Raw genomic sequence first — 143,292 nt, forward strand, 5'->3', positions numbered from 1 at the left:
TTCTGTTGTAGTTTACAGTGTTTTTATTGAGTCTGGCTGCTGTTAACTTCTGTTTCAGCCGCTTTACTGCAGGAAGAGCTGCTCACGGACTGACGGACTGACGGACTGAGATTCAGAGGACGGGTTTCATCACTTTTCTTAATCACAATAAAAATAAACTGACTCACCGCAGGATTTTTTTTTTTTTTTGTAATTTGAATGTAAATAAAGTGCCTGAGTTCTGGGGCTGCACAATATGCAAAAATAAAAAAAAATAAAAATAAAATAAAACAAAAATAAAAAGAAATAAGTGTATGTATATATTTTAAATCATATGGCAATTACTCTTGACAGATATCGCAATATTAGTACTAATCTTAGAGGGAAAGGTAATTTTTGCGTTTAATTATCAATGAAAAAAATACAGAAATGATGATGATGTGATTTTTGTTGTGGTCTGTTTATAAAAGACAAACATGTTCCCTCACATCTCTTGAGTGAGGAAACATGTGAAATCCTTCTGCACCGCGGGGCTACGCAGGGAACTATGTAAACACGTCGTCGCTGCAGGATATCGACATGAACGCGAGGTTAAAAAGCAAATACGTATCCGCTCTAACAGGCGCAGCCGCCCTCCAACCTTAAATCTGTCAGATTGACGCTCTGTGTTCGTCCGAGGACCAGTCGTTCGTTTACGTGGATTAATGGAAATGCAGCAGGTTTTTAAACTTAAAGGCCGCCTTTAACTTCGGAGTTTAACCCTTTGAAATCTGGAGCGATGTCACGGTTTCTTTATGCCTTTTTAAAAGCTTTTAACTTTTGAAACTTGAGCAAATTGTTTTGTTTTTTTTCTAAACATAGACAAAAAGGGAAATAGGTAACTTAGTAAAAAATGTTCTTCAGAGAAATTACAGAAATTTTAAAAAAAAACTAGTAGATTTTGAAATAATAATAATAATAATAATAATAATAATAATAATAATAGTCTTTATTTAAAGCACTTAAAGTTACAAATTGCTTTTCATGTAATCAGCAAATAAAAACAAGGCAGCAATAAAACAACAATAAAATAAAATGCAGAAAACACAGTGATCATATATTAATGCTGGGGATCTTTTTTTTTTAAAATACAAAAACATGCAGCAGAAGGATGATAAATTAATTTATGCTGAGGGAAAGTGTCTAGAGAAAAAAAACAGGCAAAAAATATCGTACTATATAATATATTTGAAATTATGTTACAGAATAATTATAACTTTGAAGTGCTTGTCCAGGACATTTCTCTTTTTTATTTTTTTCTCCTTTTTTAAAACTAATTTTCAGTTAATTTTTTTTGTAGTTTTCACTCATTTCTTTGCAAATTTTTGGGTCATTTCTTCTTTTGTTGCTCGTTTCCCTTCTCCCATGTTTTTGAATGAAATCATACCAATTAAGTTTTAAGGGTTAACACGTGTTGGAATTAAGGTCGGTCGTTGACTGTAAAATCTTAATCTAAAATATTAAAAATCATCATTTTTGCAGGAAAAGTGATTTTTGCATTTAATTTTCACTTAAAAGTCAATAAAAAATTATGTCAACAAACACTCAGTGATGCTTTGTGTGTTTCTGAAATGTAGCATCATCTCTGACAAACGTGCACACACACACACACACACACACTCTGAGTAAAAGTGATGAGGATGATGTTGGTGGTGATGAAGGCGTGGCTATTGTTTCTGCTGTTTCCACGGCTCTTTATGTGTCCTGCCTGCAGGGGCCCATGCAGGCGGCAGGGCCTCATTATGAAGCGGTTGAAAGCGCTCGGGTCGGGGGGCCCACACCTGCTTCTCATTGGACGCAGCGGCGGCTGCTGCCTTGTTTTCCTGAGAGGGAAGTGCACCGCGCTGCGATAAAGTCGCCTTTGAAGTTTACACAAAAAAAGGATCTGTTGTTCAGCTTGATCACTTTTTCCTTTAACGTGAAGAATTGCGTTAATGGCGCACACGTGTGGCTGCTGCGCGGCTTCCTGCTGCTCTGCTGCGGGAGCGTTAGCTGCTCTGCTGCTGTTACCTGCCGTGATCCTCACAGGAATTCAGCTCAAAGCAGTCAGCACTTTATGTACATTTGTAGTAAATGTAGCTTTATGACACACGGCCCTCTCTGTAAAAACATGGTTAAAACCTTTGAAACCTGAGCCACGTGACCGAGCCTGATTTTAAAAACACGAAGAACGGCGATGACCAGCTTCCCAAGAAATGACCCAAAAATTAGCAAGACATTAATAAAATAGTCCCAAGAAAATAAATGAAAAAAAAATAGAAAGAAAGAAAAAAAGAAAACAAGCAAGAAAATGACCCTGAGGGAAAAGTGCAAAAATAATACTAATAATAATTCATCTTTTTATTTATATGAATAATGAAAAACATGTTTTCTGTTCAGAAAAAGTACAGAGTTAGGGAGGCAACAAAGTACTCAGCCATCTTTAAAGTGTTTAAATGGAAAGTGTTGAAGCTGTGTGTGTGTGTGTGTGTGTGTGTGTGTGTGTGTGTGTGTGTGTGTGTGTGCGTGTGTGGCATGTGGGTGGCAGTGTGTGTGTTTTACAGTGCTCTGAGAGGAGGAAGCTTCTCAGTTGGTAAGTGCTTCAATTTCAGCGTTTTTAAAGCATCCTGAGAGCTCAGCAGGTGTGTGTGTGTGTGTGTGTGTGTGTGTGTGTGTGTGTGTGTGTGTGTGTGTGTGTGTGGAACATCTTGGAAGGATCAGAACGCCTGAACAACATTTTCATACTTTTAATAAACCAAAGATACTAAACCTGCTCTACTTTTTCCAGAATGACAGCAGGCCAGGGGCCACAGGAGCTGCATACATGCTTCTAGGCTTTTAGGACATTTTTAGGATTTTAGGACAATTCTCAGATTTTGGGACATTTCTGGGATTTTAGGACAATTCTCAGATTTTAGGATGTTCCTTGGATTTTAGAACATATTTAGGATTTTAAGACATTTTTAAGATTTCAGTGCTGTTTATGCACTTTGGCACCTCATTTATACTAAAAAAAAGTTCCCACTGTCAATAACTTCATTTTTATTGTGCATCAGAAAATGTCTGAGGGCCACCAGGGGCCAAATTTGGCCTGTGGGCTGTTAATGGAGTATCACTGTCATGAAAACTGAGATGTGTCTCTAGTTTAACACAAAAGTGAAAATAACAGCAGATCTGTAGAAGATCGCGGAGCGGCGACTGAACCCGAGAGACCCGGATCTCACTGAGCTCTGCGGCCCCTCCTGATCCTGGTGTAGTCTCACCGGCTGCTCTGCGCGTGAGATGAGACAGCAGCTGCGACCACAGAGATAATGAGACGGAGCGTCGCTGTAATTACACCTCACTCTGCAGACAGAAAACAAAGACTTTCATTTTATTCTGAAAAACGCTCTTTTAGCTGCAGACTCTTTCAGGTGCAGCCTGACATGATTTTAAGGAACCATTCAGCTGTTTTAGCACATTAAGTCTTTCAAACCTGGATCCGCATTGGTTGTCTTGTACTGCGTACAGACCTCTTTCACAAGCTCTTTAACCCTTTGAAACCTGAGCAAATTGGTTTGATTTCTTTAAAAACAAAAATGGAGAAAAAGGCAATGATTAAAAAAATCATTTAACAAATGACACGATAATTACCTGAAAATAAGCTCGAAAAATGTCCCCCAAACTCTTATGTGTTGAGATAAATAAAATCCAAAAAGGACAAAATGGAAATTTATAACGAGTCAGAGGCCACATCCAAAACCTGAAACCTAAAAAAACTCTCCCTCTCTCCCTCCCCCTCCCTCCCTCCCTCCTCAGTCGGAGCAGCTGATCTCTATCAGTTGGGAGAAACTCTCTGGTCTCGCGGTTGTGCGCGCGTGGAAGAAGAAATCCCTTTCTTCTTTATTAAAAACACTTTATGTTGAATGATGAGGGGACTGTCTCGTGACGCCTTGCTGCTGTCCTTTGCACGTGTCTGTTTCCTCTGCAGTTTTTTGGACGGAGCTCGCGCTCAGGAGGCTGCGGGTGACGGTGCCGCGCTCCGGCGGGGGTTGACATGGCAACATAACGGGCAGGTTTTCAGCATCCTGAGCCGCGGCGCTCAGTACCGGCCGTCCGGCAGGAGGCAGAGCGGCTCGGCCCGCCGCAGTGACCCGGTGCTGGTCCTCAGCAGCGGGAACGACACTGTCCCCGCCGCGTCCCGGGGCGCCCCGCGGCTCCCCGCAGCCAGCAGCGGCGCGCAATTACGCGCGGCGATGCGCCAGCAGCAACCGACGGGCGGCAGCGGCGGGGACTCTGTCCCGGTGAGACGGGAGGACATGATGGTCGGAGACGATCCGTACAACCCGTACAAGCCCTCCAACTACTACCCGTACTACAACTACTACAACTCGTACTACAGACCCAGAACCTGGACGCAGCCGCGGCACGGGTACGGGACCAGCTACCACCAGCACGGTACGCAACGTCTCAGCGTGTGTCCTCTCCTCATGTGTCCTCTAGTCTTCTTCATGTGTCCTCTCCTCATGTGTCCTCTCCTCTTCAGCATGTGTCTCTTCGTTGTCTCCTTGTTTTCTCTCCCTTCTCCTCTCCTCTCCTTGTTTTCTGTCCTTGTTTCCTCTTCTTTCTTTGTCTCCTTTTCTTGTTTCTGTCCTTGTCTCCTTTCCCTCCTCCTCTCTCCTGGTTTTCTCTCCCCATCTACTTTATCTCGCCTTGTTTTCTTTCCTTGCTTCCTTTCCTTTCCTTGTTTTCTACTCTTGTTTCCTCACATCTCTTGGCTTTAGTCCTTCTTTTCTGTCCTTGTTTCCTCTCCTTTCATTGTTTCCTTTCCTTGTCTCCTTCTCATCTCTTCCCACTGCTTACCATCCCTCCTAGGCTTGTCTCCTTGTTTTCTGCCCTTGTTTCCTCTCCTCTCTTTGTCTACTTGTTTTATTTCTTTCCTTGTGTCTTCTCTCCTCCTCATCTCCTTTCATTATTTTCTTCTTCTCCTTGTCTCCTCACCTTGTTAATGTCCTTGTCTCCTCATCACCTCACCTTGTTTTCTCTCCTTTTTTCTACTCTTGTTTCGTCTCTTCTGCTTTTTGCAGTTGTCTCCTCGTTTTCTCTCCTCTCCTCAAACATTACTTTAATTCATTAAAAACTGAATTTATGCCTCATTTTTCCTGAAAACATCCCAAACTGGTGTTTTAATTTTCCTCCCGTGTTAATTACGATGATGAATGATTGCAGGTTTGTTTCTCCTCTGCTCTTCACACAGTTTACGCTCCATCCTCCGTTAAACTGTAAAAGGCCACCAAAGCCTCTAATGCAACTTTTTATTGGCTCATTATTTCTGTGCAGGAGCTCTATCCCATAATAATCTCTTTCATGTGAGACAGCCATGCCAGTTTTCACACGTCTGTCTTTAAAATCAGTTTAAATTCAGTTCAGATGGCCTCAGTTTGAGGCGTTTCTGCAGCTCAGGACTCACTTTCTATTCAGCCAATAAAAAGTACAATATTAAGAGGAAGAATATCATTGAAAAAGGAAAATACTCAATAAAGTACCTCAAATTAGTTTTAAAGTACAGTATTTGAATAAATATACTGGAGATCGAGGTCAACACGGGCGTCAGGAGGCAGATCTCTGTCCGTCCACTGTGAGGCGCTGTGCCGATCAGCTGTGTATGATACGCCAACACAACTCGTCACATGGCGCTGCTCTGTCTGCGCGTCTGCTTATGACGCTTTAGGTCTCCGTCCGCGTCAGCTGTTTTACGCTGCTGCAGTGATGTCATCAGGTGCACGTGGTGGGATGACGCAGCACGTCCTTATGTTTGCAGAACAGCGCGGGCTGTCATGAGGGTCAGGTTTAGGTAAAGGGGACATTTTAAGGTGCGCTCCTGCTCCTTATATCACGTGGTTACCAGCCTTATTACCTGATGCTGTCTTTCAGCGTTTCATGCAAACGTGCTCTGTACGGTTCAGCCGCGTTGGCACATGGTGGCGCTCGTGAGCGTTGCACGTGGACGCGCCTGGTGTGCAGGTTGGATGTGGAAGGTGGTTTTTGGTGCGACGCTCACATGCTGACAGCACTGAGAGGCGTCTTTGACAAGTTTGGAGTGAGAACGGGTTGGTGTCTCCGTCCAAGACAGGAGACGGAGACAGACCGAGGGTCTGTCAGGGAGCCACCTGCCCTGCGGGCCCCTCCGTACCTGCTGTCTGTGAGCACTGTGGTTACGGTGGACTGTTGTGCCCATACATATATATTTATTGTTGTTCGTTGTCCATGGTGATAAATTAGTTTGCCCTTTAGGGGTTAATAAAGTAAATCCTATCTATCAGAGCTTATAGGTTTGAATCAGTGACAGCCAATCAGAGCGCAGCTCTCTCTCTCTGACGGTGCTCCGTTGGCAGGTCTCCCTGATCTGGTTCCTGATCCGTACTACATCCAGATCGCCACCTACGTCCAGAGGATGGCCATGTACAACCTGCGCTGCGCCGCCGAGGAGAACTGCCTCGCCTCGTAAGACAACGCCGGTTTTTACAATAATTGTGCCGAGATTTATTTTAATAGAAAGAATCAAATATGTTGAAATGAAACGTCCCATTTCTCTGCTCTCCCTGTTTTGTGGGTGTTTTTTCTCAATCTTTTCTAATAATTTTGGTAATTTTTCTTCAATTTTAAATAGTAATAATAATATTAATAATAATAATTTTTTTGGTGTGATTTTCTTTTTATAAAAACTTTTAAGGTTTTGGGGTGTTTTTTTAAGTTTAAATAATTTTTAGTTTTGGTGTTTTTTTCTTTTTATAATGAGTTCATGTTTTTTGTGTTTTTTTCTGTTCTTTAAAATCTTTAATAATCTTTAGTTTTTTGGTGCTTTTGTTTCTTTTTATTATATTTTTTTAGTTTTTGAGGTGGTTTTTCATTATTTTTTGAAATACTTCATTTTTGGGGGTGTGTTTTTTACATAAATAACCGTTTTTTCTTTTTTTAATGATGATTTTAGGTTTTTTTTCTCTTGTTTTTTATGATTTTGAATTTTGGGTGGTATAATTTCTTTTTTTTTTCATTTTTAGGGTGTGTTGTTTTCTTACTTTTTTTAATGTTTCTGCATTGGGTGCTTTTACTTTTACTTTACTTTTTTACTTTTACTTTTAATTCTAAAGTACATGTTCTTGATTGACAAGTAGCATTTTTAAATTGATTGGTTGAATTGAAGTCTCATTCCTCTCCTCAGCTCGTCTCGGTACTCTCAGGATTATGACACCAGGGTTTTGTTGCGGTTCCCTCAGCGGGTGAAGAATCAGGGAACGGCCGACTTCCTGCCCAGTAAACCCCGATACGCCTGGGAGTGGCACAGCTGCCACCAGTAGGTGTTTCGCACAGCCAGAGTCTCTGTCGTTATCGTCATTATTCCGTATTTATTTCGTCTTTTGTTCAGTCACTTCCACAGCATGGACGAGTTCAGCCTGTACGAGCTGCTGGACATCCAGACGCAGGCGCAGGTGGCTGAGGGACACAAGGCCAGCTTCTGTCTGGAGGACACGTCCTGTGACCCGGGATACTACCGCCGCTTCGCCTGCACCTCACACACTCAGGTACCGATGCGCCTCACAGACCAGACGAGTCCAGTTTTTGTGTCTGCATCAAATTAATTGAACGCAAAAATCTCGATACACACAAAGAAACGTTTTCACTTAAGTGAGTCTGCATAATCAATCATAATCAATCAGAAATGACACAGAACTCAGGAGACATGAGGGTAAAGACTTTGTGATTAACGAAAGCAATAAAATGGCATTAAAACAAGAACTGATGAAACGCCGTAAGTGCAGAAACAACGGAGGAAGGATAAAACCGATAAAAAGACAAAAAACAAATACATTTAATATGAATAATAAGTCAATAAATACATAAATAAAATAAATCTAAAAGGTAGAATTCTGACTGACAACCGAAAAAACTAAAAAACGAGTGAGAATTTAGTTTTTTGTTGTTTTTCTGTAGAAACCAAATTTTGAAGGCAAATTTATTTCTAAATAACTTTGAGGTGTGTGTGTGTGTGTGTGTGTGCACAGGGTTTGAGTCCAGGTTGTTACGACACGTACAACGCTGACATTGACTGTCAGTGGATCGACATCACCGACGTCTCTCCTGGAAAATACATCCTCAAGGTTTGTTCATCCACTCAGAAACTAAACGGGATTTGTGTTCCAGCTTTTGGGAAATTACTGAGCCTCTTTTTTTTAGTTTATTAAATTACGTATTTGTGAAATTTAAAGATTTACGCCTCCATTTGGAGCGATTGGGATTGAAGCAAAGCACCACAGACGAGAGCTCAGACAGCTCTGAGAGACGGACGAACCGTCTGTTGGTTTTCGTCTTTTAATGTGAAGTGTTGAAATTTGAAACCTGAGCAAACCGGCTTGATTTCTTTCAAAAACATGGAAATAATGCAACAAGCAGCGTGTCAAGACATGGCCCCAAAATTGTCAAGAAATTAGAAAACATTTACAAGAAAATTACTTGAAAATAAGTTTAAAAAAAAAGTTATAAAGAAACAAACAAGAAAATGACATTACGAAAGTGCTAAAAAAAAAAAAAATTCTAATAGGCTATCTAATTATATGAATTATAAGTTTTCTGGACATTTTTCCTATTTAAAAAATAAATATAATATTTTAAGATATTTTCTTTTCACATTTTACTCATTTTTAAATTTTTTGCAGGACATTACTTGTCAAGTTGCTCTTTAATTTTCCCCCATGTTTTCGAATGAATACGAACCAATTTTCTCAGAAGGCATCTGAAGGAAAGCTGATGCCGTTCCAGGTTTTAAAGGGTTAAACCTGAGGCCGTCGTGTCGTCCTGACAGGTGACAGTTAACCCTCGGCAGCAGGTTCCAGAGTCCAACTTCAACAACAACGTGGTTCGTTGTGACGTCCAGTACACCGGCACCGCCGCGCACGTGTCCGGATGCACCACCACATCGTACGAAAGCTTTTATTCTCCTCACTTTTTTCTGCATCCATCATTTTTACTGCAGTGTATTTGTAATGACAAAAGGAGAGTCTAATAATTCAGCTTTACCTCAGAAATTTGAGTTTTTAATTGTTTTTTATAATTTATATATTTTTTAATTACCCATTTAGGTTATTTTACAAAATAAGTATAATTTCTAAATACATTTCAGTGTCATATCTGTTTTTTTAAAATTATTTTTTAATGCAAATTTTCCGTGTATTTTTTTAACAAGATTGTTTTATTTGTTTTTTTAGGTTTTTTTAAAGCTCCATCATTGTTCAAAATCTAAAAAAAAAAAAAAAAAAGTATTTGAAAACATACCAAACACCACTGAATCATACTGAACTGGATGATTATACTGACAGCAGAAAATCTGCGACTTCTAAAACCTTGTGGTTCCTTTTAATTTGACAGAAAAAGAAAGAAGAGAGATGTAACTTTATCTGCCAGTTTTTCATGATCAATACTTTCTGTTAAAAAGTTGATTGTGTTTCTTTTGTTTATTTGTTTTTGCAGCTACTGAGATGATTTCTGCGATATGAAAACGAACACAAGCGGAGGAAACGGCCACAGAAGGACGAAGCTTGATTTTTATAATTCAATCAGATTAAAAAGTAATAATTTAAGTGGCATAAAACACTTGAAGTAGATAATTTTAGTCAGCAGGCAGCGTTTACTGTTCGACAGAACTTTATTACTCACTGATAGGTTTTTCAAATTACTGAGGAAGGTGTTTGTGTCTGTGAAAATGGATGAAAAGTACATTAATCTACTTCATGCACCTGTATTCATGTACTTTGGTAAATTAGGAGGACTGCGTTGCAACAATTAATTGTGAATTTATCACCAAGTTTGTTATTTTCTTCCTAAAATCTTAAAAATAATTTCAAATTAGTGTTTTGCTACATCACTTAAAGCATTAACTTAAGTTTTATCAAAAGTAATCTATGCAAACTACAGTATGTAACTGTAACATCAGCAGCTGTAACTAAACTGTTTTCAGGGGCAAAAGTTATTAAACGTGCCTGTTAATCTTTTTCTTAACGTAGTGATGTCTTTGCTTTAAGTCTGTTTACAGTGTGTGTGTTTCACGTAGTGGCCTTTATCAGTTTTTGACAGATTGTGAAATATCGGGATGCACAACATTACAAACAAAGATGGCCACATCGTCGGCGTAACACTGAATAATTTTGGGGGACTGTATTGTTTTGTAGCAGTTAAAATCTCACCAGTTTATATAATAAAAGACCAGATTATTCTCTGACAGCAGAGATACACGACATCCATCATCATCATCCAGAGCTGCTCAGCGCCATGCTTACAAATAAACAAAACGTTTGTGAGGTACAAAACCTGATTTTAATCAATGATGCAGAAATCGCCACTAACGCCAGGTTCAGGTTTAACGATATCAGCCCGATTATGGTCTGACACGGTATTTCACGATGGTGGCTTGTGTTGTGAACAACAATAGGTTTCTAATAACCCTCAAACTGCGCAAATCAAAAAAATGGTGAATGTAAAAAAGCCTAATGTAAACACATCAATTTTTCCCATTTATCACAAAAAACCTTTTATGCTCCCATGAAGTGGCATTTCAGACGATTTGAGAAAGCTTATTTCACTAAACTGCAATGGAAACACTTTTTTTGGCTTTTATACATCACATGATGTTATGGATATGAGCTTTTCTTTACAGATTTGAACAAAACTTTTATGAAATCTTGATGTTCTGCAACTATAACTTCCCAGTAACCATGGCGATGGATGTTCGAAACATCAGCAGCTTTATTTCTATTGCAGCCACCGCACTAGCCGTCATTATTTCCAATCCAAGGCCACATAGGCGTGTTATGGAGCCGGGATGGAAAGAAGAGCTCCTTATACGTGGGAGCGGCCACGTATGAGGGATTTCTGGGAGATGTAGTAACCTCACAACATCATGTGACCTCACAGCATCATGTGACCTCACAGCGTCATGTGACCTCACAGTGTCATGTGACCTAGAAAAGCCAAAAAATGTTTCCATTGCAGTTTTAGGAAATATGGCTTTTTCAAATCACTTAAATTATCACCTCATGCAAGCGTAATTACTTTTTTGTCATCAACAGGAGTTTTTGTTTTTGATTGACGCGTTTCCATTAGACATATTTTATATTTACATGTTAGATTTGAGGGTTAATAGAAACCCACCTTGTGTCAGGGTTAACAGTTGGCATCACATGACCAAAGTTACCTACCAGTTATTAACGGGTTTAACAGCAGAGCTGAGCTAGCCCAAATAGATTTTTTATTGTAGGTTTCTACTTTTTTTCATTATTTTTTTCATTTAGGGGAAAGTTTATTTGTAATGCTCGAGTAACAAGTTTATTTAGATCACAAAATAAGTATTTTAATGCCAAAGACAGTTTTATTTTGTCACTATATAGAGAAAGCACGTTGAGACAGCAGCTGTCTTTATTCGACTCTAATTTTAATCTCCACTAAAACCACTTTCTCATGATCACAGAATAATAATTTTGTTATCACACTTAGGAATATTTCCTTAGATGCATTTGCTATCTGAGCTTCTGGAGACTCTTTTTTTATAATATGTAATACAGCTTAAGCTTTAATAACATTTAATGTTAATTTAATGTTTTAAATTTGAAAAAAATATAGGATTATATTAATATATTATTAATATATTAATTATTAATCTTAATTAATATTAATATATTAATCACTTTTCTTGTGCTGCCTTCAGATGCGTTTCACAAGTATTCGAAATGTAGAAACATGGGGGAAGGCAATGAGCAGCTTGGCAAAAATGTCTTGCAAATTCCCAAAAAATAGTAGATTTAGAATTTCTTTTATTTTTAAAGTTATGGGGAAAAAAAATCCAAACAGATGTACTTAAAATTATAATCATTATTACATTTTTAAAATGAGATATAATATTTTTTAGAAGTATCATAATTTTTAAGAATTTCTTTTTTTTAATAGTAGGTTGTTTGCTTGGTTTGGGGGTCTTTTTGTTAGTTTATGGGTCATTTTCTTGTACTTTTACCAAAATCGTGCTAATTTCTGGTTCATTTTTTCTGAAGTTTGTCATTGCCTTTTGACCCTTTTTTTTTTTAAGAAGTCAAAGCCATTTTTTCTCATGTTTCATGGTTGACCCAAAATACTCACCAGAGGGAGACAAAATGAGCTGCAGGTGGAGGTCAGACTGACAAACCAGTGTGTGCCCCTCTGCTGGTGGACGCTGTATCGAGCGTGTATGCAGAGTACACAGTGTGTGTACTTGTACTGGAAACCTTGAAGGACACGCAGCTGCAGAGCTGTCTATAGGCCAGCTCAGGACTCCTGCTATCGACCGGCATTATCTTGCGTAATAAAGCTTGCTTCACCGTGAACAGTGTGGACTCTGAATGTGTTGACAGTTTATTTCCATACAGCTGACTTTATGTACATTTTCAGTGTGTGCACAAACACCTGAGAAGAAACTAAATATTTGAAACAACAACTAAATAAACCTGATATTTACACACACACACAAAAGGCTTTTACAGATGAAGGCAAACAGAAAAAAAATGCTGATGGATGTGTGAACGAAAAAAACAACAAGTCTCCTGTAAATTCATCATCGTTTTCTCGCTCATTGAGTTCATTTCATTAACCAACATCAGTCCTGATCATAAATCAAGTATTCATTCATTTTCAGAATTTTAAACCTTTAAATGCTAAATTGTTTAGCTGCTGACAGTCTGGGATATGTCAGTGTGTGAGTGTAGCTGCTGACAGTCTGGGATATGTCAGTGTGTGAGTGTAGCTGCTGACAGTCTGGGATATGTCAGTGTGTGAGTGTAGCTGCTGACAGTCTGGGATATGTCAGTGTGTGAGTGTAGCTGCTGACAGTCTGGGATATGTCAGCGTGTGAGTGTAGCTGCTGACAGTCTGGGATATGTCAGCGTGTGAGTGTAGCTGCTGACAGTCTGGGATATGTCAGTGATCAGCAGCTACATTGACTGTGACAGGTCACCTAGTGGAAATAGCATGTATTTCCTCCATATGCCAAATATGGTCAAAATGACCTCATCAGGTGGAAAATAGTCAAAATGACAAATTCAGAGTCAAAAGCCCAGAATGACACCCAGAAATAATACAAGTCCTGTTTTTCTGCTCTGATGGCTGTGGGATCAAAAATGTCAGTTTGAATGGGTTTCAATGGAGCATTTTTGGACCTGAACAGTCTGAATGTAACTATTTAGTTTCCACAGTGTATTTTAGACTTATTGTAGGAGCTGAGCTGCAAATTCACTGATTACACTCAAACACACAATCTGGACTACATTTAGGACACATGCATCAACACACACACACAATTATCAAAAAAAAAGAAAGAAATAAAAAAGAATGAAAATGTAAAATGTGTCCATAAGGGTTTTACGTACACGTTTTGTGTTTTTTCACACTTGTTTTGCCAGTGCAGATGTAAGTTCAGTTCACATATAAAGCTCCTTTATATGTGAACTGAAACACAGCTCTGTCTCTGTATGAACACTTTGAAACGTTTCGTCGCGGCTGAACGCAGCCCTGATGTTCATCCACACAGCTGCAGGTATTCCTGATAACCTCTCTGACCCCGCCCACCGGCTGGAGGACCAGGAAGTCACCAGCACAAGACAGAGAGGAAAATCCCCAAACTTTTGAACAATCACCAATTTTAAGTGTTGGGGACAAATCCTGAGCGGAAATGAAGCATCCACCTGCTTGAATCAGGTGTGTTGTCGAGGATTTTGGTGAAGTTTGTGAAAAAATGTTTGGATTGAAACCTTGGACCCATGTGTGATTTACTCACTGCACCACCGGTAAGACCTGGACCTTCACTCGTCTTCGAACATCTTGATGAAATAACATCACGTGCAAATAGTTTTTGTCTTTTTAAATTTATTTTTGACTTATAACACTTCACTCAGAGCACACAGCAGCGGCAGTGTTGGTTAAAAACATCCCACATCAGTCTCCTGGTTACCTTGGTGACATTTCTCTAAATTACAGATGGACTGCAGCTCTCTGTCAGATCACATGATGAAGATGCTGCAGACAGACGGGAGTTTGGCCTCACACATCACAGCCTCCAAGCATCCCTGACCGTCCTCTGTGAGTGCAAACACACACGAGTCACAACCAATGAAGCGCCACTGTGTAAATACTCAAAAAAATGAAACCACTCATACATTACGCTCAGGTCGATTGATTTTACCTTTAAAGGACGCTTGCAGACAGTTTGTCATAGAGTTCCCTTCAGAGCAGAAGTTAGGAAAAGAGCTGGGAGACATATAATCGCTCCAGGACCAACTGGAACCCTGTGAGGCAAAAATTTGTTTGAATGAACCCTCAGAGACTGTTCGACTCATTTTACTTTACATTCTTCATTTTTTTTTGTATCATTTTGTCTGTTATCATGCAAATAAAAAAAAAAGGCAAGCTCAGCTCCTGCAATAAGTCTAAAAAAACACTGTGGAAACTACATAGTTACATTCAGACTGTAAAGTGCCAAAAATGCGCCATTGAAACCCATTCAAACCGACATTTTTGATCCCACTGTTACAATCAGTGTTGCTGCTGATCATTCATATCTCCGGCTGTGATTTAAAAAAAAGCTCCTTAGTACTTTAATAATAATAATAATAAAACTTCATTTGTATAGCACCTTTCATACAAGAAATGCAGCCAAATGTACTTTACAAGGGGAAAATAATTCTGATGAATGAATGAATATTTGATAGTTATGATGAGGACTGATGTTGGTTAAAAAAACAATTTCAAAAAAGTGCATTTTGTGCCACAAGGGTCAATATTGTAATAAGAACAGTAAAAATACTGTGAAACGATGTGTTATGATAAATAATGTACCTCTGGTGCTTTCGAGCCTCCGACCCACACTGGTCCAGCTGTCCAGATCAGTTCCTTAATATCACTGAAGTGTTCTGTTTCAAATACAGATATGAGGCTTCCTCCCAGACTCCCGCAGTTCTCCTACAGCGGAGGACACAACTTTAGTCAGAGGACACTGAAAGAAGGGGACAATAAAGCAAATACGCAGGAAAAACAGGTTTGACTCAGTGCAGAAATACTCTGAAATACAGCGGTGAGACAGAACTAAATGCATTTACTGTCCTTAAAGACGTATTTCACCCATTTAAAGACAGTCCACACATTACACCAGTCTGTCCCTGCAGCAGAAATACTGCAGGATTATGGGATGTATTTCAAATTTCAGGATGTTTTAGGATCTTAGGATATTTCTTGTATTTTAGGACATTTAGGGGCATCTCTCAGATTTTGGGACATTCCTAGGAAAGTCCTAAAGTCTGAGAGATGCCCCAAAAATGTCCTAAATGTCCTAAGATGGTATATTTCTCATATTGTAGGATGTTTCTACGATTATGGGACATGTCTTGTATTGAGGACATTTCTAGGATTTTAAGACAGTTTTCAGATGTCAGGACGTTTGTAGGATTTTGGAATATTTTAAGGATGGTTCATGGGTCTTAGGACGTTTTTAGGGTTTTAGCATGTTTGTAAAATTTTAGCATGTTTCTAGGATTGCGGGTCGTTTCCAGGATTTTCGGACATTAGGGTTTTGATTGTCATTATGACATTATTTGGATTGTCTATTAAAAATAGTGTTGGGTATCAGTGCAAAGGGCCAAAACATGTAACTGAAAACGTTTGAGGGGAGAAATATGCACCTCAGAGTCTTCCATCATATTTGATCAGTTTGATCTCAGTTTTTTCGGCGTTTGTTTTCATTGTGCAGGATGCAGCGTGGCACCCACTTCCTGTTTACAATTACAGCCAAACTTTGTACTATAATACATTTTTGTAAAGATTTGAGGACAGAAACGGGAAGTGCAGTCACAGAATCTTTGTGTATTTCGCCTTTTGTACCGTTTTGTGGGATTTGTGCGAGTTTGCGAGACAGAGCTCGAGAGAGGGGCGGGTCGTCTCAGGATCTTGATGTTGGTTAAAAAATAAACTCAGTGAAAGTAGAAAATGATATTCATTCATCGTTTTTAAAGCTTGAAAAGTGCATTTTGTGCGCAGAGCGACACGAGTGTGTGTAATATTAAAGTGGGCCACATTTAGCTGAGGAGTATTTTTACAGTCTGGTGTTAGCACTTTTACTTTAGTAAAGGATCTAAATACTTCTTTCTCCGCTGAATATGAAATTATCGTGATTACCTCAGCCTCAGCCCAAGTCATCTTGTCTGGAACAAAGCGGACACAACGAAAACCTTGCTCAGTCCAGTCAGGAGGACAAGACGGTCTCCAGCCGTTTGGGCCGAACTCGTCTAAACACAAACACACGAGAGAGCTGCAGGAACGTGTGCGAGCAGTTTCCTGTGTTTACAGGAGGGTATTATTTGCATATGTATGTGTGTATGTGTATGTATACACACAGACAAGTGTGTGTGTGTGTGTGTGTGCATCCTACCAACCAGTTGGTACTGGAGATGACATCTCTGGAAAGGTTGGAGGTAGAGTTACCGCCCAAGGGTCTATGTCTGTAAAAGCTGGACAAATTAACACGGCAGTCAGTGACTTAGGACATCTGCTGTTTGGCTTATTTAATTGTTAATTAATTATAAATAGTCATGTCTCAAACATGCATCATTACACACGTAAGAAATACTCACTCACTTATATAAAGCTCTGTTGTAGGTAGGATCTCCTCTGGTGGAAAAATGGATAAAAACATTTATGTTTTCATGTTTCTCTCAGCAAGGAAGCAAAGCCTCAATTTTGTGATTGTCAATGAAAAAATAAAAAAAATCTATAAATGCTCTGTTACTAATTAATCATTTGAAATCTGAGCAAATTGGCTTAATTTCTTTCAAAAACGTGGGAAGAAGGCAATGAGAAACACAAGAAAAACAGTGACAAAAAAATACAAATTCAAAAAAAAGTGAAGAAAGCAATTAGCAACATAAGAAAAAAATGTCTACAATGCAAAACCTATAAAAACTTCAAGAAAATTACCCAAAAATTAAAAAAAGGGAAAAAGAAACGAACAAGGGCGATAGCATACTACATAGAAACAAACATTAGTCTATATACAAAAATACAATAGACACTGTAAATTGTTTTATATATTTGTAATTTCTAAACAATCGTCTAAGACATGAGCAAATTAGCCTGATTTCTTTCCAAAAAAAGTGTGAGGAAAGCAATAAGAAACATAAGAAAAAAAAAGACAAAAAAGAGCAAAAAATGCAAATACTAAATTGGGAATAGGCAATTAGCAAGAAAAAATGGCTAAAAAATACAAATAAAATTGTAAAATGTTCAGGAAAATTTAATATAAAATCTGAAAAAGTGCTTACAAATAATTATTATTCTGAAAAATAATTTTATATACATAATTATAATTATATATTTTAAACATTCCCCCCCTTTATTTCAATAGTTTTCTTTTTGTTCTTTCTCATTGTCCCCATGTTTTTAAAAGAAAGCAAATCCTATTTGTCCACAGACCTGTTGTTGGAGGTGTAGATGTTGGAGGCGGAGTCACTGGAGGTGTAGATGTTGGAGGCGGAGTCACTGGAGGTGTAGATGTTGGAGGCGGAGTCACTGGAGGTGTAGTTGATGAAGGTGTACATAAAGGGGTCAATGGAGGTGTAGTTGTTGGAGGCGGAGTCACTGGAGGTGTAGTTGTTGGAGGTGATGTCATTGGAGGTGTAGTTGATGGAGGTGATGTCATTGGAGGTGTAGTTGTTGGAGGTGATGTCATTGGAGGTGTAGTTGATGGAGGTGATGTCATTGGAGGTGTAGTTGATGGAGGTGATGTCATTGGAGGTGTAGTTGATGGAGGTGATGTCATTGGAGGTGTAGTTGATGGAGGTGATGTCATTGGAGGTGATGTCATTGGAGGTGTAGTTGATGGAGGCGGAGTCATTGGAGGTGTAGCTGATGGTTTGTCTGGATGTGGAAGAGCTGTGTGGACAGGTTCACACACCAGTGAGTTGAAATATTTCGCAGAATTCATAAGGACTGGTTGAAATTACTGAATTTTTTTTTGCGATTGCAAAATCAGTCAATGAGCAACTTCACAAGACATGCCTGAAAGAATAGCTGGAAATTGGTTAAAAGTTACAGTGAACTGGTGAAAATTAGCACAAAAAGGACCAAAATGATGAAAACTGGATATATCTGTATACGTTTGTACTGTAACATAATTTGAAATATATTTTCAGAATAATTAGAATTATAATTTTCTGGACATAATAATAATACTAACAACAGTAGTAATAATAATAATAACAATTTCATTAAGGACACAGACAAAGGTCCATAGCCAGCTACATAAAATAGCGTATACACAAAAAAACAATAGACACAGCAAATTATTTTATATATGTGTCTGTGTAAAAACAAATTTCAGGTCATGCTCTTGCAAACTTTTACTACTTTCTTACGGTTCATGGTACATTTCTTGTCTGGTTGGTCATTGCCTTTTTTCGTCAATGTTGGGGTGTTTTGGTTTTTTTTAAATCACACCAAATTTCAAAGGGTTAAATAGCTTATGAAAGGCATCTGGAGGCAAATAAAGTGATGATGGTCCCAGTTTCAAAGGGTAACGCAACATTTAAATCCTGTAGCTTGATCTCAGTCAAAAGGGCAAAGTTTACTCCGATATGTAGAAAAAAACAGAAAAAGAAAATGCTTCAGTAAAATATATATTTTTCAATAAGAAATTCCCAGAGACAATACTTTAAATCACCCTCCAACACTGCAGGAAACACTCACGGCTGGCTCTGGTCAGAAACACCGTTGCACAAAGAAGTGCAGACACAGTCAGCATCTTCATGGTGGTGATGACGCAGCTGTTAAAGATGATGATAACCTCTGAGACAGAGAGACAGACGTTAGACTGGTGCTTTAAAGGAAATATAAAATATGACTATAATCATGTTTGTCGCAAACCTGTTGTAAAATTAATTTCTCTGCAGCCTCAGTCTTCTTGTGTGCCGAACAAAAGAAAAACCAGCTGTTATATACACATGCACTTACAAAACCAGAACCTGAGGCTACACTGACAGAAAGACAAATAAAAAGTGCATCTGCTGTCTAACTGTGAAAACAGCAGTTCCAAGGACACCTTTCATATGTTTACACTACAGTTGTTTTTTTGCCCGCAGCTCCTCTGTTGCAGATGACCAGTATTTCCTTTAGGATCTGTTTGAAAGTTGTCAGTCATAGAGACATTGACAATATTTAATTTAACGCATGTTTAGCCACAAGCACCATTAGTTCTTTGTCGCTTGTAGTTAATGTCTATGATAAAAATCCAGTTTTGGTTGTTTCGGGCTTCACATTGTTGAGCTGTCGGTCTAAGGGCTGAACAATATGGCTTTAAAGTAATATCATTATATTTTTAGGCTACATCAGGATACACAATCTCAATATTTCTTTCAAAAAACTTCTCTTAACTACTGTACATCACTAAAATACAAAATTATTAAATGAACTACAGTTACAAATAAAGTTACATAAAGTACTGTTCCAGTAAAGTTTAATACAAGGCTGTCACAATGTTAAAGTACGCCGTAAGATAAAGTTCTGTTATAGTTAAGTTAAAGTCTTGCTTTCACTTTGAATGACCCGGCTTGTTTTAGGTGAAGTGTAGATGTTTTTGCTGTGGACTTGAAGCTTGGATGTTAACAGAAAGTTAAACTGTAGGATTCATCTACTCTTTTTTTACAGGAATGCATATCGTGCGTGATTAAGCAATATTACCTTAGAGGCTGTACTTAACGTCATTCGAGCCCGACAGTGATGCGGTCAGGACCGAGGTGCTTTTATTGCTTTTTTCCCCATGTTCTTCATGTGTTTCATGCTTGCAAAGTTGCTTTGTCTACATCAGCACATGTAGATGCAACAGCCGGTAGCTCCTCAAATACTTGCTACTTTTTTGATATATTTTTCTATTTTTTAAAACACCATGGCCTCTTCTGCTGAAGCGCGACTTTTTCGATAGAGAGGCATTAATCAACACAGGGAAAAGTTGAATGGAGTTTGGACCGAATGCAGCAGACCAGGAGAGGATCTCCACCAACGGCAAACGCTGAGCGGCCAGTCAGACCAGAGGGGAGAAATGAAACGAAAGCGGAGGATGAAGAGAGGGAGGAGAGCCGGCATCAAGGCGAGGCTGACTCGATTTGGATTGAGAGCTGTTCCTCTAACAAGCCTTCTTTCGGCTAATGTCCGCTTGCAGGAGAATAAAGTGGATGAGATGTGACTGCTCTGTGCACATCTTCACAGAGATGTGGTTAACCCCTAACTTCCTGGATCAAGTTGTTGCACTGGATGGACGGTCCTTGTTGGGAACCATAAGGACACAAAACTTTGATGCAAATTCAAAAATTGCACAGGATCAAGGACAAATGTAATTGAAACAAATAATTAAATTTATAAATTAACCTTCTACTATCTAATAGAAAACCATTATTCACGTCAGTAGAATCCTATATGAAATGAAACGTGGTTTACTACTTCAGCAAGTTGCTCGGACGTCAGCGACGATCTGCAGCGGACACATTGTCTAGTCCCCCTCAGTCCACTAGCCAACTTGTGCTGATACTTTCAGGAGATCGTGGGCTTTCCCAAACTAAATAAATACACCAGATATAAACACAGAAATGCTCAGCTTGCTCAGTTTTATCGGCGGACAAAAAGTAATTTTCCATGTACAGTTTTACTGATTACACCCACAAACTTTACCTGTATTTTTAAGCTAGTAGCTCCGTCTCACGGCACAGCTGATGGAGGATGGCAAACATTTCCAAACACTCAAGGGCATGGTACAGTGCAAAATTTATGAAAAAGACAGAGGTCATCATCATCATTTCCCAAAATGTTGTTCATTCTGCTTCTTGATGAATGATGCCATCAGCAGCTTCTTGATGTCGTTTAGTCTTTCATGTTTCACTGTGGTCCCAATCAGTTTGCCGTTTTCTGCTCTTCTTGTCAGTGTTTTTAACTTCTCTGTGCCACACTTGCTGATCAATATAGCAGACACCATGAGTGAGCTGTTCATTTGGTCAGACGTATGTACAGACGTATGTACAGAGTTATGTACAGCGATATTAACATATACTGCTGTCCCTTCTTGCACCACTGTGGTGATAATATCATGTTTCCTGAATATGACTCAGGAATGGCGGAGTGATCTTCTTGGTGCTGAGGCAGGTGCGCTGTTGGGCAGATCTGAGCTATACTGTATCATTTTAACTATCACTGCATCTTAAATCAGTGCACCCAAACAATGGTAAACCACAGACAGAGATTTTCAATGCTTCCCCTTTTTAATTTGAGATAAGAAAGATAAGAACAGCTTTCATTCTGCTCTTATATAAGACCAGCGAGTTAACAAGTTTACGTCACTTTGTTCCTGAAGCAGCGTTACAGCGATAGAGAGGAAATGAAGATGTAACATGAGATTCTTCAGGTTTTCTCAGACATGTTTGTGTTTTTTACAGATGGACTGCAGCTCTCTGTCAGATCACATGATGAGGATGCTGCAGACAGACGGGAGTTTGGCCTCACACATCACAGCCTCCAAGCATCCCTGACCGTCCTCTGTGAGTGCAAACACACACGAGTCACAACCAATGAAGCGCCACTGTGTAAATACTCAAAAAAATGAAACCACTCATACATTACACTCAGGTCGATTGATTTTACCTTTAAAGGACACTTGCAGACAGTTTGTCATAGAGTTCCCTTCAGAGCAGAAGTTAGGAAAAGAGCTGGGAGACATATAATCGCTCCAGGACCAACTGGAACCCTGTGAGGCAAAACAGCATTTGTTAGGGACTGTTTGGTACATTTTACACACTTTTCTTTCTTCATTTTTTTTTGATAATTTTGGCTATGTTCATGCATGTGTCCTAAATATAGTCCAGATTGTGTGTTTGAGTGTAATCAGTGAATTTGCAGCTCAGCTCCTACAATAAGTCTAAAATACACTGTGGAAACTAAATAGTTACATTCAGACTGTTCAGGTCCAAAAATGCTCCATTGAAACCCATTCAAACTGACATTTTTGATCCCACAGCCATCAGAGCAGAAAAACAGGACTTGTATTATTTCTGGGTGTCATTCTGGGCTTTTGACTCTGAATTTGTCATTTTGACTATTTTCCACCTGATGAGGTCATTTTGACCATATTTGGCATATGGAGGAAATACATGCTATTTCCACATATCCCAGACTGTCAGCAGCTACACTCACACACTGACATATCCCAGACTGTCAGCAGCTACACTCACACACTGACGTATCCCAGACTGTCAGCATCAATAACAAATCTACTTAGCATGTAGTATGCTGAAAATAATTCTTTTTCTTAATCTAAAAACATGTTGGTATCATGAGAAAAACCTGGCATTTAAAGGGTTAAAATTCTGAATATTGATTATTATATGATATTTATGATTAGGACTGATGTTAGTTTAAAAAACAAACAAACTCAATGAAAGTAGAAAATAATAAATAATGTATCATATTTTTTTTGTAGCCTGATTTTAAAAAGTGCATTTCGTATTTGATGCTGCACGAAAAAATAGAAATGGATAAAAGTCAATGTTGCTGCTAATCACTGACATATTCCAGGCAGTGATAATAAAAAAACTAATCTACTTAGGATGTAGTATAGCGAAAATATTGTGGCATCGTGAACAAAACCTGGCAATGAAAGGGTTAAAATTCGGAATAATTATGAGTATTTGATATGTATGGTTAGGACTGATGTTAGTAAATAAAAACAATTTAAAAAACCCAATAAAAGTATAAAATAATAATACCTTATCTTTTTTAAAGCTTGATTTTGAAAAGCACATTTTGTGCGCAGTGTATGTAAATTTGAAGTTGACTCTGAAGGTTTATACTCTAATAAAGAACAGTAAAAATACTGTGAAACGATGTGTTATGATAAATAATGTACCTCTGGTGCTTTCGAGCCTCCGACCCACACTGGTCCAGCTGTCCGGATCAGTTCCTTAATATCACTGAAGTGTTCTGTTTCAAATACAGATATGAGGCTTCCTCCCAGACTCCCGCAGTTCTCCTACAGCGGAGGACACAACTTTAGTCAGAGGACACTGAAAGAAGGGGACAATAAAGCAAATACGCAGGAAAAACAGGTTTGACTCAGTGCAGAAATACTCTGAAATACAGCGGTGAGACAGAACTAAATACATTTACTGTCCTTAAAGACGTATTTCACCCATTTAAAGACAGTCCACACATTACACCGGTCTGTCCCTGCAGCAGAAATACTGCAGGATTTTAGGACGTTCTAGGAATTAAGGACATTCCTGGGAATGTAGGGGTTTTTTTACGTTTCTCAGATGGTACAATGTTTCTAAGATGTTTCTCGGATTTAAGGATGTTTCTAAGATTTCAGGACGATTTTCTGAGATGAATTTTAGGACATATCTAAGACTTTAAGATGTTCCTAGGATTTAGGCGTTATTAGGACTTTAGGATGTTCCTAGGATTTTAAGATGTTGATTTTAGGTTATGATGATGTAGGATTTTAGGACATTTCTCAGATTTTCTGAGATTTCTGGGATTTCTGGGATTTTTATTTTTGTTTAATTCTGATGTTTAATAAATTTTCTCATGTTTAAGAACAATTTTATGATTTTAGGACATTTCTAGCATTTTAAGACATTATTAGGACTTTAGGGTGTTCCTAGTATTTTAGGATGTTGATTTTAGGTTATGATGATGTAGAACAGGCATGTCAAACCGGTCCACAGGGGGGCCGGTGTGGCTGCAGGTTTTTGTGCCAACCAACCAAGAGCACACAGTTTGACCAATCAACTGTCTGAAGACGGAGATCAGTTGATTAAATGAGTCAAGTCTGGTGTGCTGCTACTTGGTTGGAAACAAAACCTGCAGCCACACCGGCCCCCCTGTGGACCAGTTTGACATGCCTGATGTAGAATTTTAGAATGTTCCACAGTATTTTAGGACGTCTCCGGGATTTTAGGATGTTTTTAGGATTTTAGGACATTCCTGCACTTTCAGCTACACTTTGACACAAAGTACCTTAAGCTGCACCGTCGTGGCTTTTGGAAAAGTGAGCCCACACACTCGACCGCTCGTTTTTTTCTGCTGTTCACCTTAATACTTCTACTACGAGCAGAGCAGCGTCATCACGAGGGGCAGTTTGCCGGAAATGTCCAAATCAGGTTAGAATGAATTAACGTTACGTAACTTATGAATATTGATAGCAGCACCGTTAGCCGCACTTAAGTACCGACCAATCACATACTGGTACCAGTTAATACCGGCTCTCGGTACCCGTCCAGTATCTCTAGATCTTGATGTTGATTAAAAAATTAAACGCATATGCTTGATTTGAAAAAGTGCATTTTATGCATGGAGCGATATGAGTGTGTGTAATATAAAATAAAATATAATAAAGCTGGCCCTAAGGGTTAAATGTTTAGCTGATAATACTTAAGTAAGGTTTTGAGCGCAGGACTTTTACTCGTGAGGAGTATTTTTACAGTCTGGTATTCGCACTTTCATTCAATTAAAGGATCTGAATACTTCTTTCTCCGCTGAATATGAAATTATCCTGATTACCTCGGCCTCAGCCCAAGTCATCTGCTCTGCGACGTAGCGGACACAGCGAATGTCTAGTTCAGTCCAGTCAGGGGGACAAAACGGTCTCCAGCCGTCTGGGCCGAACTCACCTAAACACAAACACACAAGAGAGCTGCAGGAACATGTAGGAGCAGATTTCTGTGTTTACAGGAGATTATTATTTGCATATGCGCGCGCACGTGTGTGTGTGTATGTGTGTGTGTGTGTGTGTGTGTGTGTGTGTGTGTGTGTGTGCATCCTTCCTAGCCATTGGCATTGTATTTACAGAGTTGGACATTTTAACACAGGATTTACTGACATAGGACATCTGCTTTTTGGTTTATTTTGCTGTTAATTAATTCTAAATACTCGTGTTCAAAATACACACTTACACGTACACGGCTCTGTCTAAGGTCTCCTCAAGTAAAACAACGAATAAACACAATCTTTTCACATTTCTCTCAGCAAGGGCGCAAAGCTGATGTGTGAAATGTTGAACTCTCCTTTTGTGTAAAAGTACTAAAATCTATATATGTTCTAGTACAAATTAATCCTTTGAAACCTGAGCAAAGTGGCTTAATTTCTCTCAACAATGTGGGAAGAAGTCAATGAGCAAAAAATGGCTAAAATAAATGCAAATAAATCTGTAAAAAGTTCAACAAAATTACCTAAAAATTTGAAAGAAGAAACAAACAAACAAGGAATTAACCTGGAAAAAAGTGAAAAATATTAATAATTATGAAAAATAACTTTAAATAAATAATATGGTAATTTTAGAAAGCACACCATATATGTTCACCAACCTATTAATGGAGCTGTCGATGGAGGAGGAGCTGATGGTTCGTCTGAATGTAGACGAGCTGGTTCGACAGCTTGACAACCCAGTGAGGTGGAAAAAAAGCATAATTCACAGGGACTGGTTGAATTTGATGGAATACTAAAAACATTTTTGTTCTGTAACATAATTGAAAAAAAATATGTTATAATAACTATAACATATTCACAGGGGAAAGGCAATGACAAGACATGGCAAACAAAGTAGCTAGAAATGGGTAAAAAGTTACAACTAAATTGGCTGAAAATGAGCACAAAAAAAAAAGAAATGTCAAAACCAAATAAAATCACCAAAAATTGATGAATTATCTAAATATATGCTGTAGTTCCTTAACATAATTGTAGATATAGTATAGCAATGATTTTAGATATCATTTTATGGAAAAAAAAATCCTATTATTATTATTATTATTATTATTATTATTATTATTATTATTATTATTATTATTATTATAAATAATTAATTTCTCTTAACAACGTGGGAAGAGGGCAATGAGCAACATTAAAAAATGGCAAATAAATATGTAAAAAGTTCAACAAAATTACCTAAAAATTTGAAAGAAGATAAAACAACCACAAACAAACAAGGAATTAACCTGGAAAAAAGTAAAAAATATTAATAATTATGAAAAATAACTTTAAATAAATAATATGGTAATTTTAGAAAGCACACCATATATGTTCACCAACCTTTTGATGGAGCTGTCGATGGAGGAGGAGCTGATGGTTCGTCTGAATGTTTAAGAGCTGGCTGGACAGCTTGACAACCCAACCCCCCAAAAAAAGAAAATAACAAAACCAAATAAAATCACCAAAAATTGATGAATGATGATGATTTTAGATACCATTTATGGGGAAAAAAAATCCTATTATTATTATTAAAATAATAATAATTATAATTAATAATTAATTTCTCTCAACAACGTGGGAAGAGGGCAATGAGCAACATTAGAAAATGGCAAATAAATCTGTAAAAAGTTCAACAAAATTACCTTTAAATTTGAAATTTTAATTATTATTATTATTATTATTATTATTATTAAAATAATAATAATAATAATAGCAATAATGACTTTATTAAGGACATAGAAAAAGGTGTATATACATATATAACTATATATATATATATATATATATATATATATATATTTGTGTATGTGTAATATCCTGGGAGTCTTTTCACCTTTTACTACTTTCTTACAACTTGTGGTACATTTACTACCTTTTTTCTCCATGTTTTTCAAAGAAATCAAACCAGGTTTCAAAGGGTAAGCAATATTTTTAATCCTGTATCTGCGTCTCTGTCAGATCTATGTCAAAAGTGCAAAAGTGCAATATTTTATTCTGAAATGTTGTAAAGTAGAGAGAAGCAGAAAATGGAAATGCTCCAGTAAAACACAAATACTTCAAAAATTGTTCCCATAGACTTTAAATCACCCTCCAACAGTGCAGGAAATACTCACGGCTGGCTCTGGTCAGAAACATCGTTGCACAAAGAAGTGCAGAAACAGTCAGCATCTTCATGGTGGTGATGACGCTGCTGTTAAAGATGATGATAACCTCTGAGACAGAGAGACAGACGTGTTACAAGGACTTCTGCAGAGAGCATACGACTTAGACTGGTGCTATAAAAGAAATATAAAATATGATTATAATCAATACGTATCAAACCTGTCATAAAATTAATTTCTCTGCAGCCTCAGTCTTCTCGTGTCCTGAACAAGAGAAAAACCAGCTGTTATATACACATGCACTTACAAAACCAGAACCTGAGGCCATGCACATTGATCAAAGGGCAAATAAAAATTATCTGCTTAATAACTGTGAAAACGGCTGTTCCAAGGAAACCTTTCATACGGTATGTTTACACTTAAATCTTTTTCTAATTAAAATAAAAAAATAATTCATAATTCATGTTTTGGTTGTTTAGGGCTGCAGCTACCATTGATTATTAAAATCTCCTCTAAACTACTGTTAACTTCTAAAATATAAAATTACTAAATGAACTTCAGTTACAAATGAAGTAGCTACTGCCATAAAATAAAGTTACACAAATTACTGTTATAATAAAGTTTAATACAAGACTGTTATAATGTCAAGTAATGTATACAATCAGTAAACAGTAAAGTACTGTTATAGTAAAGTTAAATAAAATATTATTATTGTCAAATAAATCAAAGAGGAAACCACGGTGCTTTTATTTTTAAGGTTTTTGCTGTGGAACTGAAGCTTCCGGTCAACAGTTGGATGTTATCGTTAACGAAAGTTAAACCGTAACCACGCATGCACTGCGAGCTGGAAACAAGCAGCTTTACAGTTAAGATATTGCAAAGATTTCCAAACGGCACTGCTGCTCCGTAATCACAAAATGAGACAAGATAGTTGCGATTGGAGCTCTGCAGACAGAAAAACACGAACCTGCTCACACTACCGCCACTACGAAAGCTTCAGGACAGAGAGGGAAAAACAGAACCTTTTAATTTAAACGCAAGCCACCACAAAGTGCGCTATGCGTTGATGCAAAATTGACATAGTGGCTGAAAGTGGAATTACAGCATTTGAGTTGGTCACGTGATAACACTGGCTCAGAAAGAGTTTTTTCCCATTGACAAACATGCAGAAAGAGATGCCTATAAACCAGTAAATATTTTTGTTGTGAGTGTCGAAACCCTCACGAAACGGCCTCTGTAAACCATCTGGCTCGATAACATTTAGAAAGTCTAAAAGATCCGTAAGATAAAATCTTACTAATCTTAAAATCTCGCTCTCGACCGCGTTCAGTCGCGTTTGGCTGCTGTTAATATCTACTACAAATGCTCTACGGGCCAGTAGATCCAGGCATTTTAAACATTTCTAAACCTAAAGCTTTTTCTGCTTCATGCACCACTGAGCAGCTCTCATAGGCCCCGCCCCCATGGCTGTATCCAGACTTCCCTTTAATACATCCATGTTCAAACGTTGTCTCCATCATGAAAGACTGACGAGACTCAACTGTCTCGTTAACAGAAAGCACTTCTCTCAACCTCAACTGAAACAAAATAAAACTCAGAGCCTTGGTTACTCTTGTTAGTAATTTAGTAAGTCCATTATTCCAATAATCACCTGCTCTGGTTTGGTCGAAATAAATCTTTAATTCACAGCGTTAGATGTAAAAAAATTGTTATTCCACATAACCTGTCTCTGCCTGCTGGCCGCCGGCTGTTAACCGTCTTGTCACCTCTCCCTCCACATGTCACTGTGTCTTTTAGCTCAGCTACCTGTTCCACCAGCGATTACTGGAGAGTGAACTCGGGTGGTGCATGCTGTGCACCACATAAAATGAGTTCAGTAGAAAGAGGGACACCTGTATTTAAGACAGTAATAAAAAGTATACCTTCAGGATTTCTAAATAGAGTGTGACACTGTGATATTGCCCAGGTTTACTTGGTATGATATACCTTTATTTTTTATTAAAGTCAGGAAATATGACTTACTGCATATTAATTTCCCTGATATGTATCTCGAGACGGTGCTGGGTCAACAACATTCAAAGTCAGTTTCTCATATTGCTCAAAGGCACTCCTGACAGTTGCTCTATACAAACATAGTCAAATTCAGCTTAAATGTCTCTTTAAACAGAAAATCACTCAGTGCTGTACAAATAAACATAATTTATTGTTTCTGCAGCAGCGTGAGATAAACCACAACACCAGCCATGACATCCACGACGGCTGCTGGCACTTTCCTGATTGCCATGGTGTTTGCAGAGTATAATGTAGCAAACATATAGCAATCTGTGTTGTTCTACAAAAACCTCTAGTGTATGATTGTTAAAAAATCGTATGGTATATTGCAATAGCTGCCCCCTGAATCAATCCTACTGCAAATCCTCATTCAGAACTTCAAAATGCAATACTCAAGCAGCTAATCGATAGATAAGCGTTGGTCATGTAATATCTTGTTCTGTTCTCCTGGTGATGGCCCTCTTAAAGCTCATTCATAGACTAATATTGAGACCAATTCATTTACGACAATAGAATACATCAGAATCAGTGCTTAAGAGATTTAGGACCCTAGAAAGACTAGGTGGTGCCACTGGCATCAGCTAATGAAAAAATAAAACTAAATAAAGGACAGAAAATGATAATAATAGCAAACCTGCTGCAAGATGATCTTATCTCCGTCCGTCTATGAGTTTGCATGTGCCTTCAGCCTTCCTCTGTGGAGGTGCCGAACAAAACAAAGTCCAACTCTTGAATACTCACTTACAAAAGCAAGAACCGAGGCTACACACACTGACAAGTTGTTTTAGCTCAGGAAAAATGACTCACTGTAGTTTATCTACTGATGGTGTTGGGCCAAGAACGCCCTGGATTACCTGGAGGTACACCTCAATTCCAAGTAAGAGGAAGTATTTGTTCAGTGCTACAAAAACAGAGCATGATCCACACAGAATACAAAAATCCACCATGACATCTATGAAGGCTTAAGTAGTAATTAAACCTCCCACTTTTGGCTCGAATGCCTCCTTCCTGGTATGTGAAAAAAGCTTAAAAATGGGCAGGGTTCACCGGTAAACTAATCATGTGGTAAAGCCTGAAGGAGCAGAGTCAGAAAAAGCTTGTGTATGTTTTATATATCATGTTTTCAGCTGTGTTTCTGAACACCTCTGAGAATGGTTGACCCAAAGGTGGAAAACAGTAGCTAAAATTATCCGGATAGCACATAGCCTGAAGCTAGTGCTGCATCCGTCCATGTGAAGTTACTTGAGAGTTGAAATAGCAATATAAAAAGACAGTGATGCTCAAGCAAACGCACTCACGCAGGCAAAAACAGGACGGCAGTCATTCATCGCTGCTTTTGATCTATTACTGCTCTCTGGCTTTCATATTTAAGTCGTGATTGCTGATCAGTGACTCCAGGATCCTCATTAAGTGCTTATCCTTGTTACCGTTCGCCACCTCGGGTCTGTTGAACTGCACTACGTTAATCCCGTTGCCTCTCCGGAGCGTTCCTGCTCCCGTGTTTCATAGCTTTCCCAGATCCTGACCGCAACCCTGGCTGTGCCTGATCGTGGTGATAGCTGTGCTGATGCTGTGATCCTGCCTTTGGTTGTGCTCGTGCTGTGGCTGTACTGATACTGTGCCCCTAGCTCGCCCTGATTGTGGTCTGGTCCTGGTTGCGCCGATGCTGTGATCTTTCCTTTGGACACCTCCTAATCAACACATGCATGAGACTGTTATCATCACCCTCATCATCACCACCCCACCCAACATCATCATAGAGAGCAATTACTAATTTCACACCTGCCGTTATTGTAATATGACATGCATCTGTTTCTATTATTGCTGTGCCTCTCTCCCCGTCTCTCTTTCTCTTTCTTTTTTTGCCATGATTGTATTTCATTTGTTATTTACGACATCTATCGCTCATTTGTCCGTCCTGGAAGAGGGATCCCTCATCCTCTGCCGCTCTTCCTGAGGTTTCTTCCTTTTTTTTTTCCCCGTTACAGGGTTTCTTTTTCGGGAGTTTTTCCTCGGGTGATGTGAGGGTCTAAGGGCAGAGGGATGTCGTACACTGTAAAGCCCTCTGAGGCAAACCATATTTTGTGATAATGGGCTCTATAAATAAAATTGACTTGACTTGACATCGTTGACCCAGCCAGCGTTTAAGGAGCCGAAATATGGATTCCTCTGGAATCACAGGAGGTTGTCTGTCCGTATACATGTCCTTTGTAGACTAGGAGAAGTCTTATGGCCACGTCTTTCAGTTTTTCTTGTACAAATGAGGCAATAGGTGCATCTTTATTAAGGGCAGGAAGTAAAGCACACTCTTCCAGAGTTGTTTGTACTGACTGATTCTGCTATTTAAGGACTTGAAACAGTCCTGAAGACCAGAGCTGGCTTTACGCTGCAGCTGTGGGGACAGAAAATACTCACAGGTTGAGTTGAGACTCAACTAAAAGCTCACAAGCCCAATTAACAATCTGGACCAAAGAGTTTTTGCTCCTCGGAGAACATGACACAAGTGAAAAAGACAAAACAGATTCAATAAGAGACAGAAAAAAGAGGGTCAATGAGGTTTCATGAACATGAAAATTTGTTTTCTGAGACAAACAAACGCTGATGGGCTTTTTTTACACTGCCAAACCATTTTTCCCAAAGCTCAGCTTGGAGTCTATTACTATCCCGAGATACCTTCAAGTTTCACCTCAGTAAATAGTAAGTCAGTAGTTGATTTATGTTCCAACTCCTGAACTTCAGACAGTGACCAAATGATTGTGAATACAAGTAAGTGAAATGGGTTTCCTTCACAGCTGGCTTGGGTTCACCTTAAGAGACTGGCTGTAGACCTAAGTGGCATTTAAGGTGCCAGATGAGAAAGTGTTTGATGGTATACCCAAACCTGCTGATCACCTTCCCTTTGAAGACACAGCCAAATGTAAGATTATCCTGGAGCTGAGCCAGAACACCCTGGGTGATGATACTGTACATCCCGTTTGGCTGCCTCGCGAGAATATCACTAGTTGGCTTTGCATACCATCCAGACCTGGATAAACTGCGGGAAATGGAATAATGGATGCATCCATGGCATGTATTCTCTGTTTAATTTTGTCAGTGCTTACTTAGCATGGTGTTTGCTTGGCAGTTTATCAAACTGCAAAATCCACTGCTGTTCAAACAATGTGTCAACGATACGCCTATGTGTGCTCTGCACTGCTGAGCATCAGGCTTACTGGGAAGCTGTATTCAGTTCACTTGTTCAAAAAAATACTGTTCACTTTTCTAACTTAGATTAGGTAGAGTGGTGAAGGGATGACATATTTTTGTCAATCCAGAAGAAATCCACTGGAATTTTGATGAGGGAACCAGTGCAATGCTAACTTTCGGGGGAACCGGAGTTGCAAAAATGCTAAAAAATACTTCCGTCTTTTAGGACTCATTACTTCACCACTCTGCTGAGCAGCTCAAATGCCATGTAATATAAATGCAAGGAAACCTAAAAAATCCTTAAGCAAGCATCTTGGAAAAGATTTCGACTGTTGACAGCCAACAATAATTCTACTTTATGTTGTACTGATAGCATAAAGACTAATAACAGCTTTGTTATTTGCCACAAAGAAAAACAGACAAAACATCACTGAAATGCAAAATGTGCATTAAGTTGAATAGCTAACTTAATCAATATCTGAAGAGGAGTTGTTTTTGGTGGCTCTGATCTGACACCAAAAGCACTGCAAAATTGATGGTATTTCATGACTTTGCAATGAGATCTGGCTGACTTCAAGGCCAACCCAGGTTTGATCTACCAGGTCTATGGCTGCACCCAAAAAGCACCACCAAGATTTGCAAAATAGACATAATAGCCTGAATTTAGAACAAATTTAGGGGAGTTGATAAAGAGGCAGCTGATGTTGGATCCATCCACCAAGTTGGTTAGTAAGCAGTCCAGGCTTTCTTTACTGCTGCATTGTAGATATAATGGAGATTTCTGAGATGTGGGTGATGCACTTCAAGCCAAGTAACTTTCCATAGCTGTTCAGACCTGCGACACTTCTGTCCTAGGCAGCAGACGGCGTCCGTCATCCATGGAGAAGTCTCGTAGATAACCCCAGTCCTATTCTTTAACGGGGCCACTTTGTCCAGCGATGTGGAGCCATGCCCATTAAAGACTGTGCATGATCAAAATTTGTATCAATATCAGCAAAAAAAGTATTGAGACCACAATCGTTTTATCGCATACAATGTTCTTAACGATAATATGGTTAATCACAATCATCTCTGGGACAATATATTGTCCAAAAACATAGCTATTGTGACAAACCTAGAGTCACCTCTGCTACTGATCTCTTAGTCACACAGTGACATGCTGCTGAGTATGCAAGGTGTGCACCCACGGCCCTGGACGCAGAGAGAGATGTTAAATTTGACCTCGGGCTCAATCTCACAGTGTTTTTGTTCTGAACATGACAAATATATATTTTTTGAAGCACAAAGAGGGAACTTAATAATAGGAAGACCACAGGCTGTTGAATGGTGTGATGATAATTATCTTGACCTCAATGTTTCAAGGAAATGATTATTGATTTCAGACACAACACTGAACATAAAGCTGGTGTCATACACAGCAAAGAAGTCCACACTGTGGAGTCTTAAAAATATCTTTGAACAGTATTTGACCACCAACTTCAGTTTGATATTTGCACTGAGTCAATGTGAAGCGTGGACAACAGAGAATCCACTTGATGAGGAAGCTGAACTCTTTCAGTGTCAGTGAGAGTGTTTTAAATAACTTTTATTGTTCATTTATCGAAAGTCTTTTAACATTCTCTTTTATCTGTTGGTTTAACAGACTATCCATCAAGGACATAAAAACTCACAGCGTTGTGCAAAACCACACTGTCTTATTCATTTGATTATCGATTGCCATATATTCAAAATCAATGCCATATTCATGCAACTACTGCAGAAACAGAGTGACAGAACTTCACCTGCGGCGCCCAGAGAAGGGAATTAAATTAAAAGGCATCGATGCAACAAGCCTGTACTGATTGTGTTGTTGACTATAAACTGTGTCATCTGTTTCATCCTCTGTTGTAAAGACGATGTTGCAAAAGTTAATTAATGGATCGACATCAGTTTTTCCCGTGCTGCATTCAGGCGGTGTTCACAAACATTTTAACCTTTGAAAGTTGAGGATTGCATAGCCTGCATAGCATTGCCAAGGTCTGCTCCAAGATCCCTGGAGTCAGGCAAAGAGACTTGTGTTACCTCTGGGAAAATCAGGTGGAAAAGAAGGCTGAAAATATTATCAGCCAATTTGGTCATGTTTTGTCTTGTGAGTTCCCGGTGGTGCCTTCTGGCCGCCGCTATCATGTATCTTCGAGGAGAACTAATAAATACTCCAATTCTTTCATTCCTTCTGCCTTCATGTTACTAAATTCTGACAGTAGTCATTTTAAATGACATCTTTAATGCTATTTATTTTAGTTATTTTTATCTTGTTGTCCTTCACCGACCTCTGCTTGTCTGTTGTGTGTTGATCTAAGTTTTTGACATGTAACATATTGTGTTTTGTGGACCGCCACTGAGATTCCTCATGAACCTGCAGTTCCTAACGGTGCAGCCCCTCTTTGTGTCCCAGGTTAGCAATTGTTCAAAGTTACCTGTTTCAAGTTCATCCAGATGGACATGACCTGGGCTGATGACTTGTAAAGTTTACTAATCAGTATTTTCCTCTGACTTGGTGCATATGGTGAATATTCTGAGAAATGTGCAACTTTACATTTGCTTGCAATTGCATGGTGCATTTAGAAGATTGTTCATGACACATTCATTGATATTATTTAGAATATTAGGGATAGTGCAAATAAGATTTAGACCAAATATGGTAAAAATTTAAAGATGTGAGAAAAACTTGAACAAAACAAACAAAGTTAATGACAAAATGTTGACCTAAGAATGGCGCTAAATGAAAAGTCAAAGGTTATTCAGGTTCATCCTGAGGGGTACATCGCAGTCCATCCAACAGTTGTTGAAAGATTTTTGTTAAAGCCACAAACTTGAACCTCATAGTGCCTCTAATGAAAAGTCAGAGGATTCATCAGCCGCATTCCACATGAAAATGTGCGCTTATCGCAGGTCGGGTAGGACTCAGGCTGTGGAAATAAAATTTAAAAAATAAAAAATAAATAAAGATTATAAAAAAGTAAGCACTCTCCCCTTAATTTAAGTTTATTTCAAGAGGATTGTTGACCTGCTTGTGGTGCTATAGGCATACGAAGCTAGCATTTCTGAGAATCAAGTAGATTTGACCAAAAACAGAAAATCCTTATTAAAGCTGCCAACGTAGCAGAGACAACAGGACACCAGTTAAGTTAAGCGCTGAGAAACTTCAGTGTTTAACAATATAGTAATCTTCTATTAACTAAGAAACATTTTCTAATATTAACTTGAGTCAGTTCAATGTCGAAGCCGAACCTTCATCCCTCTATTGGTGGACGATTCAAGCAAATGTACAGCATTAAAGTGTAGCTTCACATCTGTGTGTGTGTGTGTGAGAGATAGAGAGAGAGAAGGTGAAAAGCCTTCAGTCTGTCTGTTTAATGCATGCTACACATGACAAGCTTAAAGAGCTTGATAATGCTTCTTTGTAAAAATTGCTTGTTGAACAATGTTGCTGTGGCAAATTGGCCATTTTGGGTGTTTCAGCCTATTACATGAAGGTATTGTAATTTTAACATATATTGTGCAGTCTGACTGAGATTTGTCGTGGTTAAAAAGGCTCCCGGCCTCATGACATGTAGGTGCTGAAATGGAATAACAGTCACAGCACCCACCTACTGGCAGCAGGAAATGTTTTATACCTTGATTCAGGCTACAGCTTTGACCAGATCCACCTCAAATGCAGTATGACAAGCTGGAAAACCTTGATGATGCTTTCTAGTGAAGCTTTTGAAATTGCATTGAATGGCATTGCCATGGTAATGCGTTAACCATGATACAGAAAGTCATAACTGTTGTGTGCACCATCCAGTCTAATTCAAATTTCACATTTCACCAGTCAAGGCCTAAAGACATCAACATACCTATCAGGTGTCATCGTCATTATGCTACCCACTGGTAACAGGGAGTAAACCTTGTCAGACAGTTGTCATCTGATTTAGACAAAAATGATGTGGTATGGCCTTCAACTGATATACAGCAATGCAATGTACAAAGAAGTGGTACAACATATTAAATAATGTTAATTATTAATGTTAATGTTAAATAGGTCATTCCAGTTTTTTCACTCATTGCTAAAAACACCATCTCATCCCTGTATAGATTTTCATACTTTCACAGAAATGAACAACCGCACCAGCCAGTTCTCTATGCTGAGCAAGGAAACACAATTTGTTAAAGCACAAAGTGGGAACTTTTTATTAGAACCACTAAAAGACTCTAAATTTATCTGAATAAAGTCATTTTGGTTTAAGATTTCAATGCCATCTTAATGGGTTCATCAGGGATATTAGATGTATAAGCTTAAGGTAAAGTTCAACACACTGTTTGGGCCATTTAAAAACACGTAGATTGTTGCTGATGTATCATTTATTTGTGACAGTATATATTATTCAGACCTGATTATTGTGGAACACCGAACTCTAACTATGAGATCAGCTGTTTGAGCTAAGAGTTGAAAAAATTAGATTTAACAAAAGAATCTGAGACCAGCTTGTTTAAATGCTCCAGCTTTTTTTTTTTTTTTATTGTGCTTCAAAGATTGTTTTGTGCTAAAAGCATTCGTTACTCAACACGTACAGTCTCCTCTGAACAAAGAGGAAGTCCAGCTCCTGTTCACGTCACTTGTCGCTTCGTCCCTTTAGCAGCGTTACGGTCAAATAGAGAATTAAAGATGTGATTACACATGAGGCTGATGACACAGAGACACACACGCTGTCACACACAGATGATGTTTGTGTGTTTGGTTGATAGGACATGTCTCTGCGTGTGTCGGCTCAGGAGCTGCTACAGGTCGTAAGCACAGACAGATGGACGCCCAACAGCACAAGCTTGGCTAGCCCAGCAGTTATTATCTGTGAGGACACGAAACACAGGAGTTAGTCAGAGCTTCAGTTACTCTACAAAAGGAATATCAGACACTAAATACCGATATTTTCACAATACAGAAGCGACTCCACTGAACTGCAAATAGTTATGAAAATAATGTAAAATTCAGAGAAATATTAATTGATTTGTTATTTAACAAAGTAATGTGTGAATATGTTGTTTTTTCACACTTTTAATCATTCATCAGATTTCAACAGCCAACACTGTTATTTATGACTTTTATATTTGTTTTTCTTTTTTAACCTTAAATCAGTTCAGACATCCTGTCAAATACTGTGTTATTATTTACCTCCAGAATTCATCTGTAGACAACTCTGACCCACAGAGCTGCCTGTAGGCTGTCCTGGACACCAGTTCAGAGGGGTAAAGCTGGAGCCATCACTCCAGAACCAAACATTGTTCTAAAGCAACAGAACAGAAATGTTGTGGTTAAAAAAAAAGTGTCATCCTGTCAGTAAGCACACCTGCTGTAGACAATTTACCTCTTGGCAGTCAGTGCCTCCAAGCCAGGATTGACGATTACTCATGCTGACTGAATGTATAAGTTCCTGAATGAACGTGTACTCCTCCATCGTGTGCACCGCTGCAAGGTTTCCATTCATGCTCTGGCAGTTTCTCTACAGGGGAGATGGACAGACAACCAGACAAACAGATAGATGTGAAACTGCACTTTAATGCTGCACATGTGCTCAAGACACAGCCAAGAAGTTAATATTTGTGGAAAAGGTAATGGAAGACTAATAAACTTTACAATTGTTCTATTGTCTCTGCTACATTGGCAGCTCTAATTAGGGAGGCTCTGTCTGTGGTTGCATGTACTCAGTTTTTTGAAATGGTAGCTGTGTATTCCTGTGGTGCTACTAGCAGGTCAAAAAAAATCATGAATTACAAAATATCTCAACATCTAGTACACTGATTGGCAGAAAAATTTGGTTCAGGCAGTCATGGTTCCCGGATGATGAATTCTCTGACTTTTTCTTAGAAGCATTCTGAGGTTCATGTTTGGGCTTTAACTAAAATCTCTTAATAACTATTGGATGGATTGTGGCATTCCCCGAAGGATAAATTGTAATAACTTTGGTTATCCTCTGCCTTCTCATCTAGCGCCATCATCAGGTCAGTGTTTCATTATTTTAATCTATGTTGCAAAAGTAATGACTTCTTGTTCTTACTGTGTGGACTCATAACTCCGTAACTGCAAAGCACAAGAAGTGAAAGTTTTGTTTTCACAAATAACTAGTCAAATCCATTTTTTTTCACAATTTCTTAAAATTGTCACCATATTTGGTCCTAATCTTAGTGCCACAATCCCTGATACTCTATACAATATCCATGAATTTGACATGAGCAATCTTCTAAATGCACCATGCAAATGCAAGCAAATGGAAATAAAAGTTTCACATATTTCAGAATGTTATAAATAGTAAGAGAAATCTGGAGACACCAAATCAGAGGTAAATGCTGGTTAGTAAACTTTGCAATTTAACAGCATCAGAATAAAATTACTGCAAGTATTTCAATGAATCCAAATCAGCCTGATTACCTCAGCGTCAGCCCACGTCAGGTCTCTTGGAATGAACTGGAAACAGCGACTTTGGTGCTGATGCCAACGATTGCCACAAGAAGGAGCGCGGACAGTGGCAGTGTCACGGGCAGCTGCGTCACGGTCAGCAGCTGCGTCACGGTCAGCAGCTGCACTACTGCCTGTAGCCGCGTCACGGGCAGCAGCTGCGTCGCGGGCAGCAGCAGCAGCAGCAGCGTCACGGGCAGCAGCAGCAGCAGCAGCAGCCTCACGGGCAGCAGCCGCGTCACGGGCACAAGCAGCCTCACGGGCAGTAGCTGCATCACGTTCAGCAGCTGCGTCTCGGGCACAAGTGGTTTCACGGGCAGCAGCCGCATCACGGGCAGCAGCATCATCACGGGAAGCAGCATCATCGCGGGCAGCCGCTGCCTCACGGGCACAAGCAGCTTCACGGGCACTAGCAGCGCTACGGGCAGCAGCTGCATTGCGAGCACAAGCAGCATCACGGGCAGCAGCTGCTTGACGGGCAGCAGCCGCGTCACGTGCAGAAGCTGCATTGCGGGAAGCAGCTGCATCACGGGCACAAGCAGCGTCACGGGCAGCAGCTGCATGACGGTCAGCAGCTGCGTCACGGGCACAAGCAGCTTCACGGGCAGCAGCCGCGTCACGAGCAGCAGCATCATCACGGGCAGCAGCTTCATCACGGGCAGCAGCTGCATCACGGGCACAAGCACCTTCACGGGCAGCAGCATTGTCACGGGCAGCAGCTGCTTCACGAGCACAAGCAGCCTCACGGGCAGCAGCTGCGGCATGTGCAGCAGCTGCTTCACGGGCAGCAGAGGCTGCATGGGCAGCAGCAGCATCACGGGCACAAGCAGCTTCACGGGCAGCAGCGGCGTCACGGGCAGCAGTTGCATCGCGAGCACAGGCAGCGTCACGGGCAGCAGCAGCATCACGGGCAGCAGCATCGTGACGGGCAACAGCATCTTCATGGGCAGCAGCCGCATCACGGGCACAAGCAGCTTCACGGGCAGCAGCAGCGTCACGGGCGGAAGATGCATCACGAGCACAAACAGCTTCACGTGCAGCAGCTGCATTACGGGCAGCAGCTTCATCACGGGAAGCAGCTGCATCACGGGCACAGGCAGCCTCACGGGCGGCAGCATCGGCATGAGCAGCAGCTGCGCGAAGGCCACAATCGGCTTCACGGGCAACAGCTGCGTCACGTGCAGCAGCATCGTCACTCGCAGCAGCCGCCTCACGGGCAGCAGCTGCCTCACGGGCACAAGCCGCTTCACGGGCAGTAGCTGCTTCACGGGCAGCAGCTGCATTAAGGGCACAAGAAGCTTCACGGGCAGCAGCTGCATCACGGGCACAATTGGCTTCACGTGCAGCAGCCGCATGTCGGGCAGAGGCTGAGCGTTGGGCATGGTGGGCAGCAGCTGAGTCACGGGCAGCAGCTGAGCCATGGGCAGCAGCTGAGCCATGGGCAGCAGCTGCATCACGGGCAGCAGCTGAGCCATGGGCAGCAGCTGCATCACGGGCACAGGCAGCTTCACGAGCAGTAGCCAAATCACGGGCAGCATCCGCTTGACGGGCAAGAGCCAAGTGACGGGCAGCAGCAGCGTCACGGGTAGCAACAACAACAATAGAACCTGAGTTGACAAAAAGAGAAAAACGTAATTTAGTAATATTGTGTCATCAGCAAATAGAAGGTAGCTGTGAAGTCTGAGGACTGGAGGTCATTTTGATAAACCTCCTCCTCTTTGATCTACACGAGTCTGTGACTGTGGCTCTGCTCACATCAGCCGGTTTTTAAAATGTTTACTCTTGGCTTCATTGAGGGAGGTGAGAACAGCCTATTTCGGTTATTCTTTCACAGTTATCAATCATGTTTGGTAGCTTGTTCTCAGATACATATATAGATTTCTATATATATAGTTTCTATGCCTGTACTGTCCTCAGAACTACACACAGGAAGTTGCACCCTGATACTCACCGTTAGCTGTGGCCAAAGCCACCGTGACAAAAACAAGTACAGGCACAGTCAGCATCTTGGTGGTGGAGACGATTTAACCCTGAAAGGAAAGAGAAGGTTACTAATAATCCTGCAGGGAGCTGAAGTGATCAGAGCGGTCGTAGTGACTCCACGTGAGGAGGGAGAGCAGATTCAGAGAGAGCAGAGAGAGGAGAGTCGCAGCAAACCTGCTGAAGAATGATCTTGTTTTCTTCCTCAGTGTCAGCTTGTGGTCTTCCTGCGTGGAGGTGCCGAACAAGAGGAAACATCAGCTTTTAAATACGCTCACTTATCTTGATGAATGTCATCACATCTGTTTATGCCTCTTTTTTTTTCAAAGCTTATCAGTTTGGATGTTGGTCAACAAATCAAAGTGCACCACATCCCACACTGTTATCTTAGTTTCAGCCCACAGACTGTTTGACGTGTCTGCTGCCTCTACTCTGCTGTTTTAATGCTTAGAAATAACATACAGCAGATCAGATATGTTATTTATGCCATGTTGCCATTGTATGTACACTTATTTAGGGCCTGTGTCCACCTAGATTTATTCTTTATTATGTGGTTGCAGTGCACTGAGGAGAGCTTCCTCCCAGCGATTCATAAAAGAGCAATCTCAGTGAATTTCCTAAATGATGCACTGCACACCAGTTTTGTTTGTATGACGCCAATATCTAGACAACATGATTCTGCAATAACAGAGGGCCGACTACACAAGTAACGGCAGGCTTTCAATAACACGGGGACAAAAACACAACACACCAGCAACATCAGGTGTCTGCAGGTCATTCTGCTCCCTTAGATGGGCTTGTCTGTTGTTTTGTTTTGTTTTTTTGTGACAGTGGCCTCGCTAAAAATCACTGACGTGATTTTCAACTTAAAGCGCTTGAAGCAGGCGCACAAAAAAACGCTGGGCGCAGCACTTTTTCGTGAGGCAGCTGCATGCAGCTGCAGATGCCCACTTCTCATAGGGAACATTTGAAAAAAGATGCCTGAGCTGAGAACAAAAGTTGGACACAAGTCTTCGTCTTGGATCCCCCTCGACCACCATTTTGGTTGCACCAACTATTTCTGAACCTCATTCCACATGTGGACATTCAGTCATCGTACGGTTTTCTCTCCTCCTGTCTTGTCCTGCATTATACTCTGCTATAATGCTGCTGCATTGTGTCTTTTTGCAGTGTGTTGCTTTTAAAGCTGGAGATCTTAGAAATGCACATGTGCATTACAGCGGCCTCACTGTTCAGTTCATCCAGCTGAATCTTAATTAACTGTTCGTGCAGTCAGTCGATGATCGCGTTGACTGACAGAAACCACTTCAAATCTGTGATGTGGGAAATTAGCAGAGCTAATCTTTTAGCTCTTTTACCTCTGCCGTAGGGCTGTTAAGGTCAGACGCATATTGTAGCTGCTAAATGCCTTAAATTTGATAATATCAGTTTTTGTAGAAGATTTTTTTTTATTTGAAATGAGAAATTACGTGTATTTTAATTTCTTGCGCCACTGTTTTGTAATTTTATTTTAATATGCTTGATAAGCAATTGTTGGGACGTACAATCTCAGTTAAACAAGACTCTGCAAGCGTCTACAGTCATGCTAACAGCTCTGTTCGGCGTCCAAGTTGATAAAGGGAAATGAAACAACATTGAATAATAAGACTAAGAATATAATAGTAAGACTGTGAATTAATGGAAATTACAGTCCATGTGCCAGGCCACGTGAAGTTTTGTCTTAACTTGCTGAAATTATTTGATATGATTGATATGATCCCATCAAAAACTGGAAAGAAATCTGGTTCAGGGTCACAGATGTACACCCACTCTCACTTGGCATACAGACAAACCCAAAGATGCTCAAACAGCACAGAAAGTGTCCTTGTGGTTTTGTAACATCCACCCACACCATGATCAAACAGGTGGGCAGAGAACTAATATTTGATCCGAGTTTGGCTCCAAATCACACAGGGCAGTCTCTGGCACTTCTCTGTGGACTAAAGTCATACAAGGTCAATGGTTGGACAGGTCCAGTGGAGAAACATCTTTTTCATGAACAAAATTCAAATTATAGCATTCATTCAATGATTAAAACATACAAAGGTGACAAACAGAAACATGCAACACAGAAGAATCATTAAATAATGCAACGTGGGGTATTTATTTTCTGTGCCCAAACTGACAACGCTTCTCGACATTCTCAGATAGATTATTCTGGATACTTTATGGACAAAAGTATTGTCTTAATCACCGAATTCAGGTGTTTCATTCAGTCCCATTGCCACAGGTGTATACAGTTAAGCACCTAGCCATGCAGTCTGCCTTTACAAACATTTGTGAAAGAATGGGTCGTTCTGAAGAGCTCACTGAATTTATGCGTGGTACTGTAACAGGATACCACCATTGCAACAAGTTAGTTTGTGAAATCACTTTACTTCCAGATATTCCACAATTGACTATAAGTTGTGTTATTGCAAAGTGGAGGCGTTTGGGAATCACAGCAATTCAGCCACAGAGTGGTGCACCACGTAAAGTTACAGAGCAAGGTCGCAGAGTGCTGAGGCGCATTGTGTGTAAAAGTCGCCAACTGCAGAGTTCCAAACCACCTGTGGCATCAGCACCAAAACTGTGCGCCGGGAGCTTCATGGTTTCGGTTTTTCGTGGCCGAAGAGCTGCACGGAAGCCTTACATCACCAAGCATGCCACCACTGGACTCTGGAGCAGTGGGAACGTTTTCAGTGGAGTGACAAATAACGCTTCTCTATGTGGCAGCCTGATGGACGACTCTGGGTTTGGCGAAAGCCGGGAGAACGTTACCGATCCGGCTGCACTGTGCCTACCATAAAGTTTGGTGGAGGATGGATGATGCTATGGGATTGTTTTTCTGGAGCTGGCCTCGGTACCTTTCTTCCACTGAAGGAAAAAAACGCTTCAGCTTACCAAGATATTTTGGACAATGCTGTGCTCCCATCTTTGCGGGAACAGTTTGGGGAAGGCCCTTTTCTGCTCCAGCATGACTGCGCCTCAGTGCACAAAGCAAGGTCCATAAAGGCGTGGTTGGATGAGTTTGGTGTGGAAGAACTTGACTGGTCCACGCAGAGCCCTGACCTCAACCCTATCCAACACCTTTGGGGGTTTGCGCGCCAGGCCCTGTGGTCCATTATCAGTGTCTGACCTCACAAAAGCTCTTCTGGATGAATGGGCAAAAATTCCCACAGACGCACTCCGAAGTCTTGAAGAAAGCCTTCCCAGCAGAGTAGAAGCTGTTAAAGGGGGGCGTGGGGGGGCAACTCCACCTTAATGCCTATGGGACGTCATTAAAGCTCCTGTAGGTGGCCCGGTACTTTTGTCCATAAAGTAGTACACAGAGAGGACTTGAAGTCGTGTATAACTCAGCGACAAATATCCGTGGAGGACTTAAAAATGGATAATCAGGTAGGCAAGGAGCAAAGGTGGCTCAGTGGTTTGCTCTGTTGCCAGCAAGAAAGTTCTGGGTTTGAGTATTGCAATCCCAGGTCCCCTCTGTGTGGAGTTTGCATGTTTTCCTCGTGTCTGCATGGGTGTCCTTCGGGTGCTCCGGTTTCCTCCACCATCCAAAACATGTATGCTACCCTAATGCTTCTGTTGGTGCTCCTGACTAAGGTACCGGCAGAAGATCTGGAGTTGGTGCTCCCTGCTCCGTAGAGGATAGGTTAAATACAGAGAGAGATTTTATCATGTGACAGTTCAAAAAATCCTCTTCTACTGGTAATCTTTGTACCTGTGCAGTGCAAGTTATAAATAATATAAACAGGTGTTTTTTGAGCATTTCACTACTTCTCCAGTCTTTTCTTGCCACTGTCCCAATGTTTTTGGAGCAAGCTGCACACCTCACAGTCAGAATGAGTGAAAATTTACAAAAAATAACTTCATTAGTGTGAACATTAAATATCTTGTCTCTGTACTGTATTCAGTTGATTATAGCTCAAAAAAAGATTTGCAAATCATGTGTTTTAATCACATTTTACACAACATCCCAACTTTTTAGGAATAGGGGTTGAAATTTTGACCCTTTGGTTAGAATGAACTTCATCATGAATGATTGATAGGAGGCCTGAGTAAACGGAAGGAAACGATTAATGAAATTTATAAAATAGAGAAAATAAATCATAAGATTAAGAATTGAACCAAGATTTTTGATGTGAGATGGAAGGGGTTACAGAAAATAAATACTGTATTTGAATATTAAGGCACTCCTTAAACCAAACCCATTCTTCTTCTTTTTTTTGTCCTTTCCATTACTTCGATTTTATAACCAAATATATTATTATTACTGTTAATGTCGTTTTTTTTTCTTCTTCTATTGTGATTATTATTTGTTGGGGTGTTGGGATTATGGGGTGGAGGGATATACAGTAGCTAAAAAGATGTTTGATACCTCTGTTTCTGTACTTTTGTGAAGTAACTACTGTAAGGGATTACAAACTGGTAAATAAAGAGTATATATTAAAAAAAAAAAAAAGATTGGAGACCTGACTGCAAGTCAGACATATTTGGCAACTTGCTCTGAAATATAACCTGTGTGATTTATTTATGCATTTCATATGGGAATGAATTAAAATGCATTGACCTGAGGAGCCCACACCTTACTGGCAGGACAGCCTCACATTGGCTCTTAGCCCAGGCGTTTTGCCCACGGCGTGGGCAGATATCAGGACACTGCAAGGACGCAGGACATCATCCCATGTTTGTTTTACATCATCGTTGAATGCTAGGGCTTAAGTTCACACAGGTGTTTAAACTTTACCTCAGTGGCAGTCAGATTTTCTTATTACTCAAAATAACATTCTGAACTTTTGTAAATTGAAAAGGAACTTATGAGGTCTTTTTAATTTGCAGTTTTCTGAGCAGTCAAATAACCTCTGTTTTGAGCTTTTTTTGATCGTATCGTTGTCCTGTCTGCATACATCAGAATGCATTTACAAAATAATAATGACATTGGAAATGGACAAATTGTACATACTCAGATACTATCTACTACTAATAACCTCCCTAAACCCGCAATTACTGGTTTTTGGTCACTTGAGGCAGCGGCACCAATATTTAAAAGCAATTATTTGTCACTTTGAGCCTTAATAAAATGTAAAAGGGTGACTTAGATAAAAATGTACGTTCAGTTTTCATGAAGGGAGAAACTGGCCACAGAGACAAATATATATATATATATATATATATATATATTTGTCTCTATATATATATATAATCTGAAAACATGTTTATCTGTGCAGTAAAGTGGGGCCTTTAACATGGGGACTGACTGGCCTCGAGCCTCCAGCCTCAAGATTCGCAGCTTTTGGCAACGATTTTTTTCTTACAATCAAAGTAGTCCCTCCAAATTAAGTTAGTACTACCTTTAACCCTTTGAAACCTGGAGCGACATCACTTTCCTTGTGTTGCTTTCAGATGCAAATTAAACAAATTGGTGCGGTATCTATCAAAAACTTGGGAAAAAGGCAACGAGAAACTTGGTAATAAATGTTTCACAAATTGCAATAAAGTAGTAGACTTAGAAAAGTATTTTTGTTTGTTTTTTTTATTTTATTTTAACATTTTTCTTTCTTTTTAAAACTAATTTTCAGGTAATTTTTTCAACCTTTTGAAATTTCATTTTTTATACCAATTTCTTGCTGGGTTTTTTTGGGATCATTTCTTCTTTTGTTGCTCATTGTCTGCTTTCTGAAAGAAATCAAGCCAATTTACTAAAAGGGTTGAAACAAGAAACCCAAGTATGTCAGTATGTGATTCCTTAACTCTCATATTTGTATAGTTTTTCGACTATCGAATCCCTAAAATTAAGTTATGTTAAGTTAGATTTTCAGTGGCTCAATCAGGCCAGCCCGGTGACAAATTTCATTACCTTTTGTTTTGCACGGTATTTGTGTCCACTTTAAAAAATACACAAGTGTGCTATTCACTTTCTTCAAGCTCTGTTTTTGGTCTCTACCAACTCCCAAAGAAAATATCGAGCTTTTTAGCTGTTGTTCCAAGATGTTCACCAGCTAGCCTCTGACTGTGTGCTGATGGCGTTTTTAGGGTTTTTTTCTCTGAAAGCAGCTGCTGCAGCAGAAGTTGTTGCAATGAGCAACTTGGCAATGTTCCACAAAAGGCACAAATATATTTATTTAGATTTTAAAAAGTTAGGGGGGAAGAATATTTATGATTATTATAATGACATATTTAGACATATGTTACAGAATTATCATAATTTAAAAAAAAATTTCCAGGTCATGTACTTGTTTTTTTTTTGTTGTTGCTTTTTTAGATGTAAGTTAACTTCTTGTACTTTATACTAAATTCTTAATTATGGGGTAATTTCTTCTTTCATTACTCATTGCCTTTGTCCCATGTTTTTGACAAAAAATAATTTGTCTTTCAATCCTCCATAGGTATTATTTGTCACAGGGCTATAAATGACTTCCATTCCTCTCTGTATACTATATGTTTTTTTTGAGAATGTCTAGAAGTGATGTCAGTTTGGACACAGATTATGCAAAATTTATCAGATATAGTATGGTGGTTGGTCAAGCTCAGTGGAGACACTATTTGACCTTGCATAACTTTAACCTGCAGAGAACTGCCAGAGACTGCCCTGTGTGATTTGGAGTCAAACTCTGATCAAATATTAGTTCTCAGCCCACATGTTTAATTATGGCGTGGGTGGACATTACAAAATCACAAGGACACCTGGTTTGTGCCTCTGCTTTAGTCCTTAAGCCAAGTGTGTGACCCTAAATATCCTGTTGTTGGGAGCAAATCAGTCATTTCTGATCATTTCAGCAGGTTAAGATAAAATTACATACACCTTGAAATGTCATTTTTATCCATTCACCATTTAAAAGAATTCAACAAATTTTTGCTTTTTATTTTCAGTGAACACAGGCTCAATATTCAATTTCAGTTATTTTCCCTTTAACATCTGCTGCTGTCAGCATGGCTGTAGACTCTTATCTTGTTTCACCGAGTACATTCCTGTTCACAGAGATGGGTGCAAATACTCCTGAGAGTACCTTTTACATATTCAAACACTGATTTTTAAAATGTATCAAATTAAAATACAACCTCAATTCCAAAAAAATTGGGATCGTGTCAGAGCAAGTAGCCAAATAGAAGAATGTTTTATATTACTGACCTGCACTTAGGCCAAGTGTGGCCAAAGTGTCCAATGAGTTCAAATTGTTTAGAAATCTTTGACAATTTGTCCTCTGGGCTGAGGAAAAGTTCCAAACAGGTTTTGGAGCATCATATGCTGCCATCAAGACAGCGTTTCAGGGATGTCCCTACTTATTTTATCAAAAACCACAGCAAGCCAAACTCTGTAAAGTTTCAACAGCAAATCATGTAATTTTCTCATTTGGAAAAAAATACAAAACACATTCCATACTAAATAATATCATCACATTTAAGGCATAAAGTAGCCTTTGTATTGGTCCGACCTGAACACCCCCTTCATTTATATGATGAGCTCTGCTAATTCTCCAAATCACTGATTTGAAGTGTTCAATTAATATATTTTGGAAGTGGAAGGCTGCTGATTCAGGGGTGCATACTGGGTGGTTTCTGTCAGTCGTGATACAACTGTGGAAACAGTGAGGCCACAGTGATGCACGAGGTTTTTCAGATGACAGTAATTATTTAGCAGATGCCTGTTTCATGAGCAATGACATAAGTGCAGTGGAGTGAGTACATTTCTGAGATCTAAATTTTAAAAGCAACCAACTGAACAAGAGCAAAAGACACAAAACAGTAGCATTACAGCAAAGTAACAGTCCGAAGGAACAAAAATAGAATAAAAGAGTGACAATGAGAGCGCTGATGGATTTAACGGGACATTTCACTTGGATTTAGGCACAGACTGTGGTATGGCTGATTGTGGTAAAGATTTTTTTCACTTAAACCTGGTCATAAAAATGTCTTATTTGAGAATAAAATGACAAAAATACAAACACATGTAGTAATTTGTAACAAATTACATCTTAGTGTTTTTTCTTTCCAGCAAAATATTAATTACAAAATACTCTAAATTAAGACATTGTATTGAAATACTGCCCATCTCTGCCCAGTGATCCTTGAAATAATCTAATCTCTTCAATGTCACATTATTAATTTTGTGCATTAAAACTCAGAACTCATTTTTATTTGTCTATAATAATTGCATTTCAAAAATGTATTTAGAGCCCGAGGACTGACCGAAGGCAGGCAAAGGCCCTATTGACATTGAAGATATTATTATTATTGCAAATGAATTGCATTTTTTAGGGGCTTGAGATGCTCAAAAACTCTTGAAACTTTGCACACTTATGAGAACTGGTTAAAATTTTGATATTTTAGGGGCCTCTAATCTTGAAATAACACAATGGCTCAGTAGCGCCCCCACAAAAAATTGGGACGCATATGTAACATGCTAAGACGTGCAAAAAAGTCTCCTGAACCCTAACCCTAAAACCAACAGCCCCAGTCTTTACATATTTGATGACAGTCCAGCCTAAACACATCTACATGCCAATAATAACTTATAATTTTAGCAAGCAGTCTGTGCTCTGGACCAAATTTATTAGGAATGACAAAAGAAAAATCATGACAGGTTTAATTTTCAAACAGCGGCATGGCATAAATAACATATCTGATCTGCTGTATGTTATTTCTAAGCATTAAAACAGCAGAGTAGAGGCAGCAGACACGTCAAACAGTCTGTGGGCTGAAACTAAGACAACAGTGTGGGATGTGGTGCACTTTGATTTGTTGACCAAGATCCAAACTGATAAGCTTTGAAAAAAAAAGAGGCATAAACAGATGTGATGACATTCATCAAGATAAGTGAGCGTATTTAAAAGCTGATGTTTCCTCTTGTTCGGCACCTCCACGCAGGAAGACCACAAGCTGACACTGAGGAAGAAAACAAGATCATTCTTCAGCAGGTTTGCTGCGACTCTCCTCTCTCTGCTCTCTCTGAATCTGCTCTCCCTCCTCACGTGGAGTCACTACGACCGCTCTGATCACTTCAGCTCCCTGCAGGATTATTAGTAACCTTCTCTTTCCTTTCAGGGTTAAATCGTCTCCACCACCAAGATGCTGACTGTGCCTGTACTTGTTTTTGTCACGGTGGCTTTGGCCACAGCTAACGGTGAGTATCAGGGTGCAACTTCCTGTGTGTAGTTCTGAGGACAGTACAGGCATAGAAACTATATATATAGAAATCTATATATGTATCTGAGAACAAGCTACCAAACATGATTGATAACTGTGAAAGAATAACCGAAATAGGCTTTTCTCACCTCCCTCAATGAAGCCAAGAGTAAACATTTTAAAAACCGGCTGATGTGAGCAGAGCCACAGTCACAGACTCGTGTAGCTCAAAGAGGAGGAGGTTTATCAAAATGACCTCCAGTCCTCAGACTTCACAGCTACCTTCTATTTGCTGATGACACAATATTACTAAATTACGTTTTTCTCTTTTTGTCAACTCAGGTTCTATTGTTGTTGTTGTTAACCGTGACGCTGCTGCTGAACATGACGCTGCTGCTCGTGAGGTAGCTTGTGCTCGTCATGCGGCTGCTGCCCGGGAAGCAGCAGCTGCCCGCGACACTTCATGTGCTGCTGCTCGCGATGCTGCTGCCCGTGATACTGCTGCCGCTGCTGCCGCTGCTGCTGCCCGTGATGCTCCTGCTGGCGATGCTGCTGCCGCTGCTGCTGCCCGCGATGCTCCTGCTGGCGATGCTGCTGCCCGTGCTGCTCGTGACACTGCTGCCGCTGCTGGCGATGCTGCTGCCCGTGATGCTGCTGCTAATGGTGATGCTGCTGCCCGTGAAGCGGCTGCTGCCCGTGACGCTGCCTGTGCCCGTGATGCAGCTGCTGCCCGTGATGCAGCTGCTACCCGTGACGCTGCTTGTGCTCGTGACGATGCTGCTGCCCGTGACGATGCTGCCGCTGCCCGTGACGATGCTGCCGCTGCCCGTGATGATGCTGCCGCTTCCCGTGACGATGCTGCCGCTGCCCGTGACGATGCTGCCGCTTCCCGTGACGATGCTGCCGCTGCCCGTGATGAGGCTGCTGCTGCCCGTGAATGGGCGGCTGCCCGTGACGACGCTTGTGCCCGTGACGCGGCTTCTGCTCGTGATGCAGGTGCTGCTCGCGATGCTGCTTGTGCCCGTGACGCAGCAGCTGATGCCGATGCTGCTGCACGTGAGGCTGCTTGTGCCCGTGCAGCTGCTTCTGCCCGTGACTGGGCTGCTGCCCGTGATGTTGCTTGTGCTCGTGCTGCGGCCGCTGCTGCCCGGGACGCGGCTGCTGCTGCCCGAGAGGAGGCTGCTGCTGCCCGTGAAGCTACCGCTATCCTTGATGCTGCCGCTGCTGCCCGTGATACCGCTGCTGGCGATGCCGCTGCCCGTGATACCGCTGCTGGCGATGCCGCTGCCCGTGATGCCGCTGCTGGCAATGCTGCTGCCCGTGATGCTGCTGCCCGTAACGCAGCTGCTGCCCGTGATGCGGATGCTGCCTTTGAAGAGGCTGCTGCCCGTGACGCAGCTACTTGTCGCCCCGGTTGGGAAGAGTTTGACGGTCACTGTTACAAATATGTCCCAAGAAAACTGAGTTGGAGTCGAGCTGAGGTAATCAGGATGTTAGTGAAACAGTTCTGCACTAATTTTATTCTGTTGCCATTGGCTTGCAAAATTTACTAATCAGTATTTTCCTCTGACTTGGTGTCTCCAGGTTACTTGTTATTTCTTGTTATTTATAACATTCTGAAATATGTGCACCTGTCATTTCCATTTGCTTGTAATTACATCAGGGGTCATGCAAGGAAGCTTTGGACCAAATGATGAAAATTTGAGAAGCTGTCAAAAAATATTTAAACTGTAGAAAATCTGTTCAAGTGGAGATGGGCAGGGCCTAAACGATGGATTTGAGGAGAACATTATTCATGACCTCAAAACTTTTGCTTCTGTGCTTTGCATTTAAGGAGTCCAAACAATGTGAACATGATGTCATTACTTTTGCATAATATATTAAAGCAATAATCATTGACCTGATGATGGCGCTAGATGAATAGTCAGAGGATGACTTATTAACTTATTACAGTTCACCAAAGCCATGTTAGTACATTCAGTCAAAGCCATAAATATGGACGTCGTTGTGTCTCAGAAAAAGTCATAGGATTCACCATCTGGGGAACATGACAATTTGAACCAAATTTTATGCCAGTAAGTGTACTAGATGTTGAGATATTTAGCAGTTCAGGTGAAAGGAATCCACTGATAGCATTGCTGCATTGCTGCAATTTGACCATAGATGTAACCACCATATCAAAGCTGCCAACGTAGCAGAGACAGCAGAACAATAACGTCAATGGTCTATAACCTTTTCTATTAATATTAATTTCAATCAGAAATGTTACCATAGACAGAACCTCCAAATTAAAGCTACCAACGTAGCAGAGACAACAGAAGAGTAAAGTTAGTCAATGGTCCATTACCTTTTCTATAAATATTAACTTGAATCAGCTCAGTGTCAGGGCAGAACCTCTATCTTTCTGTTGGTGAAAGAGATGAACATGAACAGCATCAGAGTGCAGGTTCTCATGCGTCTGTCTGTGTTTCTTTGTCCATCTCCCCGGCAGCAAAACTGCTTGAACCTCAATGCACACCTTGCAGCGGTGCACACTTTTGATGAGTATTCGTACATTCAGAAGATTATACGATTACACACTCAGACTAGTGCCGAAACCTGGATCGGAGCCTCCAACTGCCAGCAGGTAATTTATCACTGCAGCAGGTCTGATTACTGAAAGGATGACACTTTTTATTTACATCTTTTCTATTCTGTTCTTCTAGTCTAACGCTTGGCTCTGGAGTGATGGCTCTATCTTCTTCTGGACATTCTGGTGTCAAGTGCATCCTAATCCATACCCACAGGGATGTCTCCAGATGAATACTGGAGGTATACCACAACACTTTCTTTTTTTCTAAGTATTTATTAAGCAAGGGCCATGCATAAAAACATTAATCTCAAAATGAGAAGATATGATTCATGCCAGATTTCTCTGGGCAGGTACAAATAGAACAAATACCCAAATCTAAAAACAATCACACACATAAAAACATTTCATTACAACAGAAAATACAAACAGATACTTTTCTAAAGGTCATGTATAAATACCTTAAATGTTGTTCTAAATATTCACATCCACTACGGGCATCCAGTCTAGGACGAAGGAGAAATCTGTGATTCGTTGGATTCTTCTAAGGTTATAAAAAGAATAAAGTTATAAAAGAATAACAACATTGAAAATTGGCATAACATTGCAATTCAGTGTGCCATTAAGCCCAGTAGAGGGCACTCTAGGACCCCACGTGGCAGCTTTTACGAACTATTAATTACAGATAAAATGCAAAGCTAGACCAGCAAATAAGTACAACAGATCACGAAGATTGTGTTAAAATGGAAAAACAGAGAGGAATATTTACCTATTTATTATTTATTTATTATACATATTATATAATATTTACACATGGATAAATGTAAAGTGCTTTATACAAATCTAAAGTAATATATGCACAATACATACATAAATCGAAGGAAACTTACTTTTGTTGAATTACGTACACTATGGATAAAAAACACTAGTTTGAAAACTGCCCAAAAGCACCAAAAAAAAAAACACCCAAAATATTTGACCAGTATGTAGTTGAGCAACCTCATCCTACCTGCCCCAGTAATCTCTGCACTGAACTCAGCGCCCGCAGCTAAAGCACAGATAATCCAAAAAACAGTCCTCCAAACATTTGTTCAAAAAGCTGCTGAAGTCTTTTTGCAGCTCATTAACATTTCAGCAAATAACATGAGAAACGTTAACCTTATTTTGGGTAACTTTTTTTTATAAATTTAAACCTATGCTCCTTTTTGTATAAGCATCAACATACCAACACACCCAACAAGTTGGCTACAACTAAAACATGATCCTTCATAAAATCACTCTTTTTTTTGTTAACCTTAATGTTTGAGTTAAATTTAACAAAATAAAAAACTGAAATGTCAGAGCTGGCTGTTAAAATCTGTAGTGACGAATAATGAAAGGGTATTTGAAAAATTAAGCTTTTTAGCAATATGTGGAATTTTTTTTGACATTCAGTGAAACTTTTTAGGCATAATGTGTTGTTTTCATAACCGTTGACGTTACTCAGCATTTTTTTATCATTAGCCTTGATGTCTGAATTAAAAATAATAAAAGGGTGAAATGACAAAACGTAGATATCAGAATTGGCTGTTAAAATCTGAAGTGATGAATGATGAAAAAGGGTGATAAACAAAACAAACTTTTAAACAACGTGGATTTTTTTTTCTGTGAATTTATCAAATCACTTGACATTCGGTGAAACTGTTCGTGTATAATGAAATGTTTTCGCGAGCCTCCTCCTCTGTGCTCTGAAAATATCGACCCTTATCGTCACTGACGACCTTTTCGAAGGATTCTGAAGCTCTCGCTGACTTTTGTTTCCTGTTTTCTCAGGTGAAAAATGCTGGGGTGTCCAACAGTGTGCCACGAAACTGCCATCTGTCTGTTTCTACAACCTGTAGCAGCTCCTGAGCTGACACACACAGAGACATACGGCCCCGAAGCAAACACACAAACATCATCTGTGTGTGACAGCGTGTGTGTCTCTGTGTCATCAGCCTCATGTGTAATCACATCTTTGATTCTCTATTTGACCGTAACGCTGCTAAAGAGACGAAGCGACAAGTGACGCGAACAGGAGCTGGACTTCCTCTTTGTTCTTCAGTGAGAGGAGATTGAACGTGTTGAGCAACGAACGCTTTTAGCACAAACCAATCTGTGAAACACAATAAAAAAAGCCGGAGCATTTGAACACGCTGGTCTCAGTTTTTTTTTCTTTAATATTAAACAGGACTTTTGCCTCAAACAGCAGAGGTTGATACATCTTGAGCCAGAGGTCGGCAAATAAGTTCAGAAGTAAGAACGTTTTTCTTAACAATTAGATGGCAGGCCAGAAGATAATCAAAAAAAAAAATAGCTGAAATTTGCGCCAGACCGCCTCATCGGCCATGCATGTGTGGGATATGCAGAGAACAGATAAAAATCACTCGAAATAACAGAGGACATGGTTATGAAATTTAAGCTGCGGAGGCCGGCTGCAGGACCTACGAGGTCAGAAGGTCAGAAGCCTGTGTGCTAAGATCAAGTTAAAGCCGCGTGTTTGTTATTAGATCTATGAAAAATAACCTTGCAAAAATATCTTTTTTTCAGTCCGTAGACATATGAAGCGTATATATGCTGTATATGCAGGGTTTGTACAGTCATGAAAAACCTGGAAAAGTCATGGGATTTGTAAATAGCACTATCCAGGCCTGGAAAAGTTTTGGAAAACTTAATATACCCCAAAAGTTTTGGAAAAGTTGTGGAATTTAGTTTCACAAAACTGTATATAATATACCTATAATTATACACGATGTGTTGAAGGACTGTTGGAAATTTGAAAACCAAAATATAATTTCTGTTTTTACAGTTTCTGGCTGTGATCAATGGTGTAATTTTTGGTGATATTTAAAAGAAAATCAACCCATGTCTTCCAAACCAGCGAGCCCGTTAGTTTGGAGGGCATAAAAATCACAAAAACAACAACAACAATAACAAACAAAAAAAATCGCCAAAATGTTTTAAGGACACAAAATCTGCATTTGTTACCTTCCAAACCAGCAGGCCTGTTTTCTTTAAAGGCAGCACGGAGGCCTGCACGCAGCTTTTTAACATCTGCCTTTAACAGTCTTCCTAATTTTCTTTTTACTTTTTTTAACTATTTTTTGCAAATTTTTGGACCATGTCTTGTTAGCTTGCTCATTGACTTCTCTGTATTTTGTTATTTTTTATTTTCTTTTATTAAATCAAAGCAAAGACCAGATTTCAACGAGCTGAATAAATTTTGAGATAATACTTAACTATTATTACTTAGTTAGGTCTTGAATGCAGGACTTTTACTTGTAGTGGAGTATTTCACTTTGGAGTACTTTTACTGAGGGAAAGAGTCTGAGTACTTCGGTCTCCCTTCACACTGTGTGAAGCCATGAGAGATGTAACTCTGCCCTCTGCTGTAAAGAAAGCGTCAAATCTAAACGGTTTAATAAGTCTTTAACACCTGGATCAACATTAGTTTTCTGGTGCTGCAATCAGACGCCTTTCATGAGCATCTAAACCTGCACGACATTTGAGTTCATTTTTGGTTTTTTGTTTTATTTTGTTTTGAATTTGAAATTGCGTTTTATTTTTCTTTTGTTTTGTTTTTTTCCAGGTCATTTTCTCGTAATTTTTGTCTAATTTCTTACCAGATTTTCGGCCATTTGTTGTTAAATTGCTCATCAAACCTCTGAAACCTGAGAAAACTGGTATGTTTGTTTAAAGAAAACATGGATACAAAACATGATGAACTTTTTTTATAATCTTAATTAATTATTTAAAAGTTGAGGTCACAACTGTGTGTTTTTTTTCTGTTTTTATTTTATATATATATATTTTTAAACTTTTCCTCTTAGCTTTTTTCTCGTAATTTTGTCAGAATTTTTTTTCATTATTATTATTTTTTCTTCTAATTTCTTGCTTTTTTGGCCATTGTTAAATTGCTCGTCACCCTCTTTGAATGTTTCTTTTGAAAGAAATCATGCCAATTTGCTCAGGTATTTAAGGGCTAAAAGAAGAGACAATAAAAAGAAGCTAATAGATGCAAAGTAAAATCAACCATTAGAAAAAATAATAAATTCATTAAACATGCTGAAACTAGATTTTTTTTAAATTTCCCTATCACAATATGGTCCCATGTTTTTTATTGTGTTTTCTTTTTTATTATCTATCAATATTTCTTATATTAAAGGCACGTACATGCGTGATAACGTCACGCACAGACGCGGAGACTCTGACAGGTGAACCTCCAGGTGACCGGAAGACCCACCCCTTTTTTTTTTTTTTTTTTTGGACTTTGGCAGTGTTTGTGTGTGGTGTCGCGCCTGCGGGAGACTCCCAGAAACACACGAGAGGTAGGCGCACTTTTCACGCTTTTTTTTACCTTTAAATGTTGTGTAATCACGTGTTCTTGTGTTTGGTGTTTTGGACTTTATGTCACATATGAATGATTTCATGATCTTTTTGATAAGACGTCCACCGCTGTGCGGTTCTTTTGTTGCAAATGAAAGTGAAACTCAGTCACCGTGTTTAACTGCAGGAAACAAAGTGCGACCTTTAATATGAGTTTAAAGTGTAGGCTATTTTAAATAAGGTCGCTCAGCTTCACGCTCTGCTGGGATCACAGTTTAACCCAGTTTAGAGCCCGCTTTAACCCTTTAAAGCCTGAGAAAATTTGAAGATTTGAAGATAAGAAGATATGACCCAAAAATGGCTAGAGATTACAAAAGGGCAAGAATGTTACCTGAAAATTTGTTTACAAAAACAACCATAAAACTGCTGAAAAATTATAATAATTTTGTGTCATAATGTTAAATATATAATTATGATTCCCTAACCCTTTCCCCCTTTTCACCAGCTTTTTTGTACATCTGTGTATTTCTTGCAATTTGTGGAACATTTCTTAAAAAGTTTTTTATTTTTTTAAGATATCAAACCATTTTGCTCAGAGTTCAAAGGTTTAAATACTTGTGAAATGCATCTGAGAGTAGCACGAGAAAAGTGATGTCACTCCAGGTTTCAAAGGAAAAAATAATTTCACTTTAATATTATTTTCTGTTTTCGTTGAGTTCATTATTTTAACCAACATCAGTCCTTATCCGCCGGTCTGGCTGGATGAATTAGAGAGATGAAATATGGGATTCTTTTGTTTTGTTTTTGCTTATTTAGCTGCTTCCAGGTCAGTTTTCACTTCAGCTGTTTGTCGACACTTTGCAAAATTTTAACAAGTCACAGGTCACATGACATCATTCACAAAAACGAAAAACAAATTATAAAAAGTGCAAAATCATTTTTTTTTTTGGACCAACATCAGTTCTAATCTCAAATATCAAATATTCATTAATTTCAACCCTTTAAATGCCAGTTTTTTGTCATGATGCCACTATGTTTTGTTTTTTTTATGTTTTTTTTTTTAAAAAACACAAAAAATGAATTATTTCCAATATACTGCATGTTAAGTAGATTTTTATTTTATTTTTATTATAAGCCTTGGATATGTCAGTGACTAACAGCAGCATTGACTTTCATACATTATTATTTTTGTGCAGTGTCAAATACTCACGTTCATAACACTCTGCACCGAAATGTGCTTTTCAAAATCAGGCCATAAATAATATAATAAATGTATATGATTTTCTACTGTTGAGTTTTTATTTAAACTGCAGCATCCTTAAATGTCAAAGACTGTCATGTGATTCAAATATTCATTAATTTCTATTATGACCCTTTAAATGCCAAGTTTGTTTTTTTTTTCTTTCTGTCCTCATTTTTATAATCATTTTCTGATGGATAGCTTAATTTAATGCAGAATTTTATGTAGGACAGGCGTATATAATCATTGTGCTGCGGCCTATACCTTTTCAGTCATTGTCACCATACGTTATTTACTTTACACTGTTATCTAAAATATATATACTTATTGTACATTAGTGAATATTGTGAGTACTTTTTGTCCTCCTTCGTCCTTTTTTGTTATGTAGGATGACTGAATAAAAATACTACTACAAAAATTACTACTACTAAGACTACTAAGCTTTTGTCACAATGCCACTATCTCTGGATGAAAAAAACACAAACATTTATTATTTTTATTTATTCAGTTATTTTTTTGTAGCTGCTGACAGTCTGGGATATGTCAGTGTGTGAGTGTAGCTGCTGACAGTCTGGGATATGTCAGTGTGTGAGTGTAGCTGCTGACAGTCTGGGATCTGTCAGTGTGTGAGTGTAGCTGCTGACAGTCTGGGATATGTCAGTGTGTGAGTGTAGCTGCTGACAGTCTGGGATATGTCAGTGTGTGAGTGTAGCTGCTGACAGTCTGGGATATGTCAGTGTGTGAGTGTAGCTGCTGACAGTCTGGGATATGTCAGTGTGTGAGTGTAGCTGCTGACAGTCTGGGATATGTCAGTGATCAGCAGCTACATTGACTGTGACAGGTCACCTAGTGGAAATAGCATGTATTTCCTCCATATGCCAAATATGGTCAAAATGACCTCATCAGGTGGAAAATAGTCAAAATGACAAATTCAGAGTCAAAAGCCCAGAATGACACCCAGAAATAATACAAGTCCTGTTTTTCTGCTCTGATGGCTGTGGGATCAAAAATGTCAGTTTGAATGGGTTTCAATGGAGCATTTTTGGACCTGAACAGTCTGAATGTAACTGTTTAGTTTCCACAGTGTATTTTAGACTTATTGTAGGAGCTGAGCTGCAAATTCACTGATTACACTCAAATACACAATCTGGACTACATTTAGGACACATGCATCAACACACACGACTATCTGCACGCATGAACATGTAATGTATCTTACTGACCGGCAGAGAGCGCCACTGAGCCGCTGTGCTTTCAGTGTAACATTAGTTTTATGAATCTTAAGTTTGCAGCTGCAGTTTATGTTTGTGCTGCAGAGGCTTCATTGACATAAAAGATGAATATAAAGAGTATAACTGAAGCCTTTATTTAGGGAATTTGCTTTGCACAAATCAGAAAAGAGTAACTGTGACAATTTAGAACATGAAAAACATGCCACAAAACATCATAAAACGTCTGAAAATAATTTTTTAAAAAGCTCTGTCACATAAAAATTGAGAGGGAAATTAAATTGAATCAAGTCAAGTTTGTTTTGGTTTTTTAAAGTGATTAAAGCTTGTATTTTAACTTGATATTTTAACTCTTGGTAGCATGTGTCTAAAAAACAGGATTTCCTCATTTGATGAGATATTGAATTGGTGACACTAATCTTGGATGAAATTTAAATAAAACTGAAATGGAGATTTTCATAGTTTTGTAACATTTTAAGACTGAACAATTAACCGATTAATCAAAACAATAATTGGCACTTTCATAGAAAAGGAAAATAATCCTAAATTGCAGCCCTACTTATTTGTAGTAAATTAGACCCCAGAGAAGTGAAGACTTCATAGGAACAAACTATTTTACAAGTGAACAAGTTAACTCAGTCACGATTTGGGAGTGTGGGAAGTGCTGTGAAAGCCTAATGAAATAATAATATTTAAGTATATTGGACATATTAAGTCTCTGAGACCTCAAACAGAAGTTATTTGTTATTTTCTGAAACATATCAGATCAAAATCATGTTTACAGGCAATTCTTGTGAAACTGTGAAAAGTATTGAGCTGTAAAAACAACGTGATCTGAGCTGTTAAAGAAGCTGGTTTTCAGAACATGAGAGTGACGTGCATGAAGTATTTTTCTGTATTATTACTTTTCACACTGTTTAATTTCGGTTTTCAGAGCTCCAGGATGCTTCACGTGACGGACAGACGGTCTCTTAACTTCCAGTTTGGTGCCTTCACTGTCCTGGTTTTACACGTCCTGACGCGCTCATGTAGAGGTGAATCTCACGTCGATAACAGTCCGGTCCTTAACATAAATTTCGTGTATAATTGTTGTGGAAATGCAGGATGTCCTTTAAAGCGTAGCTCGTATTCTGCTGCAGAAATCATAATCAAAAACCTGTTTGCTTTGCAGGTCAGTCTCAGGTGATTGTTCCAGCTCAACCAGTCGTGGCGTTACTCGGCGGTGACGTCATTTTGCCGTGTCGCCTGGACCCTGCCATGAATGCCTTTGGCATGACGGTGGAGTGGTCGAGACCCGATCTGGACCCCAGGTTTGTCCTCGTGTGGCGTGACGGTGTGGAACTGAAGAGTAAAAAACACACGTCCTACAGAGGGAGAGCATCGGTGTTCACTGATGAACTGAAGCACGGAAACGTTTCCCTGAAACTCTCCAACGTGAAGAGATCTGATGAGGGAACGTACAGATGCTTCATTCCAGGATTAGGCAGAGCCGCGACCGTTCAGCTCGTTGTAGGTGAGTCGGCACGTTTCCTGTTTTTAAGCCTCCACGCTGGCGATAAACGTGGTGAGGGGCATTATGTTTTCAGGTTGTCCATCTCTCTATGTGTCCACCTGTCTCATTCTCTTTAACGTGATATCTCAGAGCATCTTGAGGAGATTTCTTCAAATTTGGCACAAACGTCCTCTTGGACTCAACGATGAACAGATCGAATTTGGGTAGTAAAAGTCAAAGTCACCAGGCGGGTTTCCATTACAGATTTGCACAAAACTTTAGCAATATTTTGGAAATGTCGATTAAGGACAATTGTGAGTTGACTGAGTTTCCATTCAGTGATGTTCTGCGACTTTTCCTCTGGCACTAACGTTCCAAGAAACACGCCAATGGGCGTTAAAAACGTCACGTCCTGATAGGAACGCCCACAAAATAATGTCTTCTGCTGCTGCCCGCCAGGACGTCTTTGCCAGGTTTATGGTTAGTTTTGTTAAAATGTCAGTTGCTGTTAAATCGGATGCACAAACTGATGAAGAGATAAGCCAGGGCTGTGCTTTAAGAGAATCCCGTCCGATACAGAAAACCCAAAGAGCAGGAGATCGTGATATTACGTTCCTCCGTCCCTGGGGACGGCGAAGAATGGCGACCATCAGAGTAAACATGTCTTTGCGGGGAAAATTTTGTCAAATGTAAAGTTGAAGAGTATTTTAGTTGGTGAAGTTTTAATATTTATATCTTTTCGTGGTCCGTCTGATAAAGTTCGTTTTCGTGGACAGACAACAACTCCTGTGGTCTTGGAGAGCTGATGTTACGCTGGCTAATCTTACCTAATTCGCTGGTCTTTTTCCTCCCAAAATGCAGCATTATTGAGCCATCCAAGTTAAAAATAAATATAACAGTCAGTACTTCTGTACGAGAGCGATTCTCCGCCACGTGCATGTAAACATCGCTGAAGTGGAGCTCTGGCAGGAATATAATGTTTTTTAGTGTTTGTTCATCTCTGTTTTTCGGTGAAACCACACGTAAAAACGTTTAAATCCTCTGATCTTTAGGTGCCGTCTCCTCACTTCATGTCAAGATGACGTCTATAAACAGCAGCAGAGTGGTTCTGCAGTGTGAGTCTGCAGGATGGTACCCAGAGCCTGAGGTGCTGTGGCTGGACGGTGAGGGAAACGTCCTCTCTGCTGGACCTGCAGAGACAGTCAGAGGTCCCGATGACCTCTACACTGTCAGCAGCAGAATATCTGTGGACAAGAGACACGGCAACAACTTCACCTGCAGAGTCCAACACAACGTCAGCCAGACCAGACAAGCATTCGTCCGTGTCCAAGGTTAATATGGTTTATATGCTGATGATGTGATCATGTGATTCAAACTTTACATGGACATCATGATCTGTGTTTTATCATTCCAGATCATTACTTTGTGGTCCCCACTACTCCCAGTGCTCCCAGTACTCCTGGAAGTCCACATGTTGTTATTGGCTCAGTTATCGGCTGTGCTGCTCTCATGTTAATTCTCGCTGTCGTCTTTGTTGTTTGGAAAAGGAGACAAAATAAGTTCAGTAAGTCACAGAAGTATTTCACATATAAATAAATGTGCAGTGTACTGATGCAGCCTTTTAAAGATAAGATAAGATGATAAAAACTAATGTTTTCACGGAAATTTATCTTGTCTCAAGCTCTCAACAATCGACAGAATAGCATAACAACAATAAAAACCACATAAAAAACATCCATAAGGTCAATACGCCCCCCCGACAAACACTGATATTCGCTGATGTTTGATTGTTTTTATGCTTCTGAGCAAGCAACATGTTTTTGGGTTGACCGTTTGTATCCCATTTCAGTAAACATAAAATCTCATGAAAATCTCATGAAAAGGAATTTCTTCAAATTTGGCCCAAATGTGCACTTGGACTCAGTGATGAACTGATTAGTTTTGGGTGGTCCAAGGTAAAGGTAGATGTGACGTTGAGTCCAAAAAGATGCAAAAGGGATCTAAAAAAAACATCGTAGGGAATCTCTTTAAATTCCAAACGTCCACTTGGATTTAATGAACTGATTAGAAATCGGTTGTCAAAGGTCATTTTGACCTTGTGTCCTTCTCATTTTTGTGGATTCAATATCTCAAGAAGGCTTCGCAGGAGTTTCCACAAATTTGGCACAAACGTCTACTTGACTGGTTCACAGAGGCGACTGCAATTGGGAACTTAATTTTGAAGTACATTGTTTGTGGCCATCAACAAATTGATTTTTTGGTCTCATTTTGGAAGAAGTCTGTATCTTTTGATAACGAGCTAATGTTTTAGTCGTGTCATTTTTAATTTCGTGTCAAACTTCACAAGTTTCTCCTGCTTCTCTTTTCACAAAGAAAACAAGAGGACGAGCCCCGAGGATGGACCTGAGCCGAACGAGGAAGAAAAGACAGATGCATCCAAAAATGATAACACAGGATTTCAGGTCGTGACGGAGGGAGGAGGAGAAAGAACACCGCTCATCGCAGCAAGAGAAGAGGAGGTCGAATCTCACCGAGAACGTGACGACTCGCAGCGCGTGGCTGAAATAAAAACACACCAACCAGACGGGGACGGGACAGAAGGAGAGAGGGAACTTAAATCAGTGAAGAATCATAAAGCAACTCCAAATCCATCGGAGGGAGAAACACACCGAGAGCGGGACATGACGGGGAGACGAGCTGAAAGTTATCGGGATGAGGATGAAAGAGAGAACGTGGTGAAACCAGTTCAAGAAGATCCAGAACTTTTACCAGGACTCGTTACAAAAGCATCAGAACGGCAGTCAGAAAGTCTCCGCAGTAATCAGAGAATCCACCAAGAAGACGAACGCCAAGAGACGATGACTGATGAGCACAAGAGACGGGGTCGAAGGACTCAGGAGCAAGAAAGTCCTAAATCAGACAGACCAAAACAACAACAGGATAACCTGAAAGGACACAGGGAAATGATGTTCGACAAACGGAGGCAGCTTCAACCAGAGACGCCAAACAGCAAAGAGACAAGACAAGAAGAAGACGGACGCCAACAAGACAGAAAACAGCACGGGACTGAAGCAGAAGATGAAGATAAAACGGTAAAAGGTCCAGAGGGAAACCAGAGTGACGTTACAACAACAGAAAGGAAAAACCGAAAGGAAAACCTGAAGGAGAGAGAGGAAGAGACGGTGGAGACGAAGCTTCAGTCAGAGAGGCGACAAGATACAGAAACAGGTAAAACTCATGTAGGAGACGTCCAGCAGCATGTTTTAGAAGCAGGCGAAGAAGAGCCGAAACATGAGGATGAGAAAGGAAAAGATCGGGAGACAAACCTGACTGACAGGACTGCGACAGTCGTTAGGGAAGTTACAGCGAGACCAAAGCCTCAAACACATCAAGAACCAGTGGAGACAAAAAAACAAGAGGCAGAGAAACATCAGGAGGACAAATCTGAGAGAAATCAGGAGGAAACCAAAGAGCAGCCTGAGAAATCCACCGAGGAGGGAGGGACAGAGCGTCCAGAAACACAGGAAGAGTAGACGGAGACAGACGAGGGGGGTTACACCGACCAAACTCAAAAACTGACCCACGAAATCCAACAAGGAGGACAGCAGTCAGCAGCTCAACAAGAGGAGAATCAAACAGTAAAAGGTCCAGAGGGAAACCAGAGTGACGTTACAACAACAGAAAGGAAAAACCTGAAGGAGAGAGAAGAAGAGACGGTGGAGACGCAGCTTCAGTCAGAGAGGCGAGAAGATACAGAAACAGGTAAAACTCATGTAGGAGACGTCCAGCAGCATGTTTTAGAAGCAGGCGAAGAAGAGCCGAAACATGAGGATGAGAAAGGAAAAGATCGGGAGACAAACCTGACTGACAGTACTGCGACAGAAAGTAAAACAGAAAACCAGGAGGAGCAGATCAACGAGAAATCGAAGAAGATACCGAAGGGTGAGAATGAGAACAAGCTTCTGTCAGTCATTAGGGAAGTTACAGCGAGACCAAAGCATCAAGAAACAGTGGAGACAAAAAAACAAGAGGCAGCGAAACATCAGGAGGACAAATCTGAGAGAAATCAGGAGGAAACCAAAGAGCAGCCTGAGAAATCCACTGAGGAGGGAGGGACAGAGCGTCCAGAAACACAGGAAGAGGAGATGGAGACAGACGAGGGGGGTTACACCGACCAAACTCAAAAACTGACCCACGAAATCCAACAAGGAGGACAGCAGTCAGCAGCTCAACAAGAGGAGAACGAGATGACTTTCAGGGGGCTAAAAAGGTTTTCAGAAAAAAAAGAGCGAAAAGATATTCAGAGAAAACAAAAGCTAGAAGAAAATCTGAGACACCAAAAACTCAAAAATAAGAGAAAAGAAAACCGAGTTTTGAAAAATCAAAAGCCAAAAGAGTCTCCAGAAAATAAAAATGACGCTCAGATGGAGTCTGAAGAGGACGATAACATGGAGCAAGACGACCAACAGCAGGAGCTGATGGACACTCAGGACACAGAGGACATTAGTCAACTCAGATATGAGACATAGAGCCGCATGGAGGACGGACAGTTTTTGTGTGGAAAAAGTGAAGCTGGTGCTGAAATCATTGTAAAAAAATGTGTTAGGCTGATTTTTTTTTTTTGGTGTGTGTGTGTGTGTGTGTGTGTGTGTGTGTGTGTGTGTGTGTGTTTTATTTTGATAACTGATGTTTGTTTGTTTTTATTTTTTTTATTTTTTAAAATCATTTTGATGGATTTTTTTTTACTATTTATCTGTAGTGGGTACTTTCAATACTTTATTTTCTTGATTATACTTTCTTTTATTAAATTATTGTAACAGAGTATTTTCACAGGGTGGAGCACTGTCGTTTATTGTGACGGATCATTTAGATTCAAAATGTAACTTGATTGATTTCTCTGTAAACCTCCCTGCATTAAAGTCAGTCTGCAGAAGTCAGAGATGCAAAAGAAAAACATATGCAGGGCAATCTTAGAGAATAAAAAAAACAACTTTTTGGTTACTGTGAAACCACAGCGGAGCTCCACAAGCTATTTTTTATTTATTTTTTAAAATCTTTTTTTTTTTACTTTTCCTCTTAGCTTTTTTCTGGTAATGTTGTTACAATTTTCTTTTAATTATTATTATTATTTTTTCCTTCTAATTTCTTGCTTTTTTGGCCATTGTTAAATTGCTCGTCACCCTCTTTGAATGTTGTTTTGAAAGAAATCACGCCAATTTGCTCAGGTATGCAAGGGCTAAAAGAAGAGACAATAAAAAGAAGCTAATAGATGCAAAGTAAATTTAACCATTAAAAATTTCATCATTAACATCATTTCATTAAACATGCTGAAATTATTATTTTTTAAATTTCCCTATCACAATATGGTCCCATGTTTTTTATTGTGTTTTCTTTTTTATTATCTATCAATATTTCTTATATTAAAGGCACGTACATGCGTGATAACGTCATGCACAGACGCGGAGACTCTGACAGGTGAACCTCCAGGTGACCGGAAGAACCACCTCTTTTTTTTTTTTTTTTGGACTTTGGCAGTGTTTGTGTGTGGTGTCGCGCCTGCGGGAGACTCCCAGAAACACACGAGAGGTACGCGCACTTTTCACGCTTTTTTACCTTTAAATGTTGTGTAATCACGTGTTCTTGTGTTTGGTGTTTTGGACTTTATGTCACATATGAATGATTTCATGATCTTTATGATAAGACGTCCACCGCTGTGCGGTTCTTTTGTTACAAATGAAAGTGAAACTCAGTCACCGTGTTTAACTGCAGGAAACAAAGTGCGACCTTTCTTTTAATTTTTTTTTATTATTTATTAGGATGCCTGCACTGCCTAGCAGTGGCCCTGTGTGTAAGTGTGCCCACCCCCCTCCTCCTCCTCAAATACATCAGTGGCCCCTCAGCGGCAGGCAGCCTTCAAAATTTCTATGGAAATTTTCAAGCTTTAATTATTGATTTGCACAGTGAACAGCGGCTGCAGTGGTGAGTGTCACTCTCTGTGGTGTCACTCTAATATCTGACACTTTTGCAGGTCCGTGACTGCAGAGTTCATTTTATTTCCTTCACCTGAGGTGATATATGATCTGATACGTTCACAGCTGATCAGATCGATAGATGAGAGGAGGTATTTGCAGCAGAATGAACGGTTCAGTGTCACTTTTAATGTGCCTGACTTTCTGCTGCAGGTCTATGGCATTACTGCGCTATAAATAACTCAACAGTGTTTTAATACCGCTCTTAATAAACAGTCCAGCTCCACTGAGACTATGGCGGGCCAAATTATGGCGGGCCACCGTGGTCTTTGTTATTAATGGAAACACTGGTGGGGCTGGAGGGCGGATGGGGGATGTAAGTGTAAAGTTACATTGTAGATTGGAAAAAACAGTGGAATTGGGATTTTATCCTCCTGGGTGGGTCCCAATTTTACCTGGGCAGGCCTTTCGTGAAGAGTTTACACTATGTATGACAAACACTGTCATATATACATACATACATACACATAGGCAATGCATATACAGCATACACACGTGCAACACACAAAATTACACAAATGTTTGATTTATTAAGTCTCTGAGACCTCAAACAGAAGTTATTTGTTATTTTCTGAAACATATCAGATCAAAATCATGTTTACAGGCAATTCTTGTGAAACTGTGAAAAGTATTGAGCTGTAAAAACAACGTGATCTGAGCTGTTAAAGAAGCTGGTTTTCAGAACATGAGAGTGACGTGCATGAAGTATTTTTCTGTATTATTACTTTTCACACTGTTTAATTTCAGTTTTCAGAGCTCCAGGATGCTTCACGTGACGGACAGACGGTCTCTTAACTTCCAGTTTGGTGCCTTCACTGTCCTGGTTTTACACGTCCTGACGCGCTCATGTAGAGGTGAATCTCACGTCGATAACAGTCCGGTCCTTCACATAAATTTCGTGTATAATTGTTGTGGAAATGCAGGATGTCCTTTAAAGCGTAGCTCGTATTCTGCTGCAGAAATCATAATCAAAAACCTGTTTGCTTTGCAGGTCAGTCTCAGGTGATTGTTCCAGCTCAGCCAGTCGTGGCCTTACTCGGCGTTGACGTCATCTTGCCGTGTCGCCTGGACCCTGCCATGAATGCCTTTGTCATGACGGTGGAGTGGTCGAGACCCGATCTGGACCCCAGGTTTGTCCTCGTGTGGCGTGACGGCGTGGAACTGAAGAGTAAAAAACACACGTCCTACAGAGGGAGAGCATCGGTGTTCACTGATGAACTGAAGCACGGAAACGTTTCCCTGAAACTCTCCAACGTGAAGAGATCTGATGAGGGAACGTACAGATGCTTCATTCCAGGATTAGGCAGAGCCGCGACCGTTCAGCTCGTTGTAGGTGAGTCGGCACGTTTCCTGTTTTTAAGCCTCCACGCTGGCGATAAACGTGGTGAGGGGCATTATGTTTTCAGGTTGTCCATCTCTCTATGTGTCCACCTGTCTCATTCTCTTTAACGTGATATCTCAGAGCATCTTGAGGAGATTTCTTCAAATTTGGCACAAACGTCCTCTTGGACTCAACGATGAACAGATCGAATTTGGGTAGTAAAAGTCAAAGTCACCAGGCGGGTTTCCATTACAGATTTGCACAAAACTTTAGCAATATTTTGGAAATGTCGATTAAGGACAATTGTGAGTTGACTGAGTTTCCATTCAGTGATGTTCTGCGACTTTTCCTCTGGCACTAACGTTCCAAGAAACACGCCAATGGGCGTTAAAAACGTCACGTCCTGATAGGAACGCCCACAAAATAATGTCTTCTGCTGCTGCCCGCCAGGACGTCTTTGCCAGGTTTATGGTTAGTTTTGTTAAAATGTCAGTTGCTGTTAAATCGGATGCACAAACTGATGAAGAGATAAGCCAGGGTTGTGCTTTAAGAGAATCCCGTCCGATACAGAAAACCCAAAGAGCAGGAGATCGTGATATTACGTTCCTCCGTCCCTGGGGACGGCGAAGAATGGCGACCATCAGAGTAAACATGTCTTTGCGGGGAAAATTTTGTCAAATGTAAAGTTGAAGAGTATTTTAGTTGGTGAAGTTTTAATAATTATATCTTCTCGTGGTCCGTCTGATAAAGTTCGTTTTCGTGGACAGACAACAACTCCTGTGGCCTTGGAGAGCTGATGTTACGCTGGCTAATCTTACCTAATTCGCTGGTCTTTTTCCTCCCAAAATGCAGCATTATTGAGCCATCCAAGTTAAAAATAAATATAACAGTCAGTACTTCTGTACGAGAGCGATTCTCCGCCACGTGCATGTAAACATCGCTGAAGTGGAGCTCTGGCAGGAATATAATGTTTTTTAGTGTTTGTTCATCTCTGTTTTTCGGTGAAACCACACGTAAAACGTTTAAATCCTCTGATCTTTAGGTGCCGTCTCCTCACTTCATGTCAAGATGACGTCTATAAACAGCAGCAGAGTGGTTCTGCAGTGTGAGTCTGCAGGATGGTACCCAGAGCCTGAGGTGCTGTGGCTGGACGGTGAGGGAAACGTCCTCTCTGCTGGACCTGCAGAGACAGTCAGAGGTCCCGATGACCTCTACACTGTCAGCAGCAGAATATCTGTGGACAAGAGACACGGCAACAACTTCACCTGCAGAGTCCAACACAACGTCAGCCAGACCAGACAAGCATTCGTCCGTGTCCAAGGTTAATATGGTTTATATGCTGATGATGTGATCATGTGATTCAAACTTTACATGGACATCATGATCTGTGTTTTATCATTCCAGATCATTACTTTGTGGTCCCCACTACTCCCAGTGCTCCCAGTACTCCTGGAAGTCCACATGTTGTTATTGGCTCAGTTATCGGCTGTGCTGCTCTCATGTTAATTCTCGCTGTCGTCTTTGTTGTTTGGAAAAGGAGACAAAATAAGTTCAGTAAGTCACAGAAGTATTTCACATATAAATAAATGTGCAGTGTACTGATGCAGCCTTTTAAAGATAAGATAAGATGATAAAAACTAATGTTTTCACGGAAATTTATCTTGTCTCAAGCTCTCAACAATCGACAGAATAGCATAACAACAATAAAAACCACATAAAAACATCCATAAGGTCAATACGCCCCCCCGACAAACACTGATATTCGCTGATGTTTGATTGTTTTTATGCTTCTGAGCAAGCAACATGTTTTTGGGTTGACCGTTTGTATCCCATTTCAGTAAACATAAAATCTCATGAAAATCTCCTGAAAAAGAATTTCGTCAAATTTGGCCCAAACGTGCACTTGGACTCAGTGATGAACTGATTAGTTTTGGGTGGTCAAAGGTAAAGGTAGATGTGACGTTGAGTCCAAAAAGATGCAAAAGGGATCTAAAAAAACATCGTAGGGAATCTCTTTAAATTCCAAACGTCCACTTGGATTTAATGAACTGATTAGAAATCGGTTGTCAAAGGTCATTTTGACCTTGTGTCCTTCTCATTTTGTGGATTCAGTATCTCAAGAAGGCTTCGCAGGAGTTTCCACAAATTTGGCACAAACGTCTACTTGACTGGTTCACAGAGGCGACTGCAATTGGGAACTTAATTTTGAAGTACATTGTTTGTGGCCATCAACAAATTGATTTTTTGGTCTCATTTTGGAAGAAGTCTGTATCTTTTGATAACGAGCTAATGTTTTAGTCGTGTCATTTTTAATTTCGTGTCAAACTTCACAAGTTTCTCCTGCTTCTCTTTTCACAAAGAAAACAAGAGGACGAGCCCCGAGGATGGACCTGAGCCGAACGAGGAAGAAAAGACAGATGCATCCAAAAATGATAACACAGGATTTCAGGTCGTGACGGAGGGAGGAGGAGAAAGAACACCGCTCATCGCAGCAAGAGAAGAGGAGGTCGAATCTCACCGAGAACGTGACGACTCGCAGCGTGTGGCTGAAATAAAAACACCCCAACCAGACGGGGACGGGACAGAAGGAGAGAGGGAACTTAAATCAGTGAAGAATCAAAAAGCAACTCCAAATCCATCGGAGGGAGAAACACACCGAGAGCGGGACATGACGGGGAGACGAGCTGAAAGTTATCGGGATGAGGATGAAAGAGAGAACGTGGTGAAACCAGTTCAAGAAGATCCAGAACTTTTACCAGGACTCGTTACAAAAGCATCAGAACGGCAGTCAGAAAGTCTCCGCAGTAATCAGAGAATCCACCAAGAAGACGAACGCCAAGAGACGATGACTGATGAGCACAAGAGACGGGGTCGAAGGACTCAGGAGCAAGAAAGTCCTAAATCAGACAGACCAAAACAGCAACAGGATAACCTGAAAGGACACAGGCAGATGATGTTCGACAAACGGAGGCAGCTTCAACCAGAGACGCCAAACAGCAAAGAGACAAGACAAGAAGAAGACGGCAGCCAACAAGACAGAAAACAGCACGGGACTGAAGCAGAAGATGAAGATAAAACGGTAAAAGGTCCAGAGGGAAACCAGAGTGACGTTACAACAACAGAAAGGAAAAACCGAAAGGAAAACCTGAAGGAGAGAGAGGAAGAGACGGTGGAGACGAAGCTTCAGTCAGAGAGGCGAGAAGATACAGAAACAGGTAAAACTCATGTAGGAGACGTCCAGCAGCATGTTTTAGAAGCAGGCGAAGAAGAGCCGAAACATGAGGATGAGAAAGGAAAAGATCGGGAGACAAATCTGACTGACAGGACTGCGACAGTCGTTAGGGAAGTTACAGCGAGACCAAAGCCTCAAACACATCAAGAAACAGTGGAGACAAAAAAACAAGAGGCAGAGAAACATCAGGAGGACAAATCTGAGAGAAATCAGGAGGAAACCAAAGAGCGGCCTGAGAAATCCACCGAGGAGGGAGGGACAGAGCGTCCAGAAACTCAGGAAGAAGAGACGGAGACAGACGAGGGGGGTTACACCGACCAAACTCAAAAACTGACCGACGAAATCCAACAAGGAGGACAGCAGTCAGCAGCTCAACAAGAGGAGAATCAAACAGTAAAAGGTCCAGAGGGAAACCAGAGTGACGTTACAACAACAGAAAGGAAAAACCTGAAGGAGAGAGAAGAAGAGACGGTGGAGACGAAGCTTCAGTCAGAGAGGCGAGAAGATACAGAAACAGGTAAAACTCATGTAGGAGACGTCCAGCAGCATGTTTTAGAAGCAGGCAAAGAAGAGCCGAAACATGAGGATGAGAAAGGAAAAGATCGGGAGACAAACCTGACTGACAGGACTGCGACAGAAAGTAAAACAGAAAACCACGAGGAGCAGATCAACGAGAAATCGAAGGAGATAACGAAGGGTGAGAATGAGAACAAGCTTCTGTCAGTCATTAGGGAAGTTACAGCGAGACCAAAGCATCAAGAAACAGTGGAGACAAAAAAACAAGAGGCAGAGAAACATCAGGAGGACAAATCTGAGAGAAATCAGGAGGAAACCAAAGAGCAGCCTGAGAAATCCACCGAGGAGGGAGGGACAGAGCGTCCAGAAACACAGGAAGAGGAGACGGAGACAGACGAGGGGGGTTACACCGACCAAACTCAAAAGCTGACCCACGAAATCCAACAAGGAGGACAGCAGTCAGCAGCTCAACAAGAGGAGAACGAGATGACTTTCAGGGGGCGAAAAAGGTTTTCAGAAAAAAAAGAGTGAAAAGATAATCCGAGAAAACAAAAGCTAGAAGAAAATCTGAGACACCAAAAACTCAAAAATAAGAGAAAAGAAAACCGAGTTTTGAAAAATCAAAAGCCAAAAGAGTCTCCAGAAAATAAAAATGACGCTCAGATAGAGTCTGAAGAGGACGATAACATGGAGCAAGACGACCAACAGCAGGAGCTGATGGACACTCAGGACACAGAGGACATTAGTCAACTCAGATATGAGACATAGAGCCGCATGGAGGACGGACAGTTTTTGTGTGGAAAAAGTGAAGCTGGTGCTGAAATCATTGTAAAAAAATGTGTTAGGCTGATTTTTTTTTTTTGGTGTGTGTGTGTGTGTGTGTGTGTGTGTGTGTGTGTGTGTGTTTTATTTTGATAACTGATGTTTGTTTGTTTTTATTTTTTTTATTTTTTAAAATCATTTTGATGGATTTTTTTTTTTACTATTTATCTGTATTGGGTACTTTCAATACTTTATTTTCTTGATTATACTTTCTTTTATTAAATTATTGTAACAGAGTATTTTCACAGGGTGGAGCACTGTCGTTTATTGTGACGGATCATTTAGATTCAAAATGTAACTTGATTGATTTCTCTGTAAACCTCCCTGCATTAAAGTCAGTCTGCAGAAGTCAGAGATGCAAAAGAAAAACATATGCAGGGCAATCTTAGAGAATAAAAAAAACAACTTTTTGGTTACTGTGAAACCACAGCGGAGCTCCACAAGCTATTTTTATTTATTTTTTAAAATCTTTTTTTTTTTTTCTTTTCCTTTTAGCTTTTTTTTTGTAATTTTTTTACAATTTTTTTTTAATAATTTTTATTATTTTTCCTTCTAATTTCTTGCTTTTTTGGCCATTGTTAAATTGCTCGTCACCCTCTTTGAATGTTGTTTTGAAAGAAATCACGCCAATTTGCTCAGGTATGCAAGGGCTAAAAGAAGAGACAATAAAAAGAAGCTAATAGATGCAAAGTAAATTTAACCATTAAAAATTTCATCATTAACATCATTTCATTAAACATGCTGAAATTATTATTTTTTAAATTTCCCTATCACAATATGGTCCCATGTTTTTTATTGTGTTTTCTTTTTTATTATCTATCAATATTTCTTATATTAAAGGCACGTACATGCGTGATAACGTCACGCACAGACGCGGAGACTCTGACAGGTGAACCTCCAGGTGACCGGAAGAACCACCTCTTTTTTTTTTTGGACTTTGGCAGTGTTTGTGTGTGGTGTCGCGCCTATGGAGACTCCCAGAAACACACGAGAGGTACGCCGCACTTTTCACGCTTTTTACCTTTAAATGTTGTGTAATCACGTGTTCTTGTGTTTGGTGTTTTGGACTTTATGTCACATATGAATGATTTCATGATCTTTATGATAAGACGTCCACCGCTGTGCGGTTCTTTTGTTACAAATGAAAGTGAAACTCAGTCACCGTGTTTAACTGCAGGAAACAAAGTGCGACCTTTCTTTTAATTTTTTTTTATTATTTATTAGGATGCCTGCACTGCCTAGCAGTGGCCCTGTGTGTAAGTGTGCCCACCCCCCTCCTCCTCCTCAAATACATCAGTGGCCCCTCAGCGGCAGGCAGCCTTCAAAATTTCTGCGGAAATTTTCAAGCTTTAATTATTGATTTGCACAGTGAACAGCGGCTGCAGTGGTGAGTGTCACTCTCTGTGGTGTCACTCTAATATCTGACACTTTTGCAGGTCCGTGACTGCAGAGTTCATTTTATTTCCTTCACCTGAGGTGATATATGATCTGATACGTTCACAGCTGATCAGATCGATAGATGAGAGGAGGTATTTGCAGCAGAATGAACGGTTCAGTGTCACTTTTAATGCGCCTGACTTTCTGCTGCAGGTCTATGGCATTACTGCGCTATAAATAACTCAACAGTGTTTTAATACCGCTCTTAATAAACAGTCCAGCTCCACTGAGACTATGGCGGGCCAAATTATGGCGGGCCACCATGGTCTTTGTTATTAATGGAAACACTGGTGGGGCTGGAGGGCGGATGGGGGATGTAAGTGTAAAGTTACATTGTAGATTGGAAAAAACAGTGGAATTGGGATTTTATCCTCCTGGGTGGGTCCCAATTTTGCCTGGGCAGGCCTTTCGTGAAGAGTTTACACTATGTATGACAAACACTGTCATATATACATACATACATACACATAGGCAATGCATATACAGCATACACACGTGCAACACACACAATTACACAAATGTTTGATTTATTAAGTCTCTGAGACCTCAAACAGAAGTTATTTGTTATTTTCTGAAACATATCAGATCAAAATCATGTTTACAGGCAATTCTTGTGAAACTGTGAAAAGTATTGAGCTGTAAAAACAACGTGATCTGAGCTGTTAAAGAAGCTGGTTTTCAGAACATGAGAGTGACGTGCATGAAGTATCTTTCCGTATTATTACTTTTCACACTGTTTAATTTCGGTTTTCAGAGCTCCAGGATGCTTCACGTGACGGACAGACGGTCTCTTAACTTCCAGTTTGGTGCCTTCACTGTCCTGGTTTTACACGTCCTGACGCGCTCATGTAGAGGTGAATCTCACGTCGATAACAGTCCGGTCGTTAACATAAATTTCGTGTATAATTGTTGTGGAAATGCAGGATGTCCTTTAAAGCGTAGCTCGTATTCTGCTGCAGAAATCATAATCAAAAACCTGTTTGCTTTGCAGGTCAGTCTCAGGTGATTGTTCCAGCTCAACCAGTCGTGGCGTTACTCGGCGGTGACGTCATCTTGCCGTGTCGCCTGGACCCTGCCATGAATGCCTTTGTCATGACGGTGGAGTGGTTGAGACCCGATCTGGACCCCAGGTTTGTCCTCGTGTGGCGTGACGGTGTGGAACTGGAGCGTAAAAAACACACGTCCTACAGAGGGAGAGCATCGGTGTTCACTGATGAACTGAAGCACGGAAACGTTTCCCTGAAACTCTCCAACGTGAAGAGATCTGATGAGGGAATGTACAGATGCTTCATTCCAGGATTAGGCAGAGCCGCGACCGTTCAGCTCGTTGTAGGTGAGTCGGCACGTTTCCTGTTTTTAAGCCTCCACGCTGGCGATAAACGTGGTGAGGGGCATTATGTTTTCAGGTTGTCCATCTCTCTATGTGTCCACCTGTCTCATTCTCTTTAACGTGATATCTCAGAGCATCTTGAGGAGATTTCTTCAAATTTGGCACAAACGTCCTCTTGGACTTTGCAACCAACTGATAAGATTTTGGTTGTCAAAGGTGAAAGGTCACTTTGACCTTGTTTGTCTTGTGAACATGGTGTCTCAAAGGGACAGTGATGGTACTTCTCAAATTTGGACTCAACGATGAACAGATCGAATTTGGGTAGTAAAAGTCAAAGTCACCAGGCGGGTTTCCATTACAGATTTGCACAAAACTTTAGCAATATTTTGGAAATGTCGATTAAGGACAATTGTGAGTTGACTGAGTTTCCATTCAGTGATATTCTGCGACTTTTCCTCTGGCAATAACGTTCCAAGAAACACGCCAATGGGCGTTAAAAACGTCACGTCCTGATAGGAACGCCCACAAAATAATGTCTTCTGCTGCTGCCCGCCAGGACGTCTTTGCCAGGTTTATGGTTAGTTTTGTTAAAATGTCAGTTGCTGTTAAATCGGATGCACAAACTGATGAAGAGATAAGCCAGGGTTGTGCTTTAAGAGAATCCCGTCCGATACAGAAAACCCAAAGAGCAGGAGATCGTGATATTACGTTCCTCCGTCCCTGGGGACGGCGAAGAATGGCGACCATCAGAGTAAACATGTCTTTGCGGGGAAAATTTTGTCAAATGTAAAGTTGAAGAGTATTTTAGTTGGTGAAGTTTTAATAATTATATCTTCTCGTGGTCCGTCTGATAAAGTTCGTTTTCGTGGACAGACAACAACTCCTGTGGCCTTGGAGAGCTGATGTTACGCTGGCTAATCTTACCTAATTCGCTGGTCTTTTTCCTCCCAAAATGCAGCATTATTGAGCCATCCAAGTTAAAAATAAATATAACAGTCAGTACTTCTGTACGAGAGCGATTCTCCGCCATGTGCATGTAAACATCGCTGAAGTGGAGCTCTGGCAGGAATATAATGTTTTTTAGTGTTTGTTCATCTCTGTTTTTCGGTGAAACCACACGTAAAAACGTTTAAATCCTCTGATCTTTAGGTGCCGTCTCCTCACTTCATGTCAAGATGACGTCTATAAACAGCAGCAGAGTGGTTCTGCAGTGTGAGTCTGCAGGATGGTACCCAGAGCCTGAGGTGCTGTGGCTGGACGGTGAGGGAAACGTCCTCTCTGCTGGACCTGCAGAGACAGTCAGAGGTCCCGATGACCTCTACACTGTCAGCAGCAGAATATCTGTGGACAAGAGACACGGCAACAACTTCACCTGCAGAGTCCAACACAACGTCAGCCAGACCAGACCAGCATTCGTCCGTGTCCAAGGTTAATATGGTTTATATGCTGATGATGTGATCATGTGATTCAAACTTTACATGGACATCACGATCTGTGTTTTATCATTCCAGATAATTACTTTGTGGTCCCCACTACTCCCAGTGCTCCCAGTACTCCTGGAAGTCCACATGTTGTTATTGGCTCAGTTATCGGCTGTGCTGCTCTCCTGTCAATTCTTGCTGTCGTCTTTGTTGTTTGGAAAAGGAGACAAAATAAGTTCAGTAAGTCACAGAAGTATTTCACATATAAATAAATGTGCAGTGTACTGATGCAGCCTTTTAAAGATAAGGTAAGATAAGATGATAAAAACTAATGTTTTCACGGAAATTTATCTTGTCTCAAGCTCTCAACAATCGACAGAATAGCATAAAAACAATAAAAACCACATAGAAAACATCCATAAGGTCAATACGCCCCCCCGACAAACACTGATATTCTCTGATGTTTGATTGTTTTTATGCTTCTGAGGAAGCAACAAGTTTTCGGATTGACCGTTTATGTCCCATTTCAGTAAATGGAAAATCTCATGAAAATCTCATGAAAAGGAATTTCTTCAAATTTGGCCCAAACGTGCACTTGGACTCAGTAATGAACTGATTAGTTTTGGGTGGTCAAAGGTAAAGGTAGATGTGACGTTGAGTCCAAAAAGATGCAAAAGGGATCTAAAAAAAACATCGTAGGGAATCTCTTTAAATTCCAAACGTCCACTTGGATTTAATGAACTGATTAGAAATCGGTTGTCAAAGGTCATTTTGACCTTGTGTCCTTCTCATTTTTGTGGATTCAGTATCTCAAGAAGGCTTTGCAGGAGTTTCCACAAATTTGGCACAAACGTCTACTTGACTGGTTCACGGAGGCGACTGCAATTGGAAACTTAAATTTGAAGTAGATTGTTTGTGGCCATCAACAAATTGATTTTTTGGTCTCATTTTGGAAGAAGTCTGTATCTTTTGATAACGAGCTAATGTTTTAGTCGTGTCATTTTTAATTTCATGTCAAACTTCACAAGTTTCTCCTGCTTCTCTTTTCACAAAGAAAACAAGAGGACGAGCCCCGAGGATGGACCTGAGCCGAACGAGGAAGAAAAGACAGATGCATCCAAAAATGATAACACAGGATTTCAGGTCGTGACGGAGGGAGGAGGAGAAAGAACACCGCTCATCGCAGCAAGAGAAGAGGAGGTCGAATCTCACCGAGAACGTGACGACTCGCAGCGCGTGGCTGAAATAAAAACACACCAACCAGACGGGGACGGGACAGAAGGAGAGAGGGAACTTAAATCAGTGAAGAATCAAAAAGCAACTCCAAATCCATCGGAGGGAGAAGATACAGAAACAGGTAAAACTCATGTAGGAGACGTCCAGCAGCATGTTTTAGAAGCAGGCGAAGAAGAGCCGAAACATGAGGATGAGAAAGGAAAAGATCGGGAGACAAACCTGACTGACAGGACTGCGACAGTCGTTAGGGAAGTTACAGCGAGACCAAAGCCTCAAACACATCAAGAAACAGTGGAGACAAAAAAACAAGAGGCAGGGAAACATCAGGAGGACAAATCTGAGAGAAATCAGGAGGAAACCAAAGAGCAGCCTGAGAAATCCACCGAGGAGGGAGGGACAGAGCGTCCAGAAACACAGGAAGAGGAGACGGAGACAGACGAGGGGGGTTACACCGACCAAACTCAAAAACTGACCGACGAAATCCAACAAGGAGGACAGCAGTCAGCAGCTCAACAAGAGGAGAACGAGATGACTTTCAGGGGGCGAAAAAGGTTTTCAGAAAAAAAACAGCGAAAAGATAATCCGAGAAAACAAAAGCTAGAAGAAAATCTGAGACACCAAAAACTCAAAAATCAGAGAAAAGAAAACCGAGTTTTGAAAAATCAAAAGCCAAAAGAGTCTCCAGAAAATAAAAATGACGCTCAGATAGAGTCTGAAGAGGACGATAACATGGAGCAAGACGACCAACAGCAGGAGCTGATGGACACTCAGGACACAGAGGACATTAGTCAACTCAGATATGAGACATAGAGCCGCATGGAGGACGGACAGTTTTTGTGTGGAAAAAGTGAAGCCGGTGCTGAAATCATTGTAAAAAATGTGTTAGGCTGATTTTTTTTTTTTTTTTTTGGTGTGTGTGTGTGTGTGTGTGTGTGTGTGTGTGTGTGTGTGTTTTATTTTGCTAACCATGAGATTTGTTTTTATTCATTTTATTTTTTTTAAATAATTCTGATGAAATTTTTTTTTTTCACTATTTATCTGTAGTGGGTACTTTCAATACTTTATTTTCTTGATTATACTTTCTTTTATTAAATTATTGTAACAGAGTATTTTCACAGGGTGGAGCACTGTCGTTTATTGTGACGGATCATTTAGATTCAAAATGTAACTTGATTGATTTCTCTGTAAACCTCCCTGCATTAAAGTCAGTCTGCAGAAGTCTGTGTGTCGCTTAATTTTTTTTTGCAGATTTTTTAACTAACTTGTTTGATTGGAAGTTTTTTTCTTCTGTTTTACAGCATGCAAGAACATAAAAATAAACTGTATGTAATTCATTATAGATAATTTGCAGTTTTTCAGTCCTTTTCTTGCCCACAATAACATTTAAACGCCATATTAGTTACGGCCCCAAATTAGATGCAAATGAAAAAATTATTCAGGGCAATCTTCGAGAATAAAAAAGATAAGTTTTTGGGAAAACTAGCTCCTTCTTTTGATTGAGCCTGTTCAAACATTTTCGGAGCGTGCCACTGGATGTCAGTGCTGAGGTTACAGTGAAACCACAGCGGAGCTGCACAGGCTGTTATTATGGAAACATTTATAGAGCAGTCTGCAGAGCTGCTGCTCTGTTTTCTGCCTCACACACTCACCGTTATGCAACTGCATGCATGACGTCAAATATCTCATTTTGGAGGATGAACGGAGCCCCCGGATACCAAATCTAATCTTTTTTTTACATTGATAAAGTCAAATTATTAAAATATAACACACATAAAAGCTATAATTAGTATTTAAATATCGTTTTTCTGCAATAAAATAAAACTATAGTTCATTAGAGTGCTCTACACAGTGTTAAAAAAGCAAATAAGCTTAATTTTAATATATTAAAACTTTTTAAGAGTGCACATTATAATTAATTGGTGTTTTTTTTCATTTATATTGCCCTGGTCGGATGTAAACAGCCTAAAACATGATAATAGTGGCTCAAAATAAAGGAATAAATAAGAACTGGGAGTAAAATAAAACATTATAGTTATATTTCCTTTAATTTCTGAATGCATGCATGTTACAATGAGGAGTGATTCCCGCCATGAGCAGAAGTTGAGTTGTAGTTTTTATTCTGAGGATAACGGAGCGGAATAACGGCTCCACTTCCTGCGTCTGAGCGGCTGCCCTCCGCACAGATCGTCTATTTACACGATGAACCACCGGAAACTTCAAAAATCAAAAAATGAGGAAATCTTTCAGTCTGAGACCATCAAAGAGGCTACTGCAGCTTCACCTTCCACAGAGCTGAAATAAAAAAGCATCAGATAATAAACGGATATAATTGTATAATATCATTAAGATAACTACTGTAAGTAAGATAAAAAATACATTTAATGAAGTTTAAAAAGTGAAAATGCTTCTTTTTTGCGAATTGTCATTGCCAACAAATGAAAATTGTGTGTTTGAACATTGTATTCTTATGCATTTTTAGTTATTGCCAAATAAAATGTATCAGATTTTTGTAACTGACTCCCACTGAAAACAGCCTATAAGGTAATGTGATGCTAAAAAACTGTAATAGATAGACGTTGATATTTATGATTAGGACTGATGTTGGTTAAAAAATAAACTCATTGAAAGTACAAACTCATATTAATGTATGAATTTTTTTTTGATTTTGGAAAGCGCATTGTGTGTGCAAAACAATACAAGTGGGAGTATTTGGCACTGCACAAAAAAGAGATAATTTATAAGGATAAATGTTGCTGCTAATTACTGATATATCCTTGGATGTGATTTTTTTTTAAACAATCTAATTTGCATGTAGTATTTTGAAATTTTCCATCTAAAAAGTGACTAAGGGGTTAATTTCCAGAATTTTAAAATTCTGACAATTATTGAATATTTGATTTTTATGATTAGGACTGATGTTGGTGAACAAAAAAAAAACATTTTATCTGAATAATAATTTAATAGGTTAATTTCAAAAAAGGCCATTTTGAACACAGATCGATATGAGTGTGTGTGATATTAAACAGTTAAATAATCCACCACAACCACAACATAAAACAGAAACTTTAATGCACATAAAGCTCATTTGCACGTGTCAAAGTAAAAATTGTAGTTCTTCCTGCTCTGGCTGCTCCGGCTCTCGGAAACGTGCTCAGAGTGATCCCTCCTGTCGGCGGCTCCCCTCTGTGCGGCCCATATGTGTCCGTCTTTGTGAGAGAAAAACAGCTGGATCCAGGAGGCTGCTGCTAGCGGCTCCGCGACCCACAACACCCGCCTGCTCCTCGGCTGCCTGACCTCCATAAGGTACCGTACCACCTCGCTGCCCGTTAACCGGGAGAAAACGTGTCTTTGCGCCGGTACTGGGGGTGTTTTTTCACCGCTCTGACCCCGTTTTCCAGCCCGCTGCCCGGCTAGCCGCGCTAGCTGCAGCGTTAGCTTCTCTGGATGCTGATTAGCTGAGTTAGCTTAAGCTAATTAGCCTCCTGCTGCTGCAAGAGCAGATTTCAGAGGATTAAACGAGCTAAACACACGACAAACCTCCCAAACTCAGCACACTTTCACTGTTTCCATTCTGAAAAACTCACATTTTATCTGTTTAATCAGCCACTGCAAGTCTGTCTGCGACTGCTGATAGATGATCATTTAATGTCAGATTTAATGTTATTTACAGGAACATAAAACTCACGGTGTCTTATCCAGTCTGCGGGTTTCCTGTAGTATTTAGAAAAATGTCAGCTTGAAATAATATTTTTAAAGTGCTGATATCAGTTTTTAAATGAAAAAAATGCAAAATGAAATTAGTGTGAAGAACAAGAACATTACTTGAAAATTAGTAAGAAAATAAAATAATATAAAAAAAGCATTGAGCAATAAAAAAATACAAGAAAATTACCTGCGCATTGATAATACAATAAAATAAAAACAAGAAGTGATCAAGGAATTTAATAACCACACCAACAACAAGGAAATGACCTGGAAAAGTGCTTGAAACACAATTTTAGATATTTATATCTCATAATTATTTTTTTTCCACAGTCCTCTTCCCATTTTATGTATTTCTTTAATTTAGTATCCAGAATCTATGTTTATTCATCACCCTTTGAAATCTGAGAAAATTTGTTTGATTTTCCTAAAAAAGAAGAATGCAATAAGCAACAAGAAAAATAAAAAGAAATAAATGACCCTAAAAAATAAAAAAAAGAACATTACTCTCAACATTCGTATTAAAAAAAACCTAAGAAACAAAGAAATCAGTAAATTACCTGAAAATTAATAAAGAAACGCACAAAAAGAAAGGAAAAAACCCACCAACAGCAAGAAAAAAGACCTAAAAACCACTTTTGTTTATGCTTGTAAGATACAAACAGTGACTCTTTGACATTTCTCCGTAAAGACGACCCGATCAGACCAGAGTTTCACCTGACTGTCAGAGAAATGTGCTGAAACACAGATCTGATTTCACCGAGCAGAGAGAGAGAAACCCAATCGCCTCCAAATTCCTAAAAACTCCGTCTCTGTCTCCTCTTGACTTTGCTCCAAAACAAAAACACTTGGTCTGTCTGATTGTTTTCGTGTCTCTCTGCCTGGAAGGATTCAGACTCGTCAGCTGTTCACATAAACACAGAGAGCCGACCTCCTCCTTCTTTTTCTCCCTCTTTTTTTGATCCAGTCTTATTTTTGAGGCCTAAACTGTTGTTATCAAGGATGTTAGGCTGAACTGTTTCGCAAAGCTGCAATCAGGAGGTTTTTATTTTGGCCGGTTTCGTCGTGCGGTCGCTCCCACACGGTCTGAAAACGGCTCCGCTCTTACATGAAAGCCCTGTGAACATCCTGTGAGCGAGAGTGGAAGTTTGTTTATTTCGGGTCCTCTGTAGAAAAGCACAGCAGGGCGTGAAGAAGAGACCAGAAACACTCAAGAACTCGGACTAAAAAAATAACCCCAAACGCCTCGAACCAGAACCAAACCGCTGCAGCAGAGTGGACGTTTAAACGCCGTGATCCGTCATCGATGGCTGCCGGGAAACATCTCAGGTCAGCACGAAATTCCCTCCAGAGAGCAGCGCCGCGGTAACTTAAAGCGCCCTCAGCACATCTGGATCTTATTGTAGGTGCACCACCTGATGACGTGACCGGGCCGGCTCCTTTCAGAGCTGCCGTGGATTTTTTTTCCAGAAAATAGTGCAAACAAAACCAGCACAATGTCCCAGGACGTCCTCTTCAGCGTCTAAAATTAACTTTTTGACTCACAGGCCAAAGTGCTACATTAAAAAACAAAAAAACACACAGGCAGTGCCGATTTCTACCGGCCAAAAAAACAGCAGTGAGCAGCAGACTGACTTTTTTTGCAAACATGCTTAAAACATATGTTTTTAAGGGATGACTTTAGTGTTTAATGATTTTAAAATGCTGCAGTAAAAAAACTCAGAATAGTCATGTAATTTGCAAATATTCATTTCCAGGCCTGGAAAAGTTTTCAAAAATCGGACATACCCTGAAACTTTTGGAAAAAGGCATCAGATTTGTTTGACAGACCTGTATAAGAAAACATGATGTGTTCGAGGACCGTCAGAATCAGAAAATCCAAGAATAATTTCTGTTTTTACAGTTTCTGACTGTGATGAATGGTGTCATTTTTGGTGATTTTTAATGAAAACATGCTGCAGGTTTTGGAGGGCATGCTTTCTTTAAAAATTGGTGAAAAAAAATATAAATAAATAAAAAATGCCAACAATTTTTAAAGAAAAAACAAAATCACAAAAGAGTTTCAATGGATAAAAAAAAAAAAAACACCATTTTTTTAAAGGAGCTAAAAAAAACACTCAAACATTTTTAAAGACATTAAAAAATCACGAGACATTTTTAAAGAACCATAAAAATGTTTTTTAAAAAAAGAGAAGAAATTAAAGATTTTTTTTTAAACAAAAAAATCATCACCAATTTTTTTTTAAAGGAACAAAAATTACCCAAACTTTCTGAGGTAAAAAAAAATTCCCTAAAACTTTTAAAGAAACAGGAAAATCACAGTTTTAAAGAAACAATAAAATTACAAAAAAAAAAAAAAAAAAAAAACAAACAAAAAAAATCACCAAATTTTTTATTTTAAGGGGAAAAAAAATCATCCTTTAAAGGCGATAATTAGCATCAATGGTCATTTAAGAGAATGTATGGTCATGAAAAATGGACTAAAAGTCATGAAAATTCATGGAAATTTTTTGGTCAAAATGTGTGTGAACCTTTGATTTACTCGCCAAACAGCAAAAAAGCCAAAGACGGATCTATGTGGGTCTCAGAGGGTTAAAAGTCCAAAAAAAAAAAAACCCAAAACAATTTCTAACTCTATCAAGCCAAGAAGCAGCAAAGACGTTTGGATTGTTTTGCTTGTGATTATCATAAATTACCGAATAGCTTTGTGATGATTTGCAGTTTAATTAGAAACAGAAGCCGCGTGTTCTCCGTCCTCTCCGTCGTGTGCAGCGCGCTCTGCTCTCGCGGCGGTCCGGGTTGCGTGCTGCGTCTGTGAGCCTCTCTGCGGGCGCCGCGAGTCACGCTGCTCTCCGGTCAGTCCGGATTATCCTGCTGTTTGTTGCCTTTGATCACAGCAGCTCGGCCACTTTGTGCCGCCGACAGTTTTGGGGCTTTAAACCGTTTTAAAGCTGCAGCGTTACTGAGCAGGAAAGGATTAGTGTTTCCAATCAAACGGCTCCTTTCACGTTCAGCCCGCCATCAGCTGCCGAGAGTCAAAATCCTGCTTCAGAGCACAAGTCTGATTTGTTGTTTCCACAGTTTCCTCTTTATTCAGCGAGCAGCAGTTCGTCATCGCAGTCAGAAAAATAACGTTTTCAGCACGACTGCTCTCAGTTTCCTGCAGCTACTTCCTGTGTTTTATTCCTGCTGATCATATCACCTCAACAAAAGTGGTTTTCTTTATCATATTTATTTACCCATTTATTTGGTGCATTTTGTGCTTTTTTAGTCAGTGAATTTGCAGCTCAGCTCCTACAATAAGTCTAAAATACACTGTGGTAACTAAATAGTTACATTCAGACTGTTCAGGTCCAAAAATGCTCCATTGAAACCCATTCAAACTGACATTTTTGATCCCACAGCCATCAGAGCAGAAAAACAGGACTTGTATTATTTCTGGGTGTCATTCTGGGCTTTTGACTCTGAATTTGTCATTTTGACTATTTTACACCTGATGACATTTAAAAAAAAAACTAAAAAAATAACCACATTTGCCATATGGATAAAATATGTGATCATCAACAAAATCTGCTTAGTGTGTAATATACTAAAATATATATATATTTTTTAAAAACGTAGTGGCATCATGACAAAAAAGGCATTTAACACGTTAAAAATTTTTTAAAGAAAATTAAAGAATATTTGATATTTATGATTAGGCCTGATGTTGGTTAAAAAATAGCTCAATTAAAGTAGAAAATAATATTATATAAAGAATATTTTTTACAGCCTGATTTTGAAAAGTGTGTGTGTTTGTGTGCAGACGCTGAAAAAAATAATTTATAAAAATCAAGAAAGTAGAAAATCAAATTAATGTTTAATATAAAGCTTGATTTTGTCATATTAAAGGGAACATTGAAAGTTATGGAGAAGATGCTACAAACGAAGGCGGTCATGGCTTTAAGGACACAAACGTTAAAAGAAACAGCAGGAAATAGCTGACTAACAGGAGTTACGTTTCCAGCACTGTGACTCTATGAAGTGTGTGTGTGTGTGTGTGTGTGTGTGTGTGTGTGCAGCTGGCTGTGAGGCTGATGATGCGGTGTGAAGATGGAGGCTCCTGAATACCTGGACCTGGATGAGATCGACTTCTCCGATGATTCGGTGGTCAGTATGACGTCAGCGATGAACGGCCTCACGGCTGCGCTTAACGAATGTCCAAATATAACGTCTCTGCACAGCTGCCCGACTGCTGCGTGACGTTTTGTCCGTGTCCTCCTGCAGTACTCTGTGACGTCGCTGAAGAGCATCCCCGAGTTGTCCAGGAGGAGCGATGGCCAGGCCGAGGAGAGAGCGGGTAACTGTTTCGCTTTTTAACGACGACGACGGAGCAGAAAAACATCGACTGAGTGCACCTTTCATAAAGTATTTTCAAATATTAAAACTCGAAAATACAGAGTTCACAGCCCAACGTCAGCAAGATCTATTTAAACCCGAAACTACAGTATTTAAACTGACAGGAGGACAGGGGACAGTCTCAGCATGTCTCTAGGATTTTAGGACATTTCTTGGATTCCTGAAAGTTTCCAGGACTTTTGGGTGTTTGAGGGGTTTTAAGATATTTCCAGGGTTTTAAGACGTTTTTAAGGGCTTTAGAACATTTCTAAGGCTTTTGGACATTACTAGGATTTCAGGACATTTCTACAAATTTGGGACACTTGAAGGGTTATGAGACATTTCTAGGATTTTCAGACATGTCTGGTGTTTTTAGGAAGTTTCTTGGGTTTAAGACTTTTTGAGGATATTTCTGGGAGTTCAGGACATTTCTAGGACTTTTTGACATTTCAATGATTTCAGGACATTTCTAGACTTTTAGGACATTTACAAGATTTTGGAACATTTCTGGGATTGTTTAACATTTTTAGGATTTTAGGATGTTTGTAGGACATTTCCAGGACTTTAGGAAGTTTCAAAGATTTTGGAACATTTCTAGGATTGTATGACATTTGTAGGATTTTAGGATGTTTTTAGGATTTTAGGACATTTTTAGGACGTGGAGGTTTTGAGTATTCAAGACATTTCTAGGGCTTCAGGATGTTTCTAAGATTTTAAGAGGTTTTTAGGATATTAGGACATTTTTAGGGTTTTAGGATGTTTCTCGGATTGTGGGACATTAGGGTCTTAGCTGGGACCTCTGTGGGGGGTGAGGGGGATCCTCCACTGGCTCTTTCTTGATAAACCAGCTCTATTTTGGAGCTGTTTTATGCTCTCTGACACCTTATGGAGACTAAAAGTCCAAAAACAAATCTCTCCGTGTCAATCACGAGAAATGATTACTGGGCCAGTCAGCACTCTGTCAGGGGCCAGATTTGGCTCGCGGGCCGTAGGTTGAGTATCACTGATTTTAAACTCCCCTCTCTTCCTCCTGCAGCTCCAGCCATCAACTGGAGTCGGAGCGTTTCCTCGCACAGCGGCGGGGGGATCAAACCCACGGGGCTGGCTGAGGTCCACAGTAAGTTCAGGCCGGTGAAGAGAGTCTCTCCTCTCAAACACCAACCAGAGACCACCGACTCGGACTCTGACGGTAAAGTCCAGGGGCCGGGGGAGGCGGGGGAGGCCGGTAAGGATGACCCGGGCTCTGACAAACAGACTCACGCCTCCTCGTCCTCCTCCGAGGGCCCGGGGGGGAAGGCCAAGGGTCTGGGCGGCGGCGTTGGAGGGAACAACCCGCAGGCTCTGTTCGGGGAGCTGGAGCACTACGACCTGGACATGGACGAGATCCTGGACGTGCCTTACATCAAGTCCAGCCAGCAGATGTCCACGCTGCCTCGAGTCCCCCACGACAAGCGCTCGGTGACGGGGAGCAACCTGGGAGGAGGCACCCTGGAGAGGACGCGGGGAGGAGGGCTGAAGAGCTCCGCTTTACCCCACAACGAGCCTCTGAGCCTGGGCAGCAGCAGCTCGCAGACCCCGGTACACATCCATCCACTGATAAACTGATTTCATATTTTTTAATGTGAAAGCATCCACAGAGCCTTCATGTACGAGAAAACGGTGTGAAAATTAACGTGCGGGCCTCCAAACTAAACACACAATTAATTATAGACAGTAAAGGTAATTTTTTTAGGAAGGCTTGGAGGACGAGTTTATACATCCGAGACAGAGCAAAAAAAATGAGGTGAAAATCTGTGTATTTACAATATTTAATTTGATTAGAAAACTAAATATACTCTGAAAGTTTCTGGAAAAGTCAGAATTTTGTCTGACAAACCTGTATAAATGAACACACAGTGTGTTTAAGGACCATATGAAATTTGAAAATCCAGAGATAATTTATGTTTATACAGTTCATTAGAGTAATTTTTGTTGATTTTTTTTTAAAGATTTTTTTTTCTGTAAATTCACCAGAAAATTTTAAGAAAACAATAAGCCTAAATGTTCTCTTAAAGAATCGCCTTTTTTTTTGCTTTAAAATCACCTTTTTAAAAACAAAAAAATGCTTGTTTTTGTTTATGTTTAAAAATTGCCAAAAATTTTAAAGGAAAAAAATGCATTTTTGTTTTTTTATGAAGAGCTGTGTTGCTCCAAACATCACGACGAAGTGAAAATTTCTCCTTTAAAAATGGCCAAAAATTAAAAAAAAAAATAAAAAATTCACCCTTAAAAAAAAAAAAAATGTAAGAAAAAAAGGCTCATTTTTTTTAGTCACAACAAGACAGTAAACAATGCTAAATTTAAAATACTTTATACATGTACAAATACTTTGTTGGAGTGTTTTGTGTTTTGGTGAGTTTTACTGAATGTAAAGATTTTCTCAGTTTTCTTTTCAGGTTTCTAATGTGTTAAACGACAATAATTAACTGTAATGTTGATATTCACGTCTTTGCTGCAGTACTGCGTTCTGTCTCCAGTGAAGTGGTCGGACCTGAGGAAGTCCAAGTCCATGGATCCAGACCTCCACCACCTCCACCGCTCCCCGGCTGGAGGAGGCTACCAGTCGGAGCTGCTCTCGTCTGGACTCCTCAGCTGCTCCTCCTCCCTCTCCTCTTTCTCTGACGCAGGTACCACCCGAAAATACTGTCGGCTTTTCTTCTTCTCTCTGTGTCTTGTTGGACAGAAATGTGAAATAATTCGTTTGAATGACGACTTCCAGACAAGCTGCTGTCTGCGCGGGTCTACCCAGACTCCCAGAGCCAGCGGCCGGGCGTGGAGCCTCCAGGGGCCCGGGATGATGTTCCCCCTGCCAGGGTGCAGCGTGGGCAGGCAGGACTCCAAGACCTGGACTCCTGGACCAGGAGGAGGAGGAGGAGGAGGAGGAGGAGGCAGCGGCAGCGGAGGGACGAGGGGGTTTGGAGGAGGTGGAGGAGCAGGAGGGGAGGTGGACGAGGAGACCAAGAAGAACCAGAACATCATCAACATCGTCAGAGAGGGGCAGATCTCTCTGCTGGTGAGTGGGAGGAGAAATTTAACCCTTTAGGGACTGTTTGACACATTTTAGGCGCTTTTCATTCTTTTTTTATATAATGCCATGCATATTCATGCATGTGTCCTAAATGTAGTCCAGATTGTGTATTTGAGTGTAATCAGTGAGTTTGCAGCTCAGCTCCTACAATAAGTCTAAAATACACTGTGGAAACTAAATAGTTACATTCAGACTGTTCAGGTCCAAAAATGCTCCATTGAAACCCATTCAAAGTGACATTTTTGATCCCACAGCCATCAGAGCAGAAAAACAGGACTTGTATTATTTCTGGGTGTTATTCTGGGCTTTTGACTCTGAATTTGTCATTTTGACTATTTTCCACCTGATGAGGTCATTTTGACCATATTTGGCATATGGAGGAAATACATGCTATTTCCACTAGGTGACCTGTCACAGTCAATGTAGCTGCTGATCACTGACATATCCCAGACTGTCAGCAGCTACACTCACACACTGACATATCCCAGACTGTCAGCAGCTACACTCACACACTGACATATCCCAGACTGTCAGCATCAATAACAAATCCACTTAGCATGAAGTATATTGAAAATATTTATATTTTTTTAATCTAAAAACATAGGCGTTTTAGATGACAAATACCTGCCATTTAAAGGGTAAAAATTCTGAAAAACTAATAAATATTGATGTGTATGATGGGGACTGATGTTGGCTAAAAAAAATCCAATGAAAGTAGAAAATCATATTATATTATTAAATCAAATCATAATATTTTTTTATTCTCTGATATTGAAAAGAAGTGCAGAGCAGAATGAGTGTGAGTATTTGACACAGGACAAAAAATAATAATATAAAATATAAACATCAGCTCCTTTTCATTAAAATATCCCAGGCTGTGATATATATATATATATATATATATATATATATATATATATATATATATATATATTTATATATTTGAAAACTACTTTGCATGTATTATATTGACAATAATTAATGTTTGTATTTTTTCTTGCATTTTTCTTTGCATTTGAAAATATCTTTATTTTTCATTCTAAAAACATAGTGGCATCATGACAAAAACCTGGCATTTAAAGGGTTAAAATTCTGAAAATTAATGAACATTTGATATTCATAATGAAGACTGATGAAAATTAACTCGGTGACATTAGAAAATAATATTAATGTATAATTTTTTCAAAGCTTTCAGAGTTTTGCACAGAGCAATATGTGTGTGTGTAACGTGAAAGCGGGCCCTAAGGGTTAAACGAGTGGGAGATGGGGGACTTAACAAACTGCATCAGGTGTTTCATCATCCTCTTCGTCCTCGTCCTGCAGCCTCACCTGGCGGCAGACAACCTGGAGCTGATCAGAGACGAGGACGGGAACAACCTGCTGCACATCTCGGCCTGTCAGGGTCACGCTGACTGTCTGCAGCATCTCACCTCCCTGATGGGCGAGGACGGCCTCAACGAGCGCAACAACCAGCAGCTCACCCCCGCCGGGCTGGGAGTCAAGGTCAGAGAGAGAGAGAGAGAGAGTGTGTGTGTGTGTGTGTGTGTGTGTGTGTGAGACTCAATATTAGCCATTAATTGTTTTTCCTTCAGTGTTGTTCCTGCAGTCAGTGATGCAAAACACAACAGCAAAACACTGACAAAATAAAAGGATAATAATAGTAATTACATAACAATACTTGGTATTTATTTTAAAACATTAATAGTAAACAAGCTTTAAAATGAACAAAAACAGGATTCTTGGGTTTTTTTAAAAAAAAAAAAAACAAACTATGGATGTACTAATCAAGTTTTTTGTGTCCGTGATCAGATACTTTTGTATTTATCGAGATAATCCAGCACCTCAAGCATGTTAAGTTATTAAAATCTACCCAGTGTAAATGCAGTTTAATAGCTCTGCAATACAAGAAAAATGTAAGAAATGTGAAAAAAGGATGAAAAATGTCTGCATCCAAATTGCTCACAATTTCACTTTTTTTGAACAAAATAAAGTAAACAAACTAATATGTCTTTGGCGATTGCTCTCACCTTCACCCTTTTCAACAAAATAAACGAGAATGTTTAAAAAAATGACCTCAAAATAAAAAATGTCTTCAAAAATTGATCTTAATTACATTTTTTTAAACATAAACAAAAATAAAGTAGACAAACTAAAATGTGTCGTAAAATCGTACCAAAAGTACAGAACACTATAAATATTACAGTATGATTATCACTTATTTTTAAGTGTTATAGCTGCACCTAAACATTCAGCATTAAAGATGTTTCTAACATTCTGTCAGTGGAGGTAAAAAATAACAAATACCTTTAAATATAATGCAGCCGAGCCTCCCAAAGACTCCAAAGATCATTTTAATTTAACATCTTTAATAAAATCTGTGATTGAATGTGCATTTTAGCTGCATGTTCTCCATAATGCTATTTTTTTCTTAAATGGCAATAAAAATCTGCTTAATTTCCTTCGTTTTGCACCTGCAGGAGGAATTTTAGTTAAAAACAAACATCTGTAAGCTGACGGGGAAATGACGACATCTGATTGGCTGTTGGCAGCCGGTCAGTGAGGTCATAACGATGGTTAACATAACGAGGTTTTTGATTAAAACACTTGAACATCAGCTCTGTTGGCAGCAGCGGGACTTTCCAAAATGAGTCTCTGAAATGAACACGGTGACCACGGAGGAGGCTTTGTTTTGTTGGCCCCGATGTGGAAACCTGGCTCTTGATTGGCTGCCAGACAGGAAGTGTGTTATCTGGAGACAAGCCGGGCACCTGAGTCCTGATTGGCTCTTATCAACATGCGTGTTTATTCACTCACATTATTAACGGGATGACGGATTTAAGACCACCTGGTCCTGACTGTTACTGTTTCCTGTGTGTGTGTGTGTGTGTGTGTGTGTGTGTGTGTGTGTGTGTGTGTGTGTGTGTGTGTGTGTGTGTGTGTGTTGCAGAACGGTCATCTGGAGTGTGTGAGGTGGATGGTGAGTGAGACGGAGGCCATCGCAGAGCTGAGCTGCACCAGAGAATATCCCAGTCTGATCCACTACGCTGCTCGCTATGGACAGGTAACACACACACACACACACACGCAAACACACACACACACACACACACACACACACACACAGAGCTAGAATACCCAGCATTCCTAGAAAAGTCTGTTTGGCATGATGTTTGACCAAAAAAAAAAAAAATACTGAAAATTAAAAAAAAAAATATATATATATATATATATATATATCCTTTTTTAGTAACATATTTTTAAACTACATATTATTATTAATAATATTTTTAGATATATTTATATTTTTATTAATTTGAATTATAGATAGATGGATCTTTATTTGAACATGGCAAATACAATCAGACAACACATCAAAATAAAACAAAAATATAGGCCAAAAAAAAATGTCATCACATGCCCACTGTACATATTCAGTAAATAAACATAAGTATTTCATGTCCGAAAAGGACTAGGAGAAAGTAAATACTTGTAAAATTCTACCCCCTTTTTTAATATATATTTTTATTGTTTTATTATTATTATTATTATTATTATTATTCTTAATCTAGTTTTCATTCATTTTCTTGTACCCCTTTAGTGGTTTCTTGCAATCAGTGGGATTTTTTATATTTATTTTTTCTTCAAAATTTTTCATTGTTCTTCCGCCATGAAGGAAAGAAATTAAACCAATTTTTGCTCAGATTTCAAACAGCTTGTGAAAGGTGCACAAGAAGAAAACTGATGTCACTCCAGGTTTTAAAGGGTTAAATGAAAAAGTCTGTATTTAAAAAGTTTTAAATAAATGTAATAAATCAAAATAACTGAAATGATTAAAAGGAAAAGCAGCGAGTCCTCGGACATAATTAATTTTCTGATTAATGGACTAATTCTTTCAGCTTGTGTACTTTCATGTAGTTTGTTTGTATAATAGCCATCTAATAATAGTAGTGCAGTAAAAGTAAAAGTGTGTGTGTGTGTGTGTGTGTGTGTGTGTTGATAAAGCTTTGAAGAGTTGTTGTTTGAGTTTTAAAGTCTCTCTCTGTCCGTCTGTCTCTGCAGGAGAAGGTGCTGCTGTGGCTGCTTCAGTTCATGCAGGAACAGGCGATCTCTCTGGACGAAGTCGACCAGAACGGAAACACGGCGGTCCACGTGGCAGCTCAGTACGGACACCTCACCTGCATACAGGTGTGTGTGCTGCCGGACACAAACATGAAGTGCGTTTCTGTTACAGATTTCTGCAGAACTTTATTTTGTGAATATCGGTAAAACACAGTCGTGAGATGACTGTGTTTCCACTTCGACTTCTCCTCTGGCGATAACATCCCGGTAACCATGGCGACGGATGTTCAAAACATCAGCAGCTTTATTTCTATTGCAGCTGCCGCACTAGCCGTCATTATTTCCAATCCAAGGCCACGTAGGCGTGTTATGGAGCCGTGATGGAAAGGCGAGCTCCTTATACGAGGGAGCGGCCACGTATGAGGGATTTTTGGGAGATGTAGTCCACGATTTCACAGAGGAATTGTGGGTTAAAAACTCTCAGAGTTATGTGATGCAATAACAGCTCTTGTAGCTCCTGCTGCATCATGAGGGAGCCAGTTCATGCTGACGAGCACATCGCCGTAGCATCATGTGACCTAGAAAAGACTAAAACGTGTTTCTGTTGCAGTTTTGCAAAATATCGCCTGAAATACATACAAGTGTAAAAACTTTGTTGCAATGATTGGGAGGTGTTTCTATCAGCCGTATTTTATATTTGCAATTTCAATTTGCGCAAATTGAAAATTAATAGAAACTCAGCTTAGTACAACCAGCCAAACTACCACTGTTTCCTCTGGTTTGTCTCATCCCTAATTTTCACGAAATCCGTGTGCATGTGATTACACTCTAGTCTCAGTCTCCGCTCCGGCAGTCCGGACTCTTGTGGATCAGATTCGCAGTGCTCTTATTTCTGCCGGAGCACTTCGAATCAATTCAGCCGAAGTTAACGTAGAGCAGACAGGAAATCAGACTGCGACACAATATTTAAACATCCGGTTCATTTTCAGAATAAAACACTCCGTGTTTACGTCTGATCATATTTCACTTAACCACATCGATAAAACGTCACGATGGGCGAATCCGGGCCTGAGGTCAACAGGTCAGAGGTTTTCAGAGGTCACCACAGACATCACGGGCGAGGAGAAGCTGGTTATGGAAAACCACGAAATGATCCGTTTTATAACGGCAACCATAGACAGGAAACGGCGTGGAGCACGATATCGGCAGTTATGGGAGGAGTTATGAGGACGCAAACCGCAGCTGAGCCGTACCGCAACGCACGTGCAAGCGGTGGAAATCCTTCCTTAACCTGCAGCTCAGCAATACTGACCATGATTTAACTCTTCGTGTTACGGCCGTGTTTCAACAATGTAAGTGTCAACATTTTAGGGCTCTAAGTCGTTATTTTTCCACGCTCTGCTCCTTCTTATCATGACAGTCGTTCATTTATTATTCATTTATTTGTTTTACGAGCTCCTGTTCCCGCAGTGGAGTGTTTTTTTCTTCCCGCTGAAGGAGAGGCGGATGTTATCGGTCCTGTCTGCTTCCTGTCGGCTCGCCGGGCCGACAGTCAAAATACTGATAATTAACGATGTGTTTGTGATGACTCAGCAGAGCCGAGAGGATCTGAGCACGAGACAGAAATACAGAGAAAACATCTGAAACCGGAATAAAACGTGTTTTTTTGTTTTAAATCCGAGCATCAACACGTGTGAGATGTGTCTCCGTGTCTGTGTCCAGACTCTGGTGGAGTACGGCTCCAACGTGACGGTCCAGAACCAGCAGGGGGAGCGGCCCTCCCAGAGTGCCGAGCGGCAGGGACACACCACCTGCGCTCGGTACCTGGTCGTCGTGGAGACCTGCATGTCGTTGGCCTCGCAGGTCGTTAAACTCACCAAACAGCTCAATGAGTAAGTGATGGCGTTTTCACGTCACCGTTACAGTGTCTGTGTTGGGTTGTGTTTTTAGAGTTTTTAGTTTTTTAAAGGGATTTTGAAGAACTTAGATGTTAATTTTTGTCTTTGAATGGTTTAAATTATTGAAGTGAAGGAGATGTTTTCATAATAGCAGCTGTGTGTAATCCTGTATGAACATTTACAGATTAATGGAGACTTTTTATTTAAATTTTTATTTATTTTTTTTAATTTCATAAAACTGTTCTTATTTTATTCAGGTTTATTCTGGGAAGTTTTAAAAAAACATTTTCTTTGCATTTTTCAGAAAAACTACGTAACAGTTATTCAAAAATCACAGAGAAACCGTTTTTCAAAATCTGAAGGAAGCAATGAGCAACGAAAGCAGAAATGACCCAAAAATGTGCAAAAAAATGAGTTAAACGTACAAGAAAATGACTTGAAAAGTAGTTAAAATAATAAAAAGAAAAAAGTTTAAAGAATGCAAAAAATGACCAAGAAAGGGTGTTTTAAAATTACAATGATTTAGCAACATAATTTATGTGTAATTATGATAATTAGAAATTTTGTTTTTCTTTATTTTTTCCCCGAGACATACTTCCTTAGTTCTTTAAAAAAAAATAATTTTCTAAATTTATTAAATCCTTTCAGTTTATTTCTTACTAAGTTGCTCACTGCCTTTTTCCCATTTTTTTCAAATTATTATTATTAACAACAACAAAAATAAAACATTTTGAAAGGGTCCTTTTAGTATAATGAGTAGATCAAGTACATTTTTCTGATGACAGGCTTCTATACTTTATTCAAGTAACAATTTTGAGGACTTTTACTATTAATGGAGTATTTTTTACTGTAGTATCCTAATACTTCTCTTACTTAGCTTAAGTAAAAGATCTGAATACTTCTTTCACTGTATTTTTCACATAATAATCTATCAAAGTGTACATGCACGTAAATCAGAAACCTTGATGCACATGAAGTTAGTAAAAGTTTCTGCCTTTGATAAATGTTGTGATTTTGGAGATTTTAAAGAAAAAATGCCTTAAAACCCATATTAATCATATTTAAATGAATGCCTACAGTTATTTATTAAACTACTTTATTACTTAAATCTTCTATTCTGTTAGATTTTCTCAATCTCTTCAACTTTTCTTTTTTTTTCTCTTTTTTTATTTTTGTTCCCATTTACCAGATATATTGGTTATTTATGTTTTTTAATATATATTTGGACTTTGATTAAAAACTGAAAAACAGATAAGCTGTATGAAAATGGTATGGACAAAATAAAGTATGATAAATATATATATATATATATATATATATATATATATATATCTCTCACTGAAATGTTCTCTGTCAGTGAACCGGTTTCATGTCTTTTCACCTGCAGACAAGCAGCAGAGAGGATGAATCTCCAGAAACAACTGCAGAGACTGACGGACCCCAACAAGGCGGAGGGGACACCGTCCAGATCACCCAGGTACACACACACACACACATACAAAGATATATATATATATATATATACACACAGAGCACATACAGAAACGTATTCTCTGTCGTGGTATTTTGCAAAACTACACTTTGGCTCACATGAGTCTGCAGTCGTATTAATTTATAATGTTGGAACTTTAGATATTTTTATACCACCGTCGGTGAGTTTTAGTACTTTGTGACGGCTGCAAAACTACAGAGAAAAAATACATGCTTTTCTGACAAAGAGCAGTCAAAACATGAGCCTAAAAAAACTGCATTTCTGGAGTGTCAGTGTTGAAAACGGCGCACTCCCAACGTGGATATTTATCAGGAAAACGCCGAGAAGAGCTGAGAAGACGTTTTACTCAGAGCCTCAGACAGGAGCGGCGGCAGCGGCAGTAATGAAAGCAAGAGATGGCAGCATTTACAGGAGTTTTTCAGGTGAGACGGTTTAAATCCACCACCTGAACCGGCTCTGAGGGTTTAGGCAGGTGGAAAAGGAGCAGGCCAACACGTCTACTCTGTACTTTTATTACAATTACTGCAGTTTTCAAATGTTTACACTCTTAAACAATGCCAATAGCTGTAAATGTAACAATTTTCCAGAGCTGAAATGAGTTTAAGTTACTTACACAGACTCCATGTGTTGTTATTGTGTTGGTAATACTAGCAGGTATTGTAATACAGTACTAGCATTAGTAGTAGTTGTATAAGTAGTAGTACTAGAAGGCAAAGTTGTAGTAGTTTCATAAAAAGCAGTAGTGGTAAATGTAGTTATATAAGAAGAGCCAGTGCAGTACTACTATAAGTAATAGTAGTATAAGTGTAGCAATGGTAGTAGAAGTAGTCAGGGTCTTTGTATTTGTAGTAATGATTAGTACTTTGTACCCTGGAGCGGCATCACATTACTTGTGCTGCCTTCAGACGTTTAATACAAGTATTTAAAACTTTGAACCTCGAGCACATTCGTGACATTTTCTTCAAAAACATGAGAGAAAAAAGGCAACGAAAGAAATGTTCCACGAATACGAGAAATCAGTAGATTTAGAGAAAATATATATTTTTTTTTATTAAGCTATGGAAAAATGTCTGAGGGGAAAAAAAATCAGGGAAAAATGTCTAGCAAAGAAAGAAAAGTAGTTAGGGAATAAACTGTAAGAGAAAAAGTAAAAAATCTGGGGAAGACAACTATTTCTAATTCTCAGAATTACATGTTGAAATTATTATAATTTTAAGCACTTTTTTGTAGTTTAAATTTTAAACTCTCTTTTTACTTCTTTTTTAGTCAGTGACTTTTGTTTGTTTTTTTAAAACAAATTTTCAGGTATTTTTTGGTACTTTTTACTCATTTCTTGCTCTTTTTTTTTACTAATTTTTCTCCCCGTGTTTTTGAAAGAAATGAAGCCGGTTCGCTCAGGTTTCAGAGGGTTAAAAGCATTTACAAAATTTAAACAGTTAAAACGTGTACGAGTAAAGGATGATTTCTGTTTCCCTCTCTGGACTCCAGCTCCCATCAGCCCTCAGTGGAGGCGTGGCCCGAGATGATGCTGACAGCGGAGGTGACTCCGGGTGACGGCTGGTTGGTCCGTCAGGGAGGGGTGGGTCCGGACTCGGTGCTGCGGCAGCTGCTGGGGAAGGACGTGTCGGACACGCTGTGTCCCCGGGACAGGCTGCCCCCGGCGGGCGGCCCCGGGGCCCCTGGGCCCCGCAGGACGGGGCTGGTGGAGAGGAGAGAGCTCAAACTAGCGAGACTCAGACAGATCATGCAGCGCTCTCTGAGTGAATCCGATTCGGACGGTTATCCACCGGAGGAAGGTAAAAATCAAGGAGCGGCGGCCGTGAGCGCGCCGCGACCTGATAGGCCGTCACACCTGCCAATCGCAGAGGAGGAGCCGGCGTCTAACCACCTCAACCTGATGATGAGGAAGCACCTCCCCTCCTCCGCCCCCTCCTCCTCGGCTGAGAGGAAGCTGGCGTTTTCTCTCAGCGGGTCAAAGTCGGTGGACAGCGTCGGATACAACCCCTCGCCCACCTCCAGCGACCCCGAGGCGGCGGACGGCAAAACGCCAGACGCTTCCGGCGACCTTCACGACGGCCAGAAAGCCGCCACCAGCCCCAAGAGCGCCCTGAAGTCTCCGTCATCTCGCAGGAAGACGTCTCAGAACCTCAAACTGAGGGTCACCTTCGACGAGCAGGTGCACAAGAGCTCCACTCAGGAGGCGGAGCAGACCAAAGGGCATCATGGGAAGGAGAGGACTCCGACAGGAAGCTCTGAAAGCAAGCGTCCGTTTGGGGCGTTCCGCTCCATCATGGAGACGCTGAGCGGAAACACAAACCACAACAACAACAACAGCAGCAGCAGCAGCAGCAGCCAGGCGGGCTCCACCTGTCAGAACTCACCTGGCAGGAAGTCAGAGAGTAAAGGCGGCGCGGGCGGCGGCGGCGCCAGAGGAAAGAGCAAAACCAGTAACGTTTAACCGAGTGCCTACAGAGGAGCACAAAGCGAGCAGAGCGCCGGAGTCATCAACACGAGGCAGACAACATCAGAAACGTATCATCACAACGTCCAAAAAACCACAAAGAAATCATCTTAAAATTACCCAAAACGTAAACAAACAGTCAGAAACTGAGATCAGGTGCATCCCACAGCCGAGTCACTGACTCATCACTTCCTGTTTACATCACCCAAAGCCACATGGGAACTGTAGTGCCAAAACTGCACACATATTAACCCCAAAACAATCAAACATCCTTCATAAACTTTATTTATATATCACTTTTCTTAACAAGGTTACAAAGTGCTTTTAATAAAAACAGCAGATTAAAACAAAACTGCAGTTAAATAACAATTATTAGAATAAAATGCAAACAAACACGGTGATCTTTAGATATATAAACACATGAGGATAACGTTTAAATAAGTATAATAAAATAGCGACAACATTAAACGTCCATGATGCAAATGTTTTTTGTTTGGTACACTTAAAAATCTGAAGTTAATCTTTCGTCAAATAATCACAGAAACTGAAAATTAAACTGAAAAATGATTAAACTGAGAGTAAATAAAACTATAAATATTAATGTATGTTATTAAGTGTTGAGTTTATTTTAATTTGTCTGTATTTACTTAATTATGTGAAGTTGTTGCAACTTAAATATGACAATTTAAATGACTTTGTTCTTTCTAAATGTTACAAACTTCAGTAAACCAAATGATTCTGATTTAACTTGATCATCACAAAGAGGATTTTTCCAGTGATGAAGTTAGTTAGTATACTGCAATATATATACTGCAGCAAGTAAAACTTAGTAAGATTGATTTAATTAAACTTGTTATTTTAAGTTGCAACAACTTCACAAAATTAAGTAAATAGAAGTAAATATTAAGTAAATGTTACAATTAGATAAAAAGTAAATGCATATTAAGCATAATAATTATATTTACTTACATTTTTCAAGGATATTCGTTTTCCTTGATTTAAATCAACTTGAATATTAAGTTGAATATTGATGTTGATATTGTTGAATATTATATTTATAACATTTTTACATCTTTGGAACAACGACACTGTCCTTTGTCATCCATTAACAGATATTTAGTATTAAAACCTTAGTTTTTAAAATTTAACCAAACAAAAAAACCTTTGAGAATTACGGAAATTATGTTAAATTATGTCAAAATTCTTTTATAAAAACTGCCAAAAACATTCAGTATGAAAAAAACATGTTCTGTGAAAAAACACATAATGGCATTTTAAGGGGGTAAATTTATCCTGAAAATGATCATTTTTGCTGACAGTCTGGGATATGTCAGTGTGTGAGTGTAGCTGCTGACAGTCTGGGATATGTCAGTGTGTGAGTGTAGCTGCTGACAGTCTGGGATATGTCAGTGTGTGAGTGTAGCTGCTGACAGTCTGGGATATGTCAGTGTGTGAGTGTAGCTGCTGACAGTCTGGGATATGTCAGTGTGTGAGTGTAGCTGCTGACAGTCTGGGATACATCAGTGTGTGAGTGTAGCTGCTGACAGTCTGGGATATGTCAGTGTGTGAGTGTAGCTGCTGACAGTCTGGGATATGTCAGTGATCAGCAGCTACATTGACTGTGACAGGTCACCTAGTGGAAATAGCATGTATTTCCTCCATATGCCAAATATGGTCAAAATGACCTCATCAGGTGGAAAATAGTCAAAATGAAGAATGAAAAGTGCAAGAAAAGCACCAAACAGTTTATTTTAACTATTTCTACACACTTCAGGTTTCAAAGTTTCTCGTGTTTTCTGCCTCTGATGTTTGACTTTTGCTGTTTTTTCTACAGTTTAATGACTGAAAGACAAAAAAAACCTCTTGTTCACGTGTGTCTGATGGTGATAATCAGACAGAAATCACTACGAAGTGAACGAGAAGAACCTGTGTGTGTTTCAGAGATACTGAAGCATTTTGTTTTTTGACTGAAGGAAGTGTGTTTGTGTATTAATCAGCGTCCTGCAGAAACCTCACATCTCCATAAAGCAACTTTTCCTACGTTTTTTAAAGTGTTTTTCACGTTTAGTTTAGGTTGTATCAGATGACGGAGCTGTTAAAACAAATCAAAGTGTCAAATCTTTCATGGAGGTGTGACGGGTTTCTGGTTTTCTGCCACTCTTGTTACTGAACTCCACTAAAAACGAAGTATTTATGTTTATGCACACATTTATATGATTTGAAATTTTAAAAAACGTGGTTATAATCACGCACGTGGTGAACGTGCACCGGCACAACAAATAGTTTTTAAAAACCACTGTATATAAAGTAATATTTAATTTCTTTTTTAAAATTATGTTTTACATCATATTCCACACTTTTCTTTTGTAATTTTATGTCCGTGGTTATTATCTATGCAGTGTTTCTGGCATGATTAGACTTTAGTTGTGTGATGTGTTTGAGACGGGGAGGTTTCAGGATGCACCTTCTACAGCGGCCGAAATAACGGCCGAGCGTATGAACTTTTCAGAGAAAGAAGTTGAAACTCCAGAGATTTTTTTTACAGCGTTCACAAAGTGAAAAAGCAGAAGGCCGAGGCTGTTATCCGACGCTCTTATCCACGTTTCAGTCTCATCCTCGTTTTCTGTCCCTCGTCACGTGTTTACAGATGAACGCTCTTTAGTTTGAGGCGAAGTTTGTGAATTTATATCAAGTTCAGTGTTTCAGAGCCACTGATGGTTTCACTCGGCTGTCTCCAGATCTTATTATGAGCAAATATTAACAAAAGAAGGAAATAAAACTACAAAACGCAGTGAGATGTTTGATTTGATTTGATGAGACGTTCAGGGCTGCAGCAGGTAAAGGACGCCTGTTATACTTTCTCTTATTCTCTGTAATATTTACTGTTTTAATTTTGGATGTTCACATTACAAGTGAAAAAATAAGAGTTGTTTTGACACCGATACCAATATTGGAATAAACTTTAACCCTTTAAGGCCCAATCTTTAAAAAAATAATAATACATTATTATTTTTCACTTTCGTTGCGTTTATATTTTAACTAACATCAGTTCTAATGAAATATAATATAAATAATAATAGAATATAAATATCAAATATTCATATTCATGGCCCAAAAATTAGCATAAATTGGTGGAAAATAATACAAGAAAAATGTCTTAAAAATAAACATACAAAGAAGTGGAAAAACAAACAAGAAAATGAGCTTTAAAAACCACCCCCAAAAATAATGTTTTCTTTTAATAATGAACATTTTTCCACTTTTTTTATGCATTAACTGACAATCCCCCCAGCTAATTTTCAGGATGTCTTTGTGTCACTTTTTTTTTTAAATTCTTTTGCATCACCAGCCTTAAAAGAAAACTTTTTGGGAATTTTTTCGTCTTACGGAGTTCGAGTTAAAGAATCAAAAGTTCTTCCAGCGTCTAATGGAGCCAAAAATGGTTTTGTTTTTATTCTGCGTGTGGAACTGACAGATTTCAGCCTCGGCTCTCTACTTCGTAGCTTTGGTAGAAACTGGATCACATGTTTTGTGTTTTTGCTGCACATTTACGTCGATACAAATACCGTCCGCGGTTCTGATGCTGCAGAATATTTCTAATCCAAACTGAACATCAGTCTGAAGAGTTTCTGTCACATCCCCGTATCTGCAGTTTGGATCGGACAGATTCTGCTGCGCCGTTTACTCACCTGGTTTACAAAAAAAACACTTGTTATTTTTGCAGTTTTCCATGTTGGGGTTTACACGCTCTTTGGCTGTCAGGGTTTTTGATGCTGGATATATTCGAGGCGTTGGAGTCTGGGAGGATTTACCTGCATCCATTGTGCTCGTTCTGATGTGTTCAGGCTCATTTATGCTCGTTTTAAACGTTTGAAACGTTTTAAACGTCATTTCCCTCAAACTTCATTATGACCTTCATGCTGTCATAGATACTGGGGGCGGGAATCACCAGTGGCCCCACAATACGATATTATCACGATACGATATTATCACGATGCTTATGATACGATATTATTGCGATTCTTAATATTTTGCAATATGCTGAGCATTGCGACATTTTGCAATATATTGTGATTTATAACCTTTTTTCTAACTGCATATTACGTCCACAAAGCATCAAAATCTGTTAATCTGATCAGAAAAGCATCTCAGTATGTTCACGTTGTCAGTGGTTTTTATCTGCAAAGCCCTCGTTTTCCCCGACGTCGTACTGCTGCCAGTCTTTACACATAAAGTGTGTGAAAGACTGAGTTATGTTATGCGTGTCGAGTGTCGGCTGGTTTTTCATTAGCTTTGCTTTCGTCTGGATGGCGCCGAGCGAGCTGAGCCCTGAGGTTCGTCGTATTTTCCACAGTATTTTACTTTTATTCGGCGCTCCTTGCAAACCCCACGAGTCATGTCCATCTCTCTCGTCACCTCTGCACCGTCGCTAGACCTAAAAAACAATTGATATTATGTTTCCAGCACTAAAGGCTTTATTTCATGTTTGCAATTAATTCTATAAAAAATCGATACTTGTCGCCCGTGAATTGATAAAATATCTCCATGCAAAATATCGTGATTTTTTTTTTCCCCACCTGTAAGGTTACGTGGCACTATGAGGCGGAGTCAAAGGCCACGTTTAGACGAGAGCGGCTGCACTAAAAACGGAAAAGCCTTTCCTTTGCATTAAAAAAAAAGAGATAGATGTCATAACATTATGATAATGATCCATGATACACAAAAACACTGCAGTGTGTGTGCCAGGCCGGCAGTTAGCGGTGTTATATTGTTATGAATAAATAACAAAACAAGAAAGAAATTAACAAATTGAAAAAATAAAGCAACAGTAAAAAACAGTAAAAATGAACACCAGTTCATTGTAATCTGACTTTTACTCATCTGAACGTGCAAACTTTTTAATTTGTTTTGGTGCAAGTAAATCATAACCTGTTACATATATACATATATAAAAAATAAATATGAATAAATAGTTATTGTTTTAAATGAAGTAATTCTCATCCCAACATTACAAAGTGTGATGAAAATACAGTGCGTATTTTCCTTGATGGTTTATTAGATCTTTCTACAGACTCGTTGTTTTGAGGTTTGCAGGAAAATCTCCGGACTCCGTCGCCTCAAAATGTGACTCGCTGCCGAAACAAGCAGCGCTCAGTGTCCACGAGACCGTTTTTACACGTGCAGTTTACTTTATTCAAGTGTCTTCATCGTTTCAAGCGCTCCTTCAGGACGAAGCAAAGGAACTCAAACTGAACTCTTCCTGTTTGTTGTCTTTTTTAACGAACTCTTTGGACGGACGCTGTCGGATGTTTACTCTCAATGCAAATAAAAAATAAAAAATAAATGAAACGCAACATCAGTGAATGTCGGAGGACTTTGATCTTTTTACTAACCGGTGTGTACAGAGACAGACGGCTGCTCTTCTGTTACTGAAGACAAACTCAAATAAACGGTGTTAACCCTTTGAAACCTGGACAGACATCACTTTTTTTGCGCTGCGTTCAGACGCCTTTCACAGACTTTGAGCTCAAAGTTTGATTTCTTTTGAAAACTGTAAAAAGGTGATTAGTAACTCACCAAAAAATGCTTTGCCAAGTGCCAAATTAGTTCATTAAATATATATATATATATTAAAGCTTGGACAAAATGTCCAGAAATCTGTATTTAGAATTGTTACAATTAAATATTTAAAGTTATTTTACCAAATTATTATTTAAAAGCATATTTTAATAAGTACTTTCCATGTTTGTGTTTGTTTTTAGTTTTTTAGTTTTTAGAGTTAATTTAACATTTTATTTATTTATTTTTTACTAATTTCTTGCTAATTTTTCATAGCCCGAATGACACAAAATGTGTCTGGCTGTGATTATAAATAAATAAATCCACTTTGCATGTAATATATTGAAAATATTTCTTACTATTATTCTTGTTTTTTTCATCTAAAAACATTGTGACATCATTTTAAAAATTCTGAAAATTAACAAATATTTGATATTTACGATTAGGACTGACATTGATTCAAAAATAAACTCAATGAAAGTAGATAAAAATATTCTAATATTCTTTACTGCTTGATTTTGGAAAGCATTTTGTGCACAGAGCAATACGTGTGTGTGATATTAAAGCGGACTCTAAGGGGTTAAAGTCTTTTGTAGCCAGTTTATCAGCAGACAAACAGAACTGAACGACCGCAAACTTCAGAAATGAAATATCTGAAAGTTTTGCAGCTTTCTCAGTAACGACTGAAGTCGTCTGTACTTTCAGACCTCCTGCGACGCTGTCAGGGGCCCTCTGCGGGTCCCTGGACCCCGCTTTTGACCACCGCTGATCGAGATGGATGCCGCGTGCGAATTGTTCTCTCTGGTATTGTTATGACAAAACATAACGGAGCGTGTATTTATTCCCGCGCGCTTCGGCGGCATCAAAAACAGTCACTTAACGGGGCAGGATTTATGGTGTTTGGGTAGCAAATTGGCCTTTGATGGTTCCCACGAAGGGTCGGCGGCGTCCCCACGGAGGCTAATGGGGCCCGCTGTAATGGCGTCCCTCAATCATCGTCGCGAATATGAAACATGAGCTCGCCGGCTCACAATTAGCAAAACAACGCGGGGAGAAATGCAGAGACGGCGGGATTTATCAGCTGCTCGCCGTCGGTTCATGTAGCAAAAAACAGCAGCTATTTGTTTTTTTTTCTGTTTCCTCGCTTTCTTCCGGCGAGGGGGGGCGGCGGTGAGGTGGGGGGTGAAGTTAAACTGATAAATTAGACCTCATTTATTGGACAACAGTTTGAGTCGATACCCAGGGGCCTCTGCTCCGCGGCGTGGACGAGGCTCCACAGACGCTAATTGGTTTGTTGTGTGTGTTTGGGGGGGGGGGGGTTCGGGGCGGGCGGACGAGCAGTGTGTTTGCCCGGCCCTGACACACACACACACACACACACACACTCAGAGGTGGTTGCCTGGCGGTGGACGTCTGCGGCACACGCCACGAAAACGGACGAGACAAGCGCTTGATTTGACAGCTGGGGGGGCGGAGGAGGAGGAGGAGGAGGAGGAGGAGGAGGTGTTGGAGGAGTCATGTATAGATTTTTGTGTCTGTTGTTTTGGCTTATTTGTGTGCTTCTTTTACTCAGTCAATCAAATTTAATTGACACCGCTGGGCTGGGGCCGGGGGCCCCGCGGCATGCTGGGATGACAGGCCTTTAATGCCAAAGAGAGGAGAGGAGGTTCTTCTGCCTGTGAAGGATGGAGGTTTTGGGGGGGTGAGGAGGAGGAGGGTGACAAATCTTCAGCCCGTCAACGGCATTAATTGATGTAACAGCGGCGATGATGGATACTAATAAAAACAACCTTTAAGAAAAAAGCTAATTAGACGGCGTCCTGTGTGACTGCAGAGCGGCTGATAAACACCATTCGTCTTCAGACGGACGCGGGACGTTCGTTTACATGCAGATCAAACACGACATTTGCATTTCGGCCTCAACACGAAGACAACAGTTTGTTTGTTTGGAGCCAAACTCGAAATCCTCCGTGTTCTTCATCAAACTTCAAACGCTGCTCTGCGTCGTTTTTATTCGTTAAAAACCTGCAAAATAATCAGTTTCTCACCACGTTACTCTGATGAAGACTCCGCAGCATCGAAAAAACCTTCATTCTTCTTGAATTAAAGTCACTGGGGTTCATATTTAACTAAAGCAAAAATATATTAACCCTTAGGGCCCAAATTAATATCACACACACTCCTGTCACTCAGCTTTAATAAATATCATACATTCAAATTATTTTCTACTTTAATTGAGTTAATTTTCTAACCAACATCAGACCTAATTATAAATATCAATTATTTTTTTTTTTAAATTAATGAATTTATTTTTAGAATTTTAACCCACTGAATGCCAGGTTTGTGTCATGAGATCATTATGTTTTTAGTTGGGGAAAAAAAACGCAAAAAATGTATTGTTTTGTTTTTTCAGTATACTACATGCTAAGTAGATTATTATTTTTTATTATCACAGTCTGTTAAAGATTAACAACATTTTTATACACGTCAAATACTTCCACCAAATATCGCTCTGCACACAAAACGCACTTTTTAAAATCTAGCTTTTAGAAAAACATATTACACGTATTTTCTACTTTCATTGAGTTTATTTTTTTAACCAACATCAGCCCTAATCATAAATATCAAATATTCATTAATTTTCAGAATTTCAACCCTTTAAATGGACACCATTGGTGTGTGCGGTAAATTTGGTGCTAATACACCGTATAAAAATGTATTTACTGAATATTTTCAGTGTTTAACGGTGTTGCAGTTTGTGGACGGTCCCTAAGCACTGCCTGCTGCATCCTTGGAGGACAGCAGCTTTTTTGGGTGAAAATGAGGTTGTAGCTTGTTTTTTGTCCAACTGCGATTAGAAAGAGACATCGTTTGTGTTTTGACAACATTTCCTTCCTTCGGCGCCTCCTAGAGGCTGCAGCTCGTGTGTTGCGTGAGTGCATATGCAGCTTTTTCTTTTTGCATTTGCTTTCATATGTGCAGCACGTCTGACCTCGTGGGCCACCGTACCTGTCGGCCCTCGTCTGTTTTGTTTTAGATTCAGCACGTTGAATCGTCTGTGGAGACGCAGATGTCGTCGGTGTATAAAGTCACTCTGACTGTCGGTTCGGTGGAAGCGAAGAGAGTAAACAGCGAGCTGAAGGCCTGAGGGAGCGAGGCGAACTTCTCCGGTCTGTCTTTAGCAGAATCGTCTCCTGATGGTTTGTGTTGTTGCTAAATACGTTTTGTTCTTTCAACATCGGATTGTGTTGTTAATGAGTCAACTGGCGTCGTGTTCGCTTTTCCTTTTTTAAATGACGATTACAGGCGACCGCCGTCTGCCGGCAGAGAGAGGTTTGTCCTCTCATCGAGCTGCAGAGCGTCCCTGACGTCTGTGTTTCTTTCATTTTGGGTCGAGAAACAGGCGACGTGAGCAACAGTCGGCTTTGTCGCCGCTAGTTCTCTGATGTCCGTTTGGTGAGTCTGAGACTTTAAAAAATCGTCTTCCAGCCTGAATGTTACATTCAGGTTCAGGTTCAGATTCAGGTTCAGGTTCAGGTTCAGATTCAGATTCAGATTCAGATTCAGATTCAGGTTCAGGTTCAGGTTCAGATTCAGGTTCAGGTTCAGGTTCAGGTTCAGATTCAGGTTTTTTATTTGTTATTAATACAGTTTCAGACACCACACACAACATACAGGATGATAACAACAACAACAACAACAATAATAATAATAATAATAATAATAATAATAATAATAATAATAAATAAATAATTATTATTAATAATAATAAATAATTATTATTAATAATAATAAAGTTTATTTATACTGCACTTTGCGAAACCACATGTTGTACACTTAAAAATCACGAAACACACACAGGAAAAAATTTAAGAACACAACACAAAAGACAAAATATAAGAACAAGAAAAATTGATAGAAACAAAAGAAACAACACAGGAGAGAAATTAAGAGTCAGTGGCTGAGAACAAAATCAAAACAGTGCAAGACTGAAGTACAATCTCAGGTACCATATATTAATAAAACAATCTATTAGAAAGAGATTTTAGGAACGCCTTTCGATAAAACTAGTGCTAATCAAAAACCAAAAACTATTTAAAAAACGATAGAGGAAATGAAAACAAAAAATAGCAATAAATTAGTAAAAAAGTACAAGAGAATTACCTGAAAATTAGTAAAAACAAAACAACTAAACAAATGTATAAAATTAAAAAGAGTTATTGTTTAAAAGGCAAACAAGACTTGGAGAAAATGGTTTAAAATTATAATAATTCTGTAACTTTTTTTTTAAATTTAGTTTTTCTCTGGCTTTTTTTTCCTGATACATTTTTCCACAGCTTTTTTAAAAAAATATTTTCTAAATCTACTGATTTCTTGCACTAGGTGGAATATTTCATACCAAGGTGAAGTGAAGAAATTACCCCCAAAATCACCAAGAAATTAGTAAAATGTTAGTAAAAGAAAATTACCTGAAAAGAAGCAAAAAATGCAAAACAAGGAAATAATGCTAAAAAAAATAAATAAAATAATAACAATAATAATAATAATAATAATAATAATAATAATAATAATAATAATAATAATTTTAAAAATATATATACTGTATATCGTGATCATGGAGATTTTTTAAAGGGCAGCTTTTTCTGCCTCATTCACTCATATTACTTTAACAACCTATTAAGAGAGTTAGTTAAGAGTTACAAGAAAGTTACCTAAAATTTTGCAAAAAAAAGAATAAAAAGGGTAACAAAAGAACTAAAATACATAACTAAAAAATAGAAAAATAGAAATAGAAATAATAACAATAACAACAAAAACAGCTATTATTATTGTTATTATTATTATTATTATTATTATTATGGTTGTTCTTGTTTTTGTTGGTTGGTATTATGAATAATAATAATAATAATATTTTTCTGGATATTTTTCCCTTTAAAAAATAAAATCTAAAATTAAAAAAAATCATTTGAATGAGTTTGAGTGAGAAGAAAGTGGCAGCACATGAATGTATGAAGCTGCTCTGTCAGCTCTGTCGTTCATGTTGTAATGCGACAGCTGAGCTTGTTAGTGAAGTTGAGCGTTTGCTTCATAGTTATAACTCGGCAGAGATATCGGCAGGTGAACGGACGACATCAATACTGCGAGAAAACTGCCGTCTGTCGGCGTTAAAAGTGACGACCGCCCGTCAGCGTCAGCGCGATGAGGGAGAAAAAGTCCATTTATTTTCCCGCCAAAGCTTCCTGGTCATTATTTTATCTTCTGCATACTTTTAAACATTATAATCATTCTTTAGTTTAACCTCCGGCCGCGTGAATCAATCTTGCTGTTTATAAATATAAAAACATAAGCATATATTTTTTCTTATTGGCACCAAAAAATAAATCATAACTTTGATAATTGCAAAGACAACTTTGAGTTTAAGACATGATGATGGATGAAAGCAAACATTAATAAATGTTTCTGTCAGAATTTGAACTAAATGTTGACTAATTTTCTCTTCACTAAATAACATAAATCTGATAAATGATCACTGAGAATTAAAATCAAACATTAGGTCACAATTAAAGAGGTAAACAAGTTCCAGTTTATCTGCTTTAAGTTATTTTAAAAATGATATGCCAAGTTTATATTGATTTTTAAAAAAAAAAAAAATTGTTGACTTCATTTTTTACTTAATTTATTTAAATTCTAGCTTTTTTAATTGTAGTTTAAATTTGTACAAATTACTTTTACTTGCTTCAGTGGTGTTATTGATTTTTTTAAACAGTTATTTATTCATATATTTTAATACACTGAGCTTTGTTGTTGTTTTGATCATTTGTTTTTTTATATTATTTTTCCTTTACTTTATTATTTTTATTTGATTTATTTTTACAAATGCTCCTCTGGAAATTTAACTACATTGCTTCACACAAGGCAGCAGATTAATAAAATAAATTAAATTAAAAAAATTAAAAACTGAATCAAATAAAGTTAGCAAAAATATTTTAATTTAGCCAGAACAAAATATGTTAAAATAAATAATAATCCAATAAAATAAAAAATAAAAATGTAATAAATAAATAAATAAATACATAAATTGATAAAAGAATAAATCGTTTAATTTTAAAAATATATGATTTGGTTTAAATAATACAGAAAGTGTTCACAAAGTATAAAAATAAACAAAAATACAAAACAAAATTTAGCAAACACACAAAAAAACAAACAACAAATGCCAAAAATATATCAGAAATAACTAAAACTATAATGCTGACTCAGCTTTGTCGTCCCTTTGCAGTGTGTTAATCCAGATGTTTACACTGTCAGCTGAAGTGTTTAGTGATGTGTGTGTGTGTGTGTGTGCGTGTGTGTGAGTGTTTAGTGAGTGTGCGTGTGTGTGTGTGTGTGTGTGTGTGTTTAGTGAGTCTGTGTGTGTGTGTGTGTGTGTGTGTGTGTGAGTGTGTGTGTGTGTGTGTGTGTGTGTGTTTAGTGAGTCTGTGTGTGTGTGTGTGTGTGTGTGTGTGTGTGTGTGTGTGTGAGTGTTTAGTGTGTGTTTGTGTTTGTGTGTGTGTGTGTGTGTGTGTGTGTGTGTGTGTGTGTGTGTGTGTGTGTGTGTGTAGTTACCCTGCAGGGGCAGCGGGGGGCAGCATTGCAGCGGTTAACCTCCTGCAGCAGCAGAAACAAGCGGCAGCCGTTTGGCATTTAGCTCCTCTGTCACGCAGTCGATTTTGTTGATTCGGAGCATGAAAACAGCAGCGGCACCTTGTTAAAGTGTTTGTTTGGCCTTCAGACTGTTTGTCCCCGGAGGAGCGGCTCACTGGGAGCACGAATCGTGAATAAGCTGCTGCAAACTGGTGTCTTATTTTAATTTGCGTCTGTAATTGACAGTGAGCTCAGCAGAAGCGGCCTGTGGCCCCGGAGACGAGCACGACCGCTGATGATGTTCTGCAAAATGTCAGAAATACACAACCGACGTTAAACTCAAAGACATGATTGATTTTTTTTTCTTTTGTAATTTTTTTTTTTTAACGCCCAATTTCTGAAAAGTTGTTGTTTGTGTGGAGGCGGGAGGTTTTCGGCTGAGAGGTGCTTTAATAAACTGCAGCCTCTTTCTGCTCAAACAGACCTGAAGGAACGTCTCGTTAACATTTCAGTGGTTTTAAACCGACTGAACCGAGACACTGAAACACTTTGAGTCTTTCTGCAAAATATCAGATAATTACTCTTTTCTTAAAGAAAATACTGGTATATAATTGAATTAAAGTTTGACTAGATTTTAAAGTCAAACTCTGACAATAATAAAATATTTAATTTTAAAGATAAGGGTGGGCATTTAGTTTGCATTTGCACCTTTTTTGGCTGACAGGTGAAAAAAGCTGAATTAAATGTAGTAGTTTTACTTTTAATTTTAGACTGAATAAAATCCTCTTAGGCTCTTTTATGCAGTTTTCTTTATCTTGAAACCTTCGTTATTTGTGATATTGGTCAAAAATAAATGAAACTGAAAACAAAATACAAAGTTTGAGAGAGTCTTTAAAGACCAGAAAACTGGGTCACAAAAAGTTTGTTTTTAATATTTGAGGTTTCTGAAACCTGTTGTAGTTTTCTGTAGTAGTCCCATTGCCAGAAAATTCACAGTCAGTTTATTTTTGTTTGTTTCAAATAGAAATAATAATTATAATGATTTTATAAAATAATAATATTAGATTTCTAGAAATGAGCATTTTTATCTCAAAAGACAGAATAATTTGGGTTTGCTGTACCCATATATTTGACATAAACATCCAGTTGGACTGAATGTTGAGCTGATTTCATTTTGGTGGTCACAGGTCAAGGTCCCTGTGACCTTGTCAGTCTTGTTCTTGTGAATATAATATCTGGAGGAAACCTTGGGGAAATGTTTTTAAATTAAGCACAACTGTTGGAGAAGACTCAGGGATGGACTGATTAGATTTGGGTGCTCAAAGGTCACGGTGACCTTGCATGCGTGTTGTTCCTGTGAACTTGATAACTCAAGTTAGGGGAATTCCTTTAAATTGACACAAACATTTCTTTGGACTTGACATTGAGCTGGTTAGATTTTGGTGATTGAAGGTCAAGGTCACAGTGACCTCACCAAATCTGTTTTTGGCCGTAACTCAAGAATTCATACACTAATTATATCAAAATCCCACACAAATGTCTAACAGGATAAAATAATGACGTGATGATGAGCTGATTAGAATCTGATGCTCGAAGGTCAAAGGTCATGGTGATCTAATAAACATGTTTTGGGCCAAGAATCCTGGGTGCCCACCTTGTAATTGTGATTGTTTAGATCTTCTGTGCTGTTTTAAACTCATCTTTCTTTTTTTTAAAAAAGAGAGTGACTTGATGAGAATTTTATTTTATTTTTGGAGTTTATCAAACATGTTTTATGGTGGATTCTTCCTTTAAATGTCCCGTAAAGTTCACCGTTTGGACGCCGGTGTCATCAAAGTTTGGGATCAGACAGATTCGCTCTGTCGGTTATTGTTTTGTGAGAAGGCTGTGACCTCTGATGGCTCCTCCCTCAGTCTGTTATCGCCTCCTGAATGAAATAATAGTCAAATAAAACTCTCTCATTTCGCTGAGGGGTCCCCCGGGAGCCTCTCGAGGGCCCCTGAGGGTCCCCAGACCCCACTTTGGGAGCGTTGGGTCGGCCCCGCGTTTACAGGCTGCGGTAATGATGCTTGTTTGTCCAGCGGTCTGTAAATCACACCGACATTAGAGCTGTCACAGGATCCGCTGGAGACACAGCAGACCATCACTAATACCCCCCAACACCGGAGACGCTCCCCTCCGGATCCATAACAGCCCGAAAAATCAAAACACCACAGCAGCGAGGCCGCAGACGGGATAAAAGTAGTTTTAAACCGATACAGACCATCTTTAACAGGAAGCTCTGCAGCTGCAGCAGGATTATTATTTAGGATCAAACTGGGAAAGGAGCTTTATCGGCACTAATTCCTTTTTTTTTAAAGGGGCCAATTTTTTAATTTGACTTATTTTCTGTCATTTATATGAAATTTCCCACAAATGTGTGAATTCTTTAAACTGAAAAGGAACGATAAAGCTGCTGCATACAGCCTATGTTGCACCTAACGTTTCTATAAGTTATTAATAACTTACAAAGAGCGCTGCTTAGACACCTTTTGACCCGCTCTGCCCAAACCCCATATATATATTTTATTATTTAATGAGCTCGAACTCAAACCCATTTGCACACATTTTTTAATTTTCATATTACATTAGCGAGAAATAATTACAATTTTGTAAGCTGAAGATTTTCACCTCCATACAAACTTAACAAATCCCTGCAAATGTAAAAGCGGGAAATCTTTATTACGTTTGTAGTGGGCAACTGCAGTTACGATTTTGGGGAATTTATTACAAATGTGGGATTATCACATTAAAAGTTTTGTGTTCTGTTTGTGGTTTATTACGTTTGTGGGCGTTACCTTACATTTTTAAATTAGCTAATCGGCAGCTTTCCACAGACTTCGGCTGATGCATGATTTCAGACAATCTAATAAATGTAAAATATCTTAACTGAGCCAGATTTCATAATTTCATTCACGTCCCCCTCAGCATCCGTAACTGACCCGCAGCTTTACACAACAACACGACTCCAAACCCTGAGCTTTGTCTGGATTCGTCGCCACATTAATATTTACTTTTTTTTTGTTTTCTGCAGTATTTTTAGTTGAATTTGTGTGTTTTTTTGACAGAAAACACCTCCTCTATCTCAGGGCTGATTCCTCTCACCCCAGCGGCGCTCTGTCTCTATCCTCCGCAGCGCTCTTCATTCATTACTGCAGCTTTACTGGGAGACGAGCGGCTTTTATTGGCACCGCCGCCTGTAAAATCAGTCAGAGAGACTAACCTTTAAACTGGGAGAGTTTGTTAGAGGAGAGATGGACGTTCAGGCTGCAAACACAAATACACACACCGTCATTATTTCAGGACTGCAGATAGACACATTTTCTGTGCTCTACGTGTGTGTGTGTGTGTGTGTGTGTGTGTGTGTTGTGATATTTATTGGGAAGCAACGGCTCCTTTAACCTCGCACATCGACCGCCCAACGCTCCCATTAAGGCTGACTGGGATGTCCGCAGGGAGAGAGGATGTGAGAGTGTGTTTGTCTTTAAAAGGTTGTTTGTTGGAGTGTTTATGAGCCGATTCCTCCGTCTGTGTGCTCGTGTACGGGACTTCATACTGTGTATTTATAGTGAAGTGTGTGTGCGTGTGTGTGTGTGTGTGTGTGTGTGTGTACTGTAAGTGCGTTAACGGGCAGCGGGAACTTCATTTTAGGTCTTTACACAACACGGGCGAATATTATGACTACGTATAGTTAATAATTTACTTAGAGGCCTCCTGTTTACTGTTAATAGTCTTAAATCTTATGATTCATTATGATGCGATACGTTACAATACAACACGATACGATATGTCACTATACGATACACTACGATACGTTACGATTAAATGTTATGATACATTATTAGATATGTTGCAATTAGATATGATACGATAAGTTCTGATACAATATGTTCTGTTCCAAAACGATAAAATGTTATGATACATTATGATACAATACAATATGATATGTTACGTTACAAAAACTACAAATACGATGACACGTTACGATACCATACGTTGTGATATGATACAATACAAAATGTTACGATTTGATATGTTACGAGTTGATGTTATGACACGATATGTAACAATACGATATGTTACAATTTATTATACGTTATGATATGTTATAATACGATACAATACTGTATGTTATGATACGTTATGATACATTACAAGTGTTACATTACAATACGTTAAAATATATTATAATACAATATGACATGTTATGATACGATATGTTACGCTGCGATAACTTAGAGGCCCCTTTTTTCGGATGTTTACTGTTAATACAGTCTTAAATCTTACGATATGTTAAGATACGATACGTTACGGTACGATACAATACGATATTTTATGATACCTTAGGATACGATACATTATGATACAATATGTTACCTTATGATTTTTTTTACGATATGTGGCGATACGATATTACAATACAGTATGCTACAATTTAATGCAATACAATATGTTACAGATATGTTACGATACTGTTCGGTACCATGTGGCCCAGTGCATTCTGGTAGTTGTAGGTTTTCTGCCTCTTGAGCCAAATCGTTTCTCTGTTTTTTCTGGTCAAGTAGCACCAATTTCTATTTGTGTGTTTCTACTGCAGAGACAGACCAGCTTTATAAGAGATCATCTGTCCAACGGGGAAACCTGTAACACAGTGATGCTAGCATTAGCACATTACCATTGAAAATGTTACATGATCAGTGGTAGAGAAAGTATTTAAAAAAATATTTAGAAAAAATATAATTTTTTTGTAATTTTTTTTCAAATGGGGTTAGGTGGAAGGATGTCTCATCACAATTTTTTTATTTTTATTTTATTTATTTTTCACTGCAATGCTATACTGACATTATATTTGCATATCTTGAGACTATAATTTTTTTTAAAAAAAAAAAGTTAGTTACAGAAAAATAGATTTTTATATCTATACATATTTATATAGAGAAAGAACATCCATGTGTTGCAGCCGTCAGTGGTGTTTGGCGCCGCCCTGCCCGCGGCCTGCTCGCCGTGTCGCCCGTCACTTCGCGGGGCAGAAGGGGCAGGAGTTGTTCTTGCTGGACTGCAGCCACACTCGGATGCAGTCTCGGTGGATGGCGTGCGAGCAGCTCAGCGGGTGGCGGCTCTCTGGATCCACGTGGTTCTGACACATCAGGCACAGTTTACGAGCCCCGACAGACTGACCTCCACCTGCCGCCGCCGCCGGCGCTCTCTGCGGGGGAGGCGTCGGCCTCCGGATGGGGCCGGGGGGCATGGGCCGGCTGATGGGCCCCGGGGCCGAGCGCTCGTTCTGCGTCAGCTTGAAGCCGACCTGCTCGATGACCTCCTCCATGGACATGCCGGCCAGCGTGCCGCGGGAGCTCTTCACCTGCTGGAGGAGCGACTTCAGCTGATCTCTGCTGCACTGCGGGAACCGGGCCCCGAGCTTCTCCAGGACTTCGTCGAGTTTGTTGGTGGGGGCAGCGGCGGCGGTGGCAGGGAGGGGCGGTGAGGGATCCACAGGGTAGATGGGCTGCACGGGAGGGGACGGGGAGAGACTGGGAGGAGGAGTCACCCTCATGGGAGCTCGGATGTGCGGCTGGAAGTGCTGCGGGTGCTGCTGCGGGTGCTGCTGCGGGTGCTGCTGCGGGTGCTGCTGCGGGTGCTGCTGCGGGTGCTGCTGCGGGTGCTGCTGCGGGAACTGGCGTACGGGCGGAGGGTGGTGGAAGGCGTGGCGGTACTGTGGATGGTGAGGCGGCGGGTACGTCTGCTGGTAGAAGTGTGGGTGTCTGGAGGGGCCGGGGGGCCGACTCACTGGGACGGCGGGATTAATGGGCATGACCTGGGGGCGGAGCAGTGACTGCATCACCTGCTGGAACTGCAGGTCAGCCTGAGAGAGAAGAGTTTCATCAGTTTCATCACCCCTGAAACTGCTTGAAAACGTCTATTTTTTTCCTTGCCTGATTTTTTTAAGGCGATTTTTCTTTCAAAATTGTTGGCAATGTTTAAAGGAAAAAAATTAAACAATTTTCGTGATTTTTTGTAAAAAAAATTATGTGATTTTTTTTTTTTTGAAAGATTTTGGTAATTTAAAAAAATAAATAAATTAAAAATAAATTTCCTTAAAAATTATTGGCGATTTTTAAAGAACAACTTTTTCTTTAAAAAAAAAATCGTGTTTTAAATTTTTTTTTCATTTCTTTGTTCTTTTAAATATGTTTGGTGATTTTCACTGAAGTTTGCAGGTTTGGAGGCATTTTTTAACAAAAAATAACAACATTATCACAGCCAGAAACTGCAGAAACTTTCAGAAATTACTGTTGACTTTTTAAATTTACAATGTAATTCTTCAGATTTGTGAAACAAAATTCCATGACTTTTCAAAAACTTTCAGGGTATATTTAGTTTTCCAAACCTTTCCCAGGCCTGGAAATTGCTATTTGCAAATTAATTTTGCAGGTTCTTCGTGACCCTACCACCCCTGATCATTTTAAATACAGAATTACAATAATTATAAAAACATTTTTTATTCATTTTTATTTTAATAATAATAATTGTTTTTTTAATTAATTTATATTAATTTATTTTCAGGTGGTCTTTTTTATGTCTTATTTTTTGCAGGTTTTTTAGTGTCAAAGTAGTGAATTTAAATACCTAAAACATCACACAGTTAATGTATCAGTATCTATCTGCAGTTTTTGTCGTTGACCTCGATGTTTTTATCGAGGAAACGCTGAGGGTCACTCGGGTGCACGGCGTTAACGGCGGCCTCTCACCGTGGGGACGGGCGGCAGATCGGGCACGGTGACGCGGGGCAGCGACTCGAGCTCTCGGCCCTGCTGCAGCTGCTGCAGGACCTCCTGGAAGCGGCTCTGGAGCTCGGCCTGGGTCCTCCGCACCGTGCCCTCCTTCTTCTCCCACTTCTGCCTCTCCAGCGAGTACTGCTGCGGGAAGTCCACCCTCAGAGTGTGCAGGTACTGACCCACCTGGGACAGAGACCACGGAGTCAGAGCGTGGACGGTCATTCAGAGGACAGAGGACAGAGGACAGAGACCACGGAGTCAGAGCGTGGACGGCCATTCAGAGGACAGAGGACAGAGACCACGGCGTCAGAGCGTGGACAGTCATTCAGAGAACAGAGGACAGAGGACAGAGGGCAGAGACCACGGCGGCAGAGCGTGGACAGTCATTCAGAGGACAGAGGACAGAGACCACGGCGTCAGAGCGTGGACAGTCATTCAGAGAACAGAGGACAGAGGACAGAGGGCAGAGACCACGGCGGCAGAGCGTGGACAGTCATTCAGAGGACAGAGGACAGAGACCACGGCGTCAGAGCGTGGACAGTCATTCAGAGGACAGAGGACAGAGACCACGGAGTCAGAGCGTGGACAGTCATTCAGAGGACAGAGGACAGAGACCACGGCGTCAGAGCGTGGACAGTCATTCAGAGGACAGAGGACAGAGACCAAGGCGTCAGAGTGTGGACAGTCATTCAGAGAACAGAGGACAGAGGACAGAGGACAGAGGACAGAGACCACGGAGTCAGAGCGTGGACAGTCATTCAGAGGACAGAGGACAGAGACCACGGAGTCAGAGTGTGGACAGTCATTCAGAGGACAGAGGACAGGAGTGTTGACGTGCGTTTACCTCTCTGGACCAGGCCTCGATGCGAGACATGGACACGTCTCTCTGCTTCTCCACGGAGGCGATCTCGTCCTTCAGGGCCAGCAGCTCCGCCTCCTGCGCCTCCTTCCTCACCCGCTCCATCTCCTGCCTCAGCTCGTCCAGCTCCTCCTGCCACCTCCGCTGCTCCTCGCTCTGCTCCTCCGACAGCGCCGTCAGCTTCCTCTCGCTCTCCTCCAGCTCCTTGGCCAGCCTGCAGAGGAGGAGGAGGAGGAGGAGGAGGAGGAGGAGGAGGAGGAGGAGGAGAGAGGGTGAGTTCTCATGATTTTGGTGATTTTTTAGGTTTCGTTTTGTTTTATCGTCTATTTTTCCTCTTTTATTGTGAAGCGGACTGAGACAAATAAACATATTTCATTATTAATAGAGCCACTGCGATTAATCGATTAATCAGTTATTTGATCGACTGACCGGGAAAAACTGTTGAGTCGTTCCTTAAAAGAACAAATGCTGAAATTCTCTGATTCCAGCTTCTCAATATTCATCGCCCGCATCACCAATTCAGCTACCAGGCGCCCCGGACAAATTTTTTAAAGGAGAAAAATTGTCAAAAATTTCTTTAAAAAACGCTAAAATTCAGTGAAGCAAAAAAAAGTGTTTTCTTTAAAAAAAAATGCCAATTCGTTTAATTTTGGGCAATTTTCAAAGAAAATAAATTAGCAATTAAAAAAATGTGGAAATTTTTTAAATAATAACAAAATTAGCAAATTGTTTTAAAGAAAAAGCAAAAAAGGGCATTTTTATACAGATGTATATATATATATATATATATATATATATATATATATTTAAATTAAAATAAAATAACATAAAAAATATATATATACATTTGAAATTAAAATAATATATATATGTAATATAGACAAAACATATATACAATATATATCTTTTTTTCTGTAACCTAACTGTAAATATGTAATTATCTTATTAATAATTGTAAATATATTTTATATATTTTCTTGATATTTTCTTTAGTTTTTTGCAAATTTTCTAGTGATTTTCTGTTTTTAAAGTTCATTTTCAGGACATTTTTCTCGTCTCTCATGATGTTTTAGTAAATTCTGGGACATTTTTTTTGCAATATTTCTGATTTGCTTCCTTGTTTTTTTTTTTTTTTAAAGAAATCGAACCGATCTGCTCGGGTTTCAGAGGGTTAAAAATGGTCCACATTTTTGTCCTGATGACTTAATTTCATTTTTCTGCCGTGTTCTCGGAGTCGACCTGTTTCGCTCTTCTTCTGCTCTGTTCTTCTCTGATGTCATTTCCTGTTTCTTGGCTAAGAAGTTCTTCCTCGTGGCTTTCGAGTTGTTGAGCTGCAGTTTGACTCTCAGAGACTCCAGTTTGTCCAGAAGAGCCTGAAAACAAAAACACACGACGGCTTCAGAGCCGCGACGTCTGCACCAACTCTGAGTGTGTGTGTGTGTGTGTGCATGTGTGTGTGTGTGTGTGCGTGTGTGTGTGTCACCTGGTGCTGGCGGGTGGCCTCCTCTTTCTTCTTCTGCACCTGCTGCTTGTGTCTCTCGTGCGCCTCCTCCTCCTCGTCCTGCTTCTTCATCAGATCGTCGTATCGCCGCGTCAGGGCGGAGCTGACCTCAAACATGGCCGCCACCTGGCTCTCCCAGTCCGGCTCCGTGTTGATGCCCGACTCCTCCGTGTTTCTGTCCGTCTGCACCGCCTGAGCCTTCAGCAGCAGCTCTGAGAAAAAAAAAAACTGTTTAAACTTTCCGAAAACAACCAGAGACTCAATCAGATTTTTATTTTCCACACGAGCAGCCGCAGAGGCTCATGGGTATTTATTTATTTAATATTTACAGGGTTCATACACATTTTTAATAATACATTTACACGACTTATTCGTGACTTTGAGGAAAATTTTAAAGATACATTCTTGACCAGCGATCACTTTGACTATTTCAAATTTGGGCCATTTTATTTACCTTTAATTTTTTTGGGGGAAAAAATCTACTTAACATGTAGTATACTGAAAATTATATGTATATATATATATATATATATATTCCCATCTAAAAACATGATAAAAGCCTGACATTTTAAGGGTTTAAATTATGAAAATTAATGAATATTTGATATTTATGAGTAAGTTAAAAAAAATTAACTCAATCAAAGTAAAAAATCATATTAATGCATCATAACGGATTTTGATAAGTGCATTTTGTATGTAGAGTGATATCAGTGTGAAAATTTGACACTTAATATTATGCATAAATCAATGTTGCTGCTGATCATTGACATATCCTCGACTGTGATAATAAAATACTTCTATTTCTCCTACTAATAATAATAAATTCTTATTAGCATGTATTGTTGAAAACAATTATTTTTTTCCGTGTAAAAACATAACAAAACCTGGCATTTAAAGGTTAAAATTCTGAAAATTAATTAACATTTGATATTTATGATTAAGACTGATGTTAATTAAAAAAAACTAACTCCATAAAAGTAGAAAATATTATTAATGTATGCATTGTTTAACGCTTGATTGTGAAAAGCACATTTGGTGTGCATAGCGATACAAGTGTGCGTAATATTAAAGTCGAGAGTTAAAGCATATTTTTATTATTATTATCGGGATAATATCGCAAACCGCGATTATTTCGGCCGCAATAATCGCGACGTTATATATTTAAACCTAAAACAATATCTGTCTCAGAGATGAGTTGAAATAGAAATAAAAAGCAGCATAAAAATGTTAATAATCAGAAAAGTTCAAATACTAAATATTGTTGTTTAGTGCAGTACTCGAGTAAATGTACTTAGTTACTTTACACGACTGTTACTCTTTATTAACACAATTACCTTCCACCTTCATGTGTGCTAACTTCATCTCCAGGTCCTCCTCCTTCTCCTCCTCCACCTTTTCCTCCTCCTCCTCCTCCTCCTCCACCTTTTCCTCCTCCTTTTCCTCCTCCTCCTCCTCCTGTTCCTCCTCCTTCTCCTCCTCCACCTTCTTCTCCTCCTCCTCCTCCTTTTCCTCCTCCTCCACCTTCTCCTCCTCCTCCTCCTCCTCCTTCTCCTCCTCCTCCTCCTCCTCCTCCTCCTCCTTCTCCTCCTCCTCCTCCTCCTCGGCCCGGTGCTCTTCTTCTTCTTCTTCTTCTTTGGGCACGTTATCCGTTTCCCCGCTAGCCGCCATGCTAATATGCTAATATGAAACTACAAAAATCAAACTGATCTCTGCTCGGTTTGTTTTTTTTCTGACGGCGGAGTGGAGCAGCTGTCTGCTAACGGCGGCTCAAACTCTCAGCAGCTGAAAAGTTAATTAACATAAAGAGTTAATCTTTATTATTTAATGTTAAGCTGGAGTCAGCTGAAGCCGCCTGTGACATGCTAACAACACGGAAATGATGGTGCGTCGGTGATTATGATCCGGCGGAAACAGCGCAAAGATCGTCTATTAACATAAAAACACGTTGCTTTTTTTTTCTTATTAAAAAACTTTATTGAACACGACAGACAGGCTATAGTGGAGTGCCAGTTCCCGATATTACCAGAATAATGTCGTATTTTGATGAGAATTAAGGTAAAAAGTATTTAGGGACCGCCCGTTATTGGGGGGGGGGGGGTTACTATCGAGAAATTTAAGATGATTTATATATGTATATATATATATATATATATATGTGTGTGTGTGTGTGTGTGTGTGTGTGACTTTTTTCAATTATTATTTGTAAATTATTTTGAAGCCGCTGTAAAAATTTGCCGTATTTTGAGATTTTGAAAAGCCTCTGGGAACAAAAGTGTAACTTGGGAATTTTCATATGTAGTTCTCCTAAAATGACTTTTAATTATTTAATGATTATTTCAATTTCCCTTTTTTTTGGTGTTAAATCTATTTTTAAAATCTTAAATACAAATACTACTTATTCTAAGAAGAAGAAGAAGAAGAAGAACAACAACAACAACAACAACAACAACAACAATAATAATAATAAAATGTCGATTTTTAAAAGTGAAAAAAAAAAGTGAAATTCTTCTAATAATGTCTTTTTGTCATTAAATATTTATTTCAATGGTTTATTTTGGTGTTTAATCTTTTTTTTATTTTATTCTTGAATTTGGCTATTTAATTCATCTTTTGTTGATTCTTTTATTTTGTTATTTTTTATAATACAATGTTTAAAAAAATGCTGTATAGATTTTGAAAAAAAATCTATAATTTTTTGTGAATTTTTTTTAACACGTAAAGCTCCTCTGAGGTCAAAGCGGTGGCGTCAGGAAAGCGCATCAGAGTGAGACCTCCTGTCCGCGCTCCTCCTCTGTGGCTCCCATCAGGACTCCTGCTGGTCACATGACGGCGCTGGGAGCACCTCCTGACCGCCCGCTCCTCCGCTCCTCCTCTCCTCCTCTCCTCCCTGTCAGTCGGCTGTTTGCTCGCCTGTCTGTCGGTGTGTGTTCATGTGTGTGTGTGAGTGTGTGTGTTAGCTTAGCCGTTTAGCTCATCGTCACAATCCACCGCAGGAGCGACGCGACCATGGCGGACGCAGCCCGGGACCCTCCGCCGGAGCGCACCGACTTCCACGAGCTGGAGGACGGGGAGGAGCTGTTCCCGGAGCCGGCCGCCACACTGGAGGTGAGGAGGAGGTGATGAAGGGAGGCCGAGGGGAGCGGAGGCGGGCAGGGCGTGATGCCTCCAGCTGACAGCGGAGCGAAGCTCAGAGGAGGGGGCGGCAGGCGCGAGGACACCTTAAATCTGCCGTTTTGTGAATGGGGTTTGGTCCGCGCGTGAGGGCGCGTGTGTTTTATTGCCCTCTGCGCTGCCATCAGCCACGAAAACAGCCGCTCATCAAACAATACTGAGCACACTGACGGTGGCCTTCAGAGCTACAGGAGCCCGGGAGGGTCATGTCTGCGCGGAGGAAAAAACGCAGGATAGGTGTGTTTGCTCGCGGTCAGGTGACAGTCACACAGGTGTGGTGGTGCGTTCAGGGCAGACTGGAGAAACGGACAAAGCAGAGAGAGTGCACGAGTGAATGTTGCAAAAAACTACCTGAAAATCAACATAAAGGTGCTTAAAATGATAATGCACCAGGAGCAGAAGTTTTAACAGCTGGAAACTTGCAGAAAATTGGTTTAATTTCTCTCAAAAAAACGTGGAGAAGACAAAAACAACTTAAAAAGACATGGCCCAAAAATTAGAAAAAAAACAAACAAAAAAATGTAAAATGTTGCAAGAAAATTAACTTAAATAAGCAGAAAAAAACAACAAAATGGCCTGAAAATGGTGTTTGAAATTCTAAAAATAATAAAATAAAAAAAAACGAAAACAACCAACTAAGAAAATAACCTGCAAAAGGGCGTTAAAAATGGCAATAAATCAGTATCATTATTTTTAAGCCCTGGAAACTTGTGCAAATGTGTTTGATTTCTCTGAAAAACATGTGGAGAAGACAACAAGCAACTGAACAAGACACAACCCCAAAATTGGAGAAACAAACCTGTAAAATGTTGCAAGTAAATTACCTAAAAATAAGCACACACAAAAAAAAGAAAATTAAAAAATGACCTGGAAAAAGGTGCTAAATAGTTTTAACCCTTTGAAACCTGAGCAGATTTATTTGATTTCTTCTACTGGGAGAAGACAGAAAAACTTAAGAGGACACGGCCCAAAAATTTGCAAAAAAAATTGTAAAATGTTGCAAAAAATTACCTGAAAATAAGAAGAAAAAAAGCTGTCAGAAACAACAGACAGATACAGAGTATTTGTAGATAATGAGATCGATAACCGATATTTGGAACCGATATGCATTTACAATAAAAGTGAAAATCTTTCTGTCAATATTTAGAATTTTTAATAGAAAAAGCTCCAACACAAAACTTTGTTCAAATGCTTTTAGCAAAAGTTTTATCAAAACTGAAACTTTCAACATCAAACAGAGCAAGTTCCCGGAGACCTTTTCTTTTTTTAAAGTCAAGTTAAAAATAAAATAAGAAATGAGTAAATAAAAATAGCTTCCTGAGGTTTTACAAAGTAAAAGTTTCCTTTTTGAGTAATTATATTTATCGGCTATATTTATTCAAATAAAATGGTGATACAGATAATCGGCAAAATGCCAAATATCTGCCCCAATAATTAAAAATTTTAAAAAAGTGCTTTATTTAACCTCCTTGTAACTGTATTTTATTAAACATTATTATAACAAAAGTCTATTCAACTTTATTATTTGACTGGAGCTACTTTGTTTAACTTTATTTTAACTGCAGTTTATTCAATAATTTTGTATTTAAGTAGTTTAAAGGGCATTTAATAATATCCAGATATATATTGCGTATAGCCTTAAAATATTGTGATATTATTCTGAAATGCGACATCAGGTACAGAAAATGAATAAATGGACAATTTGGTTGAAACAAAACTTACCAAATTACAAAAGTGAGTATTTTTGGCGCTCAAAAACAGAACTGTATGCATGTTCAGATGATACTGCAGGTGATAAATACGAAGTTTTTTTGGGGCGGTGAGCTGACCGTCTGCAGGCAGAGAGATTCTGAGAGGAGTGAGACCTCTGTCTGCACAAACATCTCAGATCATCAGTTTACAAGTTTATTTTTTTCCTGTTTGAGAGAAGAGTCATCCTCAGACGTGTCGTAACTTCAGCTTCAGTAAAACTGACCACGCACACGCACACACACACACACACACACACACACACACACACACACACACACACACACACACACACACAGAGGCCTGTTTTTCTCTTTTCGTCGTGTCAGCACTCTGGATTTCGTTCCTGGTGATGATTGTCTTCCTTGAGTGTCACAACAGCACTCTTCAATGACCCGTGTGTGTGTGTGTGTGTGTGTGTGTGTGTGTGTGTGTGTGTGTGTGTGTGTGTGTGTGTGTTCATGCCTGCTCCAAAGCGACCAATGAAAAAGTTATGAAGGATATTAGACACACTCGGAGTCGGCGCTCCTTCAGGTGGACTGAGGTTCACAGGAGTCTGTAATGACCTTTGACCCTCAAACCGAGTTGACGTCAGACGTGCACTTGTCTTCTGGTTCTTGTTTTCTTGGACTCTGTTTCTGGTTCTCGTTAACATTGACTCTGTTTCTTGGTTTTTTGGGGCTCTCTTTCTGGTTCTTGTCTCTTTGGACTCTCGTCCTGTTTGTTGATGTATTGGAGACTGTTTCTTGGACTCTGATTCTGGTTCTTGTCTTCTTGGACTCTGTTTCTAGTTCTTATTGCCTTTGACTCTGTGTCTGGTTTTTGGTCTCTTGGACTCTGTTTTTGGTTCTTCATTTCTTGGACTCTTTTTCTGGTTCTGCTAGTCTTGGACTGCATTTCTGGTACTCAGTTTCTTGGACTCTGCTTCTAGTTCTTGTTTTTTGGACTCAGTTTCTAGTCCTAATTTTCTTGGACTCTGCTTCTAGTTCTAGTTTTCTTTGACTCAATTTCTTGGTTTCTTGGGTTGTCTTTCTGTTTCTTGTTTTCTTTGAATCTCTGTTTCTTGGACTCTGTATCTGGTTCTTGGTTTCTTGGACTCTGAGTCTGGTTCTTGGTCTTGGACACTGTTTATTGGTTTCTTGGACTCTGTTTTTGGTTCTTTATTTCCGTGACTTTGTTGCTTTTGTGGTTTTCTGGACTCTTTCTCTGGTTCTTCTAGTCTCGGACTCTGTTCCCGTTTCTCGGTTTCTTGGACTCTGTTTCTGGTTCTTGGTCTCTTCGACTCTGTTCCCGTTTCTTGGTTTCTTGGACTCTGTTTCTGGTTCTTGGTCTTAGACACTGTTTATAGCTTTCTTGGACTCTGTTTTTGGTTCTTTATTTTCTTGGACTGTGTTTCTGGTTCTTGGTGTCATGGACTCTTTTTTTTTTTTTTAGACTCTGGTTCTGGTTCTTGGTTTCTTGAACTATGTCTGGGTTTCTTGGACTGTGGTTCTGGTTCTTAGACTCATGGACTCTATTTTGGTTTATGGTGTCTTGGACTCTTTCTCTGGTTCTTGTTTTATTGGACTCTGGTTCTTGTTTTATTGGGCTCTTTTTCTGGTTCTAGGTTTCTGGGACTCTGGTTCTCGGTTTCATGGACTCTGGTTCTCAGTTTCTTGGACTCTAGTTCTTGGTTTCTTGGACTCTGGTTCTCGGTTTCTTGGACTCTGGTTCTTGTTTTATTGGACTCTGGTTCTTGGTTTCTTGGACTCTGGTTCTTGGACTCTGGTTCTTGTTTTATTGGACTCTGGTTCTCAGTTTTTTGGACTCTGGCTCTTGTTTTCTTGGACTCTGGTTCTTGGTTTCTTGGACTCTGGTTCTTGGATTCTTGGACTCTGGTTCTCTGTTTTGTGGACTCTGGCTCTTGTTTTCTTGGACTCTAGTTCTTGGTTTCTTGGACTCTGGTTCTTGGTTTCTTGGACTCTGGTTCTTGGATTCTTGGACTCTGGTTCTCTGTTTTGTGGACTCGGGTTCTTGTTTTATTGGAATCTGGTTCTTGTTTTATTGGTCTCTTTTTCTGGTTCTGGGTTTCTTGGACTCTAGTTCTTGGTTTCTTGGACTCTGGTTCTTGGATTCTTGGACTCTGGTTCTTGGATTCTTGGACTCTGGTTCTTGTTTTATTGGACTCTGGTTCTCAGTTTCTTGGACTCTAGTTCTTGGTTTCTTGGACTCTGGTTGTTGGATTCTTGGACTCTGGTTCTTGTTTTCCTGGACTCTTTTTGGGACTCTCAGTTTGCAGGATTATGAAGTGGACTCTGATACCAGCACAGACTCAGCTGTCAGATCTTAGGTCTGCTGATGCGGTCTGAATCAGTCCTGAAATAAATCCTCCTGCATGAGGGTTGAACTGGTTTATACTGGGAGGTTTTTGCAGACCTGCGAGCGCCGTGGTCCAGCAGACGCCCCTGATTCCAGCGGCAGCTCTTTGTGTGTTTTCGGAGCGTCAGCATTATTCCGCTCTGGCAGGAGTTTCCTCTGTCGCGTCCTCGTGTTCCCTTTTCACACGCGGTTTCCTGCACGACCTTCAGCCAAAATAACAGTTTTTAAGAAAATACAGACCTCTGACCAAAGCAGAAAATATTATGTGTTATTATTTCTGGGTGTCGTTCTGGGCTTTTGACTCTGAATTTGTCTTTTTGACTATTTTCTACCTGATGAGGTCATTTTGACCATATTTGGCATATGGAGGAAATACATGCTATTTCCACTAGGTGACCTGTCACAGTCAATGTAGCTGCTGATCAGGGGTCGACAGATTATCGGCCGATTATTGGGGCAGATATTTGGCAATTATTGTATCAGCGTTTTATTATAATCATTGTTGATAAAAACTAATTAATTAGAAAGTGCAAATAAAGAGTCTGCATTAGAGGAACTTTTACTTTGTAAAACCTCAGGGAGCTGTTTTTATTTATAATTTTTAATTTAAATTTTCATTTGACTTTATTAAAAAATTTGCTTTCAACATGTTGAAAGCTTCAGATTTGATCAAACATTTGCGTACGGCATTTAAACAAAGTTTTGTGTTGGAGTTTGTCATATTCCAAAATCTAAATATTGACAGAAAGATCAGTTTCAAATATTGCTTATCTGTCTCATTAAGGCCCTGAAAAACCAAAATCAGTCAACCAATACTGCTAATCATTGACATGTCCCAGGCTATAATAATAATAATAATAATAATATCAATAAAATTATAATAATAGTAATAATAACAACAACAAAACAATGATAATAATAATGTAATAATATCAATAAAATAACAATATCAAACAAAATAATATAATATTGAAAATAATAATGATGATGATGATAATAATAAATTCTACTTAGCATGTAGTACATTGAAAATAAATTTAAATAAATCTGAGGTTGTAACTCGTAACAAATGTTCATAAAAATCTGTGTGTGTGTGTGTGTGTGTGTGTGAAGTTAAAGCGGGCCCTAAAGGGTTAAAAGTCTTCATATCAGAGCTGTGATTCGTTCAGGAGGTTTGTCGACTGTTTGTGTGTGTGTGTGTGTGTGTGTGTGTGTGTGTGTGTGTGTGTTTCCTTCCTCTGACCTCTCCGTGTGTGTTTGCTGAGTAAGGAGGGAGGAAGCTCCTCTTTGTCATCGCTCGTTTCCTCTTCTCTCTCCTCCGTCCTCCGTCTGTCCGCTCGGCTGAAGTCCCTCCGTCTCCCTCGTCGTGGCCTCCAGCTGTGATCAGTGAGTTTGTCTCTTCAGGTGTTTCTGAAGCAGCAGCTGGAGGCTTCGCTCAGCTCCTGTCACACACAGGTGGCGCTATAGAGCCGCCCAAAAAGTCCCTCCTTTGCATGTTTACACAGAACCAAACGGCGGCATCGCCGGGTGTAAATCACTGATTTCATCACGATACGATGTTATAGCGATACTTTGGGTAACGATACGATACTTGCAGATATCACTACGTCGATTTCGATTCGATTTAGAGGCCGATAATCGATAAGAGTCGATATTATTGGGCCCCTCGGCTTTGGAACAACCTGCCAGGGGCAGATGTAATGTTTTTGGGGGCCCGGGGCCACAAGCACATGAGCTTATTTTCAGCCTTTCTCTAACCGTGAATGTCGGCAGGCTGTTGGCAGCTATAGGAGAAGTAGGCCGACTCAAAAGTTTTTAATTCCTGAGTAAAATGATCAACAGCACAGAAGTTTGACAGAAGCTGAAGTCAGAGTCCTGCAGTCAGGAGAGGTTGGCCTATTATCAGCACAATGTGCTTCAATTTACCTGAAGTTTGTTTCAGATGGAGCTTTTCATTTTCATATAATGCTGGAAAGTTTAAAAAATAATAATAAATCATATGTTTATTACACTCCAACACACCATGGTCACATGACACTGTGTCAGTGAACTATGAGGACAAAAAACAAACCACAAAAAAGTAAAATAATCGTTCTTTAATCGTAATCAGAGTAAAATGTTCAGTTAATGTTGATATTGATTTTAGGTTTGAGGCTCGGACCTTTGCTGGGAGGACATTTTAGTACCTGGACCTCTGTGAGTTTTAGTAGAATAGGTCCTCCAGCTGGTGATGCTGTTCTACAGTTTATTTGTCATGTTCAATGTCTGACAGAAAATAAATATTTAAACCAACATTAACCTGATGATATCTTCATATCTCACTGAGGAGTCAGAGGGACCTTTAAGCTCCACAGAAACACTGATTTCATGGATATCCTGATATATTTATCGATATCAACTGATATAAAAAAAAAAATCGTGATGAGACTTTATTCCATATTGCCCAGCCACCCTCAAACACCCTCAACGTTATAAAAAAAAGAAGGAAAAAAATACATAAACCAAACACCCTGAAAATAACACCCTCCAAAACTCACAATTATTTAAAAATAGAAAAAGACTTAAATATACTTCAAAATAATTGACAATTTATTTTCTGTGAATCAACTGATCAGTCAACAGCTGTTGCGGCCGTACTCGGCTAAACTCTTTGGTAATTTTATTTGTGACAAATTAAATTACAGTAACAGTTTCATAAACTGTTGTTGTTTTATTTTATGCAATAATCTTAATTTTTAAAGTAATTAAATCTGTCAGATACAAGTAGAGTAGTAGTAAAAAAAGTCAAAAGTACAGGATTGAAATGTAGTGGAGCAAAAGTATAAAGTGACATGAAAGGAAAATACTCAAGTAAAGTACAAGTACCTCAAATTCATACTTAAGTACAGTACTCGAGTAAATGTACTTAGTTACATTCCACCTCCTGTAACGAGTTTTATTTATGAATAAAGTTTACAGCTTCTCAGAGTCAGAATCGCTTCTTTCTGTGAGGTTGTAACTCGTAACAAATGTTCGTGTGTGTGTGTGTGTGTGTGTGTGTGTGTGTGTGTGTGTGTGTGTGGTAAAGTTGCGACACACTCTCTCTGCACATGTGATTCAGTAACTGTCGACTGCTTTTTGCAGATGTGCTGCAGAGAGCGAATGTTTTAACGTCTTCACTTGTTTTCTGGTTGTTTCAGTGTTTGTGTTCGGAGGTTTGGTGCTTTGCTAAAGGGCACGTCGGCAGGAGTTATTTTAGGAGGTTAAATATAAATAAGTTGTTCTCACTGTAGGGTCCAGTCTTTAGTTAACCCTTTGAAACCTGACGGGACATCAGTTTTCTTGCGTTCAGACGTCTTTCACACGCGTTCAAAGCTTTGAAATCAAAGCAAATTGGTTGGAAACGGCTGAAAAGGCAACGAGCAGCTGGTAAAAGATGTCCCGCAAACCGAAAGAAATTAGGAAAATTAAAAAAAAGGACAGATAACGAAGAGAGAGGGAAAGAAAAAGAGAAAAATTTCCAGAAAACAAATTTTCTAATTATTTTTAATTATTTTATTAATAATCTTTTTCACCTTTTTTTAAGAGATTTATATTTTCTTTTCTGTCTTTTTCTCTTGTTTCGTGCGTTTAGCAGTCGTCTTTATCAAATTTAACCCTAAAGCTCGACAACCTGACAAATGAACATGAAGACCTGTCAATCATGTAAAAAGGACAAATAAATCTGACTTTTTCAAGATGTTAAAAAGTTGGACAGCCGATGATCCCTCTGTAGAGTTTGTTGGAATAAAAACGTCAGATTTCTTATCTGGAATATTTCTGTGTTTAACGGATGACCCTGAAACTTCCTCTGATGTCGGACTTCACTGATCTGAAGTCTGTTTCTCTGGAAGAAGATGCGACCGTTACTGTGATGTCACTCGATCGGCTGCTGATCGATCAGTTTTGCCTCCAGACAGGAAGCTCTAAGCTTCAGCAGGATGGATGACACACACACACACACACACACACACACACACACACACGTTGAGTCGGTGCACATGTGGCCGAAAATTATCAACTGACAAATTTTGCACTTGACGACAGTTTATAAAGTTGTAAATGAATCCTTTGAAACCTGAAAAATTAAAAACTTTCTTTTAAAAAAAAAAGTTTTTTTTAAAAGTCTTTTAAAAAAAGTAGCTACTTAAAAATATATGCCCCAGGGGGTCAAAATGTCCTCAAAATATATAATGTTCATGATTGCGATTTTTTTTTTTTACTTATTATTGCTATTTTTTATTTTTTTCCTTTTTTGCAGTATTTTTCTGGTAATTTTCTCTTCTGTTTTTTAATTTTTCCTCCTTTTTTTTTCAAAATTTCAGGTCACTTTTGTGTTTTTTTTTTTTATTTAGAGTTTTTAGGTCATTTTCTTGTTGTTTTTTATTTGTTCATTTGCTACTAAAAAAACAAATTGTCAAAACTGGACACAAATAGCCACCAAATCTTCCCCCCGATGTGATGCTGAGGTCGATGTTCTCCTGCTCCTCTGACGTTGCCACAATATGATGTTTCAGATAAATTCATCTTGAGATCTCAAATTAATTTTGTCTTTATCTCGGGAAACGACGGTTTCGAAATCTCGTCCTGTTTTCACGTAAGAATGGAGGAAAATTAATTTATCAGTGTATGGCCGCTTTGGACTTCCGTAGTTTTGCGTAAATGATTTATTCTTAAAATGTATATTAAATGTATATAACCATCACTTCTAAAAACTGTGTGTGTGTGTGTGTGTGTGTGTGTGTGTGTGTGTTTATAGCAGTCGGGTGCAGCCAGTCTACCAGCTGAAGACATCAGCACCAACTCAAATGGACCTAAACAGGATTCACTGTTCGATGATGATCTAGAGGACCTGTTCGCAGGTACACACACACACACACACACACAAAAATAATAAATAATAATAAATAATAAATGTAGTCCAGATTGTGTATTTGAGTGTAATCAGTGAATTTGCAGCTCAGCTCCTACAATAAGTCTAAAATACACTGTGGAAACTAAATAGTTACATTCAGACTGTTCAGGTCCAAAAATGCTCCATTGAAACCCATTCAAACTGACATTTTTGATCCCACAGCCATCAGAGCAGAAAAACAGGACTTGTATTATTTCTGGGTGTCATTCTGGGCTTTTGACTCTGAATTTGTCATTTTGACTATTTTCCACCTGATGAGGTCATTTTGACCATATTTGGCATATGGAGGAAATACATGCTATTTCCACTAGGTGACCTGTCACAGTCAATGTAGCTGCTGATCACTGACATATCCCAGACTGTCAGCAGCTACACTCACACACTGACATATCCCAGACTGTCAGCAGCTACACTCACACACTGACATATCCCAGACTGTCAGCAGCTACACTCACACACTGACATATCCCAGACTGTCAGCAGCTACACTCACACACTGACATATCCCAGACTGTCAGCAGCTACACTCACACACTGACATATCCCAGACTGTCAGCAGCTACACTCACACACTGACATATCCCAGACTGTCAGCAGCTACACTCACACACTGAGGAGGAGACTCAACATAATTCAATTTGTCTGTTTTCTTTTTCCATCCAAAAACACAGTGGCATCATGACAAAAAACTGGCATTTAAAGGGTCAAAATTCTGCAAATTAATGAATATTTGATATGTATGATGGTTGATTAAAAAGCATAATATTTTTTTATGCTTGATTTTGAAAAGTGCATTTTGTGTGCATTTGACACTGCACAAAAAATGTGAAAAAATCAATGTTGCTGCTAAACACTGACTTATCCCAGGATGTAATAATAATGCACGTAGTATATTGAAAATAATAATTTTTTTGTGGGTTTTTTCATCTAAAAACATAGTGGCATCATGACAAAATTATTGCATTTAAAGGGTTAAAATTATTTTAAAAAAATTTAAAATTAATATTTAGGACTGATGTTGGTTAAAAAATATAACTAAATGAAAGTAGAAAATCATTTTAATGTATAATATTTTTTAAGGTGTGATTTTGAAAAGCACATTTTGTGTGCAGAGCGTTGCGAGTGTGTGTGATATTAAAGCGGGCCCTAAAGGGTTAATGTATATAATAATACATAGGTTTTAAGATATTTGAAAAAATATTGTGCTGACGTTTATTTGTCTCCGAGCCTCATCACTGTCTCCGTCCGTCCATCTGTCCTGTCTCAGAGGCCACAGAGGAGGTTTCGTTGGACAGTCCAGAGAGAGACGTCCTGCTGTCCGACGGCCCGTCGCCCGCCATCACGCCCATCACCCCCCCCACCTCCGTCATCACCCCTCGCATCGGCCTCCCCCACGACGACATGTTCACACACTCCTCTTTCGACGAGGTGACGGTGCACACACACACACACACACACACACGCACACACACACACACACACAGTAACTGCTGTGACGTTACTCCCCTTATTAACCCTTTGAAACCTGGATCGGCATCAGATTTCCTGTGCTGCGCTCAGGTGTCTTACAGGCTGTTTAACCCTTTGGATGCTGAGCAGATTGGTTTGATTTATTTCAAAAACAGAAAAAAAGGTCGTGAGCAACTTGGCAAGAAACGTCCTGCAAAGTGCACAGAGTTAGTAAATTTAGAAAACTGTTTTTGAAAAAGTCTCGGGGAAAAATGTCCCGAGAACTATATTCATAATAATATATTTAAAAGTATTTTACAGAATTGTTTAACAGTTTTTTTAGTTTATTTCCTTGTTTGTTTTCCTTTTTTTCTTTTGTCATTGTAATCGTAATTGTTGTAATTTTCTTGTAATTTTTACTATTTTTTTGCCAGTTTTGCAGGTCATTTCTTCTTTAGTGTTAATGTCTTCCAAAGTTTTTGAAAGACATCAATCCAATTTATCCAGGTTTCAAGGGGTTAACCCTTTCATGGAAATTGGAATTGGTCCGATTTCTTTCTAAAACGTGGTGAAAAAGGCAATAACCAAATGCAAGAAATTAGTAAGCGGTGACAAGAAAATTGCTTAAAAAGTTTTTTAAAAAAATTAAAAGAGACAAGATGACTTATTAGAATATTTTTATACTGAAGTTATTTTCAAAAAATTACATAAAATAAACACTTTTTTAAAATTTCAGCACTTTTTTAGGTCTTTTTTTTATTTGCTTATAATCAGATCATTTTTTTTGCATTCTCCTCGTGTTTTATTTTTAAAGAAATCAAACCAAAAGTTTCAATGTTTCATTCTTCACATGAGTATTTAAAACTTGTTTTTTAGCTGTTTTTTTTATCGTATACTGACTGAATTTTTAAAGATTTTACAACTTTTTCAACTGTGTTTTGTTCTGTTTGGTGCAGATTGAAGAGGAGGAGGGCGGCGACTTATTCGACATGCACATATCGGTGTCTGACCCCGAGAAAGTGGGTGAGTACTCCACAGTCAGTGTTTCCACTCGCAGGCGTGTTTTTAGAAAAAGGGCTTTTCGGATCACATGAATTACCCCTCATGCAAGTGAAAAAAAAATGTGCGATAAACGGGAATTTTTCAAACTTGACGTGTTTCCATAAGGTGTATTTTATATTTGCAATGTCAATTTGCGCAGTTTGAGGGTTAATGAAAACCTGTTTCAGATGTTCATCAGATGTTTGTTTTTACAGCATGTACAAAAAAAAGTCTTTCTGAATATACATGATGTTTCTATAAACTGAGACTACATTTCCCATCAGCCCCCTTACCGACAAAACCTAAAATGAATAAATAATGAAAAAAATATGTCCATAAATAAATGAAAATGCTGAAAATGCCAATATTTATTTATTTAATTGCACATTTTATTATATATAAAATTAATAAATATATATATAAAATGGGAAATGTAATAACGAGGGGAAATTTATACATAAATAAAAAAAGAAAAAAAGAAATTAAATAGATATTGGCATTTTGTGGCATTTTCATGTATTTATTGACACATTTCTGTATTATTTTCTGTGATTATTTCGGTGTCAGTCCTCCGTACCTCCTCGCCCTCCCTGAAGATAATAACGTGTGTGAGTTGATGATTCACAGCAGCTTTTCTCTCGTCTCGTGCGGTCAGCAGAAAGTCTGACAGTAAAATGCAGCGTCGACGCCGGCAGTCTGAACACTCACGCTGACATCATACCAACAAACGATGCCGCTAATGGTTTATTGATGGAGCGACCTCGAGGCGCCGTGGCCCCGACGGCGCCGCCTGCAGACCATAACGTGCCGCTGCAGGCACCACGGAACAAAAACCACATGTAATGTTGTGGAGCTACAAAGAGCATCAGAAGAATAAACGTGGAGGTTATTAACATTAATTTGTGAGCTGACTGTGCAGGACGCCTTTTACAAGCTGTTTAACCCTCTGAGAGCTGAAGAAAAGGGTGGAGTTTTCTTAAAGTTAATGAGCAACTCGGTGAAAAATGTCCCGCAAATTGCAAGAAATTAATAGATTTAGAAAATTAATTTTTAAAAAGCTAAGAAAAAATAACCAGAAAACTATAATTATAGTTATATATGTAAAATTATTTATTATCATTTTTAAGCATGTTTTCTTTCCCATATTTTGTTTGTTTATTTAATATAATTATGTCTTTCATTCAGCATTTCTTTTCAGTTCTGGTTTTGATTTTTTCTTTTTTCTTTTTTAGTGGCTAATAAATTATTTTCTTGTAGTTTTTACTAATTTCTTGCTAATTTCTAGGTCATTTCTTGTGAAGTTGCTCATTGATTTTTTTCACATTTTTGAAGGAAATAGTCAATTTGAGTGAATTGGCTTGATTTAAGAAGAACATGGAAACATGGATAAAAAACAAAAAACATGGAATAACCTGAAAAAACTCAAATAAATGAAAAATAACAGATAAAATTAATAATAATAATGTTTTTTTCTGTAACCTAATTTTACAAACACACACACACACACACACACACACATACACGTATATACAATTTTAATTTTAATATTTTGCTCTAGTTATTTGATTTTCAGGTCATTTTCTTGTGACCTTTTGCAGTTTTATTTCTTTGTTTGCAATTTGCAGAACATGCCAAGTTTGTTTTTGCCTTTTTATACGAAGTGTTTTAAAAAGAAAATGTTCCAGATGTTTAAATGCTCGTGAAAGGCGTCTAAACGCGACACGAGAAAACTGATGTGGATCCAGGTTTCAGAGGGTTAATTACTGAGCTCGCTTGACAGTCCCTTTATGTAAACATGCACGAGGTCACAGAGACGGTAAATTAAACAGTTTGCTGCAAGAAAACAAAAGTAACCAGTTTAACCAGTTAGATGTCTGAGTGTGTTCCTGCTGCGAGCATCTGTTTGGAGAATTTCTGCCGTCTAGATCCGTCATTTCCAGTTTTATTTCATAAAATGTAAACAACACGTGCTGCGTTCATGTGATGTCGGAAAGTTGGAGTTTCCGAGCAGTTTACAGTTTTTAAAAATTAATTGCATATACATATATACATATTTTATTTTTTAATCATAAACATTATTTATTTAAATTTTTTAAATTTATTTATTTTATTATATTTTTTATATTTAATCTAGGTCACTCTTCATGGACAGCATTTACTTTTAACACCATATTACATTTTACATGCGATTAAAACTGATATTTAATACGTGAATTAATAAAAAAAAGTTTCTTATTGACCAAATATTAATTTTTTCCACCATGTTTATGCATTTATGATGTAAACTTGTGTTATGAAATAAGATTATCAATGTTAGTATATTTACCTGCTGTGCTTTATAGTTCAAAGTTTGCTCGCTGCTGCTAATAGATGCAGATACTAAATAATGAAACTACTAAAGTAAATGAGGAACAAAATAACCAAATATATTAATCTTTTTACCGTCAATTGTTGACATTGTTTCCATACTTTTCAGCTGCCCTGAAACGTCACGCAAACATCACAACTAAAGAAACAGCTCTTAAAAATCAGGGAAGCAGGATAATATCGGCTTTAAAATGAAATATAAGGCTGATTTCTGCAGATGCACAAAACAAAATTATTATTGACAAAGTGAACATTAACCCTCAGCTGAAGTGTTTGACTTGTTTTGCACAAAGAATGAATCTTTCATATGTTGAAAAACATTTTTAATGTCTCCATCTGCTGGATGGCCTTCATAATAAGAGTCTGTTATGTTAATTCACTCCAGAGGAGACTTGGTGGTCACTAAAATTAGGTTTCATAAAAAAGTGGATATATCAATATCAGTATTGGTTTTCAGCTAAATAAGTATCGGCATATCAGATATTGGCAAAAAAAAAAATCCAATATTGTGGATCCCTTTTCAAAATAAAAGCTCTGTGGAGTAAATTCACTGTACTTTTAAATAAAGTGTTTTTTACTCGACACAAAAAAGAAGAAAGATGGAAGATAAAATTAAAAGACAGAAATCTGGATTAATGATGAAGAGAAAGAGAGACTGAACAAATGTAACAGGTGTGTGCACGTGTGTGTGTGTGTGTGTGTGTGTGTGTGTGTGTGTGTGTGTGTGTGTGTGTGTGTGTGTGTGTGTGCGTGTGTGTTACTTTTTAGTGTCTGGTCAGATGACGGAGCATTGTGTTTGTGTGTGTTTCAGGTGACGGGATGAATGCGTACATGGCCTACAAAGTGACGACTAAGGTGAGGTATTTTTATATTTATTATTATTATTATAATTATTATTATTATTAATAATAATAATAAACAATATATTTTATTTCCCTCATCTGAAGTTATTAAAGAAGCGTTTATATTCGTCGTGTCTGTCAAACCGAAACGACGAAAGTAAAACTTGTATCAAAGCATTTATTGACCAAATGTTTGGACACGGACAAAAACCTCGTCCTGTGAAACCTCCTGCTGTCTGTGAGATTTTTGCAGAGTTTTTTATTTTTATTTAAATTTTAAATAAACATAATTTTTTATTTATTATTTTTATTAGAATTGGTATAAGCTACACAGCACAGCATACTTACATTTTTTCTGCTTTTTTAACAGTAAAGTTGGAAAGAGATAAGATAAAATAAAATAAAAAAATATGAATATTTTTAAAATTATTCATTCAGGCAAACCGTTTTTTAAAGAAAAGAAACAAGCGAAAAAAAGAAAAAATAGTCTGCATCTTGGTTAAGTTGTAATAATATTTGACTGCAAAACTGCAAAGATTATTTCTTGAAAGCAAATAAATCAAAATATAAATAATAAGATCATCAATAAGGTGCAAAAAACAAATGTTAACAATACTGAAAATTAAAAAAGCTTCATGGTAATGATGATCATAAATAAATAAGACAGAAAATGAACTTTATTGTTTAACATGTACTGTTTTAACAAATATCAAGTATGAATGATATCTGCACTATCTATACTGCACTACGTTTATTTGATAATTTAAGTTACTTCTTAGCTTCAGATTATTATAAATAAAATTAAATAGAAAACTGAAGATGTGTTATTATAGATAAACTCCGCAGAATATAAAGTAATACATTTGAACATTACAGTGATGAACGTGAGCGCAGCAGTAACTGTCGTCTCGTTGTTTCGCCCTCAGACCTCCATGTCGCTCTTTAAGAGTCACGAGTTTTCGGTAAAAAGGCGTTTCAGTGATTTTCTGGGTCTGCACAGTAAACTGGCCTCCAAGTACCTGCACGTAGGCTACATCGTCCCCCCCGCACCGGAGAAAAGCATTGTGGGTAAGTGAAGACGCCGTCGCACGAAACTGTAAAAAAACACAGACTTTTGTGACTTCAGTCGTTTTTATGAAAGTCTTTGAAACTTGTTTGATTTCTTTGAGCAACTTAAAAAAACGTCTGGAAAATTGAAGAAATTTGTAAAAGGGGACAAAAAAGATGATCTTAACTTTAACAGGCATGCATCCGCATAGATGACATTTTTTAAAAATTCTGCAAAAACCAATTTCATTTTATTTAGATGTTTTTACACAATGCATTTTAGTTATTTCATTATACTGTAACTCTATTTAATTCCATTTTTATCATATTAAACTGACTATTTCTTTACATTTCAGAACAGATTTTGATTTATTTAATTTGTTTGTTTATTTAGGAAGTTACTTTCTGACTTTTATTTTATAACTTTAACAGTTGTTTGTATCTATATATTTTTATTTTTCATTATTTATTGCGTGAAGTCACTTTTAGATTTAGATTTAAAAAAAAAGAAATGAATGCATTTTGGTTACATATTCTATAGTCTATAATGTTGTATATTTATTTTGCAAAGGCATATCTTAATGTGAGTGTTAAAGGGTTAAAATGAGCTCAATAAAAAATATAAATAATTAAATAATTTCTTCATAAATCACTTACATTTTTTAAAGAAAAAAAATTTCCAATTTGTCTTTTAAAGAAAACATTTTGTCCAAACCCGTCGGCCCAGAAGGCACGTTTTCTAAAAAATATAGAAGTGAAATAAATACAAAACTTTTTTTTTTTTAAATGATGTATATTTCAAAAGCTACGAAAAAACCCGGCCGTCGATTTAGAGAACGAATCTTTAAAATTTGATTCAAAAGTCTTAGAAAAAAAAAAGTATGAATTAAGTTACAGAAAAAAAAATCTGATTTCATTTGTGATTTTTTTTTCTTGTTAAGTTTCTCGTTTTCTTCTTATGGTTTTGGGAGAAAAATCAAACCAGTTTTCTCGGGTTTCGAAATACAAATTTCTTACATACAACAACATCTTCAACCGTTCGGACGTTTGGAATCAGCTGTTTTTTGTTCGTGTGCAAAACAAACTGTTCACACGAAATAACAAATGTTTGTAAAGAGACTCAAAACAAACAAACGTTTGTTTGTTCTGTTAATGTGAATATGAAACGTTAATTAGACGCTTTAATTAACGAGCGTCTCCTCGTCTGCAGGGATGACCAAGGTGAAGGTCGGGAAGGAGGACCAGTCGTCCAACGAGTTCGTGGAGAAGAGGAGGTCGGCTCTGGAGAGGTACGACCCGAAAAACATCAGAAAACAAAACAAACAAACAAACAAACAAAAAGTTTTCTTTTGCTGATTCTGGAGGATTTAAAGGATTTCAGTTTTTTACTGAAAATAACATAAACTATGAAAAATGAATATTTAACAAATTCACAATTATTGTCACGCGCACAAGTTGCATTTTAAAATCTCTGGCTTCCACACGTTCAAAGAAATACAAAAAAATATTCAACGAATGACTTTATTTCAAACCAAAAATTAAACCACATATTAAAAATACAAACAAAACAAAAGAAACAGTGTCCGAAAATGAGCAGGTAAAGTCAAACTTACATATCCCGACCCCCTCTCTCACTTATTTTTCTAAATAAAGGACGGTCAGAAGTTGGGTAAAGAAAATATTATGTATCTATATGTTACTAATTTATTATTAAAACGTTTAAAGTATAAAAAATAGATAAAACAGTGAGAAAAGTCTGCAGCTGCAGAAGTTCAGATGATCCTTTTTGACATCAGATATTTGTCTGCCATCATTAATTTTGTTATTTACGTGTGTGTGTGTGTGTGTGTGTGTGTGTGTGCGTGCGCGTGGGTGTGTGTGAGTGTGTGTGTGTGTGCATGGATGTGTGTGTGTGTGTGTGTGTGCATGGGTGTGTGTGTGTGTGTGTGTGTGTGTGTGTGTGTGTGTGTGTGTGTGTGAGTGTGTGTATTTGTGGTAAAGATCAACAAGGTCAGAACTTTACAGGCCGAAAGGTTAAACCAGAAATATTAGATACATCATTATCACAACACACATGTTCATGTACTCGTGTGTGTGTGTGTGTGTGTGTGTGTGTGTTTTGAATACTGAGGAGCAGGTAGGGGGCGGGGCTGACATTCTGCTGCCCTTTACTGATGCTGTTTGACTGACAGGAAGGTCAGCCACTGACAGCTGATGGAGCTCAGAGCTGCAGAACTCCACACTGATGGACACACACACACACACACACACACACACACACACACACACACACACACACACACACAAACACATTTGAATTTGTCTTAAAATTCTAATGAACTCTTAGGGACTGTTTGGTGCTTTTCATTCTTATTATTTTTGATAATTGTGTGTGTGTTGATGCATGTGTGATAAATGTAGTCCAGATTGTGTGTTTGAGTGTAATCAGTGAATTTGCAGCTCAGCTCCTACAATAAGTCTAAAATACACTGTGGAAACTAAATAGTTACATTCAGACTGTTCAGGTCCAAAAATGCTCCATTGAAACCCATTCAAACTGACATTTTTGATCCCACAGCCATCAGAGCAGAAAAACAGGACTTGTATTATTTCTGGGTGTCATTCTGGGCTTTTGACTCTGAATTTGTCATTTTGACTATTTTCCACCTGATGAGGTCATTTTGACCATATTTGGCATATGGAGGAAATACATGCTATTTCCACTAGGTGACCTGTCACAGTCAATGTAGCTGCTGATCACTGACATATCCCAGACTGTCAGCAGCTACACTCACACACTGACATATCCCAGACTGTCAGCAGCTACACTCACACACTGACATATCCCAGACTGTCAGCAGCTAAATCTACTTTGCATGTAGTATATTGAAAATACTAATTATTTTTTATCTGAAAACATAGCAGCATCATGACAAAAACTTGGCATTTGAAGGATTAAAATTCTGAAAATTAATGAATATGTATTATTTATGATTAGGACTCATTGACTAAAACATTAACTCAACGAAAGTAGAAAATGATATTAAAGTATAATATTTTTCTTTTAATTTGAAATTGATTTTGAAAAGCGCATTTTGTGTGCAGAGTGATATGAGTGAGTTTTTTTTGAGACTGCATAAAAAATGATTGTGTAAAAAAATCTATTCTGTTTTTTGTGTTTGGATGACAGAAAAATGTTTCAGCGACAATCATAAATCAGTTTTCCTTCGGCTGTTAGTTTGTGTGTTAGAGCGTAAACAGGAAGCAGCGCTCTTTAATCGCACCTTTAAACACAAAGCTGAGAACCAAAAAATAATGAGCAACGGTGCAAAAACACTGAGAACAAACCGTGGATACAAACAAAAATAAGAAACTTTGATCTCATGTACTTTTTGGCGTGAGCCCCGATGTTTTAGGAATAATTAGTGATAATTTTCTTGTGTTTCAGGTATCTGATGAGAACAGTGAAGCATCCCATCCTGCTGAAGGATCCTGACGTCCTGCAGTTCCTGGAGAGCTCAGAGGTAAACAAACAAACAAGCAAACAAACAAACAAACAAATGATGCGTCTTTGTTTCCCTACAGAAGTGTTTTAGTTTGAGCAGCAGTTCGGACGCCTTTTAAAACTGTAGCAGTCCAGTCAGCCTTAAACGCTTCAGTCTGCGTTATTAGTCAGAACTTCTTCTTCATCAGAGCTTCGCTGCAGAAAATCATCAAAACCTGCAAACTGCAGTTCGGCTCTGTCAGTCTGGAAACTCGTTGTTTCTTAGCTCAAGGTTTTGTACATTTGCTGGATTGACCCGAATGAACCAAAAATGGAAGATTATTAAGGCTGCAACTAACAATTATTCTCATTATCAGTTAGAGATGATTTTCTCGATATTTTGGTCTACGAAACGAGAGAAAAAAGTGGAAATTGTCCATACTAGTTTCTCAGACTCCCAGGTGATA

At 39.1% G+C, this 143,292-nt stretch overlaps 8 protein-coding genes across 9 annotated transcripts in view; 5 read left to right on the top strand and 3 right to left on the bottom strand.

Annotated features, from left to right (window-relative positions):
- The first annotated feature begins 3,788 nt into the window (after window positions 1-3,788).
- On the top strand, window positions 3,789-10,033 carry lox (lysyl oxidase). The gene is made up of 7 exons (XM_088076251.1): window positions 3,789-4,434; window positions 6,372-6,480; window positions 7,199-7,330; window positions 7,403-7,559; window positions 8,040-8,135; window positions 8,837-8,952; window positions 9,502-10,033. Exons 1-7 carry the CDS (start codon window positions 3,903-3,905, stop codon window positions 9,506-9,508), a joined length of 1,149 nt encoding a protein of 382 aa, XP_087932377.1. The 5' UTR covers window positions 3,789-3,902; the 3' UTR covers window positions 9,509-10,033.
- Window positions 10,034-14,012: 3,979 nt separating this feature from the next.
- LOC121944041 (uncharacterized) lies at window positions 14,013-29,778 on the bottom strand. The gene is made up of 15 exons (XM_088076009.1): window positions 29,605-29,778; window positions 27,139-27,182; window positions 26,931-27,029; window positions 26,158-26,226; window positions 25,437-25,505; window positions 24,634-24,743; window positions 22,979-23,101; window positions 21,718-21,820; window positions 21,540-21,612; window positions 17,509-17,967; window positions 16,483-16,547; window positions 16,216-16,325; window positions 14,884-15,006; window positions 14,231-14,333; window positions 14,013-14,125 (listed from the first exon to the last, which is right to left on the bottom strand). The coding sequence occupies exons 2-15, from the start codon at window positions 27,143-27,145 to the stop codon at window positions 14,049-14,051; spliced, it is 1,590 nt and encodes a 529-aa protein (XP_087932135.1). The 5' UTR covers window positions 27,146-27,182; window positions 29,605-29,778; the 3' UTR covers window positions 14,013-14,048.
- Window positions 29,779-36,663: 6,885 nt separating this feature from the next.
- On the bottom strand, window positions 36,664-40,923 carry LOC121945065 (uncharacterized). Its single transcript, XM_042489071.2, has 6 exons — window positions 40,786-40,923; window positions 40,580-40,658; window positions 38,602-40,235; window positions 37,541-37,675; window positions 37,348-37,459; window positions 36,664-37,024 (listed from the first exon to the last, which is right to left on the bottom strand). The coding sequence occupies exons 2-6, from the start codon at window positions 40,632-40,634 to the stop codon at window positions 36,957-36,959; spliced, it is 2,004 nt and encodes a 667-aa protein (XP_042345005.2). The 5' UTR covers window positions 40,635-40,658; window positions 40,786-40,923; the 3' UTR covers window positions 36,664-36,956.
- An 8,497-nt stretch (window positions 40,924-49,420) lies between these two features.
- LOC121964972 (uncharacterized) lies at window positions 49,421-54,491 on the top strand. Its single transcript, XM_088076246.1, has 6 exons — window positions 49,421-49,544; window positions 49,672-49,750; window positions 50,095-51,233; window positions 52,244-52,378; window positions 52,458-52,563; window positions 54,134-54,491. The coding sequence occupies exons 2-6, from the start codon at window positions 49,696-49,698 to the stop codon at window positions 54,199-54,201; spliced, it is 1,503 nt and encodes a 500-aa protein (XP_087932372.1). The 5' UTR covers window positions 49,421-49,544; window positions 49,672-49,695; the 3' UTR covers window positions 54,202-54,491.
- A 1,977-nt stretch (window positions 54,492-56,468) lies between these two features.
- Window positions 56,469-79,188, top strand: LOC121966094 (uncharacterized). Its single transcript, XM_088076010.1, has 17 exons — window positions 56,469-56,667; window positions 60,069-60,168; window positions 60,306-60,647; window positions 61,679-61,957; window positions 62,041-62,190; window positions 63,000-64,156; window positions 66,162-66,212; window positions 67,410-67,509; window positions 67,647-67,988; window positions 69,019-69,297; window positions 69,381-69,530; window positions 70,337-72,253; window positions 74,655-74,837; window positions 74,975-75,316; window positions 76,463-76,741; window positions 76,825-76,974; window positions 77,789-79,188. The coding sequence occupies exons 2-17, from the start codon at window positions 60,078-60,080 to the stop codon at window positions 78,778-78,780; spliced, it is 6,804 nt and encodes a 2,267-aa protein (XP_087932136.1). The 5' UTR covers window positions 56,469-56,667; window positions 60,069-60,077; the 3' UTR covers window positions 78,781-79,188.
- A 1,856-nt stretch (window positions 79,189-81,044) lies between these two features.
- Window positions 81,045-104,495, top strand: sncaip (synuclein, alpha interacting protein). The gene is given in 13 exon segments (XM_088076235.1): window positions 81,045-81,273; window positions 85,734-85,821; window positions 85,939-86,011; window positions 87,086-87,627; window positions 88,547-88,715; window positions 88,808-88,877; window positions 88,879-89,101; window positions 90,440-90,619; window positions 92,064-92,177; window positions 93,176-93,301; window positions 94,898-95,067; window positions 96,461-96,550; window positions 98,054-104,495. Coding segments are annotated over 12 exon segments (2,784 nt in total). The 5' UTR covers window positions 81,045-81,273; window positions 85,734-85,764; the 3' UTR covers window positions 99,024-104,495.
- A 10,817-nt stretch (window positions 104,496-115,312) lies between these two features.
- LOC121937665 (uncharacterized) lies at window positions 115,313-122,424 on the bottom strand. Its single transcript, XM_088076241.1, has 6 exons — window positions 121,719-122,424; window positions 120,367-120,596; window positions 120,123-120,256; window positions 118,869-119,097; window positions 117,998-118,207; window positions 115,313-117,111 (listed from the first exon to the last, which is right to left on the bottom strand). The coding sequence occupies exons 1-6, from the start codon at window positions 122,050-122,052 to the stop codon at window positions 116,263-116,265; spliced, it is 1,986 nt and encodes a 661-aa protein (XP_087932367.1). The 5' UTR covers window positions 122,053-122,424; the 3' UTR covers window positions 115,313-116,262.
- Window positions 122,425-123,207: 783 nt separating this feature from the next.
- Window positions 123,208-143,292, top strand: part of snx2 (sorting nexin 2) — a 37,831-nt gene continuing 17,746 nt past the window's right edge. Inside the window, exons 1-8 of one of the 2 annotated variants that reach the window (XM_088076244.1) lie at window positions 123,208-123,489; window positions 132,440-132,542; window positions 133,863-134,023; window positions 135,001-135,067; window positions 138,264-138,307; window positions 139,221-139,362; window positions 140,552-140,630; window positions 142,790-142,865. In XM_088076244.1, coding sequence (XP_087932370.1) covers window positions 123,391-123,489; window positions 132,440-132,542; window positions 133,863-134,023; window positions 135,001-135,067; window positions 138,264-138,307; window positions 139,221-139,362; window positions 140,552-140,630; window positions 142,790-142,865 — 771 coding nt within the window. In that variant the 5' untranslated portion in view covers window positions 123,208-123,390. The remainder of the gene's footprint in view (window positions 123,490-132,439; window positions 132,543-133,862; window positions 134,024-135,000; window positions 135,068-138,263; window positions 138,308-139,220; window positions 139,363-140,551; window positions 140,631-142,789; window positions 142,866-143,292) is intronic. The other variant, XM_088076245.1, reaches the window with a different exon arrangement.

This window comes from Plectropomus leopardus, chromosome 4 (assembly GCF_026936395.1).
Source record: "Plectropomus leopardus strain MGB_pleo_1.0 chromosome 4, ASM2693639v1, whole genome shotgun sequence".
In the NCBI taxonomy this organism is placed as follows: domain Eukaryota; kingdom Metazoa; phylum Chordata; class Actinopteri; order Perciformes; family Serranidae; genus Plectropomus; species Plectropomus leopardus.

What these genes read in the sequence shown, in the direction of transcription:
- LOC121944041 (XM_088076009.1), bottom strand. An exon ending in TCTGCAAGTGTCCTTTAAAG is followed by an intron (nt 21,613 to 21,717) that starts GTAAAATCAATC and finishes TTGCACTCACAG; the next exon opens with AGGACGGTCAGGGATGCTTG. An exon ending in ATCTACACCTCCAACAACAG is followed by an intron (nt 16,548 to 17,508) that starts GTCTGTGGACAA and finishes TAATTTGTCCAG; the next exon opens with CTTTTACAGACATAGACCCT.
- LOC121945065 (XM_042489071.2), bottom strand. Translation starts at nt 40,634, where the DNA reads ATGCTGACTGTGCCTGTACTTGTTTTTGTCACGGTGGCTTTGGCCACA. An exon ending in GGCTTTGGCCACAGCTAACG is followed by an intron (nt 40,236 to 40,579) that starts GTGAGTATCAGG and finishes TTGTCAACTCAG; the next exon opens with GTTCTATTGTTGTTGTTGCT. An exon ending in TGACGTGGGCTGACGCTGAG is followed by an intron (nt 37,676 to 38,601) that starts GTAATCAGGCTG and finishes TCTCCCCTGTAG; the next exon opens with AGAAACTGCCAGAGCATGAA.
- LOC121937665 (XM_088076241.1), bottom strand. Translation starts at nt 122,052, where the DNA reads ATGGCGGCTAGCGGGGAAACGGATAACGTGCCCAAAGAAGAAGAAGAA. An exon ending in AGCACACATGAAGGTGGAAG is followed by an intron (nt 120,597 to 121,718) that starts GTAATTGTGTTA and finishes TTTTTTTCTCAG; the next exon opens with AGCTGCTGCTGAAGGCTCAG. An exon ending in AGGCCACCCGCCAGCACCAG is followed by an intron (nt 120,257 to 120,366) that starts GTGACACACACA and finishes TTTTGTTTTCAG; the next exon opens with GCTCTTCTGGACAAACTGGA.
- lox (XM_088076251.1), top strand. Translation starts at nt 3,903, where the DNA reads ATGATGAGGGGACTGTCTCGTGACGCCTTGCTGCTGTCCTTTGCACGT. An exon ending in GAGGAGAACTGCCTCGCCTC is followed by an intron (nt 6,481 to 7,198) that starts GTAAGACAACGC and finishes TCCTCTCCTCAG; the next exon opens with CTCGTCTCGGTACTCTCAGG. An exon ending in CCTGCACCTCACACACTCAG is followed by an intron (nt 7,560 to 8,039) that starts GTACCGATGCGC and finishes GTGTGTGCACAG; the next exon opens with GGTTTGAGTCCAGGTTGTTA.
- LOC121964972 (XM_088076246.1), top strand. Translation starts at nt 49,696, where the DNA reads ATGCTGACTGTGCCTGTACTTGTTTTTGTCACGGTGGCTTTGGCCACA. An exon ending in GGCTTTGGCCACAGCTAACG is followed by an intron (nt 49,751 to 50,094) that starts GTGAGTATCAGG and finishes TTGTCAACTCAG; the next exon opens with GTTCTATTGTTGTTGTTGTT. An exon ending in TGAGTTGGAGTCGAGCTGAG is followed by an intron (nt 51,234 to 52,243) that starts GTAATCAGGATG and finishes TCTCCCCGGCAG; the next exon opens with CAAAACTGCTTGAACCTCAA.
- LOC121966094 (XM_088076010.1), top strand. Translation starts at nt 60,078, where the DNA reads ATGCTTCACGTGACGGACAGACGGTCTCTTAACTTCCAGTTTGGTGCC. An exon ending in AGCATTCGTCCGTGTCCAAG is followed by an intron (nt 61,958 to 62,040) that starts GTTAATATGGTT and finishes TTATCATTCCAG; the next exon opens with ATCATTACTTTGTGGTCCCC. An exon ending in AGCATTCGTCCGTGTCCAAG is followed by an intron (nt 69,298 to 69,380) that starts GTTAATATGGTT and finishes TTATCATTCCAG; the next exon opens with ATCATTACTTTGTGGTCCCC.